We start from the raw sequence: 131,198 nt of genomic DNA on the forward strand, positions 1-131,198 counted from the left end.
ATTTTCTTTTGCCGTATAAATGAAATTAATAAACAAAACAAAACTTTTCATATTGCTGACAATTCTTTTACGACATACACATTAATACATTGTTTTACTTCAGTAAGGTTTTGAATACAGGCCTTTTTCTTCTAGTGAAGGACTTCCTCCATGTAGTATTAGTACTTTTACTTAAATCAGGGCTCTCAAACTCATTTTCTTTCAGGTTCCACATTCAGCCCAATTTGATCTGCAGTGGGTCGGACCAGTAAAATAATAACAGAATAAGCTATAAATAATGACAACTGCCAATTTTTGTCTTTGTTTTAGTGCAAAAAACCCCCAATTAATTTATGAAAATACTTACTTTTAGAAACTATCCAAAAATGTGAACAACCTGAAAAAACTGAAATTTCTAAAGAAAAATAAGTGCAATTTTAACAATATTCTGCTTCAACTTCTCATTTGTCCAGGTGCATTATGGATCAGATCTACAAAGACACTAAACACTGAGGAACAGGAAGAAAAGTGTTAAACTTGTGCTTAATTTTCTTTAGACATTTCAGGTTGTACAATAACAATAAAGATATATTCTATTCTATTCTATTGTTCATATTTGTTCAGGTTATTCACATTTTATTGGTACAGGATAGTTTGTAAATGTAAATATTTTCATAATTTAATGTTATTTTTTGCACTAAAACAAAGACAAAAAATTGAAGTTTGTATTATCAGTCAGTATTTTTTGTAGGTTTTTATGCTATTATTTGACTTCAGATCATATTGGTCTGAATGTGGAACCTGAACTAAAATGCCTTGACTGGAATTTTTGCACTTTGTAAATTCATCCCAGGGGTCAGATTGGAACCTTTGGGGGGGACGCATGTTTGACACCCCTGACTTAAATAAAGTGTGAGTAATTCTTTCACAGGTAAAAATAAATAAATAAAATAAATAAATGTTAAAAGCATAAAGTAGTGATAATCTTAATATGTAGTATTAGTGTTTCCACTTAAAATGACATGAAAACTGATGAATTCATGACTTATTCTCATGGTTGGTTGACTTACTTGGATTAAAGTATTTATACGGCTCATGGATATTTGATAAAAACTTAAATGAAACGTGAAGATCACATGTTTTTCATTCCTCCTTTTCACTCCATCCGCCCACATGTTGGAGGAAGAATGTGCTCAGTGCTTTTGCATATGACTCACTGTAGCAGAAGAACTACTTTGGCAGTGTTTATCACATGTTTCCTCTCGGTTCATGTCTTTCAATGTATGTTTCATCTGCTTTTCTTCGAAGAAAACAGCGGCCGGGCCACTTCCCGTCAATTCCCCAGCCTCATCCCATGACAGACTCTGGTTTCTGCTAATGCTGTGTGTGGGAGGGCTGAGGAGCCGCCTGCTAGTGCGGGTTAGCCGTGCGGAGCTAGCGTGCTACCAAACTGTGCAGTTTATTTTCGGGACAGCACGATGAAGAACATCATGAAGAGTTGCAGACTTATCTCGCTGCGGACTTTTCACGACAACACAAGAACCTAGGGCTACATTAGCCCACAAACGCACAGCTGCCCTGACCCGCCACTATCGTTGTTTGGATGGATTAACGTCGGGAATAGCCTAGCACCGCTGGTGGAGCCGTCCAGAGCGGGCACGGATGGGATTTACCAAGCTAACCGCTGCTAAAGATTGTGCTGGCTGACTAGCTTCGAGCTAACCGGTTAGCTATCTGACCCAGGTAGCTTCACAGTTGTTTTTTCGTGTTTTGTTACATGTTAGACTTAAGTGTTAATCCAAATAACAACCAAGTAACTCACTCGACAAGTTTTCCACATGAGGCGTTTAAAAATAGCAACGTATTAGTCTAAATATGAGTCGATATTTTCATATCGCAAATGACATTGATCTGCTTAGTGAACTTGGCTAGCATACAGCTAGCTAGCTAGCTAAGAAACAACACCTAGCATAGTGTTACCACAACACAAACTAGTCAAAGTGACTGTCAAACATCGGCTAAAAGCTAAACCTTAGCGATGTTAGCCTTCGAGAAATGACATGTGCGTAATGCTCGCCTCTTAGCTAAAAAAAGTTTGTTTACATCATGGTTAGAGACAGATCAGGTTCTAATGAATTAATTTCTCACACATGAAAGATGAAATTAAGTAGCTAACAGAATCTAAAAGTTTTTAAAGATTGTCCACCTCTGGTTTGATGACACCAGATCTACGTGAACATGGGGCGGTGTTTATGTGTGAACACGGCTGTCAAATGTACCAAACAAAAATAACTATCTAATGATCACGTAAAAGGTGAGCTCCAACACAACCGCGGTTTGGATTGAAGTCAATATCTAATTTTGACAATTTACACCAGACTTCGTTACAAGTATTTGCCATGTCAGATTGAGATAACTGTAGTGTACTTAGCATCTGTGAAGCTCTACTCTGACTCAAGGGGAATACAGCCAACAAGAGGTTTGCATTACTATACACAGGTCAGTGGCTCTTATGTAATTATGTCTCTTTTTCTTTTTCAGTTGGTCGACATCTTGTTCTATAATTACCAGGCTCTGAAAAGCGCTGATTTGCTGGCACAGCCATGCCTCCCAGGCCCTCCTCAGGAGAACTATGGGGCATGCACTTGATGCCCCCCAGCATCCTTGTGGACTGCCTTCTGCCGAATGGCATGATCCTCACATTGGAGTGCCTCCGGGAAGCCACATTGATCACAGTCAAGCATGAGCTTTTCAAGGAAGCCAGGAAGTACCCACTCTACCATCTGCTGCAGGAGGAGAGTTCCTACATCTTTGTCAGTGTCACCCAGGAGGCAGAGCGGGAAGAGTTTTATGACGAGACCAGGAGGTTGTGTGATCTCAGACTCTTTCAGGCCTTCCTCAAAGTCATCGAGCCAGTAGGCAACAGAGATGAGAAAATCCTAAACAGAGAGATTGGTATGGTTCTTGACTCATTGTGTAGCTACAGGACAGACTATTGTACTGTACAGTAGGGATGGGAATAACACAGGAACTCGTAATCAAGTACAATCATGATTTGATACATTCACTGGATAGACAATTTGACTCGACACTTTGTCAGAAAATCCCACATGACATAACATAATAGGATATCTGTGCAGCTGAAGAAGAAAAATATCCTTAAAACTCATTAAATAAGATTTATTCATTACATTTTGATGTCAGTTAATCAGAATGGGACAAATTACCAAAAAACTGGATAGTGTACTTAACATGCAGTAATGTCAACGTCTTGTCCACGTGTGCCATCATTCCAAGAAACTGTTTTTAGTGCCTGTATGTTTTGATATTGACATTTTGTACCAGTGCATCAATATGGTAGCACAAGAGGTAGTAATGTGATATATTCTTGTTTCAACATTTTGTCCCACCCCTACTTTACAGAAATGTACTGTAACAAGAGATGTCTCTGTGAATGTCATCCACCACAGCGAAATAGAATAGCATAGAACTGATGTTTTGTGCTCCATATGTTATGACACACACTGAGTCAAGGTGTTAAAATGTCAGAAAATATTCACCTTAAACTATTTTTCTCATAAAAGTGCAAATATAAATGTGCTGGTCCTCAAAAACTCTAAAATCTTTTTTAGAGGCACTGAAATTGCATAAAATGCCTTAGATATGATTTTGACTAGTCTTGAAAACTAATTTTATAATGAAGTCGCTTGTATAAAGTTGCATTAACTTCACAGTGTCATTTAAATGTGCCTTTTAGAGGAAGATTATATTGATTATACTGTAACAAAGCTACAAAAATGCACAAATGCAAACTGTGCAGCTTGGCTTGATTTTTCATTGCCACCTGATCGTTTGTGTAAGCGGTATCTCCACTCTTCAAAAAACAGCTACTTCTAAAACTAATAAGTTAAAATTATGATGCTGCATTTATAACACTTGTAAAATAGTCATAAGTTGTTGAAATCTGCAGAAACCCTTAAGTGCAATACAGCTCTTTTTGTATAGTAAGCAGTAGGGATGGAGCCAATATCCCCAACCACAGTTTGTCATGTTAATTGATTTTTTTGTAACTATCTCAATTCAGTAATTGTTCTGTAAATTTTGTTAAATAGTTAAAAAAAATAGCTATGCCATTCTTAGTCACATTTGATTATTTTGTTCTTTAATTTCAATTTCCATGCAAACAATTCCTGAATGACCGCATTCTGGGTTATGTTCACTTTCTTCTGTTTGTTTGCTGCTAATGTTGTGCAGTTTTCCTGCCAGCATCAGTGCTGCGTGGATGAACACAATCAGCCCACATAACAAGAAATATTACTCCTTGATGTCAGACTTACAATCCAGCAACATAGTGCATTTTAGAACAATATATATTTTTCTTTTGGCACATGATTTACATCTTCGTATCGAATTAAGTAGTTCTTTTTCCTTTTAGGTTTTGCTATAGGAATGCCCATATGTGAGTTTGATTTGGTGAAGGACCCAGAAGTTCAGGACTTCAGGAGAAACATCTTGAACGTTTGCAAAGAGGCCGTTGACCTCAGGGACAGTAACGGACCCCACAGTAGAGCTTTGTACGTCTATCCCCCCAACGTAGAATCCTCAGTAGAACTTCCAAGGCACATCTATAACAAACTAGATAAAGGTAAGAGACTGAACTTTGCTCTCTTTTTAGTCTGCTAATCTTGTATGAAGACATTTAAATTTAATGTTTGCACTATCTTTAATATATGAAACATGCATGTGATGTTTTATTCTCTTTCTCTCAGGTCAAATAATTGTAGTCATATGGGTTATCGTGTCACCCAGTAATGACAAACAGAAATATACCCTGAAGATCAACCATGACTATGTACCGGAGCAGGTGATTGCCGAAGCCATCCGCAAGAAGACTCGTAGCATGCTGCTTTCCCAGGAACAGTTAAAGATGTGTGTGCAGGAATATCAAGGAAAGTACATCCTCAAAGTGTGCGGCTGCGACGAGTATTTGCTGGAGAAATACCCTCTAAGTCAGTACAAGGTAATCTAATTTAATCCGAGGCAGGCTGCATCTGATGCCATTGTATTGAAGGGGAAGGATTTCATTTCACATCACATCATCATCCAGTCCAAATGTGCTTGGCATCTGTGACATTAAATGAAATGTATGACAAACATACAGTGCCTGAAAAATGTGCTGATTCAAGGGTGAACTGCAAACATCACGGTATATGAGCACAATATGCTGAATGTTTCAGTTATTCCTGACTTGTAATCCAATAACATATATCTATAAATGGTACAAATGGATTTAAAATGTCATACCGTAAACTTCAAAATGTCACTGTCACTGCTACTTCAAAATGTCACTGTGTGTGTCCTCCACAGTACGTGCGCAGCTGTATTATGCTGGGACGGATGCCCAACTTGATGTTAATGGCAAAAGACAGCCTATATTCCCAGCTGCCCATGGACAACTTCGCCATGCCATCATATGCGAGGCGTATATCCACAGCTACGCCCTACATGAATGGAGAAACGGCCACCAAGTCTCTATGGACGATCAACGGAGCACTAAGGATCAGGATACTGTGTGCTACTTATGTCAATGTCAACATCAGAGATATTGATAAGGTACTGTTAATACCACCCTTTACTTTTTGACTGTAATCTTACATTCAGCGGCCTCTGTATTGTGTGCACACTTACCTGTCACAGTTTTTACATAACCACCATACTGCAATTATATAATTATTATTTGTGATTATTTAATTATTTTCCATAATCATGATAATCAGTTCCATTCAGCTGTAGAAAAACATCTGAAATGTCGTATTTTATCACAATTTCCAACATCACTTCCCACGGTTTGACATTTGATTGACACTTTTAATGAGCATAAGCATAGTTGGTGTATTACTTTATTCATACCTGTCATTATCTGTAATTTCTTTGTATATTTCAGAAATCAGCTTTGTAGAAACAGGCTTTGTACATTTAAATAATTTTTTGTCAAATGTGCACTTTTCAGTTTTTGTTTACAGAACTTGAAAGGCAAAAAATGCAGCTTTTATGTATCTGTTCCAATGTTTACTGCCAATAAATGCCTCATCTTTCATTTTCATGTTTAAAAATAGATATATTTATGTATAAACTTAACTATGGTGCAAACTATTATATAAATTTAATAGAAAAATTACAAACCATTAGTTGTCAACTGATCTTAAACTGTGTTGACAGCCCTTTGTGCACAGTACCACACTATACAGAGGAGGAAATACATTAAAAAAAGAATTAAGTGTATACATTTTTCTTAATGAATTTGGTGTCCTTGTGGCTGGGCTAGATCTACGTCAGGACCGGGATCTACCACGGTGGAGAGCAGCTTTGTGACAACGTCAATACCCAGCGTGTGCCCTGTTCAAACCCCAGGTATTACACAGTGAAAGCCCCGTGTTTTACTTGCCGTTAACTCAGCTTTGCGGCACTAATGTGATTGATTATGGTGATGTATTCCTCTGTGTTTTATCCCAGGTGGAACGAGTGGCTGAACTATGACATGTACATTCCAGACATCCCCCGCGCCGCCCGACTTTGCCTCTCCATCTGCTCTGTGAAAGGGAGGAAAGGAGCTAAAGAGGTTAGCAGAGCAGTTCTCAAGTAAAAACACTGAAATGTTCATTACATGTTTATGGGGATTTAATAGACTAATGAGAAATGAACACCTTTTCTGTGGTCAGGTAGTTATTAATAATAAACTTTATTGCAGACATAAGTCCATAAACCACAAGCACACAACATACAGAATAAATAGAATAAAAATAATAAAAAATAATAAAAAGGAGATACAAAAATTAAGCACATTATAAAATATACAAACTATTGCACCAATGCAGTCTCAGTTTAGAGGTGAAACGATAGCAGCTTTTTATGGGGCTAACTAGAGCTTCTATAATGTGGTTCTCTGATGTATCCAGGCGATACATAAAACTAAACATCAACTTTCTTAATACTGCTTCACAAGTTGGCACTCCTGTGGTTACAAACAGTTGACTGGCACGATTCCACTGTGGGACATGAAGCAGCAACCTCATTGCATCATTATAGGCTACCTTGAGCCTCTGCAAACTCATTTTCTTATAGTTTGACCACAGTCGAGCGGTGTATAATGGTGTGATGTAGGTGCTAAATAGAGAACACTTCACTGAATCAGAGCACATAGAAAACTTCCTTATCAACATGTTAGCTTGAGAATAAATCTAACAGCGCTGTCGATGGATGTCTTTGTCATCCATTATTATACATTCACTTAATTATGATTATTTGACTGAAATGTCTTAAAGGAATCAAATCAAATTTTATTTATATAGCGTCAAATCATAACAAAAGTTATTTCATGACACTTTGCATATAGAGCCGGTTGGAACCAGACTCTGAAGCCAATTTACAGAAATCCAACAGAAGGAGTAATATTTTACTTTTTTTAAATGGAATTATGCATTTTAAAACATTCCCCTGCGGTCTACATAAACGGCAAATGCTATGCTTGGGTCTGAATTCTTCATTAATTCAACTCCACAGGTCCATCTTCAACCCTATTTTTGAGTAATGACACCAGAAAGGTGGTTTTGAGTGCTGGCCCTTTAAATGCAAATGAGCCACCTCACGCCCCACCCTCTCCAGGTTGATGACTGTGCTGCTCTGTCCCATTCAACCACTTGTGTTCGTTCATACAACCAACAACTGAACATTTTAGGTAATCTGCTTGAAGTTTGGACATATTTTCAGAATGGACTACAACCGCTGCTGCTGACAAACAGTTGTGGCGTACTTGGAGAAGTGTTCGTCGGAAGTCTTGACCTTATATGTGCAAAGGTCGTGACGTAACTAGTTATAAAACGTAACAAATTAAGAAGGAATTAAAACAGGTTGTAGAAATCCACTTGATTTTTGCTGGACTGACTAAAGATAGCTTTGCAGCACCTGGAGGGTTCAAATTCAAACTTCATGAACTATTAGGGTCCAAATACACACATAAATGTACCAAAGACTAATAAAAATGGGTTTAGCAAAATATGGTCCCTTTAACCATAATAAGTGTCATATTTTCATCCATATTTCCACATACTTTTCTACTTTTTGAGCTTTATCTGGACTCATTTGAGGGCTTTTTTACTCTTGAATATCTACATTGTGTACATTTGATGTGAATAGTTTTGGGGTCACATTGCTATTTTGCGAGTGCGGTAAGATCTTTGCGTGATGTACCAAGGTCCTGTCATCACCTACATGGGCTGGGCTTTGTCAATTTAGCATTTAGCCTTCTAAGTCTGAATAGTGGCCCATTTTTCCTTCCTCTGTGTTTTTTCAGGATGCACCAAAATTAAATTTTGGGCAAATATTAATATTCACAATAACCTTTTGGCCAACAGCCAATGATGATGTTATTTTGTGTGTGTTCATTTTGTTTTTATCAGTTTTTATTCCTCTTTTTATGTGAAGTGAGTAAATCTTTATGAGGCTTTCAGGCTTTTATCAGACTGTCTTCGAATCAAACACACTCATTTATAAAACAACCGATAATAGAACACTACAGTTAAACATCAGCCTCTGCCATTAGAGAAATTACATCTTATTGGCTGTTACCTTGTGTCAGTTATCAAGGACAGTTGTGTTGACTGTGTTTATCAGATATATATGTGCATCCCTTTTTTTTTTTTTTTTTGTCAAATTTCTTTTGTGTAATTGGTGACAATAGCTCAATGGAGGTTTTTGTAACAAACTAGTGAAATTGTGCCACCACTGGTTTATCTCCATTAGACGTTTACTTTACTTTGTTGACATTTACATCACAATTTTAAACAGAAATCAAACTTTGATTATATTGTATTTTATTCACCCATGTATATTCAGACTCATACTGACTCAAACTGAAAATGACAAATCGTTAGTTGTCATTATCTGTATGAAAATTAATTGGTTACTTCAATTCATGGTGATGACCTTCGTGACAGCCTTGACAGCACTGGACTGTTCCAACTGTCTTAAGCTGTTGTGTTACTAATCATTTTCATATGCATCATCTTACTGGTATTTACCCTCAGGAGCATTGTCCCCTGGCCTGGGGCAACATCAACCTGTTTGACTACACGCACACACTGGTAGCAGGGAAGATGGCTCTCAACCTGTGGCCAGTCCCACATGGCCTGGAAGACCTGCTCAACCCGATCGGCGTCACAGGATCAAACCCCAATAAGGTGAAGAGCAAATGTCAACACGAATATAATGTGAAGATATGGATAATAATAACACTCAGATGGTTAGATTATATCTGACATTTTTTGTGTATATTAAAAGAAACATTAATTTATACATCTGTCTTTGTGATGTGCATGCTTGCCTTTATGTTACTTGAAAAATGAATGTATAAGAATTGTAGTGGAATTAAAAACACATAGGGCAGGGGTGTCAAAGTCATTTTAGTTCAGGGGCCACATTCAGCTAAATTTGATCTGAAGTGGGCCGAACCAATAAAATAATATATATAACAATATAACATAATAACATATTAATAATGTCAACTCCAAACTTTTCTCTGTGTTTCAGAGCGAAAAAAGTAAATTTACATTATGAAAAGGTTTACATCTACAAACTATCCTTTCAAAAGATGTGCATAACATGAACAAACTGAAAAAATCAGTGTAATTTTAACAATATTCTGCCTCTGTTTATCATTTACACATGTACATTATAACTTACAGATCACAGTGGATCTACAAACACACACAACATTTAATAACAGACAGAATCTTGTTAAAATTGTACTTACTTCTCTTAAGACATTTCAGGTTGTTCATATTTGTTCAAGTTATTCACATTTTTTGCAAAATTATACTTTGTTTTAGTGTAAATACATGAAAATATTTACATTTACAAAGAGAAAAATGTGGAGTTGTCATTATTTATATGTTATTATGATAGTATTTGACTGAATCCTGCCCACTTGAGACTGAATTGGTGTGAATGTGGAACCTGAACTAAAAGGATTGTTAATATCTTCAGTGTAATTTTTGCATTTCACAAATTCATCCCAGGGGCCGGACTGGACCCTTTGGAGGGCCGGATTTGGCCCCCGGGATGCATGTTTGACACCTGTGACATAGGGCGTCATCAAACAACTTTCTCTCGGTGGGAAAAAAAAATAGGAACATTTTTGTCATGTAGATCCTGATTAACTTTATTAATCCCTAGGGGGAAAATGAATGTGCTTGGTATAAAATATATATGCCTATGTTCATGTAATAAGCGCTAATACTGTAAGCCCTAAGAAATTAGAATAATTTTCAATGTCAGTGTTCTGATGGGTGTTGTTATCCTTGTGTTTGCTGCTGACCTTCAACCCCCTTGACCTAGTATTAATAGATGCAGCGTTTCAGATGGGGATTTACGCAGCCAAGCTTCTTATCCCACTCAGTTACTCACTGACACACTGCACTCTTTATGGTCATATTCCTTTAATTGCTGCTAACACCATAAATGACCTTTCCCCTTGCACTCTGCTCCCTTAATATTTTTAGGAAACACCTTGTTTGGAGTTGGAGTTTGACCATTTCAGTTGTCCAGTCAAGTTCCCTGATATGACCACCATTGAGGACCACGCAAACTGGAATATATCCAGTGAGCTGGGCTTCAATTACTGCCACACTGGTCTGGTAAGATAACACAGGCTCATGTTTATTATGTGTTTTGTTTGTGTAGTTGTTGGCATTTTCATTCTATATCAGCCTTTTCTTTATTTTGTTGTTGAATAAACTAGTTTGTTTGGTCAAAGATGTCAAAAAAATGTTGATTGACAACATTCTCAAATGTTTAGTGTAGTCCACAGCCCATATATATTCAGTTTACTATCATACCAGAGTAGCGAAACAAGGAAATGAGCAGACAATTTTTACTGTAACTCTTATCAAAATAGATGCTGATTAATAATAGTTGACCACAAATCAGTTCTTTGTAGCTATATGTGTATGAGACATGAATAGATAACAAGTTCCTTAAAAATGATGCCCTGCTGATATATGGTTTGGTTTATTTTAATAAACTATGTGTTACATGTGTTTGGTGTAGAGTAACAGATTAGCGCGTGACAACCCTCTCACAGCCAGTGACAATGAGCAGCTGCGGCAGGTGTGTAACAGAGACCCGCTGTCTGAAATCACTGAGCAGGAGAAAGACTTTCTATGGAGGCACAGGTACAGTCTGTGTACATTTATACCACCATGGACAAGTTTTAAGATTGTGTTAAATGTGAATTTGATTTGACATTCTATAATCAAACCCATAAAAGTCATTGTGCATGTAGGGTTTGTCCTGACACATGAATAAACACACCACACTCCTTCCTCTTTTGTTTTAGACATTACTGTGTCAATATGCCAGACATCCTTCCCAAGATCCTCCTGGCTGTGAAATGGAACTCCAGAGATGAGGTTGCACAGGTAAGCTCAGGTTTCTACTGCTGACACGTTTATTTTAAAGAACATCACTTGTGGAAATGGATACCATCACCTGCATAGCTTATTTATCGCACTTATGCAACTCAGCTGGTTTTTCTACAGATAATGCATCAGAGCTTCCCATAACTATCAGATGACTTCTCCTTCAAGGCCAACCACCTGCTTCATTATATTAATTTCAGACAGCAATGAAATATTTCTGTGCACATTTTACAACTAGAAACCTCCACTTCAAAACGATGCAAGATTGAAAACAAATGAAGCATAGTGAAATGTGCCTGTGTATCAATGCTACCCCCACATGCTCTGTATAAATGTGTGCGTTCAGCTGTATAGAGCAAAGAGTCATCTACAGTGTTTGACAAATATTAGCAAAGTAACTGATGAAAAAACACATTTACACTGATTGCACCGACAGGGGAAATGCTCATTAGACGAGCTACTTCAGACAACACAGGTGGCAGCAACAAGACGACGTTGCAGTCAGCATTAAAAAACCCACTGTTTTTCCCACATATGCCACACAGGTTTTTTCAGGTAATGAATGAACAGTTTAATTAATTGTCTTTATTTACAGCTTGCTTTTTGCAGCAGAGGTGTAATCAAAGCTGCACCGCGAACACGCACTAGAACAGACAAAAGTAACAGGCTCATTTCATGTGAGGGAAGTGTATACCTGATCTTACCTGTCATTTTACACTTTAAAATGTCCTAAGGCAAAGTAATGTCACATGCCCCAAATCTGTTAAAAATAAAGTCTAATCAAATGGAACATGTAGCTCAAGTTAGTATACTCCAAAACTGCTGTTCAGTTAAGCATAACAGGCATATGTTTTATATATTAATAGGTATTTACAGACTGTGTGGAGTAAAACACAAAATACGCCCAATTCTCTTTTTACAATCATTAACTACATGTGTACAGTTGAGTAGGCAGACTGTTTCAGATTAAGATCAGTGCTTATGATTTAATAGTAGCATTCAGAATCGCCAATGGCACCAAATCCAGGCTTTTACTGCCAAACCCCCCCCCCCCAAATCCATGTATCATTCATTCTTTTCATATTTAATGGAGAATCCACAATCAGAAAATGAAAAAAATGTCTCATTTCATTATTCATGTACAAATAAAAAAAAATGAGTTTTTCATTCTTTCGATTGTACGCACAAATTAAAAATTGGAAATAAGCAAGTGGACCAAATGTCGGGTTTCATGTTGACATTTTTTAATATCCGATTTGGTATGACCTGGAAGTTCTTTTGTGTGTTACGTGAAGTGGCTTCTACTTAGATTGGCTACCATGGCCACACTGTATTAGACAAAACAACAATACCTGGAAGATCCTGACAATTTTTTCATTTGTCATGTCGTCCTCCTTGAGAGTAACGCATTTGCTGCTTTTGAATAACACAAAATTCCCCATTACCGCAAAATGCATTAGGCAGAATACTAGCAAACCCACAAGTGTTCAGCTCAACACACGAAGTCAGTAACTTCCGGGTCATACCAAATGGGATCTCAAAAATATCGACATGAAACCCAACATTTGGTCCATTTGCTTATTTCCAATTTTTAATTTGTGTGTACAATTGAAAGAATGAAAAACTTGCTTTTTTTGATTTATACATGAATAATGAAATAAGTCATTTTTGCGTTTTCCGATTGTGGATTCTCAATTGAATATGAAAAGAACAAATGATAGACGGATTCCCCTTGCTTCTGTGTTTTTTTTTGCACTGGCTGCCTGCTGTATATCTAATATCATGTGGTGGTTCATGAGTGCAGTCATGCTTAAAATGTACACCATATCTGTTTCTAGATGTATTGCCTTCTGAAGGACTGGCCTGCTATTAAGCCAGAACAAGCCATGGAGTTGCTAGATTGCAACTTCCCTGACCCGATGATCAGAGAGTTTGCTGTAATGTGCCTTGAGAAATACCTAACTGATGACAAGCTCTCGCAGTACCTCATTCAGCTGGTTCAGGTGTGTCCTTGTATCGCTCTGCTTAAATGTGCATAAGTCATTTAATTCTTTTTCATTATGCAAGTTATTAAGGTTGCTGCCTCATCATGATCCTCTAATTGTAGGGTTTTGTTGATATTTGGTGCTTTGTCTGTCTAGGTTCTAAAGTATGAGCAGTACCTTGACAACCCACTTGCACGGTTTCTACTGAAGAAGGCACTGACCAATCAGAGGATAGGACATTTCTTCTTCTGGCATTTAAAGTGAGTTGATTTTAAAAATTGATTTTTCTGGAGCTATGTAGATGGAAGATGGAAGATTAAATTGATATGTTGAAATGTCATTTAACTGCCAGTTTTTAAATTTTGGTGAATTAGAACAAGTTCTTACATGGTTTCTGGCTGTATTAAGGTCCTTTAAGTAGCCTAAATGTTTATTTTGGGTCTTGAAAGAAAACTTGATAGAAAACCGATGTAGAACTGATAACTGCAAATGATAATTATGCGTTCCTTCTTAGGAATCATAAATGGTAATCAGTACCTGTAGTCCATACATTGCAGCCCAGTCAGAATTTATTTTTGCATACATACAGTCACGGGAAAAAATATTAGACCATCAAAAGTCATCAAAAACAGTGGTTATGCAATCCAGTCCTAACTCCTGTGTGTATCAAGTGACTAAAACAGACAGAAAAGAAAACAATGGAATTTCTAAAAGCGCTGTTTTTGTCAGTACAATGCCATAGATATTGATGAACTTGAGTAATTTTGGTTATTATCAAGAAAACCATGAAAAATGGCAAGATATCAGCTCTGAAATTAAACTCTTATGAGCTGCTTTTGTTGTTATCATTATATTTGTCCAAACAAATGTACCTTTAGTTGGACCAGGCATTAAAATGAACAAGAAATTGAAGAAAACAAAGGTGGTCTAATATTTTTTTTCCACAACTGTATTAGTGAGTTGTGATATGGGTTTTGGGCTAATATGGCATTTCTTGTAATCACTTCAGACTCGTTTTTGTGCTTTTTGGGAAAATGTTTGTTATCACATTGTAATGTGAAACAAAACCAACTTGTAATCAATAATTGTGCATCATGATGTGGAATATGTGGGCTAAAAAACACCTCCATACTTCCAGAAATAATGTGGTAAAATTGTTTCTGTTAATGTTACCGTCATCAGATATGGGTAAAGCTCTTCAGTTGCATTCATGATGATCTTAAACAGTCTTAGATTTAACTTGTTGAAACCTGGAGGAACCCAGACTTATGGAGCCTCGCACTCATTTACTATTACAACACATTTATTAAACATTGCCTCTCTGTGGACAGGTCAGAGATGCACAACAAGACTGTCAGCCAGCGTTTCGGTCTGCTGCTGGAGTCGTACTGCCGGGCCTGTGGCATGTACCTGAAGCACCTGAGCCGACAGGTGGAGGCGATGGAGAAACTCATCAATCTCACTGACCTCCTCAAACAGGAGAAAAAAGATGAGGCACAGAAGGTAATTTGACTCCTGGCAGATGTTAATTATGATCCACTGGATGCAGAGTTTAATCCTGACAACCGGGCTACACATCACGGCCCATAAAGTGTCGTAGAAAAGGGACGCAGTTTGCTTTTAGTGTTGAGTAGGGTAAGTTGGCTCTGAAAATAACAGCTCTCAAAATATGGTATCCACAGAAAGGCTAGTGCTTAACAATAGGCAGTGAAAAACAGGAGAATAAAGGAGTGACTGTTGGTGCTGTGTTGGCATAATAAATTCACTATTTGCATTTGCGTCATTGTACTCTGCTGGTTTGGGTTTCTCAGAAATGCCATTTAATCCGGCCGTTGCATCTGGCTGCTTTCAATGTGTTAAGCAGCTGTCAGTGAAATTCAGCAGATCTTAAAGATGTTTCACAATAAAAGCTCTGCAGGCAAGTGAGGCGATTCAGGCCCCTGTGAACGACAGCAACATAGAAATGAAACGAGCACGGAAACTGCTGAGATTGCACTAACAACAAACAGCAGCAGCAAACTAATGTGACAAGTACAGATCAGAAAAAAAGCAGACAGGGGAACAGAGAAGAGGCCCTCTGTGGCATTTTACAGCAAATACTGATGAATTCTTACAGTTTCAGCAGATGTGGTTCTCTTGACCTTTATCTACTGACTGGCAACAAGAATGATCTGACAACTCGTCAATATAGGCAATGAATGGTAATTATACTGAGATTGTTAAACTGCTGCATTCATTAACTATCAACTGACTTAAAGTAAATAGATAGACAGTGCCCACACAAAAGAGGCTTATTCAGGGTTTTTAACCACTGTGACCTGAACACAGTCTATTAATAAAATGTAACACAACACTGCTGTTTTGAGAAAGTTGTCCAGAGTATTCTGTAATTTTGGAAAGGTTTGAAATTGGTATTACAGACTATGCAGACCAGGGTTCATACAGGTACTTGAAATCCTTGAAAATGCTTGAATTTCAATGTTGTGTTTTCAAGGTCTGAAACATGCTTGAATTTCAGTTTAAGTGCTTGAAAGCGTTTGCAGTTCTAACTCTGTGATGGGATTTACAGGGGTTGGACAAAATAATGGAAACACCTTCACCTCAAGATGATAATGCCCCAATCCATACAGCTAGAATTGTTAAAGAATGGCATGAGGAACATTCTAATGAAGTTGAGCATCTCGTATGGCCGGCACAGTCCCCAGACCTCAACATTATTGAGCATTTATGGTCAGTTTTAGAGATTCAAGTAAGACGTCGATTTCCACCGCCATCGTCTCTAAAAGAGTTGGAGGGTATTCTAACTGAAGAATGGCTTAAAATTCCTTTGGAAACAATTCACAAGTTGTATGAATCAATACCTCAGAGAATTGAGGCTGTAATTGCCGCAAAAGGCGGACCTACACCATATTAAATTATATTTTGTTGATGTTTTAAGGTGTTTCCATTATTTTGTCCAACCCCTGTATTTCTTCATTTTTAATATTAACTCTACCAGGTTAGAGTCAAGCCAGAGCTACTTACAGAGAGGTGATACATTTTGAAAATAAAACTTTATGTCAAAAAAGAAAATTAGCAGTTACTCTCAGGTCGACTCCAGGTGCATTTTTTTATTAGCTTACTGGCCGATAGGCTGTAAGCTATTGTCATGCGGCGTTGTCGTCGTCTGTCATCCCTCGTCATCTGTCGTCCGTTACAAAACTTTCAATTGTCTTCTTCTTCGAAACCACATTTCCAAATGACTTCAAACTTGGTATACAGCTTCTTTATGATGATGTCAACAAAAGTTAGTGAAATTATTTGGATCCGGATCTGATTCTGGATTTGGTGCGACTTTGAAAAATTTCCCCATTATAAGAGATAGGAAGTGGATCGATGCAATACTAGCCTGTGGTATGTCTGTTCATCACCTAACCCTCTGGACCACACAGCCCCCCCAAATACCATGATAGATGACCCATCTTGAAATACCATATTTTCATTCTAAAGGCATTCAGGCACCCTTTACTGCATATAGTTCCTTAAAGTCCTTCCATTGTTATTTGATGGTTACATACATTCACATATATATTGCCAACACATTTCACTACAATTTATGACCAAAGTTGACCAATGGTAAGTCAATCAAGCCATTATTGTATGCACATTGTTTCCAGAATAATATGTGTGAAACACTTGTTTCAACAAAGCCAAGGTCTATCAAAGAATAAATCCCGACCGTCCATGCTTTCAGCTTGGGCAGTTTCTGTAATGGAATAAATACACATAACTGGGTGATAATAAATGGCATCTGGATACATTTCCCAAAGCTTTGAATTTGGTCGGTAAGTTACAGGGCCATTGGTCCTATTTTCATCTTAATCTTTGGCTCTGTGTGAGTGTGCCTGAAGAACGCCAAGTGGCTTCCTTTTTTTTGGAGATAAAACTTTGTGTTCTTTAATTTCTAAACTTTTTGCTATTATGAAACATATTTTTAGATGTTTATAGCATAATACAATATACATCATTGTAGGGCTGCACGATTAATCGATTTTAAATTGAAATTGGATTATTTAATAAGGACAATGTTTAAAAAAAGGATCATTGTCAGGTCAAATTTCATCTCTCTTGTGTCTCTGGGTTGTGCGCCTCCAGGCTACTGTAGGCTCCTCCTCCTAACTGTGACAGGGGTCTCCACACACCAGTACACAAATGGCATTTGCTAAGGAGAGTGAGAAGTTTGTGGCTAAAAATAGCAAGAGCACGTCGGTTGTGTGGAATTGGTACAGCTTCGAAGTTTGCGATGAAGACCAAACCATTCCTCGCTGCAAACTCTGCCTGAAGGCGGTATCTGTCAAAGACAGCAGCACGACCATCTTATTTCAGCACCTCAAACATCATCATACACCACAATGGCAGCAGTGCGTTGCATTGCGGGCTGCACATGAAAACGACATGCCGGCTTCTGATGTCTTTTGTAGCTTTACCCAGAAATTGAAAATCAAGTTTTTAGTGGAAAAAATCGGGATTTTATTTTTGGTCAAAATCGTGCAGCCCTACATCATTGTGATAAAAAGTGAAAAAATAGTCATGAGTGTATATATTCCTGTAGATATGTATTTTACCCCAGCGATAAGGTGCTGTGCTGGAAAAATTTAAAAATGATCCTTAAAAGTGCTTGAAAAGTGCTTGAATTTGACCTTGAAAAATGTGTACGAACCGTCATCAACAAAACATGTCTTGTGTGAGGTTTCCCTCAGAAGTAATACTTTGAATTTTAGCATCCTAATATATGGACATTTTCAATGAATAGTCCTATTTTTAACATGATTGTTGAGTTTTAGCTCATGCCATAATGATGCACTTGGTATCATATGAAAGAAGACAGTCTAGCATTTCTAAACATGGTAAACACATGATATAATTTGACTGATTCATCATTTATTTAGAGCATGTGAAATCAGAGGAAAAAAGAGACCAGATGAAAGAAAAACAAGAAACAGAAATACAAAAAGAACATAATGAAAGTACAAAATTTACAAGTGAAAATACATACATATATGCATAAACCTTTCCATAGATAGATAGATTTTCCTCAAGAGGAGTGGGAAAAAGTACAACTAATATTTGTGACACGACTTCTAAAGCCTAGAGGAGGATGATCAATATATAAAATGTTATTTTTTTATAGCCACACAGACAAAAAAATCCAATTTTCTTCTGCCTTTTAATCATATTCTCAAGTTTAATTAAGTTACATATGACTTGAAACCATCCCCTTACCTTCATTCATTATACTCCAGGTTGAGTAAACGATTCCCAATTCGTCCATCACTGACAGGTGACTAATCTAATGAGTCACAGGTGGAAATCTCAGTGAGATGCAGACTTTAATCTTGATTGTGTTGGACTAGCTGCCCCGATTAACTTCAGACCTCATGATTGCTTAATTTTTGTGTACAGAGGGTCATTAGTAATGGAAAAATCAAGTGATTTTAATTTTTGATTACCTGTGAGTGGGCAGAAAAGCAATTTGGCACATTTTCCTTTCCAAATCTCTCCAAATGGCTGAAGTGAAGAGAGGGGCCACCTGGTACTACTGTGACTGGAATGGGTTTATCACTGTTGTGCCTCATTTTCAGCTGTGGTTGAGAATTCCAGTCAGTGTTCACAGATTCATTGTTAGAAGGCTGTTATTGCTCTCTGATTGAAACTTTTGATTAGACAGGGACAATAAAAACGTTTTTTGATGAAGTTTTTCACATTTCACTCTGTCCCAGGTTGAGAACAAAGTAACATCTTCGATTTCAAAAGTCTCAGTATTGTTTATTTCAGCCTTAAGTTGTGGAGCAATTTCTATTTGACTGATTTTTCTTATGCTTTTGAGATGAAAGTTTAAAAAAAAAAAGCATATACCCTTACTAGGTAGCTGTTTTCAGTCAGTCAGTGCGAGGCTGTGAGAGTCCGGCACCAGAGGGTGCTTTTTTCTCATTATGAAGCCCATTTTAAAGCAGCGTATCTCATTGTGAAAGGATGATTATTTTACAGCAGCAGGCCGGCTGTGTTTACATTTTTCAGACTGACTGACTCATTCAGCCATATCACACCCAATGTATCATAAAATGATGCATTTGTTCACCTCCTTTAGGTTCAAATGAAGTTTCTGGTGGAGCAGATGAGAAGACCTGACTACATGGATGCACTGCAAAGCTTCACCTCGCCGCTGAATCCAGCTCATCAGCTTGGTAACCTCCGGTACGTCAGCAGGCTCATCTAAATCTTGTTCATACCTGTTTTTCCTTTTTTGTAGCTGTTGTTATTTGTTTAAGGCTTATAAAAATTATAGTTCATCTCTTATCATATAATATAAAATAGCAGTGTTTTGTATCTCAGTGAAGTACACTCAAGCCCATAAAGAACATGAAAATATTGACAGCGTGTACTTATAAGTCTTCCGTCATTTTTTATTCCTGAAATATTCCCATCAGCCTGGAAGAGTGCCGGATGATGTCATCAGCAAAGCGACCTCTGTGGCTTAACTGGGAAAACCCTGATATGATGTCTGAGCTCCTTTTTCAGAACAATGAAATTATCTTCAAAAATGGAGATGGTAAGTTCAGTCTTTACTTCATTTCATGTTGTATATGTTAGTAAAAACATATGTGAAAACACAGCCTTTTATGTAATAATGCAACTAAATGTAGCATTTTGTTTACTTGCACTATAGAGTCCAGTAATTTCGGCTCTCTCTGTATACAATGTACATGGCAAAACTGACAATAAAGATGACTTTGACTTTGACTTGATTTTCATTTGATGTAGTAACAAGGATTTGTAATCTGCCACATATTTAATACAACTGCAATAATATGTTTCCCATTTATCTAATCAACTATTACATATTAAGGAGGTTATTACTGGAGATCAACTGATTGGATGAACTTAAAGCTGAGTAGGTTAGAGAAAGCAAAAGCTGAAGACCAATTGGTTAGTAATATCACCCCTTTATTGGAAAAATATCCAACATTGTGTCTATTAGAATCTGATAAACTATTGAATGTCAAAGTAATAAATGTGCCTGAAATGTGTTTCAGAGTTGCCAGAAAAAAGGAAGAAATCCTTTTTTTCAGCCACTGATGGAGCAGATCTTTTGTAAATACAAATCATTAGTGAAACATCTGATTGGAGTCGCATTCAAACTCCATGGACTGGAGTGGATTTGATGGATTCATCTGCATGTTGTATAACCATTAAGCTAAATTAAGCTTCCCAGATATTAAATTAGACTGGTGACTGTGCCTCTAGTCACATAAAAGCAGCAGGAAGATCAGATATTTATCATGTTTATCTCACAAATACAGCCAAACATAAAGGTGACCTAGAAAAATAGTATTTGTTCTTTCATTTCTGGCAGGGTCGACTAGTGCACTGATGTTTTGACAGGACTCACCAAAAACATCAAAAAGCTTCTACAAACTGCAGCTGCTTAATGTGCAGCGCTGGTGTTTTATTTCCACCACAGTAGTATGTAATCGCTAGTTACTAAATGTGGGTCAGTTTATTATTACATATTATTCAGGCTGTTTATTATTACAGTTTGTGGCTGTTATTACATAATATGTTGTTACGGTCTTTCTTGCTGCTTCGGTCTTTGATTGTCCATCTCTGGCTGTGTGTGTGAGTGTACACACACACACACACATACTGACTTGGATCAGCTCTTGGTGTGCAGCGTGACTCAGTTTGAGCCTGTGAGGCATATCATGGTACACAAGCACAATCTCATCTTCAAATGTGATTCAGAAAGAAAAATTCATGTTATTTAAATCACACTTTACCACAGCTGCTTGTGCATCTTGCTGCACCATCTGTGACCAAAAGTGACTTTGACAGCTCTGCTCCATAATGCATCACGGAGTTGATCAAAGAGCAGCTAAGCAGCTAATATTCACCCCACTGTCATCCTCCTCCTTGTCTCTCTTTGCCTCCACAGATCTGAGGCAAGACATGCTGACGCTGCAGATCATTAGGATAATGGAGAACATCTGGCAGAACCAAGGCCTTGATCTCAGGTAGGATCCTCACTTCACTGTGACAGGAAAGATGCAGGTACACATTAACAGGCGCCCAATAGCTTTCATGTTTGGTTCTCCATGCCTCAATGCAGATTAGTAGCAACCCCAGCTATCCACCTCGGGTCATGTTATATGAAGTCCATTATTGCTGAGCAGTGTAGTTTCAGGCTGATAAACGAAGAATCTGTGAAATTCAAGCCAAAGTTCCATCCAATGTCTCCAATCCTCGTTTCTTTCTTTCTATTTGTTGTACTTCCCCTCACAGGATGCTGCCGTATGGATGTCTGTCTATTGGCGACTGCGTGGGTTTGATTGAGGTGGTGAGGAACTCTCACACCATCATGCAGATCCAGTGTAAAGGAGGCCTAAAGGGGGCGCTGCAGTTCAACAGCCACACACTGCACCAGTGGCTCAAGGATAAGAACAAGGGAGAGATGTGAGTAGCAAGATAAGAAGGACTCAGAAGCCTTTTGTAGTCGTGTGGAAGGAGTCGAGTCGATGCTAGGAATCATATAGATGGTAATGTGAAGACTTAAAGTCACAGGAGGGGGGGATCAGAACAGGGAATCAAAAACGGCAGAATTTGAACACACACCTCGAATCTGCAGCTCTCTTCTCTCTGTCTAAATCCAGAGACTAAGTACAAAGATAGGTCTTTTAATGATTTGACACTATCTTGTGCAGCTAAGGAAAAAAGTGAAGACAGAATATCACACTTACAGGAGTTGCTATGTTGCTTCCAAAGAGTTGTGAGAATCTTAATAGCAATTAGTAATTATAGTTGTCAATCAGCTTTGATGCCTCACACAAAACCTCACCCGAGCCGTGATAAAATACAAAAGTCTCATTTCCCCTCATTAGTGAAAACCATAGAACTTTGGCCTAATGACACCATTAAATTACTACACACTGAAGCTTTATGACAAAAAAATGTTGTACTAAAACAGTTTATAGATTCATGTAACAAAAATCCATCTCGATCATCACTTCTGACCCACTAGAATTGTGTGGTTGCATTTTTACCTGCAGATACCTTGTATTTTCTCATTTTGCTGTTGTTATGCTGTAGTCAGGATGTTTTCTGGTGTTGGCCTTTGGGCACTGAGTTTGTACCGGCAGCCATTAATGACATGGTCCAGGGTGTGTGGGCAGAGTTAAAGATAAATGCAGTGGTTGTGGTTACATGGCTGTGTCCTTTCACTGGTCTTTGGGGTAGGTATCATCAGATTTGAACAGCTTACTGATACTGTTTATAAATCTTGTGCTTTATTGCTATTCCTATCTCTTCTTTTTGCTAAGTTAGGTTATATATTGAGATTTGCCATGTATATAATACTAAATCAGTGTTTTTCAACCTTGGGGTCGGGACCCTACGTGGGGTTGCCTGGAATTCAAATGGGGTCGCCTGAAATTTCTTGTAATCGATAAAAATAAAAAAAACACAACAAAAAAAACTTACTTATAAAAAATATATGAGACAATCCCAATCCATAAAAGACATGACAAACTGTGAGTCTGAAACTGCAGCACTGTGGTTCTGTTTATCTGTCAAATGTTCATTGTGGTCAGGTTCAGATACTGCAGCTCTTTCATAATTCATAGTTTCAGTTCTTGTTTGTTCAGTATTAATTGTCCTCTTTGTAAATCACAGCTGGACTGACTGTACATATCTGGACCAAGGAAAATAAAATTCTCACTTTGTGCAGTAATCTACACCTGGATTTACTGCCTCTGTCCATAATAATATACATTATATAGACTGAATGTCATCTAAAATTAACTTTTATTTGCAACATAGTATAGCAAACTATTACATGATCAAAAACAAATTAATTTTAGCAAAAAAAAAAAAAAAAGTCTCTGTTTTTAATGTCTGGGGTCACCAGAAATTTTTGATGTTAAAATGGGGTCACGGACCAAAAAAATGTTGGAAACCACTGAACTAGATGATCAGAATAGTTTAGATGAGATTTTATTAATCCCACAATGGGGAAACTCACTGGTCAAGGCAGCAACAGAATAAAGTGCAAGAAAAAATGTGTATGCATAAAGATGATGCAAAAGAAAAACAATATACACATAATGATAATAATAGTAAGTATATTGTTCAGTAGAAAACCCCAACAATGTCGTTTCGTACAAACCAGTGTTATGGACTGATTTTGTAATGATAGAAACATAAAGCAGTTATCATAAATAATTACTTACTGCAAAAGAAAAAAACACATTGTTGACACTTCACAGTGTAAAACCGAATCCAGGACTTTTCCTAAATAATATTATGACAGTGCAGTACTTTGCCTGCAGCCTCCAAATCGTTAAATCCTCCCCTGCTCTGAGCTCTGAGGTGACAGTTTAAGTGACGCTCTGACCATTTCAGAATGAGTGTATGAACACATCCACCTGTGTGTGATGGATTTTCACTCGGTGTTTTGACAGATTGCTCGTGTTCCTGCCTGAATATGTAAAAAATGCATTGCACTTGTGTCAGCGAACAAAGTGAACGCTTTAACGTTTAGCGCCATTTAGTTCCTGTCACTATGAGCAGGTGTGTGTTTGTGTGTAGAGTGTGTGACTGGGAGCTGACTCATCTTCCATACACTCTGACAAAATTCACTGTTGATTAATTTCTCAATCACAAATAGAGTCTGTGGGGAAAAAAAAAAAAACTGTAACACAACATTCACATAGTAATAATGAATAGGAGATTCTTAATGCCTTCATTAATGATAGGAAAGCCATTAATGTCGGTGCTTATTGATAGTCCAAACTATGATGACTCAGCCCCCAGGCCTGTTGGATACAGGGTTTTTGAACTAATCCTTAGTCCTAAGGCTTAATAAATGTGTTTTTGCCTGCAAGACAGCACTGGGGGATGAATTACAAATCCGCTACACAGACCTCTCCTTCTTGGAAAGATGTGCTAATGCTACATTTTCTCAAAAAACACCTTTTATGGTTGTGCAAAAAGGGCAGAGTAGTTTGTGTTTTAGAACGTAACTGTTGGGAAACAATCAGAAAATACCATTTTATTTCTCTTTTCTTCTTCTCCTTCTCATTCAGTGATAAATGTTACATAGTTTACCTTTAATGTCTATAAATTTATTGGAGTATTGGTAGCATTTTTCATTCCACAATTTAAAAAAATTAAAACTGAATAAGAAATTAAGCACAATTCATTTAATTGATAGTAACATCCACAAACATGTTCACGAAAAAGTCTATTACCAATAAAAAGCATTGTAAAGTCATTTAAATGAATTGCTAGTTGTTTTGGAGGACGTTTTTGTACTCTATGGAAAATGCATACATCTATATTTGTTGAGGATCTTCAGTGTTTGTACCTCATAGACTTTACTTAGGCAGGCTGCCCAGGTATGTTAACGTCTGCCAAGTATGTTTAGCATTCCGCTTTTGCATTTTTCATGTGTTTATCTGTCCAAGAGTAGACAGCATCTGTGGTTAAGAACTGGACAATCTGCCCACTGTCAGCAATTAATATCTCATCAAAACAATCAAACAACTTTCAGCTAATTAGATCCCACTCCCATCACACTTTAGCCTTGTTGTTTTCTTGTGGAAAGTGAAGTCACACTTTCACGCTGTCGTAACATTTCCCACGCTTTCTAGCTCGTATCTAAACAGGTAACGCATTATTGCATTGATGCGTCTTCATGTAGACCGGTCCTGCAGATACATGAGTTGTTTTTGGAATGAGGAAGGGGTATTTCTTTTAGGAATTACTTTTTGATTTCCTGTTTTGTCCAACTTCTTAGGTATGACCAGGCCATAGATCTGTTTACGCGGTCATGTGCGGGCTACTGTGTAGCTACATTCATCCTGGGCATAGGAGACCGACACAACAGCAACATCATGGTCAAAGATGATGGACAGGTAAAAATCATATTTTGACTGTTTTCATTGCTATTCTTTTTCTCTTTTATCCTATTAATAGTGCGATTCCTCTCTTCTTTTTAAGCTGTTCCACATCGACTTTGGCCATTTCCTTGACCACAAAAAGAAGAAGTTTGGCTACAAAAGAGAGCGAGTGCCCTTTGTGCTCACACAGGACTTCTTAATCGTCATCAGCAAAGGAACTCAGGAGTGCACTAAAACAAGAGAGTTCGAAAGGTGAATCAAAATATGTTAATTTTCTTGTGACAATTATCTTTTGTAGTGAGCTGCGTCAACAAGGATTAATATTAAACTCAACTCGTAGTATAAATTGAAATTATGCTGCACTGTTTTGAAATAAAGATTCAATTTATACTTTAGTTTGGTTTTTATTCTTAATCGTGTTGTAGCAGAACTCACCAAAAAACCAATTAAAATTTGATCCTGGAGGTTTAATGTCTAAAATGGCTTCCCTTTTTGGGACGAATTGAGCGAAAATAATCATATTCCCCCAAGGAAAGTCAAGGGATATAGACTCAGCCCAACTCAGTTTTACGATGCTGCTGAATTTCTGTCAAGATATCACTTCAGCAAGGAAGCTGTTCTGGAGCTGAATAGGGAGATTGGACCAGCTGTCAAATCATGGCAGTGAAACAAATGCAGCTGTACTTCCAATACTCCAACTTTGGAGCTACTTAGCAAATAGTGAAGTGTCTTGTTAAGGAATACAGGGATATATACACAGCCCAGCCAAAAAAAAAAAAAAAAAGTAAAAAACCTACCTGGATTTAACTGAGCTAATAGTTCAGATCCTTCTATTGGATAATTACTGCAGTGATTTACATGTTTTATCCGCAATCGGTTATTTAAGTCCTTAACTTAATTCTCATTTCTTAAACAACCATCAGATTGATAGAGAGCATAAAGACTGGACAATGCCTGGAATTATCAGACTCATGAGGCTCGTGAAATAGTACAATATAGTGTAATAATACTAAATTAATAATGGTATAATAGAATTTTTTGGGATGTGCAGGGGTGGACACCATAGAGCAGTCTGGCTCTCATTAATACAAGAGGAAAAATAATTGCGACTATAAATATAAAAAAAAATAAAATTACGATATTTATATTGACATTGCATATGGATTCTGTGCAATAAAAGATGTAAGGGTGAATGTGACCTGTAATCAAAACTAAAGGTGGTCCAGCAGAACAGTGCATGTCTTTTTTTTTTTTTTGGCTGGGCAGCGCACATTGTTTTTTTCCTTCACCTTTATTATTTATTTATTACTTAAATTGGTGTAAGCATCGCACATTTATCAAACTACTTAATTTCAGTTAAGATCCAAAACCTCGGGTTTAATGGAGATTCATTTTTGTTTTTGCTTAATTAATTTTAAATCTGGGTTTTCTCATTTTAAATCATCATGGTGATTGTGCTTCCAAATCAGTTAAGGAAAAAAACATACAGTAGAGTTTTATTCTAATGCAGCCAATGAATGAAACTTGCATCTGTTTGGAAAGCCTTTTCTCTGCTCTTATATATTTTTCTAAGTCTTGTTCTTTTTACCTTCTGTCCCTCAGGTTCCAGGAAATGTGCTACAAGGCGTACCTTGCAATCCGACAACATGCCAACCTTTTCATCAACCTCTTCTCCATGATGCTGGGCTCCGGAATGCCCGAACTGCAGTCATTCGACGACATCGCTTACATTCGCAAAACCTTAGCTCTGGACAAGTCGGAGCAGGAAGCCCTGGACTACTTCATGAAGCAGATGAACGACGCTCACCACGGCGGCTGGACTACTAAAATGGACTGGATCTTCCACACAATCCGCCAGCACGCCATGAACTAAAAGGGCAATTAGAATAAAGAATTAAAGACTGCATCAGCAAACTACGAACCAAAAGAGTTGACGGAATTATTTTCCCGCGCACACACTACGGCCTGGTTAATACTTCTGCCAGCGTGTGACTCAAACATTACCTGCCATCGCACCACTAAATAAGTGTGTGCCACCAAGGGCCTATTTTCAGGGACATGATTCCTCTGTGTCTAAACGTCTTCTCCCTGCACTGTGAACCTGAGAAGGCAGGGTGGAGATACATACATCTGTCTTCTTCATAGGAACTAAACACTTCAGTTATTATCCTACAGATGCCATTTCTTGTTTTATGCCGCGTTTCCACTATGTGGTACCGGCTCGACTCGACTTGACTCTACCTTTTTGCGTTTCCATTATAAAAAAGGACCTGGAATCTGGTACCCGGTACTAGTTTTTTGGTCTCACCTCCGCTGAGGTTCCAGGACTGGGGACCAGATACTAAAAGGTGATGTGTAAACACTGCAGACCACTGATTGGTCAGAGAGTCGCCTCTGTGCCCAGCCCTTTTACAAAAAACAGATGCAGAAGTTTACAGTAAATATAGCGGTAGGTTAATCCACATGATGACAGTCTGTAAAACTACACCATGGTTGGAGGAGATTCAGTCTTTGGTGGACGACGTAAAAATTCAGCATGAATTTAATGAGACAACACGCAACGAGTGAGTTTATCAGCGACTCTGAGCAGACGACACGGAAGTAACACGCCACATTGCTATGGCAACCAGGTACTGTAAAGTGGGTAGTATCTGTAATGGAAACAGTCTCCAGGAATAGGAGCTGGTATGTGAGTCGAGTCGAGTCGAGTCGAGCCGAGCCGAGTCGAGTTGAGCTGGTTCCATGTAGTGGAAACGTGGTATTATATTCCTTTCAGTACATTTACAACCCTCAGCATTAAGAAAGGATGAAGTGGTATCCTATGAGCACAGCTGGCACTACCTATTTAGAAACAATGAAGACGGGGCACCAGCGTCAGTCAGGCCAATATTCGGCAGAATGAGATGGACTTCCCGGCTGACATTATATCATGGAACACCCCTTACAATAATTAAAACAATCACAATCACTACAAACACCCACACCTAACTACCATTTAACACCTCTCTGTAGCATACAGATCTTGCCTAATGATGGACTTTGTACAGCAGTATATCCATAGATTTGTATGCATACGGTGCACATATTCCTTTTCGATTCTATTTTCTACTGAGCCAAAGCACTAGTTTAACCCCACTACTCAGCAGTCTTATTGTAAAAAGAAAAAAATAGTCACTACTATTCCAGTTTGTTTGTACTCATAGCACTGATCTCCGCAGTATTTGTTTTGTTTCGTCTTATCAGTATTAGTCTGTGTCCGATGTTGAGGACAAACGTCTGTCTGTCGTCCGCCCCACGCAGTTGGAACGCAGGAGAAAACCTTTCTTAAGTTCAGCTGTAATATGTTACAGATTTTCAGCTGGTTTGTATTTGAAAAGGCAGCAAAAACAAAAAAAAAAACAAACAAAAAAAAAAGCAGGGGAAACGATGTACAATGTTCCTTTTGTGTGCTGTGCTGTTACACTATGCAAGTTGTGATCCTAATATGTACTGTATACTGCAAAAAAAAAAAAGAAAAGAAAAGTTGATGTCAGAGTAATGCAGACAGAAGTGCATCTCCCCTGATATGCTTGCACAGACAAGTATGTCAGTTGTACAGACAGTACATGGAAGAAAAAAAAAATGCACCGTGCTGCTGTAACAGCATCATCTGCTTCCTCCCAGCAAGTCGTCAACTCTGAAAACGAACTGTGAGAACCGCCTTTTCACCCTGCCTTTCGCTTCTCCTTACCAGGGTTTCTTTGGAGCAGTAATGTCAAGTCTGTAAAGCCTTTGAGCTGTTAGGTTTCGCTTCTTCTGTCTTATTTCCTCACGTTCGCCATATGGTCCCATGTCTTGACAGTTAAATCCAGGTAAAAAAAATGAACCGAAGTGAATTTTGTTGAACCTTCCAAGTGTCTTCTTCCCTCCTCTTTCCTATGATTGTCGCCCCTTATGTCTAGGGGTAAGAAAAAAGAAAAAACTAAAACGGTCTGTGCAGGTTTACTCGCTGCACAGACTCATATGTTAAGAGGTCAGTAAGTGTTGTAGCTTTACCAAATGGCACGCAGCAGGACGCTTTTCTGGTCACTTAAATCTATCCAAAAGTGTAGATTTTGGATAAAGACTTAAAAAAAAAAAAAGATCCTGCGTAGATGTGCCATGCTTCTGTACAGGATGCAGAGCAGTGGGCCGGACCCATTCAAACTGAGAAAAATAGACCCCAACGTATATTTTACTTCAAGGAAGAACTATCTAAATGATCTATTTCCCTTTGTGCTTAGGTTCTGTTTCTCACACTGCATTATGCATGAGGTCCTCGAATATCTACTTTTGTTTGACCTGATGTTGTTTACTTGAATTTCATGTATAAAAATGACCTTGTTACTTGTGTGAAGTACAAAAAAGTCACAATGAAGGTAACAGATACTGATACTGCTACTATGTGCAAATGCTTTCCTTGAATAACTACAGAGGTAATATATTTTTGTATTTTTAAATGTAAGCAAACTCATATATGTAATTGCTAACCAAAAGGAAAAAAAAAAACAAAAACAGGAGGAATCATGCATATCGTGCACCATCCTCACACACAGCCCTTAGACAGCTTCTAGTTGTTGAACTGACGTGGATTGACGAGGCGGAGGCGAGTTGTTGAATGAAGGACGAGGACTCGGTGCCGTTGTCAGAGAACGATCTTTACAGTCTGTGGAGATCTCTTTCTTGCCCTAAGTGAAAGTCGAAGCACAATAAGGACGAAGAAGCTACCCTGCATGTTTTCAAATATGTTATTACCCATCTGTATATATCATAGAACCTCTTCAAATCCTTGTTTTAGTCATCCTCATATGACCATGTCTGTTAAAAACCTGTATGCGTTCATTTATTGTACTGTTGAATAAAAACATTTCTTCCTATCTAAACGGAACGTGTCAGCAGATCCTTCAAAAGCCTTAGATGGGATTGTCCTGACCGACGCTCAAAGGTCAAAATTCCACATATAAAATTCCAATATATTGCTATATTTGCTTTTATTTTTTAAAACATCTTTATATTGATTTTATGCAGAATACAAAACGTCAAGGTGCAGTATGAGAATTGAACAGATTCTGCTAAAATGAAAACATAATCCCATCCCACCCTCCCCTTTCTAGTACACTTCTCTAGCACAAGAAAAAGAACGAGTGTTCAGAGAACGCAAACCTCTGCCAAGCACCCCAAACGGTGTGCATGTGTGGATCGACTATTTCTGTTTAAATTCAACAGTTTCAAGGTTGTTCCATACAGGCAGAAAAATTGCGGTCAAACATGGTAATAAATTTTTATAGGTTTTAAATTCCCCGCAACCCGGCCCCGGATAAAGCGGAAGATAATGGATGGATGGAAGGTTTTAAATTTTTATAGTTTGAATTAAAAGATTGAACTATATGTCTTCAGTACAGTGGATCTGTAGTTTTTATTTATTTATTTATTTATTTATTTATTTATTTATAGAATTTTAATTTTAAGAAAAGATGATATTTCACGAATTGCATTTTTCATGATTTTTTTGAAAATGGTGCATAAAAAATAAAAGTCAACAGAGCATAACGGAAGAAAAATGGAGTGGAACGATATTTCGTACCAGTCGTGTATGTCAAATTAGATTCAAATCACATCACTATTAGTTGAATTCTAATTTTAAATGTGTGGTAAATGGGATTTTCAATGTTCAATGTAAATGTCCACAGAGTCCACATTCCACAGTGGATGTGGACAATTTAGTTCCAGATACAAGAGATTGTTCTAAGCTACAGGTGGATCCAATTGGAGGCTAATCAGAGTCATTTTGAATTTTGGATGAATTTTGTAAAATGTCTCAATGATGACAGATGGAAAATTGTACAGGGTGGGGAAGCAAAATTTACAATGAACATTTAGTTGTTTTTTCTCAGCAGACACTACGTCAGTTGTTTTGAAACCAAACATATATTGATGTCATAATCATACCTAACACTATTATCCATACCTTTTCAGAAACTTTTGCCCATATGAGTAATCAGGAAAGCAAACGTCAAAGAGTGTGTGATTTGCTGAATGCACTCGTCACACCAAAGGAGATTTCAAAAATAGTTGGAGTGTCCATAAAGACTGTTTATAATGGAAAGAAGAGAATGACTATGAGCAAAACTATTACGAGAAAGTCTGGAAGATACTATTAAAGAAGAATGGGAGAAGTTGTCACCCGAATATTTCAGAAACACTTGCGCAAGTTTCAGGAAGCGTGTGAAGGCAGTTATTGAGAAAGAAGGAGGACACATAGAATAAAAACATTTTCTATTATGTCAATTTTCTTGTGGCAAATAAATTCTCATGACTTTCAATAAACTAATTGGTCATACACTGTCTTTCAATCCCTGCCTCAAAATATTGTAAATTTTGCTTCCCCACCCTGTAATATTTAATTTAATTAAATTTAAATTTAATTATTTGCACAAAATAAAAAAAGCAATAGAAAAAACAACATTCAAACAAGTAACAGAATTGTGCAGGAGAGGTTAGAAGCCAAAAAGAAGGCTTATATGAATACCTCCCCCGAAATGAACAATACACAAAAAAATAAAAATAAAAAATACAACATAACTGAAATAATAAACTAAAGTAAAAACAATAAAAATGTAATCCACTTTACAAATCATCAAATACAAATCAAGTGATACACAGCCTTACATTTTTCATGAATTAAAGTCCTTTTCAGATGCTTTTTAACCCTTTCATGCATGAATTATGAGAACCATAATCAAGATTTTTTTTCCTGAGTGTTTTTATTCCTCTTTAGGTATGAAAAAACCCCAATGTGACTGATTTTTTTTTTTTTTTTTTTTTAATCAACCTGTTTTTCATGGAGTTACAAAAATGTCCACTCAGCTACACCATGAATTTTATTCTTGAAGCAAAGAAACATGTATTTAAAACCCAATATCATAAAGTGATATGAAAACAGTGAAATGAAACCATGTTTAATGCAGCTAATCTGATGTTTTCTCACATTTTAACATATTCTAATACTAGTTATTACTCACTTCATGGAGATAATATGCAAAAAATAAATATTAACAATTGATTTCCACTCAAGAACCAACCAAGAACAGCAAATTTACAGTAATGGTATGAATTGCAGTTTATGAGATGATGTATAAGTGTCCACTGTGTTGTGTGTAAGTGTGTGTGTTGAGTGTAAATCAGGTCCTTGTTATTGTTATTAGACTGTAATTAACAAAAAAAAGTTGGGTTTTTTTGTGTATTATCTCCATGAAGTGAATAATGACCAGTATTGGAGTATGTTAAAATGTGAGAAAACATCAGATTAGCTGCATTAAAAATGTTTTATTTCATAGTTTTCACACAGTAGATCCGTAAATGCATGTTTCTTTGCTTCAAAAATTAAACGTATGGACATTTTTGCAACTCCATGAAAAATAGCTTAATAAAAAAATATATTGCATTGTTTTTTTTGTTTTTTTTTATGCCTAAAGAGGAATGAAATCACTGAAAGAAAAAAAAAAAAAAAAAAGAAAATCTTGATTTAGGTTCTTGCATGAAAAGGTTAATATTTGGTGGCACTGGTTTTAATTTGTGCAGCTTTAATCTAAAAACCTCTTGATTTCCCTCCAAAAGTTGAATTGTGCAGACATGTCAGCCTTTCTTGGGGCCACTCTGTGGACTTCTCTGGCCTTCAGCTGGGTTGTTTGCATTTTGGATGTGCGCTTAAGCTCATTCAATTTCATGCTGAATGTGACACCTTCAGACTTTTGGAAATTGCTCCCAGTGACCAAACCAGGAAGTCTTTTCTGAAGCCAAATAACTACACTGATCCCCCATTCAAATACCCATACTACTACACTATTAAACACACCAGAAAAACAAGTAGTAGTTCATATTACACATGTCTGTACTTAGTAAAAACTGATTCTCTGCTCTGGTCTTCAGATATTTGATAGGCTGAAACTTCCTATAAGTCATGTGCCAAAAATACCAGACAGTGCTGCCAGCTCTGCGATAATTCATATCATCATCTTTATCTTCATATTCGTGTGGTCACTTTTCCCTGTGCACAATGAAAAATCGCTCATGCCAAATGTATGAGAGTCGTTTTAATCAGTGTCGTCTCAAAAGCTGGAGTTTAAACACGTCATCAGCATTTTTAACTGGTTTAATGACAATAAAGCCTATTCTATTCTATTCTATTCTATTCTATTCTATTCTATTCTATTCTATTCTATTCTATTCTATTCTATTCTATTCTATTCTATTTTAATCTTTTTTATTCTATTCTGTTCTACTCTATTTATTTTATTCTATTCTATTCTATTCTATTCTATTCTATTCTATTTATTCTTTTTTATTCTATTCTACTCTATTTATTCTATTCTATTCGATTTATTCTTTTTTATTCTGTTCTATTGTACTCTATTTATTCTATTCTATTCTGTTTATTCTACTCTATTTATTCTATTCTATTCTATTCTTTTTTATTCCATTCTACTCTATTTATTCTATTCTATTCTATTCTTTTTTATTCTATTCTACTCTATTTATTCTATTCTATTCTACTTATTCTTTTTTATTCTATTCTATTCTGTTTATTCTATTCTATTCTATTCTATTCTATTCTATTCTATTCTATTCTGTTTATTCTATTCTATTCTATTCTATTCTATTCTATTCTATTTATTCTTTTTTATTCTATTCTATTTATTCTTTTTTATTCTATTCTATTCTGTTTATTCTACTCGATTTATTCTATTCTATTCTATTCTATTCTATTCTATTCTGTTCTATTCTATTCTATTTTAATCTTTTTTATTCTATTCTGTTCTACTCTATTTATTTTATTCTATTCTATTTTATTCTATTCTATTCTATTCTATTCTATTTATTCTTTTTTATTCTATTCTACTCTATTTATTCTATTCTATTCGATTTATTCTTTTTTATTCTGTTCTATTGTACTCTATTTATTCTATTCTATTCTGTTTATTCTACTCTATTTATTCTATTCTATTCTATTCTTTTTTATTCCATTCTACTCTATTTATTCTATTCTATTCTATTCTTTTTTATTCTATTCTACTCTATTTATTCTATTCTATTCTATTCTACTTATTCTTTTTTATTCTATTCTATTCTGTTTATTCTATTCTATTCTATTCTATTCTATTCTATTCTATTCTATTCTATTCTATTCTATTTATTCTTTTTTATTCTATTCTATTTATTCTTTTTTATTCTATTCTATTCTGTTTATTCTACTCGATTTATTCTATTCTATTCTATTCTATTCTCGTGTGTAAATTGCGGTTGTGATGATAAATGGGACTCATTAATCTAAATCCTTTACAAATCAGAGTATAAGGAATTTTGGACGGAACAGAGGAACTTAAAGGACAGTCTTGTGTTTTTATCCAGTGCAAATCTAAAATAATATTAAGTTTCCTAAAAAATACAGCAAGTTTAAGAATCTGATTCAAACATTTGATTGACAGTTATTGTATACGGTCGGGTTTTGCTGTATGTAAGCTAGCATGCATTTCTGTTTCTTCCTCTGACCTCCAATCCACTGTGTAGTGGACTCTGCATTCAGGTCCAGAAGTATTTGGACAGTGACACAGATTTTGTCATTTTAACTCTGTTTACCACCACAGTGGATCTGAAATTAAACGAACAAGATGTGACTAACGGAGTGTTTTTGACCTTGGGGTCGGGACCCCACATAGGGTCACCTGAAATTTCTAGTAATTGATAAAAATAAAAAAGAAAAACTAATATAAAAAAATATATGGTGAGTTCATAGAGACAACCATAATCCATAACAGACATGACGAACAGTAAGTGTGAAACTGAAGCACTGTGGTTCTGTTTATCCGACACTGCTCCCACCCCAACACCTTTAAATCCCTTTTAAAAACTCACTTATTTAAGATAGCTTTTAATGTTTAATCCTAATGTTTAATGTTTAACTGTTTTATATTTGTATACCTGCCTTTGCACCTGCTTTTAAACTGTTTTTAATATGTGTGGTTTCTGTTTTTATCTGCTGCATGTAAAGTGTCTTTGAGTTTTATGAAAAGCACTATACAAATAAAATGTATTCTTCTTCTTCTTCTTCTTCTTCTTCTTCTTCTTCTTCTTATTATTATTATTATTATTATTATTATTATTATTATTATTATTATTATCTTTCAAATGTTCATTGTGGTCAGTTTCAGATGCTGCAGCTCTTTCATAATTCATAGTTTGAGTTCTTGATTGTTCAGTATTAATTGTCCTCCTTGTAAATCACAGCTGGACTGACTGGACATATCCTGACCAAGGAAAATCAAATTCTCCCTTTGTGCAGTAATCTACACCTGGATTTACTGCCTCTGTCCACAATAATATACATTATATAGACTAAATGTCATCTAAAAATTAACGTTTATTTGCAACATAGTATAGCAAACTATTACATGATCAAAAACAAATTAATTTTAGCAAAAAAAAAAAAAAGTGTCTGTTTTGAAAGTCTGGGGTCGCCAGAAATTTGTGATGTTAAAATGGGGTCACGAGCCAAAAAAGGTTGAAACCACTGGACTAAACCACTGAATGTTAACATTTAGTAAATACAACCTTTTTCAGTGTGGTCCTCAGAGCCTTCGCTTTAAGGAGTTTCATTCAACCTGAACTCATGCACAGTCTGTGGAATCCATGTGTCTTCTGCTCGATAAATAACACCTGTGAAGTGGTGACGTCTTTTTGACAGTAGAGTCGTGTTGGTGAATTCGTATTCGTAATGGTGAAAACACAATCGTAAAACTGCATTTGGTGTTTGTAATTCTTGTCAAAACTTTTTCATTCCTATTCTGACAGATAAAACACACACAACACATTCTATGTATGACTGAACTCATCCAAGAGTTTACAAATATTTATTTTTTGCACAATTATATTTGTTTTTGCACAGCTATAGGCTAATATGCATGCATATCTGCCTTACGCACACAAATATTTTCCCAGCTTCCTTACCCCATATATTACAAATGCATGGTGTGTCCAGAAACTTTTTTCACCACTGTACGTCGAAAGAGAAACTGCAGTGTGTACTGAGTGCAGCCCCGGTGAACTTGGTTTGTGTATATTTTGATCTGATAAATAAAAGCTGAAATTAAATATTCCCTATAGTACTATACTGGAGTTTCACATTATCCAAATACAGAAGCTGAAACTGAAGGAATTTAACTAAATGAAAAGTGGAAAAACTGAGACTGAAAAGCATTTGGTCAAAGTTATTTAAATGTCCAGCCTGGACTGTGCGTTGTGCTTATGATAAAAACTGACCTACAGGCTTAACCCTTTCATGCATGAATTATGAGAACCTCAGTCAATATTTTGTTCTTGAGTGTTTTTGTTCCTCTTTAAGCATGAAAAAAACAATGCAATTGATTTTTTTGTTTTTTTTTTTAATGAACCTATTTTTCATGTAGTTACGAAAATGTCCACTCATCTGGACACCATGCATTTAAGTTTTGAAGCAAAGAAACATTTATTTAAAAATCATCGTCAGAAAGTGATAAACTGTGTGAAAACTATGAAATAAAAACATTTTTAATGCCGCTAATTGCTAAATTGCTACTGTTTTCTCACATTTTATCATACTCTAATATTAGTTATTGCTCATTTCATGGAGATAAAATCCTCCTGAGACCCAGGAAATGGACAGTTTTAGCTTTTTTACATTAAAACATTGTCTTGATTGGAAACTGCATAATACAAGTTTTTTCAGATACATTTTTAAAATTATTTTTATTGATTGATTGATTTTTTAATGGAATGTCCTTTGTAATGCACAGCATTTTTAAAATAAAACTGTCAAACTTTTGTCCCCTACAGAGGACAAAATGCATTACTGGGTCTCAGGAGAATATGCAAAAATAAATAAATAAATAAATAAAATCAGATAAAAAAAAAAAAAAAAATTGTTTGTTAATTACAGTCTAATAACAATTAGCAATTGATTTACACTAAAACATGTTACTGCAGATCAGGTTTATCAAGAGCAGCAAAGTTACAGTAATTGTATGAATTACAGTGTTTTGGATGATGCATAAGAGTCCACTGTGTTGGCTGATATGGAACTAAAACAAAATAACACAAAAAAAAAACATGAATAAACAATAGAACAGCTGTCCGCTGTAGTGTCCACTATGCATGAAAGGGTTAAACTAGGTGGAAACACTCCTCAGTCTGGGAAAATCTAACACGTTGGACTTTTTACTGGATGAAGCGGTTCTTTCCTTTCGCTTCTGTTGGGTTTTTCATGTGGGAGACTGCACACTGGCCCTGCGCAGGAGTTTGTACAGCCGTCCCTGGGTGTATTTGGACGTCAGCCGTCCTGCCGAGGTCTCGCTGCACATCTCGGAGGACAGGTGAGCCAAGCACTGAGTCATCTTCACCAGGCCGACCAGCAGAGCTCCGCCGCCCAGCATCAGAGACGGCCACAGCAGCGCCAACATGGCCGTCCTCATCGTGTACTTCCTGTTCAAGATGGCGTCCTGTGGGTGCCTGGCGCGGTCGGTGAGGCAAGATGAAACTCTTCCCACCCGAGCGTCTAAGCTGCTCTTCAATTTCTGGACTTCGCCTTCCAGTTCTGGTCTGTCCATCCGACATTTGGGAATGTAGAAACACTGGGGGGTGGGGGGGACAGGGTTTCAGTTTTATGGAGTGCAGCTCTGATTGCAATCAGTGACTGAACTGACATGTACAAGTCTGTCTTTTGAACCAGCCCTTTGTTCTGTTCATCTACTGCAAAGAAGATGATCTAAAAAGAGACCAGATTTTCACTGGAAAAAAATGCAAACTGGAGAGGATAATATAATGATAAATGGTGATCAGTTAAGGACGGTAAAATAGAGAGACCAATTAATTTGGGAACTAACAGAAAAGTAGCGCTGGGTCTTTATGGGTTAAAAATGAATTTAGCAGCAACCATAATAGCTCCAATTGTTGGTCTAAGCAAGGAATAATAACCAAATATTTAATAAAAACATTAATTTATCATTATTGACAAATTAATGGAGTGAGGGAAAATATACAGCAGGTATTCAAGGTTTGGAAAAAAAGGCCAAAAAGGGCTGTTCCTCAAAGAAAGTGCAAATATTTAACATACCACACTTTTCTTAATGTATTACAGTACATTATATCCAAAAATTTTACATTTAAACAACATTAATTCATGATAAAGGAGTGAGAATCCAAAAAAGTAACAGTGAGGTGTTTGTTCAGTGTGATGCACCAGAAAAATAATCAAAGATTTTATTAAGATACTGAAGAAATTATCAGTCTTTGGCCACATATGTTTCATTACTATACTTAATACACATCTTTCTGCTGTTTTTTTTTTTTTTTTTTTTTTAATTAATAACATTTGAAATCATTATATTATTGGATTATTATGAAATATCAGATAAGACACATATATTTTGAACATATTTTTTTTTACACATTGCTATTTACATTTTGAATTTATACTGTATACATTCATTTACAACCTTTACTGTTCTTAATATACACTGTATTCTTATATATTTTCTTTTATATCCAGTTGTAATTCAGGTACAGAAACCAGAGATATATGTCTTTCATGCTGGGTAATCAAAAATATTATTTTAGAGAAAAAATAAATTGACACTGATGTTCACTTTCGCTTGGCCGGGGCCTTTTACTGATCTTGGAAAATCTGGTTTAGTCATTGAAAAGCTGCAGGAAAAGGTAAAGACTGCATTATTTACATCTTCAGAGCAATTCAAATGTTTAATTTTGCTCTATTTTACTAATAATTGTTGATGTTTTAGCTCATTTAAGTGTTTTATACAAATATTTTTATTATTCACATCAAAAATGTATTGATTTGAAGTATTTGTGATTAAATGCTCCTTTACAGGTTAGGAAATTTTGTCCCTCTAAACCCTTAAAGACCCAAAAGCATTTACTGATCTAAAATGTTTAATAACTGTTGATCCACTTATCCTATCACTACAGTAAAATACGATAATTCCAGTAAAATGCAGTTTGTCATCTGTTCTGCAGCATCAGATGTTTTTCCCAGATGCATTCATGGTTTCTGTAGTGAACATAGAAACACTGTCATCTTCTGCAGCATTAATTCACCAGTAAAACCCATTTAGTTTGACAAATGACAGTGGTTGGAGACACTTGTTTTTATGTTAATTTAATGATATATTTCGCCGAAAAACTCATGATGTCCTCAGCTGTCTCTGTTTTGATATAATACCCTATGAATTTACGCTGAGCTTTTATGTGCAGCTACATGATCAGGAAATTAAATAAAGGAAAATACCTGATTTTCACTGAAAAATGCAAAATGTAGTGGATAATATAGCTTCCCTAAGTGATAAATCACTTAGGGAAGCTTGAATGTAGAGAAAAAAATCATTTGGAGGCTAGAAAAATAGATCTGGGCAAAAATGAATCATCAAAAAACATCAAATACAGTAGAAAAAACACTGACATGGAACCTTTTCCTTAGACTTCAACAAACTTTTTTGATCCACAAGGGAAATTACTTGGTCACAATAGCTCTGTTGCATTCAAAAACACTCTTGAAAAAACACTAGCAAAATAAATAAATAAATAAAATAAGAGGAAAGTAAGTGTGAAAAGATAAAAGCAATAAATAAAGACAAATGGTTCCAGGCACAACAAACCCCGCCCCTCGCACATATTGTAGTTTATTTTGGCATCGATCCAGCTGATGTCATCCTGTCTATACATGTGCTGATGTCAGCAGATCAACTGCCTCTAAATACTTGCCAAGTTTGAAGTAAATTGAAACAAAATTCACATTTTTATAGATATTTGAAATTTCCCCCATAAGAAGTAAATGGGAGGAAAAAAAAACGTTTAAAAAATTCATCAAAAATTGGAATTTTAACCAACTTTTCCCAAAATATAACCACATCTATTTTGAGTCACTGGCAATCTATAAGCCCAATTTGGTAGGAATTCAACCCATAGTTTTGCTGCTACAGACATTTGAAATTTCGCTCATCATAAGTGAATGGGAAAAAAAATTGTACAAAATTCATTAAAAATTTGAACTTTGACCTGCTTTTCCCAAAATGTAATCAGATCTATTCTGGGTCACTGGCAATCTATAAACCCAATTTATTATGAATTCAACCAATAGTTTGGCTGCTAGAGTGTTAACAAACAAACAAGAAACAAACAAACTGAACCAAAATAATACCCCTTGCCTCCCTTTTGGGGGGACCGGGGTAATAAATAGAATACACTAATAAAGCAGGAAAAAAAATACAAGATTTGCATATGTACAAATCAAGGTTATTATCATTAACGAAATGAACAAAATGAAAAAAATTAGAATTGAAAAACCACTTTTGTTAACTGAAATAAATAAAACTATAACTAAAAGAAAAAAATGATAACTAACTGAAACTGTATTCTGTGTTTACAAAACTAGCTAAAACGGATAAAAATTATGGATAAAATTCCCTTAGTTTTTGTCTTTGTCAGTGTCGATATAGGATAGAACGTGAACATTTAGTCTCAGATCAGCGGTAGAACAGAGGTGTAGAAGTCGGGAGGCCGACAGTGAAAGTATGGAAAGTTTCAGTTTTGTTTTAACGTAAGTGACGTTGTGTATGGGTCACACCCCCACCTACATGACCCCCTCCAACCTGCTCTAGGGAATGTATCCATGGTACTGTCCATGTGTTTGTGTGTGTGCTCAGTCAGAACCGCCCTAACCCCACCCTCAAATAAAGGGTCCAGGGTAACCCACTGATCCGCACCTCACTTATTTCTTTGAATAGGATGGTGAGGAAGATCAAATATATGAAAAAACTGAAACTAATACTAAAACTAAACTAAACTAAAAAAAAAAAAAAAAACGACAATTAATAACAACTAGCAAACCTGCTCTAAAAACTAATTAAAACTAACTGAATTCCAGAATAAAAGAGTCAAAACTAATTAAAACTAAATTATAATGAAAAATCCAAAACTATTATAACATTGGAACATATCTACAGGAAATGGAAGTAAATATACAGCAGTACACATGGAAGTTTGGCAGGGGGTTATCTCTGAGTCTAGTATAAACTGAAGTTCTTGTGATTTGACATGCAAAAAGAAGTCTCTTGAAATAACTGCAATAGGACAGCGATTGCTCTGCCTATGACTCTCACTCAGGGTGCAACTTTACAAATTACAAAAATACAAAAAAACAAAACAAAAAGGCCAGTAAACATTGCCATACACACATTAAGTCAAAACTAGTACTAACACAACAACCTTGCACATAAAAATAACACATTTACAACAAAATACCCACTACCCATAATGCACTGTGGCAAACATGCCACAATACTTTTACTGCACTGCTTTTTTGCTGATAACACTTGCATATTTTTACTGAAGTCCAGTTCTGGGTCTAGTATTTCTGGTACTTTTAGTCAACCTCAGGGTCTGAATATTTCTCTCACTACTACAAATACATTCCTGCCTAAGTGGCTAAAATGAAACTGATGCTTTGAGAGAGGATTTTAAGGCCACTCCACTCTGAGGTCTGACATGTCCGTTTAGAGCGGAGACACAAAGCCTTAATGCTCCGCTCCTCCAGGCTTTGGATCCACCAACAAGGGCTGTGAAATAGATCCAAACCCGGGCCTTACACTACAGAAAGAATTAAAACATGAAGGACACAAGACCCGGAGGGGCAACATTTACTTCCACCAGTCCTTACCTCAGGAGCGAGGAGAACCGATTCCTCGTCAAAGTGTAGTAGAGCCAGCTGATGGGAGCCGCTGAGGTTAACGGTGACCCTGAGGCAGGGCACGGCACTCACACCTCTGCAGTCCACCCACTGGTCCAGGATGGTGGTCTGCAGCAGCACACAGCTGGCCTCCTCCTCCCAGTTACTGAAACACAGCAGCCAGGCACAGTGGGGGTGTCATTTGGCTGGAGATTTGTTCAAACTCTTAACTTGACCTAACTTAACTTAACTTAACTTAACTTAACTTAACCTAACTTAACCTAACTTAACTTAAATTAACTCTTAGCCCTTTCATGCATGAATGAATTACGAGAGCCTTAATCAAGATGTTTTTGTCCTGTTTTGATTCCTCTTTAGGCATGGAAAAAATAATGCGATTACATTTTTTAAAGAACTTATTTTTCAGGGAGTTGCAAAAATGTCGACTCAGATGGACACCATGGTTTTAATTTTTGAAACAAAGCTACATGTATTTACTGATATACTGTGTGAGAACTATGAAATAAAAACATTTTTTATGGTGCTAATCTGATGTTTTCTCATATCTTAACATACTCTAATACTAGTTACGCTGTGTGTAAAGTGTCTTTGAGTACCACGAAAAGCGCTATACAAATAAAATTTATTATTATTATTATTATTATTATTATTATTATTATTATTATTATTATTATTATTGTTATTGTTATTAGTTATTACTCACTTCATGGAGATAATATGCAAAAAAAAATTATAAAATACAAAACAAACCTGTTAATTATAGTTTAATAACAATCAACAATTGATTTCCACTCAAACATGTTAGATCAGGTTTATCAAGAACAGCAAAGTTACAGTAATGGTCTGAATGTCAGTATATTATTATGGGATGGTGCATAAATGTCCACTGTGTTGGCTGATATGGAACTAAAACAACCAAACCCATGAATATACAAGAGAACAGCTGGAGAAGAACTGACCACTGGAGTGACCACTGTGCATGAAAGGGTTAACAAAAAAATTTTTTTGGTTTTTTTTTTATGCATATTATCTCCATGAAGTGAATAATAACTAGCATTAGAGTATGTTAAAATGTGAGAAAACATCAGACTAGCAGCATTATAAATGTTTTTATTTCATAATTTTCACACAGTTTATCAGTAAATATATGTTTCTTTGCTTCAAAAATTAAATGCACAGTGTCCAGCTGAGTTGACATTTTTGCAACTCCATGAAAAATAGCTTCATAAAAAAAATATATCGCATTGTTTTTTTTAATGCCTAAAGAGGAATAAAATCACTCAAAAAAAAAAAAATCTTGATTAAGGTTCTTGTAATTCATGCATGAAAGGGTTAATATTTATGCTGTGAAATGTTAAGCTGTTGACACTCGTATATATTTCCCTGCAGAGCTGTTTGTTAACTTGTAAAACAGTTTCTCCTAATTGGCTAAGTAATAGGCAGGATTTTGCATATCAAAGAATTCTTAAAGTCACTTATCAAGCAAAAATGCAAAACACCCACTTGTTCCAAAGCCCCTAATTTGAGGATTTGCTTCTGTTCTTGCAGTTTCATATCAGTGAAAACGTGCTGCAGTTTACATGTTATCATTTGGAGCATATGCCAGAATATTAGAACTGTACTGTTCCACTTTTAATTGCCTGTAGTATTTATATTCATTAGTGGCAGCACTAATGAATTATGACTTTATTTTTCTTATGTCATATATCATATATTTAATCCTATACTTATGATGATTTAATTCGTCAAATAATAAAAGATACAACACGATTTCCTCCTGCTAATGATTAAGATTTATGTGATGGAGTCACATTTATTTGATCATTAGCTCAGTTAACCCTTTAACCCCTGATGTGTCTGTGGTGAGCGATCTGAATGTATGAGTTATTTTAAATATTCATAAAAATTCAACCATTTGCTCAAGAGGAAACATTTCAAAACGTGCTGATGGAATAGACCTTGTTCTTTCCATAGACATCTGAGCATGCTCAGTGCAAACCCCCACTGCCTGTGGAATGAGGGGGGCAAAACAAAGCAGTGAGTAAGATCGACTCAGTTTGGGCTTTTTTTTTTTTTTTTTTAAACCGTTTTCCTTGTGTTTTTTTTTTTGTTTGTTTTTACTGTTTTTTTTTTTTTTTTTTTTCAACAAGTTTTGACTGTAAATGCGTTTATGGAGTTCAACCAGGTGCCAAAAAGCAGCAGCACTGATTTAGAAATAAACAGTAACAATAAACTTGATGATACTATAATACAGATGCTTTATACTTTATTCAGTGACTGAAACAGTCTGTGGATCTATGGTGTTGATTCATTGGTGGTTTTATGTCCTAAGTGTGTTCCGATATAAGTCTGGAATATCAAAACTGCATCAAACTGCTTTAATAACCACTTGTTGATGAATAATTAAACACATATACAGACTATGCTATACTATAATGTCAGTGTTTGGAGTCTGAACAGTGCGTTAACCTGTTGACATATGGTTTGACCGTAGTGATGCCCACTACAAAGAACATGAGCACAGCGAAGGCCATCATGGTGAAGCCCAGTAGGATGGCTCTATCCTCCCCGACGCTGGACACCGGCATCTGGGCCCGGGAACGCTGGCCCCCATGGACATTCAGGCCCCGAGCCCCCTCCTGCTCCTGAACTGCAGCCGAAGCGAGGAGCTCCCTGTGGATCTCACAAACACACAAACAAACAAACAAACAAACACACAAACCGTGAACACCAGGAACACATCGATTACATCCAGCTGAGACTAATTTATTTTGGATCCCTCCTGAAAAACATTTGAAGCACCATCAGATGAACCTTCCTCTGATTAATCCTCTTTTTTCCTCGTAAATCTCATGAGGCCTTTTTTTTTGGAAACACACAAAAATAATTTCCTACTCAATGAATGTGTCTTATTTCTAAGTTCAAACCATAAACAGAAGTAAATATCTAATTAAAAGTAAGTATTTTCTTCAAGAGGTGTTATTTTTATTTATCGCTGCACATCAGAAAATCCATAAAAATGTACCAAGTCCAAATTTTGTGCTTTGATTATATTTGTTTGCTATGTCAGTGCTGGAAGAAATGTTCAGATATTTCACTTAAGCAAAAGTACTAATAACACACATTAAAAACTGTTCCACTGCAGGTCTGAGTTCTACATTCAAACCCTAATTTGAGCAAGAAGTATCAAGTATTATCAGGAAATTATCAAAAGAAAATGTAGTCATTGTGTAAATTAAAATGGTACCATACCATCGGTCAGTGTTTTACTGTTTCTTATAAGTTGTATTTTACTGTGTTCATATTCAACTTTTTGTACTGTTAGGGTCCCCAAATACACAAATAAATGTACCAAAGACTAATAAATAGTTCAAGAATTTTCATTTTGCCTTCTTATTTTAATGATACAGCACTGTAAGACCAGATAAGTTGAGTTGACTTAAAAAATTTGAGTAAACCAGTTGCCTTAAAAAAATTTAAGTAATGAGTAATGAAAACTTGAGTGTATTAAACTGAAATGCTTGGTTTGAATGGAATTGCTATTTTAAGTACAACACACTAAATGCCAAGTTAATTTAACTGAAAATTTGTTGCAATGTCACTTGCTTTGTATAATACTTAACTTGACTTACTATCATCAGTTCATTGGGCTCAATTCCAAGTTGATTTAAATTAAAATCTTCAGCAATATAAACTGTTTTATGAATTTATTCAACTTAATATTGTTGCATGGGTGGAAGTTCGGTAGGAAGATTGCTTAGTGTAACTTGCCAGAACAGAAAGTGCTTTTAATTTGACAAGGTATAAAGAGTCACATTAAGTAGGAACAGTTATAGATGAACAGGAAAGCCATTGTTCATCCTCTGGCTCTGACTCGTGGTGCAGCTGTACAAAAATACAAAAACAAACACAAAAAGGCCAATAAACACTGACATACACACATTAACCCTCCGGTATCCCGTCCACCAAGGCCCTTACTAAGCACCAAGTGTGCCTTTTATGCACACTTGTGGAATAATGTCAAAAAAATGTTCATACAGTTTGTTTTTAATTCTTTTACACTTTTTTCTAATTCATCAACTTGAGCCGTAAATAAAAATACCAAATACTCAATAATTGTCACATTCTTAACCCTTTAAATGCCATGTTTGTAATGTAAGCTAACCTTTTTTTTTTTTTTGGATGCAAAAAACACAAAAAATTAACTTTTTTCAATATACTACATAAAAAGTGGATCAAATATTATTTGATTTTTTTCATCCTGGCATATGTCAATGATGAACTCCAACACTGGTTAATTTGCATTATTATTTTTGGTGCTAGGTCAAATGTTCAAAAATACTAGCATCTGTCACCAAGTGTGCGTAAAATGCACACTTATAAATCAAACTATTAAACATTATATATTGATTTATTTTTCTGTTCTAATTTGATTTTATTTTTGTAAATCCAGGTCAGCCCTAATCATACAGATCAAATGTTAGAAATAGTGCGTTTTAGGCACTCTTGTCAGACAGATGCTAGTCTGGTCATTTTCTTTTGTTTGCAATGTGCACATTTTAGTTGGTGGACAGAATTTTAAAGAACATGCAAAAATGAACAACTTTTGAATTCTAACCTTATTTAAATTGTGAAAAATAATGTGAAGTTTTTTAACACGAAGTGCAAAGTGTGCATAAAAGGTGCACCCAGATACCGGAGGGTTAAGTCCAAATTAACACTAATACCACAACCCTGCTGAACCCCTGCACAGAAAAAGAACACATTTACAACAACATGCCCAATACCCACAATGCAATGTGGAGATAGAAAGGTGTGGTCAGGACTAAAACTGAGTGATTTAATTCCATTCAACTTAAACTTTCTCGTACTTTCGACTATGTCTACAAATTAGTAGAATATACTGAACATTTTATAGTAATGTAATAAAACTTAAATCATTTAAGTACATTGTAATTAAAACATTTTAGTAAATACAAAGTCCAGGCTTACAGTGAGGGGTTATTTTCTATAATGTCTGAACAAAAGAAAATACCCCCTGTATCATAAAGACTCAGAAAAGTGGGTTTTGCAAACTAGGACCCCTTTAAACATCTAGATCACAGATGTCAAACATGTGGCCTGGGGGCCAAATCTGGCCCGCTAAAGGGTCCAGTCCGGCCCTTTGGATGAAATTGTGAAATCCAAAAATAGATATTAAGAAATTAACAATCCTTTTAGTTCAGGTTCCACATTCAGACCAATTCAACCTCCAGTGGGTTAGACCAGTAAAATTCTATCATAATAATCTATAAGTACTCTAAACCCCACATTTTTTTCTTTGTAAATGTAAATATTTTTATGTATTTACACTAAAACAAAGTATAATTTCACAAAAAAATGTGAATAACTTGAACAAATATGAACAACCTGAAATGTCTTAAGAAAATTAAGTGCAATTTTAGCAATATCCTGCCTGTTATTAAATGTTTTGTGTATTTGTAGATCCACTGTGATCTGTAAGTTCTAATGTACATGTGGAAATGATAAACTGAGGCAGAATATTGTTAAAATTACACTGATTCTATCAGTTTGTTCAAGTAATTCACATTGTTTGAAAGGACAGTTTATAGATGTAAACATTTCCATCATTTAATTTTACTTTTTTCACTGTAAAATATAGAGAAGAGTTTGGAGTTAACATTATTTATATATTATTATATTATAATTTTACTGGTTCGGCCCACTGCAGATCAAATTTAGCTGAATGTGGAACTGAACTACAATGAGTTTGACAGCCCTGGTCTAGACTAACTAAATATTACAGTAAACAGTGTAATCCAGTATACATATAATACTCCACAGTTAATCTGAGGCTGAGTCTTTGTTTTGCGTTCCTCTTACCGTGTCTGACGCCTGCGAGCGCCCTGCAGGTTGATGTTAATGGGGATGTTAAATGACCTCCGTGGGGAAGCTGTGTTCAAGAACATGGCCTTGACTATCCCAGCCACCCCCTAGACCCAAAACCCAAAACCAGCCCCCAAACAGACCTGTGTGTCTCTGAAAGTCAAATGCCAGCGACTGATCATCCAGTGGTCAGCGGTGACTTCAGTGGAAAACCCACACTGCAGTTTATCCACCCGGGAGCACACAGTTGTTTACCCAGGCTCAAAGGTGAGTGCTGAGTCCCTTCCACCCTTGTGCTGGTTTCTATAGGAACTGGCACAGGTAAGGCAGGTAGGATGCTAATGGGCTCTCAGTGGGCCTGTACGGCTCAGCTGCATGCAGCAGTTTGTCACAGAAAAGTAGGGCCGAGTAAATCCTGCTTGATTATTATAATTTTACACAGAATGAAACAGACGGATGATGCAGCACAGGTGAGTACAGGCTGTGTATGAATTCATTTTATGGAAAAAAAAACAACAGACAGAGACAATTATATGACAAATATACCATCCTCACACTGGCTAAATGTGCTCAGAGGTCTTATTTGTGTCTTTGTGCATAAGAAATCAATCTCAGTGAATCCAAAGGAACTTTGTGTTGGTAAATGACAGTTGTTCAAATGGACAGGATTTCAGTTCTGTTCAACATGTTGATGCTCATATGAACTATGTTTTCAGCTCAAAAATGTCCAATTTCAGCACAATTAATGCTATATTTTCATGTCACAAATGGACAAGTTCTATTTGAACTGAATTTACCTGAAAAACAAATATTCTATTCTTTTAGATTCCCCAGTTTTTCTTCCCAGATTCTCTGCTACATATCACATGTTTTATTTGTACAGGTTCAATCTGGAGTATGGTGCTGATCCATCCTGTTTATGTTACACCAATACATACATGAAGAGTGGCACACAGCACTGTTTAAATCAACAGTTTTAGAAAAAGAAGCATTTTTATACAGAAAGAACAATTCTATATTGTTCTTTCCTCTTTAGTCTGATGATAAACTATCCAATAAATAATTGTGATCCTAGTTTTTGCACAGGGATCATTAGTGTAAATTGTGACATGGCTGCAGAGCATCAGTATGATGGGATCCACAACAACCATGTCACATCCGTCCACTGACACATTTAGTGTTTTTGTTAAATCAAGTCAAGTCAAATTTTATTTATAAAGCGCCAAATCATAACAAAAGTTCTCTCATGACACTTTACATACAGAGTTGGTAAAAACCAGACTGAAGCCAATTTACAGAAACCAACAGAATCCTCCAGGAGCAAACACTGGTGAGTGGAGACAGAGGAAGGAAAAAAGTACCTTTAACAGGCTTAAACCTGGAGCAGAACCAGACTGAGGAGGATGGACGAGTGACAGGACCAGTTGGGGTTAAAGAGAGAGAGTAAAGGAGGAGAAAAGAGAGAGCGATAGAGAGAGATTGGGGGAGAGGAAGAGAAGGGGGAAGTAGGGGGAGACACATGGATGCAGTTGATGCACAGAAAACTGAACTAGAACATCTGTGGAAGTATAGAATAAACACTGTTAGAACTATATGAATAAGTGAGTGATGACGATGAAGGAGGAGAGAGCTAAGCTGGTATTGTTTTAGATCCACAATACGAACATTTATGAAGAAGAGCAGAATTATCAATAGTAAGTCTATAAGTTTATTCCTAATAAAGTACTGGTACTGACCAGAGCATCATGGGTAATGTCATGTCCGTCCACTGCACTGTAAGACCGGATAAGCTGAGTTTACTTAAAAAATCTGAGGTAACCTGTTGCCTTAAAAAAATGTAAGTAATGAGTAAAGAAAACTTGAGTGTATTTAACCTAAATGCTTGATTTGAATGGAATTGCTATTTTAAGTACATCACACTAAATGCCCAGTTAAATTAACTTATTATTTGTTGCAATGTTAATTACTTTGTACAATCATTAGACTTAATATCATCAGTTATTTGTACTCAATTACAAGTTGATTTAAATTAAAACCTTTTGCAAAATTAATTACTTTGTATAATTATTGAACTTAATATATTGCAACGTGAATGGACATAAGGAAGGCAGTAAGTTCTGAATATTTTGTCAGTACAGGGAGTATGCTTATTCCAGGTAAGGGTAAAGATTTATATTGCCTATTGGTAATTGCAGATGAACAGGAAAGCGATTGTTTGGCTTATGGCTCTCAGTCATGGCGCAGCTTGAAAAAAATACAAAAACAAACACAAAAAGGCCAATAAACACTGCCATACACATATTAAGTCCAAATTAACACTAACACCACAACCCTGCAGAACCCCTGCACATAAAAATAACACATTTCAACAACATGCCCAATACCCACAATGCAATGCGGAGATAAAAAGGTGTGGTCAGGACTAAAACTTAGTGATTTAAATCCATTCAGCTTAAACTATTTCATACTTTCGACTATGTCTACAAATTAGCAGAATATACTGAACATTTTATAATAATGTAGTAAAACTTAAATCATTTAAGTACATTGTAATTAAAACATTTTAGTAAATACAACGTCCGGGCTTACAGTGTGTCATGTCCGTCCACCAGCAAAAGTTTTCACATACGCGTGCTATTGCAAATCCAATATTTATGAAAATAGAGCTTCCACTCTCAAAGAATATCAGTAGTCTGTGCACAAATGGATTAGCATTATTTACACACACTTCTATGACTTTATGACAATTGTTTTTTTTGTTTTCTGGACAAAAATGGACACTCATTTGCACCCTTAAGTAAATTTTAGCCGCACACACATTTACACACATGCACTTCCGAAATACTCACCCAAACACATGTGTCCTGCGATTCCTCATTACACCCATTGCCCTCACACTGTGATATGAGAACAAGATGCTGAGTGAGTTTTTATGTGTTATTCATACAATCATATCTACCTGTATTATTCATGAGTTACTGGAAGAACATATGGTGGTATTAACCTGGTGACAGTTCTGTTTAATACAACAGCCCCAAGGCTACGAACTACAGCAGCTTGAATATGGAGCAACCATTCAATAAAATAGACTCCTCTGTCACAGCTAATTTATTCAAAACTAAATGGTATTTTAATATTTTTCCTGAACCTGATGTAAGGCTCATTGCTTTGGGAGCTATAATTGTGCTTTATCTGATAAACAGTGGTGTTTTGGAAGTTTGCAACCTTTTATAATATTCTCTTTTAGTGCATAAATATGACCTGAAACACCATTAGATTTTCACTCTGTCGTCTGCCTACAGAGAATTCATGCTGATTTATAACATTTCAAAGGCGTCTGTTCAATATTTAATGTGTAATTTAAAACAGAATTTTGTAAGTATTTAAATGGATTACGATTTCAGTGCAATTTAGAGTAATGAAAACAGTTTAAAGTAAATATGGATAATTTCTCTCATAACTCATGCATAAAAGATTGAAAAGGTCAGTTACATTGAACAAATTAACATAGATTAGAAAAGACTGGGTCATCAAACAGAGGATGGTCACAGGAGACAAATAAATGTAGCTAAAAACTTGAAAGTGGCTATTTGTAGTATTTATACTTTCAAATGTTAAAAAAAAATTACCTAAAATTATCATCAGAGTGTTTAGAATACAGAGCGTCAAAAATTCAATTGTACTGACTTGTAGAGAAATGAACAAAATTTATTCACACACAACTGTCCAACAGGTTTATGTGACCACTAGAGCAGGGCTGTCAAACTCATGTTAGTTCAGTTCCACATTCAGCTAAATTTGATCTGCAGTGGGCCGAACCAGTAAAATAATAACAGAATAATATAGAAATAATATCAACCCCAAGCTTTTGTCTATGTTTTAGAGCGAAAAAAGGTAAATTTACATTATGAAAAGGTTTACATCTATAAACTAGCCTTTCAAAAGATGTGAATAACATGAACAAACTGAAAAAATCAGTGTAATTTTAACAATGTTCTGCCTCAGTTTATCATTTATACATGTACATTATAATTTACAGATCACAGTGGATCTACAAACACACAAAACATTTAATAACAGACAGAATCTTGTTAAAGTTGTACTTACTTCTCTTAAGACATTTCAGGTTGTTCATATTTGTTCAGGTTATTCACACTTTTTTGTGAAATTATGCTTTGTTTTAGTGTAAATACATGAAAATATTTACATTTACAAACAGAAACATTTGGAGTTGTCATTATTTCTATGTTATTGTGACAGTATTTGACTAGTCCTGCCCACTGGAGACTGAATTGGTCTGAATGTGGAACCTGAACTAAAAGGATTGTCAGTATCTTAGTGTAATTTTTGCATTTCACAAATTCATCCAAAGGGCCGGACTGGATTCTTTGGCAGGCCAGATTTGGTTCCTGGGCCGCGTGTTTGACACTTGTGATCTAGAGGGAGTAGTGAGTGACTTCCATGGTGGGGAAAACTAACACCATGGGGTGGGGGGGCTTTGACCAAAGTGTCCCAAAGTGACCACATGGATGGAGAACCACTAAGAAACAAGTTTTATTTCATTTAATTTCATTTCACATGTTTATTTCAAACCTGCTACCACATTTATACACTTAACAGACAACGACTGGACAATACATGGTTTGAAAAGGGGATGGAAGAAACATCTTTTAGAGTCAAATGCCACGTTTCCACGAAGTGGTACGACTCGACTCGACTCGGCCTTTTTGAGTTTCCATTACATAAAGAACCTGGAATCTGGTACCTGGTACTAGTTTTTTGGTATCTGCTTAGCCGAGGTTCCAAAACAGGTGAAGAGATCCTAAGCCGTGACGTGTTAACACTGCAGACCACTGACTGTTCAGAGAGTTTAAAAGAGAGTGTATAAAACATATTCCAACTGAAAAAAGTCAATAAAGAAAGAACAAGGAGATTATAGTTTTTACATTTTGCTTCATATTTGTACTGCATCTTGTGATATTTATTGACTTATTTTGGTCTGGTATAATGCTTTTGCATCATTTCGTCAGGTATATATTTACCTACATTTTGTACTTCCTGGACATGTAGTTTTGCACTTGGTTTTATATTCATCTTTGGATGTATTTAGTTTGGTTTGTCTGACTTTATACAGTATGATTTTATAGCCAGTTGTGTATGGCTAACAATTAAGGCTATTATTATTTAGAAGGGGGCAGGAAATATAAGATTTTCTTCATCCTGCTCCTTTTCAAGCATGGGTGTGTACATGTTTGTTCACCTGATGATTATTGAATGTTTGCAGATGAAATGCACAACCATGAATGAAATAAATGAAATGAGAAGATAATAATAATAATAATAATAATAATAATAATAATAATAATAATAATAATAATAATAATAATAATAATAATAATAATAATAATAATGATGATGATGATAATAATGTTGATAATGATAATGATGATAATAATGATAATAATAATAATGATGATAATAATGATGATGATTATAATAATAATAACAATAATGATAATAATAATAATAATAATAATAATATAATGATAATAATAATGTTAATAATGATAATGATGATAATAATGATGATAATGATGATGATAATGATGATAATGATATAACAATGATGATGATGATGATGATGATGATGATGATAATAATAATAATAATAATAATAATAATAATAATAATAATAATAATAATAATAATGATAATAATAATAATAATAATAATAAAAAATTACATTTCTGTAGAGGTTTTTGGGGCACTCAATGCGCTTTACATTACTGACCCATAATTCATTGGTTCTCACACTCCCCCTCTGGCTCTGGTGGTGGTAAACTACATTTGTAGCCACAGCTGTTTGAAACCAGTACTTTTACACTTTTACTTGAGTAAAAAGCTTTAGATGCTACTTCAACTTCTACAGAAGTCTTTTTAAACCCTATCTATACTTCTGCCTGAGGAATGAATGGGAATACTTTTGACATCTCTATTTTTAAATACAGTGAATTGTGCTGTGATGGTTTGTCATTTCTTAAATGTGAGAGCACAAACACTCTGATAATTTGTTTACAGAAAAAAATGAACAGCTGAATGGTTGAACTCATAAAAACAGCTGAAATGTTCCAAATACTCTGTAAACTCTCTGTAGGTGGATTATCCAAATAAAGGCTTTCCCACGCAAGTCCTAAATGCAGATAAAGGGAACCGCACTAAACAAACAAGACAAAAACAACACTTTTTCATTTATCTGCAGTGGGAAATGATCCAATCTTAAATATCTGTGAGCCTCCAGGATTATCTGTTCACGTAAAGGGTACGAAGTTGGAGTTGGAGTCTTTCAGTCAGTGGGAGGATGAAAGGTGAGTCTGAGCAGAACAAGCAGGGGGTTTAGTCTTAGTCTGATCTCGACAACAGATGTGTGAAATTGTTATAAATTAAACAAAGAAGATTTTAGAGACGTACTAGAACAGTTACAGGCTGAAAGGAGTTACAAAACTATTTCTAAAGTGAAGTGATGGACTAATAGAGGAGTTTTAACACCAGTGTTACATAACATCTACAGCACAGGTGTCAAACATACGGCCTGGGGGCCAAAATTGGCCCGCTAAAGGTTCCAATCTGGCCCGCGAGATGAATTTGCAAAGTGCAAGTTTGGGCATCAAACTCAAAAATAATATCATAATAACCTATAAATAATGACAACACCATTTTTTTTTCTCTTTGATTTACTGCAAAAAACATTAAATTATGAAAATATTTACATTAACAAACTATCCTTTAACAATAAAATGTGAATAACCTGAACAAAAATGTGAACAACCTGAAATGTCTAAAGAAAATTAAGTGCAATTTTAACAATGTTCTGCCTGTTATTAAATGTTTTGTGCCCTTGTAGATTGGATCTGTAATGCATATGCATAAAAAGTGATAAATCGAGGCATAATATGGATAAAATTTTACTTACATTTCTTAACAAATTTCATTTTTTTCAGGTTATTCACATCCTTTTTGTTTGGATAGTTTGTAAATGTAAATATTTGTAGAACTGAATGTTTTTTTTGCACTAAAACAATTTGGAGTTGTCATTATTTATTGGTTATCATGCTATTATTGTACTGGTCCGGCCCACTTCAGATTAAATTGGGCTGAATGTGACCCCAGGAGGAAAATGACTTTGACGCCCCTGGTCTACAGAGATCGCACCAAAAATATAGATAATGGAGGACAAAATCAGAAGGTGACACAGGGGTGTATGTCCCTGATCCAGGTATAGAATAGAGAAAATGCCACGTTGTGTTTTATTTTTTCTCTCTAAGACCTTCCAAGAGCTGTTTTTTGTTGCCTTTCACATTATTCAGTGTTTATTATTCATTTCACTCTTGCATTCATGTATAAAAATTAAGTTATTGTGATTAAAATTTCTGCTTCCATTAATTTTTTCCCTTCAGAATAATGTGATAAATTGCAAAGTTGACCCTGATCCTGCAGGAAAAACTGCCTCTGGTTAGTATCCACCCTTAAAGGACCCAACCTGGGGTCAAGAAACCCCCTCAGGGGGGCGCCAAAGATCACAGGGGGAGCATGAAGCTTCATCTGTTCAGAGGCTGTGAGATGATTAGAGATGCCCTCTTAACCCAGTGTTACTTTTGTGGTTCACAAATTCATTTTTCTCTATATTTGCCCTTTCTTAAATGATTTATCCCCATTTATTGTAATATTATTCTCTTTCTTTTGTGTTTCTTCAGTAAATCTGGTATTTTTCTATATTTAATTCACTGATCATGTAGATGTTCATAAAAGCTCAGAGTAAATTCAAAGGTTATTATATCAGAAACAGAGAAAACTGAAGAAGAAGTGACTTTTCCAGCAAAATATATTAATAACTGAACATAAACCCAGTGTGTCCATCCACTATCACTGATCCAACTCCATGGGTTTTACTGGTGAATCAATGTTGTAGAAGATGACAGTGTTTCCACTATGGAGCCTCTGAACATCCAAATCTGTCATATCTGATGATCATGAAAAGATGAAGAACTGTATTTCACACCAGTTACTTACATGTATTAATAGGATTAGAGGATCAACAGGAATTAAACATGTTAAATCAGTAGATGGTTTTGGTCGATGGTGGATGTTTGAGTCTTTAGGGGTAAAGTCAGTGTATTGCACATAATGTGAAAGGGAAGCCCTTGCAGAGTTCACAAAGTCCTTTTCACTCAATATTTTATCCTATGTTTTGATCATTGATCAGTTTATTCAGGGTATATATCAGTTTTATCAGTTTGTATTTACAGTGGTGAAAAATGTTTCTGGACACCCCATGCATTTGTGATTTTCGCATTAAGAATCAGTCTTAAGTCACTGAATTCTGCCCAGTATTGTTCCATTCTCCAAACCCACATGCTCCCTTCTGCACATGCTCAGTTCCATTAAGGTCAAAACTGGATGTTTAGCAAATAATGACACACCAGAGCATGACATGTTGAAGCTGTCGAGAATTTAGTTTAGCTATTCTTTCTTTGATATCTTTTTCTTGTTAACAATGATAAAAAAGTCATTTGCATTTGTTTGTGTTTTTTCTGATGCAGCCACACTGTTTGAAACACAAAAAAAGAATCTTCTACAAACATTTCAGGATAATATTTGAGCCTGTGTAAAATTTTAAAGGTGTCTGAAAACTTTTTTCCACTCTGTTTTTATGAATGAAGACCTTATATGTGTGTGGAGTTTTTGTTATTTTACTTTTATTACATTCTTTATTGCAGTTTTATTTATTATATAATACAGAGACATCTATTGCTGGCAAAGAATTCCTCATATGTGTTTATGTAATTGGAAAATAAACGCTGATTCTGAATCTGATTCTAATTCTAGTTCATACACTTGTTAATAACTAACAGGGGTGGGGTTTCATTTGTAGTTTATTCTTGTATGTTCAGGTTTGCTGCTCATCTTAGGCTGGGATCAGGTTTGCATGATGAGTTCAGTGCACAGAGGTCATAGATGAAAACAGGAAGACAGATTTCTGTAGCTTTGATGTCGTTCATGCTCAGGTGTGTCCGTGTGTTTAGTGTATGTCAGCACAGATCATATCACATCACTGTTTGCTTTGTTGTGCATTTATGCCTTTATTTAATGTTATACCTACCTCTCCTGGGTCTGATGGTAATATCCATGTAGGTGAGGTTGAGAGAGGGCATAAAGGTTAGTGACTGAGGAGAGGCGTACCACACCATAAGGCTGCATTTTTTTTTTTTTTGGTTATTTTTAACCCTGTAAAGACTGAACCTTTAAATCACTGACAGAAAATTCCAGTTATTTGAAACTGGAGCCTTAGTGGTCCTTCTGAACAACCAAAAGGAAAAAAAAGTTTCAAATATCAATTTCCATGTATGAGTTTCAATTTTGTATCATATTATAGAATTATATTTGTGCCAGTTTCTTGAGCGAGCAACGATAGATTCTGAGCTCACAATTAGAGATTTTGAGCACATAAAAATATATTTTGCGAGGATATCCATTATATTTCAAAAAGAAATCACGCTAGAGCAAACAAAAATTGATATTGTGCTCCATAAATGCGTTAGCATGTTAGTTTTACTCATAACGTTCTCTCACAAATTCTTTCCATGGCGCACAAACAGACCGCTGCGCTGCGCTCGCTCACTTTCCCCTTCCCTCTCTCGCTCTACCTCCCTCTCCCTGCGCGCTCAGGTTGTCGTGTCCGCACGCTCAACTTGACGCACACGTTACAATTGTGCCACAAAACCAACCAATCGGAGAGCTTGTACACTCTGATTGGCTGTTTGCTCTCCAGTTAGCTTGCTAGTTACATTTACCCGAAAACAAAGCGCTCGATGAGACAGACACGGACCGGAAGAGGAGGAAATGATTCTACACAAACTTCGGTCAGTATTTATTATTATTATGATTATTGTCTCAGGTAAATGTAACTAGCGAGCTAATTGGAGAGCGAACAGCCAATCAGAGTGTACAAGCTCTCTGATTGGTTGGTTTTGTGGCACAATTGTAACGTGTGTGTCAAGTTGAGCGTGCGGACACGACAACCTGAGCGCGCAGGGAGAGGGAGGTTGAGCGAGAGAGGGAAGGGGAAAGTGAGCGAGTGCAGCGGTCTGTTTGTGCGCCATGGAAAGAATTTGTGAGAGAACATTATGAGTAAAACTAACATGCAAACGCATTTATGGAGCACAATATCAATTTTTGTTTGCTCAAGCATAATTTCTTTTTGAAATATAATTGATGTGCTCGCAAAATATATTTTTATGTGCTCAAAATCTCTAATTGTGAGCTCAGAATCTATCATTGCTCGCTCAAGAAATTGGCACAAATATAATTCCATATCATATTTGATACATCGGGTCTCAATGCTGAAATAGTATTATTTTTGACCAAACAAAAACATAATATAACACAATCATGTCTAACAAATTGGTAATTCCTTTTCAAAATGGTCCCCGTTCTTCCTCCTTCCTCATTAATGTCAGTCTTATAGTGTCACTAAAGGCCTCTGGTGGACAACTTCCTCCCCCTGGTGGATTGTCTGTGTATTGCATGTATCTAATTGTATACATCAGGTTTTTAAGAAAAAAAAAATCACACTGATCATGTAGAGCAGGGGTGTCAAACTCCGGTCCTTGAGGGCTGGTGTCCTGCATGTTTTAGATATTTGCCCCCTCTATCCCACCTGGAAGCCCTTACATCATTATCAGGCTTCTACAGAGCATGATGATGAGCTGATCATTAATTGAACCAGGTGTGCTGGAAGAGGGAAATATCTAAAATATGCAGGACATCGGCCCTCCAGGACCGGGGTTTGACACCTGTGATGTAGAGGGCTTCAAATCTGTAATACCAAATATGATGCGTTTGGCGTTATAGGGTTAAGTGTACGCTCTTTTGTATGGATCCCATGGTGGTGTTTTTCCTCTGTTCTGTTGAGAGTTTCTGTTAATAAAAAATAACCCTTTTGCATAAACTCATGCCAGAAGACTTGTTTCACTTTCAATCTTTTTTTTTCTGTGGAAGTGTCAAACAGTCACCTTTAACATATAACCTCACATGGGGCCTTGGCGTGACATAGTCAGAGCTCTCTGTGTAAAACTGTTAACAAAGGTCACTTTTGGGTCTTTGAAGGATAATCACAGACTTCACCTCTGTGACCTGTACTCACCAGGTCCCATCATCCCACGTCGTCCTTGTTTTTGCTCCATTCAGAGCATCAGTATTTTATATCCTGTATATTTCAGTGTCCTTGCAGTTATTTTTTGTTCACATTTTATACCCTTGGTAACACACACAAAATTATAGAACGACAAATATCATTTTAATGCAATCCTCCAACTGTCTTTGTATCAAACTATTTATGCAGTTCTCTGCTCTGAGCAACCTACAATTAGTGACCTTACAACCTTTATATTTCATTTTTGGAGACCAATATCTTCCCACTTCCTTCTTGCATTCAAGTGGCCGCCTGTGTCAACTCTGAATAAATCCCTTCAGGTGCTCCTGAGATAATCATATTCATTACAACAGAAAGACATGAGGTCAAAAAAGTGGTGACTGGTGCTTAAAAAAAAGAAAAAAAAAAGAGGGGTGATGGTGGGGTGAGACAATACGAGCTCAGCGGTTATTGATTTATGTGCAGAGTCCAAGTTGTGTTTTGATGTAGCCCATCTTCATTGAATTCATAGATGAGCTGTTTTAAAGGAACACTACTATAAAACAGAGATGGAGGAGATTAAATGGAGGTTGAACTGGTCAAAACTGTTATCTGGGACATTTGGAGCAGGTTCACAGTCCACATTCAGGAGTTCTGAAAGGGTCTTATCTGCAGCAACTTGGCAACCCAGTGAAATCAGTCAATCACATATGGGCAAAAATGAAAACAATTCTGACTGCTCTAAGCTGTTGTATTGTCCAATGAGAGCACAACCTGTCTCTGTCGTGGTTTCCTTAACCCTTTATGGTTCACTCATAGAAATACACTGAAATGCAAAATTTCAACCTTAGTGTGTTATTGGAGGAAATAACAAGACTTTAATTTTCAAATAATAAAAGCAAAATTTATCCAAAATGGCCTTCAATTATACACTGTAAGCCCGTGTAGGTAGAGTTTACTCAAAAAATCTGAGGCAAGTGATTGCACTTAAATGATTTGAGTAATGATCGACTAATCAATTGGTTTAAGTAGGTTCAACTTTAATGCTAAGAGTATTGAACTTCAACTATTAAGTAGAAAACACTAAAAGACAAGTTATTTGTACTTTAAATCTGTTGTAAAATCAATCCCACTATCCAACCATTCAACTCAGCATTTTAGGTTACACTGACTAATATTCTCAATTGCAGCCAGATTAATTTATCATTGATAAAATAACTTCTTTTTAGATAATCCAACCCACAATCCTATTCCTGATTTACAAAATTATGAAATTGTTCAATTTAATTTATTGTTGTATGAATGAAAGTTTGCTCAAAGTCATTTATCAGTACAGGAAGTGATTTGAATTTGAAAAAGCAGCAAGATTTCTATGTTATGATAACTGTCTTTGATGAACAGTAAACCCATTGTTCTTCCTATGGCTCTGACTCATGGGGCAGCTCTACAAAAATACAAAAAACAAACACAAAAAGGCCAATAAACACTGCCATACACACATTAAATCCAAATTAACACTAACACCACAACCCCGCTGAACCCCTGCACATAAAAATAACACATTTTCAACAACATGCCCGCTACCCACAATGCAATGCGAAGATAAAAAGGTGTGGTCATGACTAAAACTTAGTGATTTAATTCCATTCAACTTAAACTTTTTCGTATTTTCAACTATGTCTACAAATTAGTAGAATATACTTAACATTTTACAGTAACATCATAAAACTTAAATCATTTAAGTGCATTGTAATTAAAGCTTTTTAGTAAATACAATGTCCGGGCTTACAGTGGACAAAGCAATAACGAACAGGATGAACCAAAGAGTAAAGGAACCATCTACCACCCGTGCATCATCTTCTGAAGTCTTGAATCTGTTATTTGAGGTCACGTAACCTTGACTTTTAACCCTTTGCCATTGATTTCTTATCAGTTCGTCCTCAACTCTGAGTGAACTTTCCTTAACCTCCTGACAGATCATATTGTACATGAATTGTAACATGTTTTTATTTGTTTTTTTATGTAAATATCTGATCATGTGCTGGCTCATATCTATGTAGAATAAGTAACAAAAGTTCACAGACTTTCAAGCAAAACTGTAATTTATTTAGGTATATATTTTTTTATTTATGTGATATACAGTAAACATAAAAGGTTATCCGTATCTAGAACCTACCAGAGAGCAGACAGAGCCGGCACATTTCCCCTGCTGTCTTCACAAGGTTTGTGGGAGAATCAAGTGCTTTTGATGAAACTGAAGAAAACAAGATTAAATATTGATAAAGCTAAGTATACTTTACATCACCTGGTAACCTGAGACATTGCCTTGACCGTGAAGCTCACAGTGCCGTTGTGCATCGTGGATGTGACTCAAACAGAAAATAATCTTCAACAGATACATGTGGATGATAGAGGAGGACACAACAGGCCTGTAAATGTTCCTGTTCTCTGGCCTGTGTTTCAGCTCCTGTCCCAGCAGAGGAAGCTTCATGTGATCTCTATTTTCTTCCTGTAAAGAAGGGCTAAAATGTTTCCACTGTGACAAATTACTGTGATTTTAATTGGACGCACAGTGTCTCCTGTTATGTGATTTTTTTTTTTTTTTTACCACAGAACCAGAGTTTTCAAGCAACATGCGCAGACTGAAGTTGGAGTATAAAAGGTTGTGGAGTCACTAAACGCAATGGATAATCACAGAAAGAGGAATCTAACTTTTCTAACCATTGGACTCATATTTATGCTGAGCGGCATAGAGTATGGTAAGTTCATTATGACAGCTTTACAGACTCGAAGACATGGGATAATTGTCTCATTAGAGCAGACCTGAGTAAAAACCAGTTTGGCATTTGGACCGTGCGTTCTTATCTCTGAGGGAATTCCAGGTGATTCAATTGAAAAGTGTTTTTGCTGCGTAAACGAGGCATGTCATTCACACATCTTTCTTTTTTTACGCCTCATCCTCCTTCGCTCCCCTCCGGTGGGCTCAGCTGTCATCCTCCCCACAATATGGCGGTATCTGCAGATTTTGGAGGCCCCGTCCTATTTCCTGGGTCTGGGTTTGTCTGCTTTCAGCCTCACCGGGCTCCTGACGGGACCCCTGTTTGGGCTCTGGTCAGACCGAAGGAAAACTACAAAAAGCATCATCCTTTTCTCCAATCTTTTTGAGATCGCCGGTGAGTTGCCAAATAACATGACAGATCACATGACAGAAGGAGTCAGGATGGGGAGTTCAGGTCTCACACTGAAGGATGAGACTGTTTTAATACATACACTATAGCAGTGTTTTTCAATCTTGGGATTCGCCTGGAATTCAAATGGGGTCGCCTGAAATTTCTAGTAATTGATAAAAATAAAAATTACTAATAAAAAATGTATTATATGGAGGGTTGAGGGAGACAATCACAATCCATAAAAGACATGAAAAACTGTGAGTGTGAAACTGCAGCACTGTGGTTCTGTTTATGTGTCAAATGTTCATTGTGGTCAGTTTCAGATGCTGCAGCTCTTTCATAATTCATAGCAAGGTTATAATAGTTTTGGATTTTTCATTATAGTTTAGTTTTATTTAGTTTTGACTTTTTTTCTCTAATTCAGTTAGTTTTAATTAGTTTTTAGAGCAGGTTTGTTAGTTTTTATTAGTTTTCGTTTATTTCTAAATGCTTAGTTTAGTTTTAGTTTTTTTTAAATATATTTTCTCTTCTCCGTCGTATTCAAATAAATCCCAGACAGGACTCTGGTGCTTTCACCCAACTTTAGTCTCCATGTTTCCAGGTAGAGTGGGGACCAGAAGACGACTGGAAACCACAAGTGATCACAAGTGACTGACCCTTAAATATCATATGGTGCCAGCAGCTAAAATTGCTAGAGCGAAATAAATCGCTTTCGTATCAATCCGACATTGACAAAGACGAAAACAAAGGGAATTTTATCCATAATTTTTATACGTTTTAGTTAGTTTTGTAAACACACAATACAGTTTCAGTTAGTTATCGTTTTTTTCTTTTAATTGTACTTTTTATTTATTTCAGTTAACGAAAATGTTTTTACAATTCTAGTTTTCGTCATTTCGTTAGTTTTCGTTAATGATTATAACCTTGATTCATAGTTTGAGTTCTTGTTTGTTCAGTATTAATTGTAAGCCTTGTAAATCCAAGCTGGACTAACTGGACATATCCTGACCAAGGAAAATCAAATTCTCCCTTTGTGCAGCAATCTACACCTGGATTTACTGCCTCTGTCCATAATAATAACATACATTATATAGACTAAATGTCCGCTGAAATTAATGTTCATTTGCAACATTGTGTAGCAAACTATTACATGATTAAAAACAAATTGATTTTAGCAAAAAAAAAAGTCTCCGTTTTGAATGTCTGGGGTCACCATAAATTTATGTTAAAATGGGGTCACGAGCCAAAAAAGGTTGGAAACCACTGCACTATAGGGTCAAAACACAATAATGTTCCATCAGAGAATGAACTTTAATTGATTGCCATTCCTACATTTATTTCAAAATAAAGTAGCTCCTTGTTTTAGATAATCCCTTATGGTCCAACTAAAGCAATACTGAATTTAAAAGTAAAAATGTGGGTCATTTAGCAACACTAATCTGTCAAAAAAAAAAAAAGTAAAAATGTATCTGTAGAAACTGTTGCATCATGCTGTTTCCAATTAAGGCAATTATTTAATGTAAAATGGCCAAAATATTTACTTACTGGGTCTCAGGAAGTTAAAGAAGTATATTTAAAAAATTAACTATTTGTGTTTTCGCTTTCTAGTAGATGCTAAATTAAATGCAGATTGTTAATTTGACTATATCACATAAAAAAGATAGAGTTCTGGGTATGTTGCATATTTGCGACAACAGGCAATAAAAGTAAAAAAACAAACACAATTTCCCATCTCGGGCACGGAGAAGATTTTATTGATGCCACATTATTTTCAGTGTCCTGATTGTAACACCAACTGTTTTAACTATTATTATCCAAACAAACAGAGCTCAAGCTTTTAGAAATTTGGAACATAGACATCAACCTCATTTTAATTCAGGTTCCACATACAGACAAATATTATCTCAAGGAGGCTGGACCAGTAAAAAAAAACAGCCATATTAACCTGTAAAAAATAATCCAAAAATTGTAGAAGTGCATTATGAAAATGTGAATAGCCTGAACAACCACGTAGAACCTGAAATTTCCTAAGAAATAGAAGTACAATTTCAGTAGTATTTTGTTTCTGCTTATTATTAACACAACTTACAGAACACACGGGTCTACAAATGCACAAAACATTCAGTAACAGACATAATATTGTTAAAATTGCACTTATTTTTCTTAAGGCATTACAAGTTGTTCGTATTTCTTCAGGTTATTCACATTTTATTGTGAAAGGATAGTTTGTAAATGATGGATATTTTAATAATAGAATTTTACTTTTTTCACATTGAACCAATTTTAGAAAAAAATTCACAGCTGAGGACAAAATTAAGCATTTTAATAAGCATAGATCTAAATGTAAGTAACCAGGCCCCTAAATTCAATGTGTCCTAGTCATTTTTGACCATTTATTGTTATACAAGGGTAAAATTTATTTAAAAAAAAAAAAAAAAAAAAAAAATTAGATTGATTATTGTAGAAAATGACTATAATGAAAAGGTTTTTGTTTTATTATTTTTTTTTAGTATATTTTCAATCATATACTTGGCAAATAATAGGTAGTGTTGTCTCTCATTTTTAACAATTTTTCTCCTTTTATCTAGTCTAGGGAAGTCTAAAATCACTCAAAGTATGACAAAAAAAAAAAAAAGACAAAAAAAAAGCCCACAACAGATTGAAAAATACCATAGAAACCACCACTGAAAAATAAAATGCTTTATAATAAAAACATGTACTGAAATAAATAAAATCCAGAATTTAAAATTTAACACTTACAAGTACCAATAATTAAAGATAAAATATAGTTTTAAGAAGGAAAGACTAATGTATAAATGTCAAAGGTAAATTTAACACTTAATAATGTTGAATACTAAATGAATATATGCCTAAAATATAGATATGATCAGAATATATCAAAAACAAGCGATTTCCAGAGTATTTCATTGTGTTTCCTTCATGCACATGCATCAGTGTCTAAATAATTCCCATAAATAGTATGATTTGCAACACATGAAACAAACCCTAAAGTACATGACACATACAGTGACATCACACAGATCCATGGTGTGTGTTCATTCAGATATTTGCTGTTTTTCCTCTTTTGTGTCCTCAGGTAACTTCATGTATTTCATCGGATATTCGAAGTGGCTGTTGTTAAGCAGTCGACTTGTAGCAGGTGACCACGTCTTCACACCTCTGCATGTACCCACGTGGTGGAATAGACCCTGCAGCCTGTGCAGACGTTGTGTAGGTGTAACAGAAGGATGCTGTTTTCCTCTCAGGTATCGGAGCAGGAGCGGGTTCTTCAATCTTCGGTTTCCTGACTCGCAGCACTCGGCCGGACGAACGCGCCGGCATCTTCGCCGCCATCATGGCCTGTCGACAAGTTGGGCTCCTCGTTGGTCAGTTTTACCCTTTCATCCAAACGCCTCTGTTGTGGTTGTCTTCTGGGAAACAGCAGACACCAGAGGAATTCTGTTATGTCTTCTTTGTAATGTTGGAAAGCACTTTTGCATAAGCTCATTTAACGCATAAAGACCCAAACAGCCACCAGTGACCAAAAGTATCTACTGATATAAACGGTTTAGACCAGTGGTTTCCAACCTTTTTAGGCTCGTGACCCCATTTTAACGTTACAAATTCCTGGTGACGCCAGACATTGAAAACGGAGAATTTTTTTATTTTTTTTTGCTAAAATTAATTTGTTTTTGATCATGTAATAGTTTGCCATACTATGTTGTAAATAAACATTAATTTTAGACCACATTTAGTCTATATAATGCATATTATTATGGACGCAGGCAGTAAATCCAGGTGTAGATTACTGCACAAAGGGAGAATTTGATTTTCCTTGGTCAGGATATGTCCAGTCAGTCCAGCTGTGATTTACAAGGCTGACAATTAATACTGAACAAACAAGAACTGAAACTATGAATAATGAAAGAGCTGCAGCATCTGAAACTGATCACAACGAACATTTGACAGATAAACAGAACCACAGTACTGCAGTTTCAGAGTTTGTCTTCAATGGATTGCGATTGTCTCTCTCAGCTCACCATATATTTTTTATTTATCTTTATCAATTGCTAGAAATTTCAGACGACCCCATCTGAATTCCAGGTAACCCCACATGAGGTCCCGAACCACAAGGCTGAAAAACACTGGTTTAGTACTTGTTGATCCACTAATCCTATCAATACAGTTTAATAATTGGTGTAAAATGCAGTTCGTCATCTTTTCATGGCTATCAGATATGACCCATTTGGACGTTCAGAGTCTGTGTAATGAAAGTGGAAACACCGTTATCTTCTCCAACATTGATTCACCAGTAAAACCCATGGAGTTAGATCAATGACAGTGGATGGACACACTGGGTTTATATTCAGTTAATGATATATTTTGCTGAAAACGTCACTTTTTCTTCAGTTTTTTCTGTTTCTGATATAATAATCTCTGAATTTCCTCAGAGCTTTTATAAACATCTATGATCAGTGAACTAAATATATAAAAATACCAGATTTTTAATTAAGAAACACAAAATAAAGAGGATGATATTATAATAAATGGGGATAAATCATTTAAGAAAGAGTAAATATAGAGAAAAATTAATTTGCGAACCACAAAAATAACACTGGGACTTTATGGGTTAAGGGTGCATATCTAATTATTATTATTATTATTATTATTGTTATTGGTGTCAAACTATGGAATGAGCTGAAGGATGAAGTGAAATTGTGTAGTTCACTGTCGAGTTTCAAAAAGACTTTAATTTGTCAAATTCTTAAGGGCTATGAAAAGAATATGATTTCAAAGTGACTTATAACACCGAATGTAGTATAATTTGTGTTTAAGTATTAATCTGCTGCAACTTCAGGTGTGGACTTGGAGTAAGGATGGGAATAGGAGAAGCAGAAATAAGCCTCTGGCTTCAGCTTCTTCCTTTTTCAGTTACAAATTGTGTTAATTTTATGTTTGTTTGGTTTTTTTTAATATGTATGTGTTTTGTATTTAACTGAAATTTTGTATTTTTTGTGTTTTGTATTTAACTGAAATAAACATTAACTTAACTTAATCATCTCACAGCCTATGAACAGATAAAGCTTCATGCTCCCCCTGTTCAGTTAATGATAGATGTTGTTGAAAAGGTCACTTTTTCTTCAGTTTCCTTCATTTTTTATATAATAATCCTAAACTTGAATCTGAGATTTTATGAACATCTACATGATCAGTAAATTAAATATAGGAAAAATACCTGCTTTTCACTTAAAAAGTGCAAAATACAGAAGATAATATTATAATGAATGGTGAAAAGTCACTTTAGAAAGGTTAAATAGAGAGAAAATTTGATGTGGAAACTGCCACAAAAGTAGCACTGGGTCTTTATGGGTTAAATGGAAAAAAGGCTGTAATAGGTCATATGTAAGATCCTCCCATTGGATCATTCCTGCAGTGATTATGATGATGGTTCTTGCAACAACATGTTTAATCCTAGCTGATTCAGTGAGTAGCTTATTTCTTAAACAACTATTAATTCATTAGAGAGAAGATAACGATCGGACAGTGCCAGGATTCACTGGGTCATTGCACTTTTCAGAGTGGTTCAAGGTGGATTAGACATCATTTACACCACAGGGTCCAGACCTGAACCCCATTCAGAATCTTTGGGATGTTATGGAGAAGACTTTATACAGTGGTCCGTCCAACTCTGGGTTACTGGAAATCTGTAAACCCAATTTGGTATGAATTCAACACAAAAGTCTTGCTGCTAGAGACACTTAAAATTTTGCCCATTATAAGTAAATAGGGAAAAAAAGATTTAAAAAATTCATGAAAAATTTTAACTTTGACCTACTGTTCCCAAAGTATTATCAAACCTATTCTGGATCACTGGCCATCTATAAACCAAATTTGGTATTAATTCACCCCATACTTTTGCTGCTACAGACATTTGAAATTTTGCCCATTATAAGGTAAATGAGAAAAAACAGATTTTAAAAATTCATAAAAAATGTTGACTTTGTCCTATTTTTCCCAAAATGTAACCACATCCATTCTGGGTCACTGGAAATCTATAAACAACATTTAGCATGAATCCAACCAATAGTTTTGCTGCTAGAGTATTAACAAAGAAACAAACCTACTGAACCAAAAACATTACCCCTTGCCTCCTCTTGGGGGTGGGGTGGGGGGGTAAATAAAGTGGATGGATGCACATTTACAGGGAGATGCAGGGAATTACATTATGGGAGGCATGGTCTTTTTTCCTGAACCCATATGTTATGTTAATTAATTCATCAGATAATTTGCTGCAGCTCATATATATATTCACCGCTGCAGTCATTATCCAGTAGAAGGCTGTTGATGCTCCTATATTTCCATTTTGTCCCGCTCCTCTATCTCAGTACGTCTTCTCCCTCAGTGAGGAATCTGAATTCTTCCACCACTGCTCCTTTCATGATCATTTGTAACTGTGAGAAGGACACATTAAATAAAAACTCCAAGGCGTCGGTTACTGTCTTCACATGATTTTTCTCTCTATATAACGCATTTCCTTTCCTTTTCCGTCTCTCTCCAGGGCCGGCGTTCAACTTGTTCCTGCGGCTGTGTGATTTCAGACTGGGGCCCTTTGTTGTGAACAAGTATACGTCTCCTGGGGTAACACCATCCAGATAATCAGTAATCTAAGGTTCTGCGAAAACCTCATGAATACAGAAACAGGCTTCGGAAATAGTCGCTCTACATTCTGCACAACTCCTGACTCATATGTATTTATTCTTTGTTCTCCTCTGAGTTAGAAGAATACAAAACACCTGCAGCGATCCTCAGGCCCGTAACAGCTCGTATCGATCCTTTTTCCATCTCATGAGTGTCTCTGAATAAAACACCTGTAGTACGGATGTAGCTTAAATGAGATATAACAAAGCTCCACTACGCCCACTTCCATTTTTCCACATAATTTGACACTGCACGTCTCTCTTGATCTCACAGTGCTGAGTTATTTTATATTTCTACACTCATAACCAGCTCTCTTGATAGTATTTTGATGCTGTAAAAAGGACTTTTCTTTTTTTCATTTTTTTTGTTTTTGTTTTTTGGCAGGTAGACTATAAAACAGTGTTTTTCAACCTTTGGGTCGGGACCCCACGTGGGGTCGCCTGGAATTCAAATGGGATTGCATGAAATTTCTAACAGCTGATAAAAAAAACAAACTTAATAATAAAAAATATATGGTGAGTTGAGAGAGACAATCACAATTCATAAACGACAAACAGTGAGTGTGAAACTGCAGCACTGTGGTTCTGTTTCTGTGTCAAATGTTCATTGTGGTCAGTTTCAGATGCTGCAGCTCTTTCATTATTCATAGTTTCAGTTCTTGTTTGTTCAGTATTAATTGTCCTCCTTGTAAATCACAGCTGGACTGACTGGACATATCCTGACCAAGGAAAATCAAATTCTCCTTTGTGCAGTAATCTACGCCTGGATTTACTGCCTCTGTCCACAATAATATACATTATATAGACCAGGGCTGTCAAACTCATGTTAGTTCACTTCCACATTCAGCTAAATTTGATCTGCAGTGGGCCCAACCAGTAAAATAATAACATAATAATATATAAATAATGTCAACTCCAAACTTTTCTCAATGTTTAAGAGCGAAAATGTAAATTTACATTATGAAAAGGTTTACATCTACAAACTATCCTTTCAAACAATGTGAATAACATGAACAAACTGAAAAAATAAATGTAATTTTAACAATATTCTGCCTCAGTTTATCATTTTACACATGTACATTATAACGTACAGATCACAGTGGATCAACAAATACACAAAACATTTAAAATAACAGACAGAATCTTGTTAAAATTGTCCGTACTTCTCTTACGACATTTAAGGTTGTTCACATTCATTCAATTATTTTTTGTTTTAGTGGAAATACATGAAAATATTTACGTTTACAAAGAGAAAAATTTGGAGTTGTCACTATTTATATGTTATTATGAAAGTATTTCACTGATCCTGCCCACTTGAGATTGAATTGGTCTGAATGTGGAACCTGAACAAATGATTGTAAATATCTTAGTGTAATCTTTGCATTTCATAAATTCATCCCCAGGGCCGGACTGGACCCTTTCGCGGGCCAGATTTGGCCCCCGGGACGCATGTTTGACACCTGTGACATAGACTAAATGTCCTCTAAAATTACTGTTGATTTGCAACATAGTATAGCAAACTATTACATGATCAAAACAAATTAATTTTAGCCAAAAAAAAAAAAACTCTCCGTTTTGAATGTCTGGGGTCACCAGAAATTTGTGACGTTAAAATGGGGTCACGAGCCAAAAAAGGTTGGGAACCACTGACATAAAACACTTCTTTTCCCCTCTTTGCACTCTCAGATCTTCATGTGCCTGTTATGGGTGCTGCTCCAGTTTGTTGTCCTGGTGATGTACTGGGACGTACCACCCATCAGCTCCACAGAGGGGGGTACTGTGCTGGTGGACATGAAGCAGGAGGAGGATGAGGAGGAGGTGCCGCTGATGGGGTCCGACGACGAGCCGGCAAACACCTACAGAGCCGTCAACTCCGACCTATCGGAAACATCCATCACATCTGAAAACCAGAGCGCCGCTGCTACGTCCAACCCCTTTAAAAACTTCAGTGTCAGCAGAGGTGAGTGAAGAGGTCTGAGCGCTGGTTCTGACCGATGACTGTCCACTGTTCTCTTTCTCTGCTCAGTTTGGGAGGTTCAGGTTGGAAAAGGTGTCAGTGCCAATGCTCATGTTTTGTATCTGTTCGATTGATTTTTTTTATTTTTTTATTTTTTTTTTCGCACAAAGAAACACACTTTTCCTCTCCCGTCTCTTTGAGGAAGTACATGTGCCATGTTAGATTAGATTGTATTGATTGGTCTAGTGTGTATGCATCTGGTTTGTGTCAGTGTGTGTAATAGGAATTGTTGCTACTACATTTCTAATTTTAGGATATTAAAGAAGCTGTGTGTCATATTTCCACTTCAAAATATTGGAAAATTACTACTGTTATCAGTGGGAAGTTTTGTTGTTAAGCCAGAGTATTTTTATTGGCAGTGTGTTTTGTTCCAGAAATGCACAATATGGACAAAAGTATTGGGACACAATGGATTTAGAAGTTTTAATGCTAACAGGGCAATCAAACAGTAAAGACAAAAGCCGTCATTTAATTTTATATGTCAGTAAATGAATGAATGAATGAATGAATGTTTATTTCAGTTAAATACAAAATACAAACACATACATATTAAAAAAAACAACAAAACAAAACACATACATATTAAAAAACAAACAAACATAAAATTAACACATTTTGTAACTGAAAAAGGAAGAAGCTGAAGCCGGAGGCTAATTTCTGCTTCTCCTATTCACATCCTTAGTCCAAGTCCACACCTGAAGTTGCAGCAGAATAATACTTAAACACAAATTCAGTGTTATAAGTCATTTTGAAATCATATTACTTTCATAGCCCTTCATAATTTGACAAATTAAAGTCTTTTTGAAACTCGACAGTGAGCAACACGATTTCACTTCATCCTTCAATTCGTTCCATAGCTTGACACCAATAACTGAAACACTGTGATATTTAACGTTTGTTCTTACTTTACATTTTTCAAACACAAACATCCCTCTTAAATTATAATGTCCTTCTCTTAACTTAAAAATTTTCTGAATACAAAAAGGAAGGTTTTTACTTTTAACGCGAAACATAAATTCCATTGTTTTTAAATATACAATATCAAAAAATTTTAGTTAACCAGATTCTACAAAAAGTGGATTACTTGATTGGAGATAACCAGCTTTGTTTATGACTCTAGCTTTTTTTTGGAGTTTAATTATCGGGTCTATATTAGTTTTATACACATTGCCCCATATTTCCACACAGTATGACATATATGGCATTACAAGTGAACAATACAACATACGCAAACATTTTTTGCTTAACAAGTCTCGAGTTTTATAAAGAATCGCAACAGCCTTGGACATTTTACGTTTGATATATTCTGTTTTAAGATAAGATAAGATAAGATAAGATAAGATAAGATAAGATAAGATAAGATAAGCTTTTATTTGTCCCACAAGGGGGAATTCCAGGACACAGCAGCGAAGCACAAAAAGATTACAAGAGCAGAAGACGTGCAAAATCAAAAAAAATAAAGACAAATCGAAAAAGCTATATATACTATTTACAGTTGTACGTATGTTGATCCTTGTACTATTCACTACCTCTATATAAAACATGATTTCGACACATTATTAACTGTGTGGTTTCTCTACTTTTCTCACACTCATGAGGAAAAATAAACTCTTAATCTTGAAAGAAACAATGATCTACATTTATTGTAATAATTACTATCAACAGGTGACATAGAACATGTCATACAACATCATGATTATATTTAAAATAAATGGGAATAGTAAGTCCTACAAGCTGTAGGGGTGATATGTCCCAATATTTTTGTCCATATAGTGCATATAGTGTACATACATATAGTTTGCAAGTAAATCAGTTAAATCAGAAAAGGCTGGGGTGGTATGTTGTAATAAAATTACAACTAAAACCAGTGATCAGTCTTTTTTTTTAACCTGTATTTACACTCAAGATAATGCAATAGAACATTATTTGACATGTAAACGGATGACATTTCATTCCAAAAAAGTTGGGACAGTGAGGTATTAATCATTCTTCGTGACACTTAAAGACATTCAAGGGCTGAATACACCAACTGAAGACATGTTTCAGGTCAAATTTGGTGACATTCTTCCTACAAACAGGCCTTAAGTTATGAAACAATATGGGGTCTTGGATGTTGCATTTTGTTTTGCTTCAAGGTTTATTTTATTTTATTTTATTTTATTTTATTTTATTTTATTTTATTTTACAGAGTGAACACTATATTAAAAACCTTTTTTTCCTGTTCATTGTGAACCTTTGGTACAGACAATAAGTATCAGTCCTAGATCTGAAGACCGTAACTATGATGGAAGCAGACCTAAGACAGACTTCTAGATAAGGAGATGCACCACACATTCTCTACTGGTGACTAGTAGAGACCATATCAGGCCAGTCCAGCAGCAGCACCCTCTTCTTCATCAGCCAGGTCTTTCTAATATGTGCAGTGTTGGTGAAATATAACAAAGATGTTGTTTTGAAGGCAACAAATGACCTTTAGACTTTGCACTGACACAAGCCTAGATGATGACAGACCCTGGTTGGTTCTTTTAGTCTTTGGTCTGGAGTACACAGTGTCCATTTCTTAAAAAAAAAAAAAAGTCTTGGATACTATAGGCTTTTGTAGGTGTTTTGTGGCAGACTCTAATGTGTTCTTCCTGTTGCTGAGTGTTACCAGTGGTTTAAACCTTGTTCTCAACCCTCTGCATTCACATTCATGAAGGCGTCTCTTTATTGTAGACTTTGATAATGACACACATTCCTTCTCAAGTGTGTTCTTGACTCGGCTAGTGGTTGTTAAAGGGTTTTTCTTCACCAACAGAACAATTGTGGGATCATTTTAGTATCACTTTAGTTGTCTTCTGTGTTTTTCCAGGCCGTTTGGTGGTGCTGAGCTCCACTTGTTTCTGTCTTTTTGAGAATGTACCAAATTATTAAAATTTTTCACACTTTTTTTTTTTTTTTTTTACCAAATTTTCTGGATTTTTTCTATTCTATTCTATTCTATTCTATTCTATTCTATTCTATTCTATTCTATTCTATTCTATTCTATTCTATTCTATTCTGCTAGCGCCTTTACCTGTGGAGAACCACAGGTCATATTAATACTGATATCTAGGGACTGAAGTTGGTAAATGATCCTGTTTTTAACTTCACTTCCTATGATGCAGCGTTGTACTGCGCTTCCCGTCGACTGAGCAACGTGATTGTAAGGTTATTGTGTTCAAAAATGACTAATATCTTGCAAAAATATTGACAGGTGATTGAGATGATGATGATGTTGATGATGACTGCACCTAAGTGCCTCTGGTCTGACTACTTTGTGTGCTTTTATTGTGTGGTTTTTTTTCGTATAGGCTAGCTATTTATTTTTCTGGCTATGTCATTTTATTATGGCTATGTCATTTTTATTCTTAATACTATTATTCTTATTCTTTATACTTAACTCATACATCCTTTTTTCTTTCTCCATCCTTATTTGCACTACCGTTCTATCCATATTTGCACTATTGTACATATGTTTGTTCACTGTGTCATTTGTATGTATGTATGCAAGCAACAGAGTTCACACAATTTCCTGTGGGATCAGTAAAGTACATATCTATCTATCTATTGATCCTATCAACTTGCCGAGATATTCAATGTGGAGATGGGACTATTCCTTAACTGTAGGTACCAAATTGGCCATTAAAAACATGTCAGTTTCTCAGAACTGTACACATATACACACACAGACGCTCTGAGACCTTCCAGTATTATGATATAGATTCTATTCTATTCTATTCTATTCTATTCTATTCTATTCTATTCTATTCTATTCTATTCTATTCTATTCTATTCTATTCTATTCTATCCCTAACTGTTGATTTGGCCACTCCTACTGTTTTCAAAAGTCACTTTTCCATTGGACATCTGCACAAAACTTAACCAATATTTACTAAATGTCAACAAAACAGAAGTGTGTAATGTCGGTTTTTCCATTAAATCACAAATGCAATGATTTGTTTATTTATTATCATGAGATGACACGAGAAGTCATTCCATAAATGTGGCGACAAATGTAAACATGGTGTCGATTTACAGATATATTCATTATTATTATATATTACCCCTCTATCTCCTACTAAATTAAAAAAAAAAAATTGGGTTTCCTGGTGTGTCCACACATACCGCGACATGTTTCTTCTTCTTCTTCTCTTGTCGTAACGTCCGTCAACACCTGTTTTTTTAATTCACCTGACTCTAGTTGCATAAAAAGGTCTTTCCATTACAGTTTTGCGTGATATGCCATTTGAGCTACGCCGGAAAAACCATCTCTTGCCAGTGCAAAATCTTTTAATTGAAAAATGAGAGTTTTGGCAAAATTGTCGTTTTTCCATTAGGTAAATTTTTATGTGCAAGTTATATTTGCGCAATTTGAGGGTCAATGGAAAAGCGACTACAGTCTCTGTGATGGAACCAAATGCACATTCAACATAAGGAGTCAACTCTAGATCTTTTATCTTCTTAATTATAGAATTAACTTGGGAACAGGCCTCATCTGGACATGAAGCCACCTGCCGATCTGTTGTCCAGTAACTTTGAAGCCTCTGAAAAAACATTTTATCTAAAATGGTTGCAAGTCCTGCATTATTTTGGTTAAACGCCTTGAATTAAAGCTGAAAGTCCAGTACTGCTACATGTTACATGTTGTTTGCTTCATGTCAGCGCCACTGTGGTGGTGTACAGAGGCAAAACTACACATTTTTTGTTACTTTCCAAGTACTTGAAAAGCATCCTGACTGTATGTGTACATCATTGGATTAGTGTCACACCAAGTTTACATGAAATGTCAGCAGAGTTTGTGTGACGGCCTTAATCAACCCTGTCTGTTGTGTGTTACATTCAGCCTCTCTCTCTTCTCTACGTAGTGTGTTGGTGTGTGTGATTGTGTGTCAAACCTGTGTATTGATCGTCTCACGCTTTGAAGATGTGGCACAGGGATGGATAGCAGACTTCCCTTTTTATTGACTGGCTTGCTGTGGTTGACTTGCGGATGAAATGGAGACAGAATTAGTAATGTGGCCAGCATTCTTCTTATTGATTCCTTTTTTGTTTTGAAGAAAATCTACAACACCACAAACCCGAGGATTGTCTGCAGCTCGAGCGCAGAGGATTGTGCGCTCGCTGTTCCAGTGTCTCCAGTCTTCACTTTCCTGAATTATTGATCTTGGCCTGACTTTTTGTGTATCAGTGAGCACTCCTTAAAGCTCAAGCAAACATCAAGTGGGTTTTTTTACTGATTGGGGCTGTGGAGCAAATATGTCACATTTGTTTACACTGTACAACAGAAAGTAGGCAAAATGCAAAGTTTAAAAGCTGATGAGTTAAGATGCTTACTGAGAGCTGGAAAAGGATCCTTTACTCGATGCTAAATTTACACATGAATAACAAAACCAAGGGTTAGTCTTCTAGGTGTAGAAATAAAACTGAAACTGCTCCTGCTTGTGTTAAGTCTTTAATTTGTACCTTTTTAGTTCTTTAGATTAAAGCACAGGTGTCAAACATGTGGCCTGGGGGCCAAATCCAGCCCGTGAGGTGAATTTGTGAAATGCAAAACTTACACAAGAAGATATTAACAATCAGTGGTGTCAAAATCATTTTAATTCAGGTTCCACATACAGACACATACAGCCCAATTAGATTTGAAGTGGGTCAGAACCAGTAAAATATGATCAGAATAACCTATAAATAATGACAACCCCAAATTCTCTCTTTGTTTTTGTTTTTTTTTTGCTGTAAAAAAGTAAAATTACATGAAAATGTTTATATTACCAAACTATACTTTTACAAAAAACATGAATAACCTGAATAAATATGAACAAACAGAAATGTCTTAAGAAAAGTAAATGCAGTTTTACCAATATTCTGCCTGTTACTAAATGTTTTGTGTGATTGTAGTGCATATGTGTAAATGATAAACTGATAAACAGAGGCAGAATATTGATAAACTTGCACTTGTTTTTCTTAAGACAATTCAAGTTGTTCACGTTATTTAGATTTTTAAGTAAGTAAGTAAAGCTTTATTTATACAGCACTTTTTAAAACAACATGTTACAAAGTGCTTCACATAAAGGAGAGATAAATAAGAACAAATAAATCAAATCAAATCAAATTTTATTTATACAGCGCCAAAAGTTATCTCATGACACTTTACATATAGAGTTGGTCAGAACCAGACTCTAAGCCAGGGCTGTCAAACTCATTTTAGTTCAGTTCCACATTCAGCCCAAATTGATCTCCAGTGGGCCAGACCAGTAAAACAACAGCAAAATAACTTGTAAATAATGACGACTCCAAATTTTTCTCTTTGTTTTAGTACGATCAAAATTAAATTATGAAAATATGTGCGTTTACAAACTATCCAAACAAAAATGATGTGGATAACCTGAAAAAAATGAGCTTTCTTGAGAAAAATAAGTGCAATTTTAACAATATTACACCTAAACTTACCATTTATACATATATATTACAGATTGGATCTACAAAGGGACAAATCAATTTATTAACAGGAAGAATAATGTTAAAATTGTACTTACAAAATTTCAGGTTTTTCACATTTTATTGTTAAAGGATAGTTTGTAAATGTTAATTAATGTTAATGTTTTTCATAATTTAATGTAAGTTTTTACACTAAAACAAAGAGAAAAACATGGAGTTGTCATTATTTATATGTGTAATGTAAAATTATGTTTTTCACAATAAACTAAGAAAATCTGGAGTCATTATTTATGGGTTATTATGCTATTATTTTAGTTGAGATCACATTGTGCTGTATGTGGAACCTGAACTAAAACGAGTTCGACATCCTTGATTGTTAAAATCTGAAGTGTAATTTTTGCAAATTTTATCCTGCGGGCCGGACTGGAACCTTTGGTGGGCCGGTTTTGGCCCCCGGGCCGCATGTTTGACACCCCTGCTCTAAGCCAATTTACAGAAACCCAAAAGAATCCCAACCGAATTTTTAAGGAAACTTTGTAGATGTAAACCTGATCAGAATAGAATTTTACTTTTTTCACTGTTATTATTTGACTGGTCTGGCCCACTGCAGATCAAATTGGGCTGAATGTGGAAGTGAACTAACATGAGTGTGACAGCCCTGGATTAAAGACTTTATATTACATTAATACTGTATTGGAGCTAAGTTTTTGCTACTTTACATACAGGGGTTTAATCTACAGCAATGCATCATATTCTACTTGATCATCCAGGAAATCCAAGGTTTAAGAGAGAAAATAGTAAAATAAGCAACTAAAACTATCAGTTGAATTTAGTGTTGTAAAATGAACAATATTTACCTGTGGGATGGAGTGAAGAAGAAATATGAAGTTGCATACAATAGAAATACTCAAAAAAGTACAAGCACCTCACATGTACACATAAGTACAGTACTTAAGTAAAAGTACATGTCTATAATCAACCACTGGTTTTATCAAGTAGTTGCAAGAAAATCTTACAAATGTGCAAAACTGTAAGAAATCATGACACATTTAATAACATACAAAGTCACAACTTTCTGAGTTATTGTACAGGTTAAATAATATATATATATACTGTAGATCAGGAGTGTCAAACTCATTTTTTTTCAGGGGCCACATTCAGCCCACTTTGATCTCCAGCAGGCCGGACCAGTAAAATAATAGCATAATAACCTATAAATAATGACAACTCCAAATTTTTCAGTGCAAAAAATAACATTAAATGATGAAACTATTTCTATCCAAAACAAAAAAGATATGAATAACTGGAAAAAAACTGAAATTTCTGAAGAAAAGTAAGTACAGTTTGGTCAATATTAGGCCTCAATTTATGAATTCTACATGTGCATTACAGATCAGATCTACCAAGACACAAAACAGGCAGAATATTGTTAAAATTACACTTATTTCTCTTTAGATATTTCAGGTTGTTCATATTTCTTCAGGTTATTGATGTTTATTATTAAAGGATATCAGAATTTAATATTCTTTGCAATAAATCAAAGAGAAAAAAACTGGTGTTGCCATTATTTAGAGGCATAATATCATATGATTTTTCTCACATTAAACCAAGAAGAAAATTTGGAGTCATTATTTCTAGGTTATTATGTTATATTATATTATTATGTTATGTTGCTGTTATTTTTGAGTTTGATGCCCTTGACTGTTAATATCTTCAGGGTAAGTTTTGCATTTTGCACTTTGTAAATTCATCTCGCGGGCCAGTTTTGAACCTTCGGCGGGCTGGTTTTGGCCCCCAGGCCACATGTTTGACACTTGTGCTGTAGATATATACATACATAGTATATAATGTTATTTGTGTTTCATAAAATGGACATAACATTAATATAAATTCTCGAGAGACTGTGAAGTTCAAATTTATGTTTCTACAAAAGCTTGAGATCTCCTGTGTAAAAAAACAAACAAAAAAAAAAAACAGTTTAAATGTAGACAGACACTTAGATGACACTTTATGTTTTTTATAGTTAGGACAAAACATTTAGTGTGGTTGCACATTTAAAAGGTTCCGGTAAAATAATTGAATGTATCTTTATAACCTTTTGGAGTTCATTCCATTTGCATGTTGCATAATCCCACAGTTTGTCCATGTCACTGTGAACCAGAGGTACTGCTAATGAGGAAATGTGTGACCTGATATTTAAGACTTGTGTTCAGTTGTAATCAGAGGGTAACAGTAAAAAAGGAGAGCTTTAAAGTATAACTAAAAAATGGATGATGATTTTCACCGTAAAGGAAACTGAGAACATATGAACTCATTTCTCTGGATACCTTTTGCTTATTCTATTTCATACAACAGACAATGAGAAACAATTAAACAATACCTGTGTTTTTAAATCGTTACTATGACGAAAAGCAACTGCACTCAATTAATTAATCAAACCATTTTAAATCCTCTAAACTACTAATTATTTTTAATTTATTGTTTGAAATCTGTCTTTTGACTTGTATTATAATGATGTGTGTTGCTTGTAAATGAGATCTTGGTCTCAGTGGGTCTTACCTGGTTAAATAAAGGTTAAATTAAAGTAAAATATGTATTCTGGCAATGCCCTATACTCCCTTCCTTCCTACTGGAAGCAAATGAAAGAAACTATGGAGAAGATATTTAAAGTACAAATCCCATTCAAATTTGAAACTGTATATTTGGGCTTGGGATCAGATGTTCTGATTTATACATATATTATATATTTAATGTCCTATTGTTAGCAAATAAGAAAGCTCTCACCAGTAGATGGATGTCTACTGAAGCTCCTACATTTGAAAATTGGATAGCCATGATCCACAAAATTTTTGTGATGGAGAAACTCACATTTTCTTTGCGACTTGAACAAGAGAAATTTCAAAAACTGTTGGGCGCCTTGGATTATATACTGTATATAACTGCAGCAAATCTGACTTTGACTGAACATAGAAGATGGTACTAACTCTCTTCCCTCAAGGTTTTTTTTGTTTTTTCTGTACTACTCTTATGTTCATATTTGAATATTTAAAAGACAACTGAAGCAACATCAAATAGCCCAATGCCTGTAAACCACAGGTGTCAAACATGCGTCCTGGAGGCCAAATCTGGCCCGCCAAAGGGTCCAGTCTGGCCCCTGGGATGAATTTATGAAATGCAAAAATTACACTGAAGATATTAATCATTTTAGTTCAGGTTCCACATACAGACCAATTTAATCTCCAGTGGGTCAGATCAGTCAAATACTCATATCATAATAACCTTTAATTACTCACAACTCCAAATTTTTCTCTTTGTAAATATAAACATTTTCATGTCATTTTATTGTATTTACACTCAAACTATCTTTTCACAAAAGCGCAAAAAACCCGAACAAATATGAACATTTTGAAATGTCAGAAGTGCAAGTTTACCAATATTCTACCTGTTATTAAATGTTTTGTGTATTTGTAGATCCACTGTGATCTGTAAGTTATAATGTACATGTGTAAATGATAAACTGAGCCCTAATATTGTTAAAATTGCACTTAGTTTTCTTCAGAAATTTCAGTTTGTTCATGTTTTTCACATTGTTTTAAAGGATAGTTGGTAGATGTAGACATTTTCATTGTATAATTGTACTTTTTTTGCTCTAAAACATAGAGGAAAGTTTGGAGTTGACATTATTTCTATATTATTACGTTATTATTTCACTGGTCCGGCCCACTTAAGATCAAATTTGGGTTAATGTGGCCCCTGAACTAAAATGAGTTTGACACCCCTGCTGTAAACAATTCGGGACACATGTAGACCTAAACATGTGATATTAACAAACACATATGCACACAAACGCACACATACGCACACCTGTAATTAGGTTTGTTCATCTTATATTATTATTACTTTCTTTTGTTTTGTTTTTTCTGTTTTGTATTTTATCTTGCAGTATTATTATTATTGTTAATGTTGTTTTGTTTGACTGTTGAGTGTACTTAAGAAGGTAATGTCAGGGTGAATCACATTGTTTTTATGCTTGTACAGGGTGGGGAAGCAAAATTTACAATGAACATTTAGTTGTTTTTTCTCAGCAGGCACTACGTCAATTGTTTTGAAACCAAACATATATTGATGTCATAATCATACCTAACACTATTATCCATACCTTTTCAGAACTTTTGCCCATATGAGTAATCAGGAAAGCAAACGTCAAAGAGTGTGTGATTTGCTGAATGCACTCGTCACACCAAAGGAGATTTCAAAAATAGTTGGAGTGTCCATAAAGACTGTTTATAATGGAAAGAAGAGAATGACTATGAGCAAAACTATTACGAGAAAGTCTGGAAGATACTATTAAAGAGGAATGGGAGAAGTTGTCACCCAAATATTTGAGGAACACTTGCGCAAGTTTCAGGAAGCGTGTGAAGGCAGTTATTGAGAAAGAAGGAGGACACATAGAATAAAAACATTTTCTATGATGTAAATTTTCTTGTGGCAAATACATTCTCATGACTTTTAATAAACTAATCGGTCATACACTGTCTTTCAATCCCTGCCTCAAAATATTGTAAATTTTGCTTCCCCACCCTGTAAATGGATACTGTATGTCTGTTTGGAATGGGAGGAGCCCAGGAAGAGTAGCTGAAGTCCTGCATCAGCTAATGGGGATCCTAATAAATAAATAAATATCCAAAATAAAGTAAAATAACTTCTCTTCGTCAAAGGTGAAATATATTTTTATATAAGAAAAAGACTTGGGTGATAATAATCCTTCCTTCCTCCAGTCTGTGTTTTGTATTTTCCTCTTATTTTGCTTTGTTTCAGATGTTTGAGTGTTGACCTTGAGGCTCTATGTTTGTACCTGTAGCTGATCACATACAGATGCATGGACAGGGCTGATCAAAATGAATCTACTCCAGTTCATTCTGCTGTTCACTTTCTGTGCAGTTCTGTCTGAGAGACAAAACTCTGGGCAAACAACACACACACACCTCTCTCACTATTTCAGTTGCATTTTCATTTGTAATATTCCTGTAAAGCTGGGGTGTCAAACTCATTTTCCTCCTGGGGCCACATTCAGCCCAATTTAATCTGAAGTGGGCCGGACCAGTACAATAATAGCATGATAACCAATAAATAATGACAACTACAAATTGTTTTAGTGCAAAAAATAACGTTCAATTGTGCCAATATTTATATTTACAAACTATCCAAACAAAAAGGATGTGACTAACCTGAAAAAAACAGAATTTGTAAGAAATATAAGTAGAATTTCATCAATATTATGCCTCGACTTATCATTTATACATATGCACAAAACATTTAGTAACAGGCAGAAAATTGTTAAAATTGCACTTATGTTTCATAACAAATTCCATTTTTTTTTAGGTTCTTCACATCCTTTTTGTTTGGATAGTTTGTAAATGTAAATATTTTCATCACTGAACGTTATTTTTGGCACTAAAAAAATTTGGAGTTGTCATTATTTATAGGTTATTATGATATTATTTTTGAGTTTGATGCCCTAACTTGCACATTGCAAATTCATCCCACGGGCTGGATTGGAGCCTTTGGCAGGATGGTTTTGGACCCCGTAAAGTATTGCGATGATGTGCAGGTGTTTATGTCTGTTTTAGAGCATAATCACAGGGATACAATCCAGTCTGATTAGCGCTGACACCGCACATATAGAGGGTTCAAAGTTCAAAGTGTGGTTGAACCAAGGCCTTTCTGTGTGGAGTTTGCATGTGTCTTACAGATTTCCTCCAGTTTCCTTCTACTCCCTCTTGGTTTAGATCTGGAGTTCCGTCATTGGCTGCCTGCTGCTGCTTGTGTGTACTCAGACGGGTTAAATACAGAGGTCGACTTTCTCAACAGGGATCAGAAAAGCGAACTTTATTTTATTTTTTATTTAAGATTTTCACTTTCCCCTCTTCACTCTGTGGCTTTGACTATGGCTGCTCTCTTTTTCACTGAGCAGAGAGGAGGACCAAGACTGAATATTTTGTTTACACACAGAAACCAATAAAGTACATTTAAGGAGGAAGATTTCACCTTTTCATAGAGGAAACATCATGAAATGCACTGAACTGTTATACATTGTACAGTCTAAAGAGGCTTTAAGGTGGAGGTGGAGGTGGATGTGTTTGTATATGCAATCATGATGATGAAGCACACACAGCATTGTACATTCTGTAGTGGTATTTCAGCTCACAAACAAAAGCGGTTAAAAAACAGTAAAAAAAAAACAAAAACAAAAAAAAAACAAAGCTAAACATTATCGTGTTGCAAAATGATGTGTAGCAAAACAAAATATGCACAAATATCTATATAAATTTTACATAAATACATAATGTGTTTATAAAAATGAAACCATGAAAATAATAGTGCAGATACTGAAAAACTGATCCACATTAGATCCCTCTCCCTAATAACAAACCATTTCTCCAGCTTCAACCATCTGGCATGGACGTCCAAATTTAGCAGCAAGCCCAGCTAATTTTTCCTCTTTCCAAGTCCATAAGGGAGATTCTGTTCCAGGAAGGGCTGGTATCAAAATTTGGAATTTATTAAAATACTCTTTTTTTTTTTTTTTTTCTTGTGTTATGGTATTTTGGACAAAAGAAAAAGAAAAGGCAGAGCTTACATTTATCTCTCGCTAAAAAAAGAGACAGCTTATTGGACTGGAAGATCAACATGAGCAGCCAGCCGGGATTTGTCACGCCTGCTTCTTTCAATCTGAAGATAACTTTCAGATAGTCCAAGTCTTATTTTCTCTTTAAACTTCTTTATCTTGTTGTAACTTGTCAGTTGAAACTTTCAATTTAAGGTTGTTTTATGATTTTCTCTTTTGTTTTGGGGGTTCTCAGTATTTCTCTGTTTTCCATTCCGCAGAGTTTCTGAGGGAGGAGGTGGTTGTTCTGCTCACGGCTCAGTTCATCACTCTTTTCAATCAGACAGCGCTGGAGGTGAGAGCAGCTACCGTTGAGATCCATCAGCCAGACTTTCCAAACATTTCACACAATGTCACACTGTTTTAACCCAGGGTTCACCCACACTGCATCCATTTGAGTCTCACCTGGAAAGACCTGAGCTGTTGGACTTAGAAATAATCAAGTGCCTATTAGCCTCAGTCCTCCAGTGGTATTTCCTCCTCATGTCCAAGTTTTTCTTTGGCTGTTCGCATCATGTTTTTTTAATGTGTTCAGTAACAAATTCCAGTGTAAACTGATCCTGAACTGACCTGAAAAAGAACAATAGCGAAGGCGTCACGTGCAGGATGTTGTCGAGCGGAAGCAAAGGAGTAAACACGTTTCAAGTTGGCGTTTACAGTTTCATTTAAGTTGACGTTTAACCGAAGCCAGTGAATTCATGAGCAAATAATAATGAGGACGAGAACAAAAGAGAGACACACTTGTAGTTTGTCAGGCATCCTTTTGGCTTTTTGTTTTTTAGTTTCAGTTTTTTTCTTTGTTATTGTCTTCCACTTCCACAGAATATCTGCAAATCCTTCAAAGTCTTCTATTCAATATGTAAAACATGTATCCTAGAAATTATTGATTCACTGCTTTTTTATGTTAGTGATGAATACAAGGTAAATGTGATTCATTAAAACAGCAACAGCAAAATATATTAACCTTCAGAGACCTGGAATAAGTTTGGTGGTATCTGACCTTTACTAGGTTATTTAGTTTTTCTGAAGGATTTCTGTAGTTTAAGTTTTATTCCTGATGGGCGTCACCACTGTCACCATTTTATATTTGTTTTGTCTTACAATTAATTAATATAAAAAAAAAAATACTGTAAAAATATGTTTTCAAATGTGTTACCTATACAGTTTCTTCCCCCTGGCCATCAGACTGTTGAACAGCCAAAGGAAATAGGACTTGTTCCAAACCTGCTGCTGCCCCATTAGTGCAATAAATCTGAAGCACTTTATTGCACTATGCACTTTAGTTTTTAGTCTTTTAACTTTTTTAAATCTAAATTTTTATACATATGCATTCATGTGTTTAGAGTATTTTAGATTATTTTTATATTTCATTAAGTGTGTTTTTATTTATTTTTATAAACTGACACTGTGGTGAGCTAAGCATCTGAAATTTCGTTTAATAAGGTACTGATGGTGCATTATTGAATGACAGTAAAGTAAGTCTGAGTCTACAGTTAGCTTGTTTTTAGACTTCAAAATGAATTGTGTTTTCTTAAGCAAGTTGCAGACCTTTCTTAACTCAAATTAAGAAATTATGATGAATTAATTCTGTACAATGTCAGGGCCTAAACACATTCCCAATAGAGTGTCTGAACATCTACATAAGATCTATGTGGTAGCGTCGAAAAACTAAGAAAGTGCACTTTACCTGAAATTTAAAGCACATGGGGCCTGATTTACTAAGATTGCAAATAACAGGTGCAAATTTGCTTTCTCGCGCTAAAAATGTGCATGCAATTGATTTGCTTGTCTCGAGTGATCAACTTAGATTGCCTGCACAAATGACAACAGGTGCAAAGTCTTGGCGACCACCCTATTTATGAGGATTTTGTGTGCACTTCTGTAAAAACTGCTCTGGGATACACCAGCACTAACGACAACAGTGACTGGAACGATCCAGATGCACAGAAATGTAACGTTACAGAGTTTTGTCATAGAAGGTATTACATGCCTCCTGCTTGTGACTGGCCTGAAATCATCCTCTAGTTCATGTAGAAGTTATGAAGTGGTATTGGTGGGCAGTGCAGCACTGGATTTATTTTAGAGGTGTGTGTGTGTGTGTGGGGGGGGGGGTTTGGATTAAATGACTGTCAGGCGCACAGAATTTTGTCACATTGTAGCCTAATGTCAGTGCTTATTTTTAATCACAATCTGTGGCACCGATGGCAGGGGGGGACATGACAAATTCATGGGGCCCAGCATTTGTGGGGGGCCCATAGAGCAGTGGAGGGGGTCCAGTGGATACAGAAGAGAAGTTGTGAAAATTTCGTGTAAGATCCACTGAATAAGAGAGGAATAGAAGCTGGGTGTCGGACGTTGAAAGTATGTTAAATTTCAGTTTCGTTGGCCTGGTGACGTTATGTATGGACCACACCAGCACATGTATAGCCCCCCTCCTCCGTCAGACCAACAAGATACTGAATTATATGAAAGGGTCCACAACGTTTACCTTTCATAGGGCCCACAATTGGTAGCGGCGTCCCTGATTACAATACAACTACAAGAGTCCCATAAAGTGTGTGTGTGTGTGTGTGTGTGGGGGGGGGGGGGGCATACAGTACGTCTCAGTTACTTATTCTCCTGTTATTCCAAAAATGTTGATGTGAACAGAACAGATTGCTTCTCTGCGTTGCCTTTGGTTGGGCCTATGTTGCCTCCTCGCCACAACTGCAGCCAGTTTTGCGCGAAGCTGTGCAAATGAAAACCTGCCTTTCAGACGTGCTAAATATAGACGCAAAATCAGCCACTGCAATCAGTTTCAGGTTTGGTAAATCCCATTGCGTGCATTAAATAAATATGTGCATTTAGTCCTCCCAGTAATTTTGTGCATTCTGGCAGAAACAGCCATATTGCATATTCACCGAGGTAAACATGCTAAAATGGTTGCTTGAGCTATTTTGCAACTGTTTTCAACCCTCAGCATCAATGTGTTTTTGTGCCGGTTTTTACATGCGCAAACCTTTAGTAAATCAGGCCCATGAACAGTTTAGCCACAGATGATCTTGGTCTTTGGGTTAAATTAGGTTAAATGTCCTTTATATATGGGTATATGTAATATTTATTATTAAAAGAGGATTCTGTTGGGTTTCTGTAAATTGGCTTAGAGTCTGGTTTTGACCTACTCTATATATAAAAGTGTCATGAGATAACTTCTGTTGTGATCTGGTGCTATATAAATAAAATTTGATTGATTGATTTGATTGGTTTTCCCCTGTAAATCGCTTTGGAAAAAAGCGTCTGCCAAATGCATAAATGTAAAAATGTAAATGTAGAAAAACACAGTAAGACTTCCCATCACTCAAGGAATGCGAGCGAGCCGCTGTGGTCAACTGAGCTATAGCGAGTTAATGATGTATGGTAGCAGTGTTGAGATATTTTACCTATAACCACAGAATATATTCGGAAATTGGAAAAATAAGATTATAAGATTGAAGATGACATATGGAGGCAGACTGTAAGCCCCATGTCAAATCTTTGTTAGTTACAAGTGATGAGATTGTATTTGTACGTCTAGACATCACTGACTCATCTGGGTAGGTTGCCGTGGTAACAACAAAAGCGTCGGTAATTACATTGCTGGTGACGCAGCTTCATGGCTTTACGTTCCACCCACCTTTTCCTGTACAGACCCCCCCCCACCAAAGCAGATGTTCATTTTGGTGTTATAGCAGCGTGAAGTCTGCTCAGCGCTTCCACTGTGAGTGATGATAGTGAGTGACGCTAAAGACACCCAGCAGCCAGAGCATTCACACTGAGAAATCCATTTGGAATCACATTTCTAACCACTATCCAATGTGGTTCGGAACCAATTTGGAAAAATCTGACTTTGAGTGAATCTCTGGTATTCAGACTTTTAACTATCAATCTGGACATGGCAAAAAAAAAAAAAGACTTGTTGTGCTGTTGGCAGATGGAACATTGTAGAAGTGGACCAAATCAGTGGAAAAGATTAGATTCCATTTGATTTGTGCTGTTTGCACTTTATTTAAAAAATAATGCAGATCTAAGTCACATATCGTCAGCTTCCTGATAAAACCTGCTGTGTGACTTTTGGCAAATTTTACAGTAGAAACAAAAAACTGTTTATATAACAGGAAACTGTGAAATATGACAAAAAAAATATCTGTTCCTTTAATGTTGGTACTTAACGATGGAATGTAAACTTTCACAGGAAACTGAAATTTGAAGCTATAATAGGGGAGATAGCAGGTTTTTATTCCCAACCAAAAATGTCCAACCAAAAAAGCAGGTTTTATCAGGAAGCCAACGATATGAGCAAAACATGTACATAATATATAGTCTTATGCCCTTTCCTCCTTAACCTTGTAACCCATAACCATGTAATCCATTAAATAATTGACAAAAAATTCTAGTTCTTTGAAACTTCCATGTATGAGTTTGTATTTTGTGTCATATTTGATACATCAGGTCTCAATCCTGAAATATTATTATTTTTACACAAACAAAAACATGATGTAATACAAAAAGGTCTAACAAATTGGTAATTTCTTTCCAAAATTGTCAAAGTTCTTCCTCCTTCCTCATTAATGTCAGTCTTGTAGTGTCACTGGAAAGGCCTCTGGTGGATGAACATTGCATGTATTTAATGGTATACATCAGGTTTTTCAAGAAAAAAAATATCACACTGATCATGTAGAGGACTTCAAAACTCATGTATCAAATATGATACATTTGTCATTATAGATATTACAGCCATACAGATATTTTGCATAAAAAAAATCTCCATGGTTATTGCCTCTTGTCCACACATACAATATGTTTTAGGTTGAAAACACTGACATTTTTAATAATGTAAAGAGAAGGTTTTTAGGGTTTTTTTAAAGGTTTTTATATTTAAATGTGTACAAGGAAAATCGAGAGATTTGAAAATGATGACATCACACTCCATTCTGTTCATGTATATTATTGCTTTGAGTAATGAAACCGTACCTGAAATATTAAATCCAGGTGTGTTAGTCAGTTTAGATCCAGGTCAACATGAATACCTTTGGGAGATGGAGTGGACCGATGTGATGGACAAATGCACATAATGTAAACAACCAAAACCTAAGGTAACTTATGCTTATAAGTTAACTCAGTGTTTAACAACTTTAGGGTTGGGACCCCACGTGGGGTCGCCTGGAATTCAGATGGAGTTGCCTGAAATTTCTAGTGATTGATGAAAATAAAAAAACTTTCTAATAAAAAAAAAAATGTGGTGAGTTGACAGAGACAATCCCAATCCATAAAAGATATGACAAACTGTGGTTATGAAACTGCAGCACTGTGGTTCTGTTTATCTGTCAAATGTTCATTGTGGTCAGTTTCAGATGCTGCAGCTCTTTCATAATTCATAGTTACAGTCTTGTTTGTTCAGTATTAATTGTCCTCCTTGTAAATCACAGCTGGACTGACTGGACATATCCTGACCAAGGAAAATCAAATTCTCCCTTTGTGCAGTAATCTACACCTGGATTTACTGCCTCTGTCCATAATAATATACATTATATAGACTAAATGTCCTCTAAAATTAATGTTTATTTGCAACATAGTATAGCAAACTATTACATGATCAAAAACAAATTAATTTTAGCTAAAAAACATTTCTCTGTGTCACCAGAAATTGGTGATGTTAAAATGGGGTCATGAGCCAAAAAAGGTTGGGAACCACTGAGTTAACTAGTTCTGCTCACTTTCACGACAGATTAAAGCCTCTGTGTCTCCTACATCTAGTATTTTCCAGTTTTAAATCCAACAGAAATAATGGTTTGTACCAGTTTGTTTCACTGCTATTTTATAAAACAAACATTTCCAGGCAGAGGAAGAAAATATCTGTTTAGAGTTAGTGTGGACGCTTCATTAAAATAAAACTGATTTAACAATGAAAGTAATCAGTGTATATTATGAAACAAAAAACTATGTGGAGGTGAGAAGCGGAGGAAGCTGAACAACCACACAGTTTGGATGAGGATTATGCAATAATTTCAATATCAAAACATTCCTCTTCTTTTGATGTGGACTGAAAGAATCTTTTGAAGGACTTAAAAGGTGCAGGTTTCAGCTTTAATAAGAATCTTCTCCTCTCCTTCCGTCTGAATCACTTTATCTGACTGACTGACCTTGCAAACATCTTTCTAAAAATCCCCAGACCATGGTGACTCCTCTGACGCAGCGCTACTTCAGCTTTGGCGAGCTGGGCAACAGCCTGATGTACAGCCTGTGCGGGGTCGAGGTCATCCTGGGCTTCTTCTTTGTGCGCTGGCTGAGCAAAAAGGTTTCCGACCGTGCCATGCTCGCCTCGGGCCTGGTCATCTGCTGCATGGCCTGTATCTGGTGCCTCATTTTTCTCTGCAACCCCCGAGGTGAAAACCTGCATCAAGCACAAACACACAAACACACACAGACTTAAAGATGCTTCAGCGGCAGAAAAGAACAAAGCATTTACATACAGTTTCAAGCATCTGAACTTCACTTATACACCAATGTTTCTTACATTTTGCTTCTGTTTAATTCAATTTTATTTCTAGAGCCCAGTATCACTAGGTCACCTCACAGACTTTTACAGGATTAGTTGAATTCTATTTTTTAGTCCTTTGTAGATTATTGTTGCAAATTTGCCTCCATATTCTACTGTTTTTGTAATGACATGCTGCTCCGTAGTGGCTTTTCCATTTGACATCTGTGCAGAACTTTACTGATATTTACTAAATGTTGAAAAAACAGAAGTGCGTAATGTCAATTTTTCCATTAAATCCCAAATGTGATGATTTGTTTATTTATTATTGCAAGACGACACGAGAAGTCATTACATAAAGACGGCGATGAACATAAATATCCCATTTATTTACAGATAAGCCAAGTGACCTCTGTGTGTGTGTATGTGTACACAGCTTATTGATACAACCAATACTTTTGGAGTTATTAGTTGTTAGCTTACGGGCCGATAGGCCATAAGCTATTGTCGTCATTCAGCGTCCATCGTCATCGTCTGTCGTCTGTCAACGTCGTCTGTTACAAAACTTTCAATCGTCTTCTTCTCCAAAACTACAATTCCGATTGACTTCAAACTTGGTATACAGCTTCTTTATGATGATGTCAACAAAAGTTAGTGAAATTATTTGGATCTGGATCTGATTCTGGATTTGGTGCCACTTTGAAAAATTTCCCCATTATCAGAGATAGGAAGTGGATGGATACAATAACTCAGTAAATATAAATGATATCCAGTGTAAATTTCTCCAGTCCAGCCCTGATGGGGAGATGACCAAAACATAATGTCCACATGCTGATCAGGATCTTCCTCTGAAAATTTAACATGAGCTCTTATGGGGAAAAAATTGCAATCGTCCTCTTCTCCGAAACTCCAGTTCTGATTGACTTCAAACTTGGTATACAGCTTCTGTATGATGATGTCAACACAAGGTATTGAAATTATTTCAATCCAGATCTGATTCTGGATTTGGTGCGACTTTGACGAATTTCCCCATTATAACAGATAGGAAGTGGATTGATCCAATAAATCAGTAAGTATCAATGATATCAAGTTGGAATTTAAATTTTTTACAGATCTGATTGGAATATGACTAAAACATGGGCGAATTCTGTAATAGAATAAATACACAGAACTGGGTGAGAATAAATGGCATCTGGATACATTTCCCAAAGCTTTGAATTTGGCCGGTAAGCCACAGGGCCATTGGTCCGATTTTTTTTAAATTACAGTGGGCTTACAGGCAGCCTGCGGACGAGTCCATTCACAGCCACAAAAAGGGGGAGCTGGATCCGGATCAATGGAACCACTAACGTTAACGCCCCCCCCCCCCCCCCCCTTGCTGTAACACAGTGACAGACTACGCAGACACCGATCAGACGGACCAGAGTTCCGCAGATCACTGACCAGAGTTATTACGAGTCACTGTGGATGGCAGTGACTGCAAATAAACCGTCATGTTCAGTCCTGTGTCAAAGTCTTCTGCTGCCTTCACGTACTACTAGGAATAGTAAAATTCACAAACCGTCATGTTCAGTTCTGTGTCAAAGTCTCTGGTCCACGTCAATGTCAATACAAAACAAAATGAGGGTCATTCTGTTTCTTCCTAATCTGTGTGTTACACTGGTTATCTTAGTCAAGTCCTCAAGTCATGTGAATGTGATGAAGTCGTACAGTGATGATGTAAAGCCCTTTAAACAAATTTATTCAGAAACTATGAATGCATTCTTATCTGTTACTTTTGATTTCAGTGCAGAACAAAATGAGGCCATTATATTTTTTCCTAATCTGTGTATTACACCAGTAAACTTAGCTCAGCTCCCCATTTTATCAACTCTACTGCTTCTAGAACCTGTGGATTCCCACTGCTCAACGCAGTAGTTATTATATAATACCCCTCTATCCCATACTAATTTTAAAAAAGGATTCCGTTTCCTGGTGTGTCCACACATACCACGCCATGTTTCTTTTAAAACTCTTCTTCTTCGCTTGTTGTAGCATCTGTTGACATCCGTTTTTTTATTCACGTGACTGTAGTTGCGGAAAAAGGTCTTTCCATTGCAGTTTTGCGTGATAGACCAATTTACCTGAAAAACTTGCAAGCACAAAAACTTTTCATTGAAAAACGAGAGTTTTGGCAAAATTTTTATACGCAAGTTATGCACAAGTTGAGGGTCAATGGAAAAGCAACTTATAATCCCTGACATTCACAGATCAGTTTCAGTAATGGTGTCATTAATTTCATAACATTCTACTGATTTTTGGATCATTTTTATTTTATTTGGAATAACTGATCAGTAATAATAATAATGATAATAATAACAATAATAATAATAATAATAATAATAATGATAATAATAATAATAATAATAATAATACATTTTATTTATAGGTGCCTTTCAGGACACTCAAGGTCACCGTATAAAGTTGTTAAAAAAAAAAAAAACACAATTAAAATTACACATATACATATATAAAACACATAGGTATATAAAATGGCAGTAGTAGTAGTAGTAGCATCATAGTAGCATAAAATAATCTACATACCTGAGACAAGAAAATGTGTTTAATTACTATTATGCCAATTATGTCTAATGTCACTGATTTGCAACATAGCTATTGTAGGTGCTGTATTCAAATGAACAATTTCCACTTAATTCAGCATCTGTGTGACAGCAACAGCATGAATAATTTATGTTTTTTATACAGCTGTAAATAAATGTACGCAATAGGGGTTTAATCCTTACATTTTCATTTATCAGACATGGAAGTCAGAGCTAGGAACAAGACACTTTTTTTAAACTATTCACAAATTCAGTCTCTCCCACTCCAGTTAGCACGCTACATAACTGAGACTGCATTCAGTCATCTGGCCACACCATGTATCTGTGAAAAAATAGTCTCCTCCACCACCCTTACCTCCTACTAAATTAAACCAAAAAAATACTCTTTGTGTGTATGACTGTATTTGTTCACATATATAAACTTTACTTGTGAATCTCACGTACAGAGGGGGGTTTGTGATGTTTCAGAGAGACATTCGAGCAGAGTTACTGTTAAACATGAATCATTCTGCGGAAAAACTGAGAAATCTAACCTTGGTTTTCCTGCCTAAATGTTTACCTTGCATCATTGCATGTTTCCCCAGCATCCAGCTTCATTTCAGCCTAAGTAGACAATAACACATAAAAAACCCTGTGGTGTATACACCCACACCTATTACAGAAACAATCTGAAAGACACAACAAGACAAAACGGACATGAAAGCGAGATCGGACCACAAATAATAGGTTTGGTCTTCTGTTGCACACTGGAGCGATGTTGGAGTTCATTATTGTCATTGTATTGTTTGGTTCAGATTAGTTTAGAAGCCTTCACATTGTATTAGAGCTGCAGTGCATGATAGTTTGACTTTAATGGGAAAATATTCTGCAATTTACTTTAAGCCTATTGTAATTCAAGTGGTCTGACAGAAAAACAAGAATTCTGCCCCAGGTTGCCGCAGATTTAGTCAGATTCTATCCATATATAAATTCCATATAGATCCATGATGCATGAAGCTGTGTATGTATATTTGATGTGAATGCATACAATAGTGTATCTCAACACAGCATATAATACTACTCTTACTAGCCACTTTATTAGGTACACCTGGCTAGTACCGGATGGACCTGATAAAGTGGTCGGTGAGAGCATACAGGGTGTATAAAAAAACAACAACTACATTTTGAAAAATTACCCCCAGTTCCACATTTGATAATTTTTGGAATGTTCTTTTCTGGACGTCAGTAGGTCGGGGATTGGTGGATATCTGTCCTAATTTACAGACCCAGGTTTTCATGCATGAGTGAGCAGAGGACAATTGAGTTCAATCCAAGTTAAAACTGGTTTATACAAAGTAGCGGTGGGATTTAAATCCAATCAAAGGTCATGGGAGGGGCCAATGGGCATCCATCTTGTTTTCCACAAAATTGCCAGGTTACAGCATTAACACTTTGGACACCTTGTCAGTTTCATTTCTGTGCCCATGGCAGCTGTTCCTGCCTTTCAAAGTTAATTCAACTTATTTAGGCCTGAAAATGTCACTGAGGACAGGTCAAGTTAGGGTAAGGGTTTACCTAACCCTAATCCAAAGTGTTAATGCTGTAACCTAGCAATTTTATGGAAAACAAGATGGATGCCCATTGGCCCCTCCCATGACCTTTGATTGGATTTAAATCCCACCGCTACTTTGCAAAAAACAGTTTTAACTTGGATTGCACAATTGTCCCCTGCTCACTCATGCATGAAAACCTGGGTCTGTAAATTTGGACAAATATCCACCAATCCCCTATCTACTGACGTCCAGAAAAGAAAATGGTAACAGTTTACTTGAAGGTCTAGTTTATAATGCATTAAGCGCACATTCATAAGACATTATAATGCATTATAAAAGTCATTACAACAGTTTATGATCATGTACAACAGCTTATACCAAGGTTAATAAAGTATTATAAGTGTAGGTATAATGTATTATAAATTCAGCTTTCATAATGTTTTATACATCCACACCAAAGCAGCGTGAAGGAATTTATTTTTTTCGGTGGAGAACTTTTGTTAGGTTTTGTCACTGGTCCCTGTACCCATCTATTTTAGGGACTTCATATTTATTAAAAAAAAAAGTATGTGTTTGAATTAAAGATTTAGAGCTGCCACATTATTTTTTATTTATGTACAAAGCAACATGTAACACTTCTATTTACTGACTCTGTTCTTTTAATGTTTTGTTTTTACAAAATAAAGAGTTATTCAGAACACTTGGATGTATAATTTTTTTCTTACACTTTACTCAGAGCCAGCAGATACTGCTCATACGCCATCATACTTGTGTTATGATATCATCAGCCATCCTGTAACTTATTATTGATGTTTCTAAGGCATTATGCAGTTTCATGAACTACATGTCACAGCAGTTCTCTGTGTCTTTATAAGTGGCTCCAGTTCTGATGGTTAGAATGTGTTCTGTAACCCAGGACTGGAGATTCTTCCTACAAACACTGTTGTCACTTTGGTGTGGATGTAGAAAACATGATGAAAGCTGAATTTATAATACATTAGGCCTACACTTATAATACTTTATTAACCTTGGTATAAGCTGTTTTACATGATCATAAACTGTTGTAATGACTTTTATAATGCATTATAAATGCACTATAATGTCTTATGAATGTACGCTTAATGCATTATAAACCTTCAAGTAAAGTGTTACCAAGAAAATTCCAAAAATTATCAAATGCAGAACTGGGGGTAATTTTTCAAAATGTATAGTTTTTTTTTTTTTTTGATACACCCTATATATTGCTGTTGTAGCCCATCTGCTTCAAAATCTGACATGTAGCATATCCACAGATGTTCTTGTGAAATCTTCAGTGTTTTTTTTACTTACTGTTGCCCTTCTATCATCTCAAACCAGCCTCCACTCTCTGACATTTGGCATCAACAAGCCATTTTCACCTAGACAACAGCCACTCTCTGGATATTTTCTCTTTATCGGAGTGTTTTTCAGTAAACCCTAGAGACGGTTGTGTGCCAAAATCCCAGTAGATCAGCAGTTTCTGGAATACTCATATACAGTTTGGCACCAACAACCAGTCTATAGTAAGTCAGCCAAATCACCTTTCTTTTATGTTCTGATACTCAGTTTGTACTTAAACAGATTGCCCTGACCATGTTTGCATGCCTGAAATACATTGTGTAGCTGCCATGTGGTTGTTCTGTTAGATTTTTACATTAAGGTGCAGTTGAACAGATGTACCTAATAAAGTGGCCAGTAAATGTATATTCGTACAGTGCAATATCATACATATGCAAACAGTGTCCTATAGATGCACATATGTGACAGATGCATACTGTCAGCACTACATATATGTGAGAGATTAAAACAAACAAACAAACGGAAAAAAAAAAACACGAATCAAGAACCACTAGATCTTTCAGGCTCCTTTGTCCAGCAAGATTTGTCTGTAATGTCTGTAATATCCAACAGGAGATGATATCTATATTAAATTTGAATATATTGACCTTTAAAGACCTAGCATTATTTTTTACTTTTTTCCAAATTATTTTTCTCTACATTTATCCTTTCATCAAATGTGATTAATCACCATGTACCGTAATGCTATCCTCTGATTTTTGCGTTTTTCAGTGAAAATCTGGTATTTTCCTGTTTTTATTTATTTATTTATTTATTTCACCAGAACATTTATTAAATTAATAACATATCATTTGCCTCATACAAGTCATACACTATATGGACAAAAGTATGTGGACATGTTGATTTCAGGTGTCTCCTCTCTAACAGGGGTCTGTGCTACAAATGGGCGGCCATGGTTCAGGAGGTAGAGCGGGTCGTCCAATAACCGAAGGGTTGGCGGTTTGAAGCCCGCTCTGTCCTAGTCAGTCTGTTGTGTCTTTGTGCAAGTCACTCACACTGGTGTATGAATGTTTGGTGGTGGTGGGAGGGGCTGTTTGGTGCAAACTGACAGTCATGCTTCCATCAGTCGGCCCCCCCCAGGGCAGCTGTGAATACAAATGTAGTTTACCGCCACCAGACTGAGAGTGGATCAATAATGTAAAGAGCTTTGGGTACCTTGAAAAGTGCTGTAGAAATCTAATCCATTATAATCCTTAAAACAATAATGATAAATGTCATAATATAGTTTTGCTTTTGTTTTTTTTATTTTCCTGTGTTTAATTTACTGATCATGTAGATGTTCAGAATAAATTGAAAGGTAATTTTAGCAAAACAGAGAAAACTGAAGAATAAGTAAAAATGTATCATTTACTGAAAAAAGTGTCTACAACCACTTTTGTCAAACTACATGGGTATTGTTGATAAATCAATGTTGTAGAGCACAGGTGTCAAACATGCGGCCCGGGGGCCAAAACCGGCCCACCAAAGGGTCCAATCCGGCCCCTGGGGTGAATTTGCAAAGTGCAAGTTAGGGCATCAAACTCAAAAATAATATCATAATAACCTATAAATAATGACAATACCATTTTTTCCCTTTGATTTAGTGCAAAAAACATTAAATTATGAAAAAGTTTACATTTACAAACTATCCTTTAACAATAAAACATCAATAACCTGAACAAATATGAACAACTTGAAATGTCTAAAGCAGGGCTGTCAAACTCATTTTAGTTCAGTTCCATATTCAGCTACATTTGATCTGCAGTGGGCCGAACCAGTAAAATAAGAACAGAATAACCTATAAATAATGACAACTCCAAACTTTTGTCTTTGTTTTAGTGTAAAAAAAAACCCCATTAAATTATGAAAGTACTTACTTTTATTAACTATCAAAAAAAAAAAAAAAACCTGAAAAAACTGAAATTTAAGTTAAAAAAATGTAAGAAAATTTAGTGCAATTTTAACAATATTATTCCACAACTTATCATTTCTACATGTGCATTATGGATCAGATCTACAAATACACTAAACACTGAGGAACAGGCAGAAAAATAGTTAAACTTGTGCTTAATTTTCTTTAGACATTTCAGGTTGTTCATATTTGTTCAGGTTATTCACATTTTATTGTTACAGGATAGTTTGTCAATGTAAAAATTTTCATAATTTAATGATTTTTTTTGCACTAAAACAAAGAAAAAAAAATTAGTTGTTAGCTCTAGATTTTTTTGGCTTAATTCAAGATTTTTTTTAACTTAATTGAAGATTTTTTTTTTTAGCTTAATTCAAGATTTTTATTTTTTTTTTTTGGCTTAATTCAAGATTTTTTGCTAAATTTGAGATTTTTTTTTGGCTTAATTCAAGATTTTTTCCTTAATTCCAGCTGAATTGTTTTTGCTTAATTCAATTCAAGACTGTGGAATTTTTGCACTTGGCAAAAACATCCCAGGGGCCGAACTGGACCCTTTGGTGGGCCACATTTGGCCCCTGGGCTGCATGTTTAACACCCCTGGTCTAAAGAAAATTCAGTGCAATTTTAACAATATTCTGCTTGTTACTACATGTTTTGTGTCTTTGTAGATCTGATCTGTAATGCACATGTATAAATGATAAGTCGAGGTATAATATTGATAAAATTGTGCATATATTTCTTAACAAATTGCATTTTTTTCAGGTTATTCTCATCCTTTTTATTTGGATAGTTTGTAAATGTATATATTGGCATAAGTGAATGTTATTTTTTTGCACTAAAACAATTTGGAGTTGTCATTATTTATTGGCTATCATGCTATTATTTGACTGGTCTGGCCCACTGCAGATTAAATTGGGCTAAATTTGGCCCCTAGAGAAAATAGAGGATGATAGTGTTTCTATGTTCACTACAGAACCTCTGAATGGATCAAATCTGATGACCATGAAAAGCTGCGAATCTGCATTTTGGCAAGATTAGTGGAAGTTATTAAATATTTTAGATGAGTAGATGCTTTTGGTCGGCGACAGCAATTTTGTTCTGTGGGGGTTCAAATTTAGTGAGCATGCTATCTTTTGTGTAACAGCCTAGATTTTTTTCAGGTAAAGACCCATCGAGTTACAAACCAGTAAAAAAATGATACAGTAATATTTATTTGTATCTTCCATGATATACGGTTGAACATCTGTTTTGTCACATATTTTGTTGTGGATTATGCTGCAGATATCATATAGAAGCATCTATAATAGATCAGAATTTTCTCTGTACACTGTAAGCCCGGAATTTGTATTTACTAAAATGCTTTAATTACAATGCACTTAAATGATTTAAGTTTTATGATGTTACTATAACATGTTCAGTATATTCTACTAATTTGTAGACATAGTTGAGAGTACGAAAAAGTTTAAGTTGAATGGAATTAAATCACTAAGTTTTAGTCCTGACCACACCTTTTTGTCTTCGCATTGCATTGTGGGTATTGGGCATGTTGTTGAAAATGTGTTATTTTTCTGTGCAGGGGTTCAGCAGGGTTGTGGTGTTAGTGTTAATTTGGATTTAATGTGTGTATGGCAGTGTTTATTGGCCTTTTTGTGTTTAGTTTTTGTATTTTTGTAGAGCTGCACCATGAGTCAGAGCCAGAGGAAGAACAATAGGTTTACTGTTCATCTAAAATTGTTTAAGTACAAGGGAAATTCCAGTGTTATATCAAATTAAAAATACTTCCTGTATTTGCAAAAGAACTTGATTTAATTTACATTCATGCCACAATACATGAAGTTCAAAAAGTTCATAACTAATATGATGAAAAGTAGGATTTTGAGTCTGATTATTTAAAAAAAAAAGTTGTGTCATCAATGATATATTAATCTGGCTGCAATTGAGAAAATTGGTCAGTGTAACCTAAAATGCTGAGTTGAATGGTTGGATAGTGGGGTTGATTATACAACAGATTTAAAGTACAAATAACTTGTCTTTTGGTGTTTTCTGCTTAATAGTTTAACCCTTTCATGCACAGTGGTCAGTACAGTGGACAGTTCTTCTCCAGCTGTTCTCTTGTATATTCATGGGTTTTGTTGTTTTAGTTTCATATCAGCCAACACAGTGGACACTTATGCATCATCACATACATTGCAATTCATACCATTACTGTAACTTTGCTGTTCTAGATAAACCTGATCTGCACTAACATGTTTTAGTGTTAATCAATTACTAATTGTTATTAGACTGTAATTAACAGTTTTCTGAAACAAGAAGTTTTTTTTTTTTTTTTTGTTTTTTTTGTTTTTTTGCATATCGTCCTGAGGCCCAGCAATGCATTGTGTCCTCTACAGGGGACAAAAGTTTGGCAGTTTAAATAAAATGCTGTCCATTGCAAAGAACATTCCGTTAAAAAATCAAGCAATAAATAAAAATTATTTTAAAAATATATCTGAAATAACTGTTGCATTATGCAGTTTCCAATCAAGACAATTTTTTAGTGTAAAAAAGCTAAAATTGTCAATTTCCTGGGTCTCAGAGGATATTATCTCTATGAAATGAGTAATAACTAGTATCTGAGTAGGATAAAATGTGAGAAAACATCAGATTAGCAGCATTAAAAATGCTTTTATTTCATAGCTTTCACACAGTATATCACTTTCTGATGATGAGTTTTAAAAACATGTTTCTTTGCTTCAAAAATTAAACGTATGGTGTCCAGCTGAGTGAACATTTTTGTAACTCCACAAAAAATAGATTCATTAAAAAAAAAAAAAAAAAAATTCAATTGAATTGTTTTTTTAATGCCTAAAGAGGAATAAAAACACTCAAGAAAAAAATATTGACTAAGGTTCTCATAATTCATGCATGAAAGGGTTAAATTCAATACTTTTAGCATTAAAGTTGAACCTACTTAAACCAATTGATTAGTCGATCATTACTCAAATCATTTAAGTGCAATCACTTGCCTCAAATTTTTTGAGTAAACTCTACTTATCCGGGCTTACAGTGTATTCTGTCTGTAAATATGGATTTCATGAATGGATACATAACAGATTCATAGACATGTTGGATCTCTGAATCCTTCGGGTGCACTGCCCCTTCCCTGGGTTCTGTTTTCACGCTGTACAAAATCTACATTGAAGATCGTAGCTGCTCCTAGTATGTTTGTTTGTTGTTTTTTCAGACAGCCGGGGGGTAAATATGTAACTGACAGCTGTAAAATACCAGTCAGATTCAATCAGATGTGACTCTGCTTGTGGCTCGACACAGCGAACATGAATCATCTACTGTACATTTATATTTAGTCGTTTGATTTGGGATGCGAGGAGCGAGCCGAGGAAGGATTTTTTTCCCACCTGGTTTCCACTGTTGCAGCTTTAATATGACACGAGCTTCAGTTTGCTTTATACACAAACAGCTTGTACAAACACCTTCGAATCATCCGACTTTTTACTTCTACGTGTATACATTTCATAGCTTGTACTTTTTCATTTTAACCCATAAAGACCCAGTGCTACGTTTGTGGCAGTTCACAAATGAGTTTTTATCTTTCTAGTTAACCTTTCTTAAGTGATTTATCACCATTTTCTCTAATATTATCCTCTATATTTTGCATTTTTCGCTGTAAATCATGTATTTTCCTATATTTAATTCCCTATATTTGATTTAGATGTTCATGAAAACTCAGTGTTAATTCAAAGCTGAACTAAAAACAAGTGTGTCCATCACTGTCATTGATCCAACTCCATGGGTTTTACTGGTGAATCAATGTTGTAGAAGATGATGGTGTTTCCATGGTAACTATGGAGCCTCTGAACATCCAAATGGGTCAAATCTGATGACCATGAAAAAATGACAAACTCAATTTTTTTTTTTTTCTGATTGATTGATGTATTTATTTTGAATATGAATGTTAAAACAGAAGAAAATAAATAAACAAAACACTTAAACATAATCCATATAATACAGATTTGAAAAGGAGTGAAAAGAAGCATAATTTATGAACTCCCGCTCCTTCTCCTTAAATAATTAATAACAGTAATAATCTTCCCAGTCTAAGCATATCCATACTATATACTATAATATGCATGATACTTATTATTAAATAATTTGATTTCTGGCTTTATATTATTATGAACAAATATAATATGATTTGCATAAACACAATACAATAACACATATATGTAAATACATATTCATACACAGATATATACATACACATATACATACCACATACTAATAATACTAATAGATTTTACACCAATTATTTACATGTATTGATAGGATTAATGGATCAGCAGGTTTTAAACATTTTAGATCAGTTCACTGGAAAAAAAATCTAAATCTTACCTAGTGTATTTTTCTCATTTCTAGTCAAAATATCTCATCACACTTAAAATAAGACACAATCACCTAAAGAGTAACTTTTCAGTGACATGTAAGAACTGATTTTTAGACAACAGATCTGGAAAATCTTCTTTCAAGAAATCTCACCAAGATAATTTTCACTTGTTCTGTTGGCAGATTTTTTTTTGCCTAATTCAAGCAAAAATATCTTGTATTTTTTTTTTTTTACTTGGTTTTAGAGGGGCATTTTTTCCAGTGGGATAGTTTGGGTTGCTGGTGGAGGTTTGGGTCTTTTTTGTTAACTTGATTAAAGAAGTCGAATCAGTACTTTAGCTTTTACCAGAGTATCTTTCCTTCTGCTTAAAGAATGTACAGACTTGTACCACCTCTGACACACACACACACACACACACACACACACACACGTAGTGCCTTAACCATGTCTCATACTCTGAGCTAATCCTGTCTGTGTTGCTGGCGTTGGTGTGTAGCGCATATTGGGTTACACACCGGCTGAATTGAATGTGCTCTGTAAATGATATCATTCAGCTCTGGCAGGACAGCAGGAGATCATACAGGCAAACTGGATCCTGTATGTTCATTTTGGCCTGCGTCTGTTGCAGCTCGTCACGTTTATCGCTCTGATTACAAGTGACAGGTGCTGGAACATGGGAGTGCCTGAGTACATATAAAAGGATTACAGTAATCTAATTAGACAAAAATGCTATTTGTTAAAGCATATCCTGCATTTGTTTGCTATTTGTTACAGTTACAGTTCTGAAAAAAAAACAAAACAAAACAAAACAAGACAAACCAAAGGATAAAACCTAAATGACAGATACCTGCAAAAAAAAAAACCCCGAGCCATTATGAGACATGTCTGGTTTGTGAAATTGTATTTTGATTATAAGATTATAGTCTTTCAGCTTACACAGGAGCATTCGATGTTTTGAGTGGGCATGAATTCACACAGACATGTGCAGCAGAGAACAAAAACCCAGTGGCTGCCAGCTTGGCAGTCGTTCTGTTTTCAGATAGAGATATTTCTGCTGGTGCCAACCCATTTGTGGAGGGAACTTAACCCCCACCCCCCACCCCCACCACAAAAAAAAAAAAAAAAAAAGAGTCTGAATAGTTGAATTATGATCTGACAGGCACTTGGATTCACTAACACTGTAAAAGGCGATAGATTTAGCAAATATATGCATTCTGGATGCTTGAGAAAATGTGTTAACAGTCTATGGAAGTAGTTGTATTTAACCCTTTCATGCACAGTGGTCACTCCAGTGGTCAGTTCTTCTCCAGCTGTTCTCTTGTATATTCATGGGTTTTGTTGTTTTAGTTCCATATCAGCCAACACAGTGGACACTAATGCACCATCCCATAATACACTGTAATTCATACCATTACTGTAACTTTACTGTTCTTGATAAACCTGATCTGCACTAACATGTTTGAGTGTAAATATTTGCTAACTGTTATTAGACTGTAATTAACAGTTTTCTTCATCAAAAAGTTTTTTTTTTTTTGCATATTATCTCCATGAAGTGAGTAATAACTAGTATTAGAGTATGTTAAAATGTGAAAAAACATCCGATTAGCTGCATTAAAAATGTTTTTATTTCATAGTTTTTGCACTGTATATCACTTTGTGATGATGTTTTCTTACCTTCAAAAATGAACCCTTTCATGCATGAATTATGAGAACAATAATTAAGACTTTTTATCTTTATTCCTCTTTAGGCATTTAAAAAAAACAATGAGATTATTGTTACTTTTTTTTTTTTTTATGAAGCTATTTTTCATGGAGTTGCAAAAATGTGCTTTGATTTTTTTAGGTAAAGAAACGAGGGGGTTTTTGCACAACGCTTTTTACTTTTTTTGTGTGAATTGAATTGAAACAAATTTTTTTATTGACCAGACATAGTTTTATTTACAAATGGCAAAAATGACCCAAAAAATTACCCAAAAAAAAAAGAAAAATCCTTAACTTTTTGTTTGTAGTGTACTCTTATACTAGTCATTACTCACTTCATGGAGATAATATGCTGGAAAAAAAAAAAAAAAATTAATTACAGTCTAATAACAATAACAAGGAATTGATTTACACTCCAACATGTTAGATCGGGTTTATCAAGAACAGCAAAGTTACAGTAATGTTTTCAATTGCAGTGTATGGGATGATACATAAGCGTCCAATGTGTTGGCTGATATGAAACTAAAACAACAAAATCCATGAATATACAAGAAAACAGCTGGAGAAGAACTGTCCACTGGAGTGACCACTGTGCATGAAAGGGTTAAAGGCATGGTGTCCAGCTGAGTGGACATTTTTGTTGATTGAAAAAAATTTCAATTGCATTGTTTTTTTTTTTCATGCCTAAAGAGGAATAAAAACACTCAGGAAAAAAATCTTGACTAAGGTTCTTATAAATTCATGCATGAAAGGGTTAAAAAAGAAAGAATATTTACTGTAAAACTGTAATTCAGTGGTATTATCTTTGGGTTGTTGGCAGGTGGTTATGGATGGGAGCTGTCAGCCTTTATCATCGGAGTGTTTCTGCAGCTGCTGGGGCTTCCCTTCGTGGCTGTGTCTCAGGTGTCTCTCTTCTCCAAAGTCACTGCAGAGAAAACACAAGGTTGGCTCGCTTTACTTTGGCTGCGTTCGCATGCTCGACACGTTAAAACAACAGATTGCCGCTCAGCATATGTGACGAAAAGAAAGAGTAATATACATTTCCTTATCAAGCCAGATTTTACTTTTCATTTTCTGTAAATTCTTTCAAATCCCATGTTTGTGTGTGTGTGTGTGTGTGTGATGTGTGTTGCCGCCTAAAGGATTCAGCCAGGGTGTGAGACGCTCAGTGGGAGGCGTCGCCACCATCTTGGGTCCCTTGTGGGCTGGAGGATTGACCAGTAATTTATACATAATGCTGGGCATGATGCTCGCTCTCCTCATTATGATCACAGTAAGTAGCTCCTTTGACTAATTAAAAGCATTGTACTAATAGAACACCTCCAACATAATGCATTAACTCTGGTCCTGCAGAGCTGGCAAACTGCACTTATGCATTTTTTATTGCAAACTTTTCAAAGCTGAAAGCTGAGAACATTTCCCCCCCCCCAAGTATAAATTTTTACCCACAATGCAACCATATATCAGCCACCCATTCCTCCACACTGGATCTGAATTTTAACAATCTCCACACATCTCTGACCCCTCACAAGCGCATCACAGCTGCGTGTCACTGTGAGGATATGTTATTAACACTGCAATAGAATTTCTAACAAATACAAGTTCTAATTTGTAAGTTGTTGTTTAGTGATAAAATTAAAAAAAAAAAAGTGTAATCCAAATGTTCTATTGAAAAATATTTTTAAAAGCCCACTTGTGATAATTTAAGACTGTGAAAGCCCATATTTTCGGAAAACTGTTTTTTATTATGTCAGATGGGTACGGTCTAACACATAATGAGCAGAAAGAAAAACAACTCCGATTTTCATCTGAAATTATTGTGGAAAACACAGATTCAATTTGAGTGTGACCTCAGTTTTGGCTGATATCAGTCTTATTGGTTGCCATCGGATTATTTGCAAAAAAGATTTAAAAAACACTTCAATGATGACGGTGGACAATATTTATCTGTGGGGTTTCATTCAAATATAATTAGACCTAAAGCACTCTAGAACTGTTCAGTTATTCTTTTACTGTATAATGGAAGAGTTGTGCATTTCCCTGGCAGTAAAGGTGGAATACATATAAAAAACAGTAATAATTTATTTAGATATGCAGGGTGGGGAAGCAAAATTTACAATATTTTGAGGCAGGGATTGAAAGACAGTGTATGACCAATTAGTTTATTGAAAGTCATGAGAATTTATTTGCCACAAGAAAATTGACATAATAGAAAATGTTTTTATTCTACAGGGGTTGGACAAAATAATGGAAACACCTTCACCTCAAGATGATAATGCCTCAATCCATACAGCTAGAATTGTTAAAGAATGGCATGAGGAACATTCTAATGAAGTTGAGCATCTCGTATGGCCGGCACAGTCCCCAGACCTCAACATTATTGAGCATTTATGGTCAGTTTTAGAGATTCAAGTAAGACATCGATTTCCACCGCCATCGTCTCTAAAAGAGTTGGAGGGTATTCTAACTGAAGAATGGCTTAAAATTCCTTTGGAAACAATTCACAAGTTGTATGAATCAATACCTCGGAGAATTGAGGCTGTAATTGCCGCAAAAGGCGAACCTACACCATATTAAATTATATTTTGTTGATTTTTTAAGGTGTTTCCATTATTTTGTCCAACCCCTGTATGTGTCCTCCTTCTTTTTCAATAACTGCCTTCACACGCTTCCTGAAACTTGCGCAAGTGTTCCTCAAATATTGGGGTGACAACTTCTCCCATTCCTCTTTAATAGTATCTTCCAGACTTTCTCGTAATAGTTTTGCTCATAGTCATTCTCTTCTTTCCATTATAAACAGTCTTTATGGACACTCCAACTATTTTGGAAATCTCCTTTGGTGTGACGAGTGCATTCAGCAAATCACACACTCTTTGACGTTTGCTTTCCTGATTACTCATATGGGCAAAAGTTTCTGAAAAGGTATGGATAATAGTGTTAGGTATGATTATGACATCAATATATGTTTGGTTTCAAAACAATTGACGTAGTGCCTGCTGAGAAAAAACAACTAAATGTTCATTGTAAATTTTGCTTCCCCACCCTGTACACACGTTAAGATAATAACATACACATCAGGAGCATATTATCTCCTTATTAGTCTGTCCAAAGCATTTAATAATGAGTTCTGCAGGACCATGTTCTCAAACTTCAAAGTCACGCACACTGGTTGCTACAGTGGACAGCTATTCTACAGCTGTTCTACTGTTTATTCATGTGTTTTGTTGTCAGCCAACATAGTGGAGCTTATGCATCATCCCAAACACTGCAGTTCATACAATTACTGCATCTTTGCTGTTCTTGATAAACCTGATCTGCAGTGACATGTTTTAGTGTAAATCAATTGCTAATTGTTATTAGACTGTAATTAACAGTTTATTTTTTAAGCAAAAAGTTTTGGGTATTTTTGCATATTATCTCCATGAAATGAGTAATAACTAGTATTAGAGCATGTTAATATATGAGACAAAATAAGATTAACAGCATTACAAATGTTTTGATAAAATAGTTTTCACACAGTATATCAGTAAATACATGTTTTTTGCTTCATAAATTAAACGCATGGTGTCCAGCTGAGCGGACATTTTTACAACTCCATGAAAAATAGGGTCATAAAAAAAAATAATTGCATTGCTTTTTTTCATGCCGAAAGAGGAATAAAAACACTCAAGAAAAAATATTGACTAAGGTTCTCATAATTCATGCATGAAAGGGTTAATATAAAACAGCTAAAACTGTCAATTTCCTGGGTCTCAGGAGGATTTTATCTCCATGAAATGAGTAATAACTATTATTAAAGTATGATAAAATGTGAGAAAACATTAGCAATTTAGCAATTAGCGGCATTAAAAATGTTTTTACTTCATAGTTTTCACACAGTATATCAGTAAATACATTTGTCAGTAAATACACATGTTTTTTGCTTCATAAATTAAATGCGTGGTGTCCGGCTGAGTGGATATTTTTGTAACTCCATGAAAAATAGATTCATAAAAAAAATAATAATAATAATTGCATTGTTTTTTTCATGCCTAAAGAGGAATAAAAGCACTCCAGAAAAAAATATTGACTAAGGTTCTCATAATTCATGCATGAAAAGGATAACAAAATGTTTTCTTCAGTAAATGTAATGTATTCTTAGTACCAAAATAACTCTAAATCAATATTTTTACTCAGAATATGCAAATGCAGAAGTATCTTAAAGTTGTAATACCACTGGCAGCCACTAGGGTTGGCTCCATAAAGCTTAACTTCTCTCTAAAAATACCAAGTCAGAAATTTTTCCCCAGGAGTCATTTTCTAATAAATAACCTGGTCTATCTTTACATTTTTCCTGTGTTTATTAGATCTCAGGTTTTGATATCTGCTGTGACCTTGAGTGGAATTGAATTGTTAGCAAAACGGTTACGTAATGCTTGATAAAGTTTAGTTTTACCATGAATGTTTAGCATTAGCCCAGGGCTGTCAAACTCATTTTAGTTCAGTTCCATATTCAGCTAAATTTGATCTGCAGTGGGCCGGACCAGAAAAATAATAACATAATAATATAGAAATAATGACAACTCCAAATTTTTGTCTTTGTTTTAGTATAAAAAAAACCCCATTAAATTATGAAAATACTTACTTTTATAAACTGTCAAAAATAAAAAAATAAAAAAATAAATAAAAAAGAAAAAACTGAAATCTAAATTAAAAAACGTAAGAAAATTTAGTACCAATCTTCTTCCTCCACTTCTCATTTGTCCATGTGCATTATGGATCAGATCTACAAAGACACTAAACACTGAGGAACAGGAAGAAAAGAGTTCAAATTGGGCTGAATTTAATACAGACATTTCAGGTTGGTCACATTTGTTCAGGTTATTCACATTTTATAGGTACAGGAGAGTTTGGAAATGTGAATATTTTCATAATTTAATGTTATTTTTTGCACTAAAACAAAGAAAAAAAAATTAAGTTGTTAATTCTAGGGTTTTGTTTTGGTTTTTTTTTGCTTAATTCAAGATTTTTTTTACGTAATTCAAGATTTTTTTTGGGCTTAATTCAAGATTTTTTGCTAAATTTGAGATTTATTTTTTTTTTGGCTTAATTGAAGATTTTTTTTTTTTACTTAATTGAAGATTTTTTATTTATTTTTTTATTTTTTGCTTAATTCAAGATTTTTTTTACTTAATTCAAGCAATTTTTTATTTATTTTTTGCTTAATTCAAGACTGTGGAATTTTTACACTTGGCAAAAACACCCCATCCCATTTGGCCCCCGGGTCGCATGTTTGACACCCCTGCATTAGCCTATCCACGATCCCTTGCTCCCTGACAACTCTGCCCCTTTGTGTCCAAATATGGTCACTTCTGTTTACAAAAAGCCAACATAGCAATGGCCAAGTCATGAAATAATGGCAACAAGCAACACAAGTTCAGAAACCAGTGGGTGACATCATAGTTTCTCCTTTTACTAGTTATGTAGAGTCTATGGATTTTGCTTGGAGCTAAATCAGCAAAATAATTTTTTACATAAGTTAATAAACACCAATAACTCTTTTAAATCTATTTAACTCTAAACACTATTAACTCATTTTAATTTTGTTTTGTGCCTCATCACTCAACAGTAGACCATAAAGTATAGTAGAGTGTGTGATATTGTGACATCTAGTGGTGAAGCTGCAGGTTACAACCGACTGAATAACTGTCCACATGCACCTACAGTGGTTATTTCATTCAGGAGAGTTTACACTCAAACATAGTTGATGAGGTGCAGATGCTATAAAAAGGAACAGAGTCGAGAAAGAAGTCTGTTTTCATCTGCTAAAGAACCATAACAGGCTCCATGAACCATAATGAGACAAAAGCAATTCTCATTATATCCTATATATCCTGATTATTCACTACAGAAAACATAATTATGAATATTATACTGCCTTTCTGCTATTGGATCCTCCTGAATCCCCCTAAATCTTCGCCACTCTAAGACCTCTAAGTGCTATTATGGGACAGTAACTTTTCTTGTGTTGCTACTTCCTTTGAGGCCCATATGAGCGAAGCAGATTAAGGTTGTAACTCATGTACACCTTCCTTACTTACTATCAATAAGTAGTAATTAGAAAACTCATTTTAGTTCCGGGGCCACACACAGGTCAATATGATCTCAAATGGGCCAGATCAGTAAAATAATAACAGTGACAAATTAAAATTACATCATGAAAATGTTTACATCTACACAGTGTCCTTTAAAAAGTGTGGATAATATGAACAAACCACAAAAAAACTTGAAATTTCTAAAAGAAAACAAGTGCAATTTTAACAATATCACACCTCATTTTATCATTTACACATGTGCGTTACAACTTACAGATCACAGTGGATCTACAAAGACACAAAACATTTGGGTGCTTCTATGAAACTGGATTTATTTTGGTATCTGGTACTTTACCAGCTTTTTAAACCCAATAATAAAAGAGAAATTCAGACATATTTCTCTCCAGGATGTACCTAATGATGACTTCAGATAAATGCAAAAAAAAAAAAAAAAAAATTCTTTTGCTCTGAGACATCCCAAAATTAATGATTTTTTAATAAAATTTTGGTGCCAAAAATAGGACCAAAATTGGGACTGGAAAAGCTACCTAGGTAACAGTGCATTAGATCTGAAAACATGGCTGTAAATGGTCTTATATTCTGCTGTAAATAAAGACATTCTGTTGAATTTGGTGATACTAGTGGTTTTTCTAATCCAGACATGCGGGTTTTTCATGAATCTCAGTCTCATTACAGGTTTCATGTATAATCCATCGTGTCCACTGGTGTTACATGCAGAACCTACCCATTAAAACACAAATAAATTGTGAGGGATTTTGCAACAGCAGTCATTTTTATGAAACACTCTGCCTTGCATAATTAGCTCAATTCCCAAAATGTACCTGTGAAAGAATAAAATGATAAAAATAATAGAAGCATGAAATTTTTGTGTCCTTTTTACAGTGTTACACACGGATTTTTGTATAAAATGCAATTTAAAAAATATTATTATTATTAAATGTGTTTCATCTAAAAATAGTTTCTCTTTTATCTCAGTAAATATTTATTTTTAAAATAGACCCAAAGTGCTTCCAAACCTGCTGTATAACATTAGTCTACATCTGGTTTTAATTTTTAGCCCCATGTCCTGTTTTTAGGACCAGTTTCATAGAAGCACCCATATAGTAACAGGCAGAGTATTGTTAAAATTGCACTTACTTCTCTCAGGACATTTAAGGTTGTTCATATTTGTTCAGGTTATTCACATTTTCTGTCAAAGGATAGTTTGTAAATGCAAACATTTTCATGTCATTTTAGGTGTTTACACTAAATCAAAGAGAAAAATATGGATTTATCATTATTTATAGTTTATTATGAGTATTAGTATTTCACTGGTCCCACCCTCTTCATATGGAATTGGGCTGAATGTGACCCCTGAACTAGAATAATTTTGACACCCTTGATTTTTAATATCACATCAGTGTAATTTTGGCATTTTACACATTCATCCTGTGGGCCTGATTAGACACTTCGGCCCACAGCTCGTCTGTTTGACACCAAGGCGGTCATCCAGAATCAAGCATGATAAGTGTTTCATAAGGACTAACAACTAATATGTATGTGTACACTGTTGAATAGAAAATACCTGTAGTAGCAAGTGTTAGCAAATTTAACCTTCCTCTTGTGTTAGGGTCAGCACTGACCCATTTTCCTTTTTTTTTTTTTAATTTTTTTTATTTTATTAATTCATTCCAATCTAAATGATTGGAAGGGAGCAGGATGAGGAAAACTTAGAATACCTGCCCCTTTCTTGAAACATCTGCTTCCATCAGATAAGTTACCACTGCAGCTATTACAATAAGCAGTTTACATGATAATCAATGAAAATAAAACAAATCCATAAATATATTACACTGGGTTACAAAAAATGTTTTTTGTAAGTTGTCTAGGTTGTTTCAACTGAATTAGGACCATTTTGCACGGCTAAATCCAAAAATGACATCTGTTTTTCTCAATCAGGTTAGGTTTTTTGCTAATTTGATTTGGAAAAATTTGATCTTCTCACAAAATTGATTATATTTTTGTGACTTTATCAGTTGATTTTTTATATAGTTCTCACCCAAAATAGGTTTTAAGAGAAAAAAAATCATTTCACCATTGTACGAGGGCCGTTCAATAAGTTCATGGCCTCACCCAGAACAGAACAACACAGACTGATAATTTATATTTTGTTTTTCAACATAATCTCCATTTACAGCAATGCACTTGGTCCATCAATGTTCAAGCATCACTATCCTATCATGAAAGAATGTAACATCCTGTATTATAACAACCAGTATTTCTGGGTGAGGCCATGAACTTATTGAACAGCCCTCGTACCTGTTAGGTACAATGGTGTATTCACCGCAGATGTAGCAGAATGCGTCAGGCTTATTTTTGCAAGATCTTGTAGTCAAAGCCATTTCATTCACCTGTAATATTAAAAAAAACCATTAATCATAAATTGGCAAAAGTAAAATCTTCAGAACTTGTTTATTGCAAATATATGAAAGAATTTTGTATCATATGATGTGAAAATGCCCATAAATGTAAGCAAAAATGTTAAAAAGCCAATATGTAGCATAGTTCAGAAAGTTGACCTGATTGAGCAAAATTAATGTGATTTTTGGATTCAGCACACCAAAATTATCCTAAATCAGCTCAAAAAACTTAAACAGTAAATTTGTTGTTGACCAGTGTAATTATTACTTTAGGTTTTAAATACATACATGAACCACATAAAATTTGTGTATTACATCAAGGCTTTTTGACTTTCTTAGGAACCCCATTTTCAACAAAATAATAAATTTTTTTATTTTATTTTATTTTTCATAAAATTATGAAATGCTCTGGTTGAAATTATGACCTTTGTGTTGTTAGGGTCGGTTTTGACCCAGTTATAAAAATAAGATTATAAACTGAAATCCTAAGTGCACTGTCAGCCAACACACTGACAGCCAGCTCCTCTCCCAGTCATGTGAGCTTTAGGGGATTCTCATTTTGCCTTGTTATCCAGTATACCTGCACAAAAACAAAACAAGCCATGATGGGCATGTCCAGACATATGAGGTCAATTCAGTATAGAGTTGGTGACTTGCAGAGTGCACATCGAGGAGTATACTGCCCCAAAAAAAAAGGCCCAGAGGCTCACACCAAAAGTATTAACCCTGTAAAGCCTGAACCATTAAATCATTGACAGAAAATTCCAGTTCTTTGAAACTGGAGCCTTTATTGGTCCTTCTGAACAACCAGAAGGTTATTCACATCTTTTTTTGTTTGGATAATTCATAAAAGTAAGTATTTTCTTAATTTATTTGGGGTTTTTTTGTACTAAAACAAAGGTTCAAGGTCCAAGGTTACTTTATTTCTACCTGTGGGTAGACTTGTTTGGCAGACATAGTGATTGCATTTGGCATTACAACAAAACATACATTGAACCTGTTAAGCAGGTACTTGATCGAGTGTCAAGACCAGACAAAAAGTGTTCAGCATTCCACCATTCATCAGTATAGCAGCATGGATAAATAAAAGAATAAAATAAATAAATAAGATCAAATAAATTAAAACAAAATGCAATAAAACACAATAAAAACCTCAAGAAGATAAAAACAGTCTCTGGGATAAAAACCAGGATAAGAACATAAAACACAGACAAAAATTTGGAGTTGTCATTATTTATAATGTTATTATTATTCTGCTAATATTTTACTGGTCCGGCCCACTTGAGATCAAATCAGGCTGAATGTGGAACCTGAAAAAAATGAGTTTGAGAGCCCTGGTCTAGATGATGTCACTGGGACAAGGCTGTCAAACTCATGTTAGTTCAGTTCCACATTCAGCTAAATTTGATCTGCAGTGGGCCAAACCAGGAAAATAATAACAGAATAATATATAAATAATGTCAACTCCAAACTTTTCTCTATGTTTTAGAGCGAAAAAAAAAAAAAAAAATTACATTATTAAAAGATTTACATCTACAAACTGTCCTTTCAAAAGATGTGAATAACATGAACAAACTGAAAAAAATCAGTGTAATTTTAACTATATTCTGCCTCAGTTTATTCTTTACACATGTTCATTATAACTTACAGATCACAGCAGATCTACAAACACACACAACATTTAATAACAGACAGAATATTGTTAAATTGCACTTACTTCTCTTAAGACATTTCAGGTTATTTGCATTTTTTTTTTTTTGCAAAATTATACTTTGTTTTAGTGTAAATACATGAAAATATTTACATTTACAAAGAGAAACATTTGGAGTTGTCATTATTTCTCTGTTATTCTGTTAGTATTTGACTGAATCCTGCCCACTTGAGATCGAATGGGTCTGAATGTGGAACCTGAACTAAACGGATTGTTAATATCTTAGTGCAATTCTTGCATTTCACAAATTCATCCCAGGGTCTGGACTGGACCCTTTGGTGGGCTGGATTTGGCCCCCGGGACGCATGTTTGACACCTGTGCTATAGGATGTGCCAACGCTCAGTTATTCTTGGGTAAAAATGAAAATTCTCAACCTTTTTGAAAAACTAACTGCTTGAATTTCTAAAATTAAAAATTGGGGCTGTGTATTCCATGCCACCACAAGAGGAAGGTTAAGCTTCAGTTTCAGCTCAGACCCAGATAGCAAAATCATTATGGCTTGAATCTGGCCCAAAACTGGCATGCCATTTTGGCAAAGTTCTGGGCGGATGTATGGGCCCTAAATGGCCTAAAATAGGCAAGCCAAAATCAAACCAGAAGGAAGCCAAAATTCACCCAAAACTAATTGCGGACTTCCAAATTATAACCATAATTGTCCCAGAAAAGTCCCAAATCCCCATAATCCAGCCAAAAATTAGCCAAAACTGACCCAAAGAGAGGCCAAAAGGAGGACAAAATTCACCCAAATTTTTGTTAATCATGTTTTAAAATGAAGTGTGGTTTTCTTCTGGGTAGAAATTCCCACTCTTTGCGCAGTGTTTTGGTTTTACAGAAATATGCCAAAACACAACCAAAACACATCCATATATGGAATCAGATGTTGTCGCTCTTTAGTCAATCTTCTCTCTTGCCATAAACATGCCATACCATCCCTATACTTGATTCGCTCTTTGCCCAGTCTTTTGGTTCACCACACATATGCCAGAACTCAGATATATACTGCTGGTGCCTCCACATCTATTATGGAGAACCTTCGTCAGACCACAGTTAAGCCTAAAGGTTTACATAATGCCAAAAGAAAGACAAAAATGCCAAATTTATGCCATAATACTGCCAAAATATTTGCTATCTGGGGAATTTCCCCATCAGTTGATCCTTACTACCCACAGAACTACATAAAGTGTACTTGCCACTAAAACCCTTAACTCAGCATGTCTTTGATAGCCTCTACTTATTATTACTTGCTGCTCTCTATTCTCCAAAGCCTTATCACGTTGTACATTTTGCAGGTTATGACGGCGCTGTCCTACGAGCGGCTGACTGAGCCCAGGGCAGTGCAGTGTGCCCAGAACTCTGACAGTGGAGGATAGGGGCTGCAGAAGCTGAGGATGGACGGGGGGGTGCAGAAGCTGAGGATGGACAGGGGGGGCTGCAGAAGCTGAGGATGGACGGGGGGGTGCAGAAGCTGAGGATGGACAGGGGGGTGCAGAAGCTGAAGACGGACGGGGGGGTGCAGAATCTGAGGATCGGACAAGGGGGGTGCAGAAGCTGAGGACGGACAAGGGGGGTACAGAAGCTGAAGATGCACGGGGGGGTGCAGAAGCTGAGGACGGACAAGGGGGGGTGCAGAAGCTGAGGACGGACAAGGTGGGGTGCAGAAGCTGAGGACGGACGGGGGGGTGCAGAAGCTGAGGACGGACAAGGGGGGTGCAGAAGCTGAAGACGGATAAGGGGGGTGCAGAAGCTGAAGACGGACAAGGGGGGTGCAGAAGCTGAAGACGGACGGGAGGGTGCAGAAGCTGAGGACGGACAAGGGGGGTGCAGAAGCTGAAGACGGATAAGGGGGGTGCAGAAGCTGAAGACGGACAAGGGGGGTGCAGAAGCTGAGGACGGACAGGGGGGTGCAGAAGCTGAGGACGGACAGGGGGGGTGCAGAAGCTGAGGACGGACGGGAGGGGTGCAGAAGCTGAGGACGGACGGGGGGGGTGCAGAAGCTGAGGACGGACGGGGGGGTGCAGAAGCCGAGGACGGACAAGGGGGGTGCAGAAGCTGAGGACGGACGGGGGGGTGCAGAAGCTGAAGACGGACGGGGGGGGCTGCCCTTCACTTCTGACAGAATCAATACCAGTTCACCACAGGGGAAAGCGTATGACAGTGGAATAAAAAATGTTCACATATTATACTGTACCTCAGAGGTGGACTCACTTCATAAGCTCCACAGATTTGAGTCCAAGCTCCCATGCAGATTCCTATCAGACTGGTAATTATTTTTACACAAGGGGGCACCATTGCTCTCATTTTTGAATAATCACATGTGTAATTGAAGATGAAAAGCTATTATTTTTAAACTGAACTATTTATATTCCCAGGTGTCGATGAAAAGATAAGAGAGCAGGTTTTTCCATGTGACCCGTGTAGCAAATTTTTGTTTCCTGTCCTCAAGTCTTTCTTCCTGGAAAAAAAGACACTCTGTGAAAATGAAACAGTTGACACAATGAGTGCAGAATTAGAGTTGTCAGCATCTTAGCAGCTCTGTGTCACTGTAGCTGATAGAAGAAGAGGGTCAAAGAGGGAGAAGTTTCACTGATTTCCTGCTATTTATTCACAGAATTTGGGAGTATTTGCATTTGTACTTGTTCAAATGAAACAGAGCTGTGATATTATCTGAATTCCTCCATGTGCAACTGAGAAACGCCTGAATTAAAAACCAAATTTGAAAATTACTTCCTAATTAGTCGTCTCTCTATCTTTTTACTATGGGGAGGATTTAAAGTTTAATTGCCTGTGTTCATTATTAAAAACATGACAAGGTGTGACTTGTGTGTTGTCAGCTGTTTTAACCTGCATTTTCCTCTAGGATGTGCTGTGTGCTATACATCTGCATCTGCAATTCAAACACTGTAAGCAACATCAATGCATTGTAGATTCCCTTTGTACCAATGAGCGTGCTTTGGCCAATCTCTGTGTTTTTGCATAATTGCAGATAAGGCTCAGTAACCTTTCCAGTTTTCTGCACTCAGCATGTGATATTTGGCTTTCCAGAGGCTTTTGCCTGAAATGGAAATTCTAATCTCTTGGACTCAAGGACATAATATATATAAGTACTTTCATGCCCTGATCAGCGCATTCAGATACTTGACATTTGAGAGCAGATAACAGGCGGCATAGAATCAGGTCAAACCTGATTTTACTCTGTTTGAACAAGCTCACTTCTAAGCACTTTTAAATTCACTGGTGTTTTTGTAACAAATCTCCTCAAATACCGTGAATTTCGGTATCTTAAAGGACAAGTTTGAAGTTATGAATAAATATGCTTAATTGTTTTTTTGTTTTTTTTTGTGCCAAGACAAGATTGACCACACGGTCATGATTATGAAGCAATATGCAAAGAGGAGATAATGACAGGATGTTGGTATTTTTGTGTAAAGGTAGCTGTTCTTGTTAGCTGAGCTGAGCTGTTTGGGCTGTTAGCAGAAACAGCTCAGGGTTGTATCTTTGAACAAACTGCACCTTTTTTTTTTTTCTCTGAATATTTAACTGTCATAAAATACCCAACTGAAAAGAAGGCAAATCATGTTAACCCTTTCATGCATAGTGGTCACTACAGTGGACAATTATTCAAAGCTGTTATCTTATATATTCATGGATTTTATTGTTTTAATTCCATATCAGCCAATAAAGCGCACGTACCATTACTGTAACTGTGCTGTTCTTGATAAACCTGATCTGCAGTAACATGTTTTAGTGTAAGTCAATTCCTTGTTATTGTTGATAGATTGTAATTAACTTTTTTTAACCCTTTCATGCATGAATTATGAGAACCTTAGTCAATATTTTTTTTCTTGAGTGTTTTTATTCCTCTTTAGGCTTGAAAAAAAACATGCAATTGATTTTTTTTTTTTTATATGAATCTATTTTTCAAAAATGTCCACTCAACCGGACACCATGCGTTTAATTTTTTGAAGCAAAGAAAAAACATGTATTTAAAACTCATCATCAGAAAGTGATATACTGTGTGAAAACTATGAAACAAAAACATTTTTAATGCAGCTTATCTGTTGTTTTCTTACATTTTGTCATACTCAAATACTCTCATCTCATGAAGATAAAATCCTCTTGAGACCCAGTAAATTGATAATTTTAGATTTTTTACACTAAAAAATTGTCTTGATTGGAGTCTGCACAATGCAAGTTTTTTCAGATACATTTTAAAAATCATTTTTATTTATTTATTGATTTTTTAATGGAATGTCCTTTGCAATGGACAGCATTTAAGTTAAACTGTCAAACTTTTGTCCCCTATAGAGGACACAATGCGTTGCTGGGTCTCAGGAGGATATGCCAAAAAATAAATAAATAAATAAATAAATAAATTAATAAATTTGTTTCAGAAAACTGTTAATTACAGTCTAATAACAAGTAGCAATTGATTTACACTCAAACATATCATTGCAGATCAGGTTTATCAAGAACAGCAAAGTTACAGCAATGGTCTGAATGTCAGTGTATTATTATGGGATGGTGCATAAGTGTCCACTGTGTTGGCTGATATGGAACTAAAACAACAAAACCCATGAATATACAAGAGAACAGCTGGAGAAGAACTGTCCACTGGAGTGACCACTGGAGTGACCACAGTGCATGAAAGGGTTAAACAAAAAGGTTTTTTTTTTTTTTTTTTTTTTTGCATATTATCTCCATAAAGTCAGTAATAACTAATATTAGAGTATGTTAAAATGTCACAAAACATCAGATTAGCAGCATTAAAAAAATGTATTTCATAGTTTTCACACAGTATATTAGTAAAGACTTCTTTGTGCTTCAAAAATTTAACTTATGGTGTCCAGCTGAATGGATATTTTTGCAATTCCATGAAAAATAGGTTCATAAAATAAATTCAATCTGTGTTTTTCATGCCTGAAGAGGAATAAAAACACTCAGGAAAAAAATCTTGATTAAGGTTCTCATAATTCATGTATGAAAAGGTTAAAGTTCGGTTGCAGTGCTGGTTAATGTTGAGAAATAACTTGTAAGCTATGAATTTACTTTAGTTAGAGGGGTAGATTAATCCTATTCAGTCAATCCATAAATAAATCAAGCTTTATTATAAACACAGTGCCCAAAGAAAAGGCATTTTGTAGAATAACCACTGTAATAAAACATAATGTTCTAACAGCCACATGACTCATCACATCATTACAATATTCTCCAAAATAAATTTGTACAATCACTTTCAGGAAAAGAAAAACAACTAAGTCTTTTTATTCTGTTTGTTTGCATCAGTTTTTTTTTCTTTTTCCACCTACTAATGTTTTCCTTTCTGGCCAGGCTGATATTGAATATGACATAAGGCATAAGAGGCTGTAATGTTCTGCCTGGTAAAAATAAACGTTCAAATGAAATGAAACATATAGCCAGGATTAATGTGTAATACGCTGCCAAAGCTTATGTTCAACAGGCCAGAGATGGTTTCATTCTGAAAGTGATTATCCCAAAAGCACCCAGTTTGACTTCTGGGCCGTTCCCAAATGAATTTTTCTCTCTATTTAACATTTCCTAAGTGATTTATCACCATTTATTATAATATTATCCTTGAATTTAGCATTTTTTCCAATGAAAATATTTTAGTTTTCTATGTTTAATTGACTGATCATGTAGATGTTCATAAAAGTTCAGAGTAAAGTCAAAGGTCATCAAAACAGAAGAAAATGAAGAAAAAGTGACTTTTTTCAGTCAAATGTTTCATTAACTGAACATAAATCCAATATTTCCATCCACTGTCATTAACCCTTTCATGCATAGTGGTCACTACAGTGGACAGCTATTCTATAGTGTAATTTAACCTGAACTTTTATAACAGTGCTTGCATAATATCTGCATGAGTGAATATAAAGGCAAGGAAATAAAATTTTATTAATATTTAACCCATAAAGACCCAGCGCTTCTTTGATGGCAGTTTCCAAATGATTTTTTCTCTCTATTTAACCTTTTTTAAGTATTTATCACCATTTATTATTATATTATCCTGTGTATTTAGCATTTTTTCAGCGTAAAGTAGGTATTTTATTATATTTAATCTGTCGATCATGTTGATGTTTATTAAAACTCAGAGTAAATTCAAAGGTTATTAAGTCAGAAACATGGAAAACAGAAAAAAAAAGTGACTTTTTCAGCAAATCTATCATTAATTAAGTGTGTCCATTCACTGTCATTCATCCAACTTCATGGGTTTTACTGGCGAGAGTTAAAAAATGTTCAGCTGAGTGGACATTTTTTTAACTCCATGAAATAAAATTTCAATTGCATTGTTTATTTTCATGCTTAAAAAGGAATAAATTCCCTCAAGAAAAAAAAAAAATTGATTAAGGTTCTCATAATTCATGCATGAAAGGGTTAATAAACACTCCATGGGTTTTACTGGTGAATCAATGTTGTAGAAGGTGATGGTGTTTCCATGGTAACTATAGAGCCTCTGAACGTCCAAATGGGTCATATCTGATGACCATGAAAAGATGAAAAACTTCATTTTACACCAATTATTTACATGGATTGATGGGATTAGTGGATGAACAGTTTAGATCAGTAGATGCTTTTGGTCGACAGTGGATGTTTGGGTCTTTGTGGGAAAAACTGGGATTTTTTCTTAGTGTTTTAAAAATATTTCTGGCACAAACATAGTTGAAATATTTTGGCCATGCTGGACACTGAGCATCGCCTTAAGAAAGTATTATGTGAAAAAGCCAAAACTGCACTGACTATGGCATTAAAGTTTCTGCTGTGAATAGACGCTATAGAAGTGACTGTTTTTCCAATATTTTTTTACCAAATTCTGCAGGTGTAGAGAAGCAGGAGAGAGAAAATGAAGAACTCAAGAACGAATTTTATAATCTGGAGTAAAATCTTGCCTGAAACCTCAACATATAAATCAGTATACTGAGGTTGTTGTAATGGATGTGGGTGATGGAGACAAAGGGCTGCTCTTGGCATCTTTTTTAATCAATAGCATAATCAAGAAGCATTTTTCATTATGGCACCAGGATATAAGAAACAAAATCAACTCCTGCATTGACCTTTTTAAAAAAAAAAAAAAAAAAAATGTTCATATTTAGTAGCACATGAAATGTTAAAAATCAATCCAGCAATCAATGAAATAAAAGATAAAACATGTAGATCTGTACGTGTATGTGTGCCATGTGAAGTTTGTGCTGTAAACATTATCTGAGCTAATGAGTGTCTTTGTTGCCTAAATCCATGATACCAGCCTGTACACTGATTTTCTACTTGACTCAAAGCAGTTTTCTTTTTATAATCTTTACCCTTGCTGCTGAATCCAGGGCCTCTTCTGTTGCTCCTTTACAGCTGCAACACTGTGCAACACTAGCTACGATTAGAATTTAAAGGGAGTTAGTTAATGTCAACATATATGGACACTAGTGAAGTTTCCAATCAAATATTATGTAGATTTTAAGGTGAATTAAAGAGTGTTTTCATCCACTAACGTTGTGCAAATAAAGCCTGTTCTTCATCATTATCATCATCATCAACCTACAACACTATTTTATTACATACTATTTATTCTTAGTTTGCAATACTTTCTATTTTTAATGTAAATAACTGTGCCTTTTTACTGATATTTGTTGTTTGTCTTCTACATTCTTGCACTAAACCTGAAAGCCCTACCTCAGTTTCATTGTTCTTGGTGCAATGACAATAAAGAGATTCTGATTCTAATTCTGATTCTGAGTCTGACTACAGCATCACTCTATTTTAATAGATACAAAAAAAAAAAAAAAATCAGTTAAAAGTATGATTAGGGTGTTTACAGTAAAAAGATGTCTGACACTGCACTGACAGAGATATGAACTGAATTCACTCACAGCGACAGGTCGACATGTTAATGTGAATGTATGTGACCACTAGAGGGAGTAGTGAGTCACTGTGTGTTTCCTATGGTGAGGAAGACGAACGCCAAGGCTGAGATGAAGATGACCACTACACACAGCTGGAGTCTGATGCTGAAATCACTGTGTTTCTTCTCCACTGGTGAGTTTGATTATTACCCCACCCCCTGAAGGGGAGGCAAGGGGTATGGTTTTTGGTTTGTTTGTTTGTTTGTTTGTTTGTTTGTTTGTTTGTTTGTTTGGTTTGTTAACATTCTGCAAAACTATTGGTTGAATTTGTACCAAATTGGGGTTACAGATTGCCCAGAATAAATCTTATTACATTTCAGGAACAGTAGGTCAAAGTTCAAATTTTTATGAATTTTTAAAATCTTTTTTTTTTCCCCATTTACTTATAATGGGCGACATTTCAAATGTCTGTAGCAGCAAAACTATAAGTTGAATTCATACCAAACTGGGTTACTATATTTCCAGTGACCCAGAATAGATGTCATTACATTTTGGGAAAAGTAGGTCAAAATTCCAATTTTTTATGATTTTTTTTTTTTTTTACGTCTTTTTTTCTCCAATTTACTTACAATGGGTGAGATTTCAAATGTCTATAAAAAACATAAATTTTGTTTAAATTTACTTTGAACTTGGCACATATATAGAGGCACTTGATGTGCTGACATCAGCACACGCATAGACATGATGACATGATGCCAAAATCAGCTACAGTGCATGCGAGGGGCGGGGTTTGTTGTGCCTGGCACCACATGTCTAAAGGGGAAATCTAGATGACCATAATGTAGCTGTGAGTAAATGCTGATGTTCATGTTTTGCTACAGTCTGTGGAGGTGTGGCGTTGGTTTGGTGGTTTTAGTAGCTGTGAGGACGTTGTTATAATGACTTCCTCCTGCTGATGATAGTTGGAGACATATTTCAACACCAGTGCTATGTAATACATTTGTGTTAGACAGAGTATTTAATACAATGACACATGCCCTGAAGTGTTTGATTAAGAAGCTGATAAACACATTTGGTTTTGACAAAAAACATGAATGTGTCTTAAACTCTTAGCCCCTAAAGCGAACCACTGGTCTGGATCATATGTTTTTTTTTTTCTTTTTCACATTCCTCCCTTCGACAAAGCCTTTGTCTAACATTTATCTCTGCGGCTCATCTCTGCTATTTCTTCTCTTTTTATTTCTTGCATTAATTCGGTGAACACTGCAGTCTCCATAATAATTAGCTAAATCCATTTCCTTTGCACTTATCTATATTTACCTTTTGACTTTTCCACCTGTCACAATCTTTGAAACTTCTATCACAGTTGGGTTTTGTCTATGTTTTGCTCTTGCACTCCGACATGGAATTCACTTGAGCACAAAAACACATGCAACTCTTACATATAGAACCTTCAGGCAGACAGTAAATAAACAAAAATGTCAACAAAAGTCAAGCTGTATATACAGTATTACATACAACAAGAAATAATTCATACCCTCCGTGCACTTTTTTATTTGTTTCAGATAAGAGCTAATAGACAAATTCATTTCCACTAGATTAGTGCCTGTCTGCATCACTGCACTGACTACCTTCCAACCAAGCATCTGTAACAGCCTACAGAGGCGCTCCACAACCCCCAAGAGGACATAAATAGAAAAGTCAGAGGCCGCTTGGGCTTTTATGTTAAATTTACCAAAGGTAGGCACAGGAGCACAAGTTATGAAATTTTAAAGATACACAGAACAAGCATTTGATGCAGGAGGCAACAATTGTATCTGTGGATAAGGGTTTGTTACTATGGAGATGGAGGTTTTTGAGGTCAAATAATTAGAAAGAGAAAAAAAAAAGTCAGGATTCAATACTGTTATGTAATCGAAGAGTGGAACCCCTGGTTCTTCTGGTGGATGTGGTCGTGGAGCAGATGGAGCAGATCGTAGAGCTGTAGTGGAAGCTTCTGCATGTTTTACTACGACGTGACTATAAATGGATCAGTCTGCTGTCTATATACCAAGTAGTCTCCTGTTTTCACGCCAGGATGAATAACTGTGCTACGCAGTTCTTTTAGGGTGTAAAACATCTCGGTCACTCTTGGTGTTAGCTAGCATGTCCAGCATGTCCATGTGGGCCCCAGAAGGGTCCCATTTGGGCCGCATAGAAGGGTCCCATGTGGGTTTGTCCTCAGTTTCCATGGTGACCCCACATGTGTTTGACCACATCAGAATCAGAATCAGAATCTCTTTATTGTCATTTTACCAAGAACAATGAAATTAAGGTAAAGCTCTCAGGTTCACTGCAAGAATTTACAGACAGACAACAAATATGAGTAAAACAACAACAAATATCAGTAAAACAATGACAAATATCAGTAAAACAGCGACAAATATCAGCAAAACAGCGACAAATATCAGCAAAACAATGACAAATATCAGTAAAACAGCGACAAATATCAGTAAAACAGTGACAAATATCAGTAAAATAACGACAAATATGAGTAAAACAACAACAAATATCAGTAAAACAACAAATATGAGTAAAACAACAACAAATATCAGTAAAACAGCAACAAATATCAGTAAAACAGCGGCAAATATGAGTAAAACAACAACAAATATCAGTAAAACAGCAACAAATATCAGTAAAACAACGACAAATATCAGTAAAACAGCAACAGATATCAGTAAAACAACAAATATCAGTAAAACAGCAACAAATATCAGCAAAACAATGACAAATACCAGTAAAACAATGACAAATATCAGTAAAACAGCGACAAATATCAGCAAAACAATGACAAATATCAGTAAAACAGCAACAAATATCTGTAAAACAGCAACAGATATCAGTAAAATAATGACAAATATCAGTAAAACAACAAATATCAGTAAAACAACAACAAATATCAGTAAAATGCAGAGTTATTTACATTAAAAAATAAAAAGTATTGAAAAACTAAGATATCTGTAAAACATAGAATTTAAGTCATGCAAATAACATGAGTAGTGCAAATGACATGACAGATAAATATCGTGGGATAAATAGTGCGAAGAATAAATAATATGATACATTCAGATCTTTGATTCTGATGCTGAGTCTGATCTGGTTAAACACATGTGGGGTCACCATGGAAACTGAGGACAAACCCACATGGGACCCTTCTATGCGGCCCAAACGGAGCCCTTCTGGGGCCCACATGGACATGCTGGCTGGGTAGGAGTGGAACCCCTGGTTCTTCTGGTGGATGTGGTCGTGGAGCAGATGGAGCAGATCGTAGAGCTGTAGTGGAAGCTTCTGCGTGTTTTACTACGACGCGACTATAAATGGATCAGTCTGCTGTCTATATACCAAGTAGTCTCCTGTTTTCATGCCAGGATGAATAACTGTGCTACGCAGTTCTCTTAGAGTGTAAAACATCTCGATCGCTCTTGGTGTTAGCTAGCATGTCCAGCATGTCCATGTGTCCATTTGGGCTGCATAGAAGGGTCCCATGTGGGTTTGTCCTCAGTTTCCATGGTGACCCCACATGTGTTTAACCAGATCAGAATCAGAATCAGAATCTCTTTATTGTCATTTTACCAAGAACAATGAAATTGAGGTAAAGCTCTCAGGTTCAGTGCAAGAATTTACAGACGGACAACAAATATGAGTAAAACAACAACAAATATCAGTAAAATAACGACAAATATCAGTAAAACAACAAATATGAGTAAAACAACAACAAATATGAGTAAAACAACAACAAATATCAGCAAAACAACAACAAATATCAGTAAAACAACAAATATCAGTAAAACAACAACAAATATCAGTAAAATGCAGAGTTATTTACATTAAAAAATATAAAGTATTGAAAAACTAAGATATCTGTAAAACATAGAATTTAAGTCATGCAAATAACATGAGTAGTGCAAATGACATGACAGATAAATATCGTGGGATAAATAGTGCGAAGAATAAATAATATGATACATTCAGATCTTTGATTATGATTCTGAATCTAATCTGGTTAAACACATGTGGGGTCACCATGGAAACTGAGGACAAACCCACATGGGACCCTTCTATGCGGCCCAAACGGAGCCCTTCTGGGGCCCACATGGACATGCTGGCTGGGTAGGAGTGGAACCCCTGGTTCTTCTGGTGGATGTGGTCGTGGAGCAGATGGAGCAGATCGTAGAGCTGTAGTGGAAGCTTCTGCGTGTTTTACTACGACGTGACTATAAATGGATCAGTCTGCTGTCTATATACCAAGTAGTCTCCTGTTTTCATGCCAGGATGAATAACTGTGCTACGCAGTTCTCTTAGAGTGTAAAACATCTCGGTCGCTCTCGGTGTTTGGAGCTGGATGGGTTTCTCTGTGCTGTACAACAACGAGCTGAACTGTGAAGCAACTCCAGATTAATCCAAATCTCATCCTTAAACTGTTACAAGATGCTCTACTTCAGGCCTCGCTGGTTTATCTTTAATAAAATACATCCACTTTACATGGAGGGGGAAATGTGCCTGGGGGTGTTTTCATGTTTGGCAGTGACCAGCTCTGAAGGCAAATTGACGCTGTCACCTTACAAAGATAAAGGTAATTGGACGCAAAGAGGAAAACAGTATTTGACTGGAGCCAATGTATAATAATTATGTTAGCGGCAGCAGAGGGGCAGAGTGGCTCTTCTCCTCCTGATGGCATTAGCTGGACTGAGGATGCTCGTTAATGGCTCGTAGATGATAGATGAGTTATAGTCGGCAGAAAAATATGAAGGGCGATGAAATCAGGCCAGCTCTCCTTTTTTTTCCCACTGCCATCCTTTTTTTTTTTTTTTTTTTTTTGCCAAGAGATTTCTATGCACAAATCATTTATTAAGAGATCTAATTTTGCTGGGATATATTTGTTCAGGATGTAATTTTATTTCCTCGGTTGAAGCAATTCATTAAAAAATCTTTTAAATAGATGTCAGTGGTTGGGGTTGTATGTGCTGGTTTCCTGCCAACATGGTCATAGATTTATTCTTTCACTGTTATTGTTGCTGACTTAAGAACTTGACTTTTGGATGTCATTGCAAAGGTGTGGCTCTGGTCCAACAAATGTGTGTGTGTTTGTGTGTGTGTGTGTAAATCTGAAGCCAATTATGCGGAAGTTTTTCTTTATTTAACTCGTGGTATTATGTGTGAGCAGGCATAATTGGATGAGTAAATACACCTTATAGCAATATCGAGGTGAGCCACTAATGAGCTGACAGGAGAGTAGAAATAGAGAAATGAAAAAGAGAGGACAATGTGGGTTTGTGACGCCGTATTGATGAATACAAATCCCAGTTTCTGATGGCCTTTTCTCATCAGCACATTTACTTTCAAGCAGAGGACTTGCTGGCATGAAGGTAAATTTGGTTATTATATGTGAAACTGGTGTAGAGCAGTATGTATATGTGCAGAAGAACAGTACACACACGAGTACAGACCAGGGGCGTAAATGTAGACAATGCAGGCGGAGGCTGTGTTTAAAGAAGGACGTTAAATTAAACATGGAAGCGTTTGTTTTATATCCCCTTAAAAATGCAAACCCGTCTCTGTTGTTTGCTTTTTTAGTTTGTTTTTGTGTGTGTGTGTGTGTGTGTGTGTTTTTGCTTTTTTTTTCCTTTGGGAAATAGCCAGACTACAGCAATCTATAACATTTTGGAACCGTTAAAAAAGAAATTAACTTTTAAAAGCACTATTTCTCATTTTCTTCTGTATTTTTTCACATACAGATAAGCAGTGATGACTGTCAGGTAATAGTTAAACTTATAAGCAATGAAATTTAGAATTTACTACAAAAACATCCTCAGTGCTTTAATACTTTAACATGGTTTAGCACCTGAGTATATAAAGGATGTAAAGTATGTAAAGCTGTTTCTTTTAACTATCTATGAGAGTCTTGTGCAATATGTGTGGGTTATGTGATTGCATCTTTGTCTGGCCTGATGCTTCTGTGTTGTTAATTGCCAACTTCACCTGTGCAGCTCTGGACTCCACAACAAATTTCCCTGCGAGGGACAATAAAGTGTATCGTATTGTACCTTATACTACCTGTACAGGGTGGGGAAGCAAAATTTACAATATTTTGAGGCAGGGATTGAAAGACAGTGTATGACCAATTAGTTTATTGAAAGTCATGAGAATTTATTTGTCACAAGAAAATTGACATAATAGAAAATGTTTTTATTCTATGTGTCCTCCTTCTTTCTCAATAACTGCCTTCACACGCTTCCGGAAACTTGCACAAGTGTTCCTCAAATATTTGGGTGACAACTTCTCCCATTCTTCTTTAATAGTATCTTCCAGACTTTCTGGTGATAGTTTTGCTCATAGTCATTCTCTTCTTTCCATTATAAACAGTCTTTATGGACACTCCAACTATTTTTGAAATCTCCTTTGGTGTGACGAGTGCATTCAGCAAATCACACACTCTTTGACGTTTGCTTTCCTGATTACTCATACGGGCAAAAGTTTCCGAAAAGGTATGGATAATAGTGTTAGGTATGATTATGACATCAATATATGTTTGGTTTCAAAACAACTGACATAGTGCCTGCAGAGAAAAAACAACTAAATGTTCATTGTAAATTTTGCTTCCCCACCCTGTATATATCCTTTTTGTTGTACATATCTCTCGTCTGTAGTCTAGAGTTAGCTTTTGTATATTCTTTCTGTATATTTTGTTCATTTCAGAGTTCTAGCATTACTTAGCAGCGCATGTGTATTCATATTTTATTCTGAAGTCCTTGCATAGTTCACTTTTCTTAACACTGTGATATTCATATTTTATTTTATTTTTCTTATACAGTCCCCTTCTGCATTAAGTATTTTGCTGCTAAACTGAACTGAGCCGCTAAACTGATTTTCATTGATCCTGTGACAATGACAATAAAGATTATTCTATTCTATTCTATTCTATTCTATTCTATTCTATTCTATTCTATTCTATTCTATTCTATTCTATTCTATTCTATTGTAATATATATCGTATCATATTGACCTCTGGCTTACTGGCTGTTCTGATGTCAAAATTAAAAACCCATAGTGATAAAATTTCCTCATGATGCCCCCAAAACTTCAGAACAGGATGTCTCAAAATAGTCACTCTGTCTTTAACATGTACTTGTTTCTTAATATATTTTTTATTTTTTTCATTAGGTGCAAACATGTAGTATTGTGTTTCTACAAACATTTTTTTAATGGTTTCACTAGTAATAAACAAATAATGACACACACAGCATGCAAGAGAAAAAATGTAAAAAAGTAAATTAGTAAATTGTCACATGTTGTGAATCACTTGTGTTATATGGCTTGAAAATTATCATTATTATTATTACTATTATTGTTATAATTATTATTATTATTAGTAGGAGCAGTAGTAGTGAATAACTTGGCTAATAAGAAGACATTATAAAGTAACTCATTCAGTGTTATCATACACTAGAGCTCATCCTATCTGACTTACACCTCTGGTAATAGCATTTACAAACCAATATATGAGCATCTGTATTTAGTTACAGTTTGAAAAACTGGGAATCAGAATAATCAGAAAACAGTGATATATTTTAAAGTTTTCATCCATTATTGTCTATGAAAGGCATCACTAATTTCCCATGAGCCCCTGATTAAAACATATTTCCTAAGCAACAGGTTATGCACATGTTGCCTACATGTGCACACATTATATGGAATAAAGTCACAACTGAAAATCACATGCCATAAATGACTGAAGAATAAATTCATGTTCTGTTTTTAACTCAGTTCATTCTGTGCAGAAACAAAAATAAAACAATATAACATATATGAAGAAATTTCCTGGTATTAATTTATTTTCATTCTGAGAACTTTCTCATCTGTCTTGGTCGCCTTCATCCATGAAAACAGTATGTATGTTGATTTCTATGTATACTTGAGCTGGACTTTGTATCAACCCTTTATCGGGCAAGTGACTATTTTTAGTAATTTCCGCATACATTACAAAATAATGACAGCCACAGTTCCAGTGAGGACAGTGAGTCACCAGTCTGAGGTCCAGTGAGGTCTCCAGGGTCTGTCAGGTCCACCTCTGCATGAACAGTGAGTGTACCTGCTTTGTTCGGTACCATGCAGTAATGGTACTAATGTAAGGAATGATGTTCAAAGGGAGAATGTGGATGTGGACAGGGGTCTGGACCAGCACTTATGTTGGTCTAATGTTCTAAAATAAATATTCTTTTCATGTTACATGTGTTTCTCTTGTATTTTTTATATATACTTCCTGTATTTTTTATTTATTTATTTATTTGCTAATTGTGGGTAAGGAACCAAATATGGTAATTTCATTGAGCTTGATTTTCTACATTATCATAAAAAAAAAACTAGAAGAGCACTCGGAGAGCGCAGACCTCCACTAAGGCAGATCAGTTGTTGCTAACTTTTTGAGTTTTCTTGCTAACAGACAGATGAACAACCCCCCCCCCAATCACCACCGAAATGTACTCATTTGTTCCTTGTGCCAGTATCAACATTTCCTGAAAATTTCCTGAAAATCCTCCCATAACTTTTTGAGTTATCTTGCTAACAGACAAACAAACCCTGATGAAATCAAAACCATTTCTTGAAAGTCATGAAGTCTTGTTACATCCTCCAATAACACACCATGGTGGAAATTTTGACTTTCACAGTATTTCTATGAGTGTCCTCTAAAGGGTTAAAATGTAAAGGGTGACTTTTATTCACTTCCTCCCTTCTGTTCATCTACAACATCAATAGTGTGCAATGAAATGGAGTCTGCTAACATCAACAAACAACACCAAAACAAACTGGTGCATATGCTACATATTGTACCTTTAATTGCAACAAAATGCACATGATAAACACAGA

General features: G+C 35.6%; 3 protein-coding genes across 5 annotated transcripts; 2 read left to right on the forward strand and 1 right to left on the reverse strand.

Moving 5' to 3' along the window:
• The first annotated feature begins 1,201 nt into the window (after positions 1-1,201).
• Positions 1,202-27,285, forward strand: LOC115436863 (phosphatidylinositol 4,5-bisphosphate 3-kinase catalytic subunit alpha isoform). Of its 2 annotated transcripts, XM_030159830.1 has the most exons (21): positions 1,202-1,722; positions 2,521-2,934; positions 4,415-4,624; positions 4,749-4,999; positions 5,347-5,592; positions 6,305-6,390; positions 6,493-6,598; positions 9,063-9,215; positions 10,536-10,670; positions 11,083-11,207; positions 11,372-11,453; positions 13,292-13,456; positions 13,595-13,698; positions 14,770-14,941; positions 19,566-19,672; positions 19,906-20,027; positions 21,411-21,489; positions 21,758-21,928; positions 25,269-25,386; positions 25,472-25,623; positions 26,974-27,244. In XM_030159830.1, exons 2-21 carry the CDS (start codon positions 2,583-2,585, stop codon positions 27,242-27,244), a joined length of 3,207 nt encoding a protein of 1,068 aa, XP_030015690.1. In that variant the 5' UTR covers positions 1,202-1,722; positions 2,521-2,582. The 2 variants fall into 2 exon arrangements, with proteins under 2 accessions (XP_030015690.1, XP_030015691.1); XM_030159831.1 differs by lacking the exon at positions 1,202-1,722 and having other exon boundaries at positions 2,583-2,934; positions 26,974-27,285.
• Positions 27,286-37,529: 10,244 nt separating this feature from the next.
• kcnmb3 (potassium calcium-activated channel subfamily M regulatory beta subunit 3) lies at positions 37,530-50,953 on the reverse strand. 2 transcript variants are annotated; one of them, XM_030160978.1, is made up of 4 exons: positions 50,917-50,953; positions 44,651-44,854; positions 42,152-42,326; positions 37,530-38,051 (listed from the first exon to the last, which is right to left on the reverse strand). In XM_030160978.1, the coding sequence occupies exons 1-4, from the start codon at positions 50,943-50,945 to the stop codon at positions 37,683-37,685; spliced, it is 777 nt and encodes a 258-aa protein (XP_030016838.1). In that variant the 5' UTR covers positions 50,946-50,953; the 3' UTR covers positions 37,530-37,682. The 2 variants fall into 2 exon arrangements, with proteins under 2 accessions (XP_030016838.1, XP_030016839.1); XM_030160979.1 differs by lacking the exon at positions 50,917-50,953 and adding an exon at positions 48,065-48,703.
• A 10,935-nt stretch (positions 50,954-61,888) lies between these two features.
• On the forward strand, positions 61,889-115,837 carry mfsd8l2 (major facilitator superfamily domain containing 8-like 2). Its single transcript, XM_030160911.1, has 11 exons — positions 61,889-62,014; positions 62,243-62,428; positions 65,523-65,585; positions 65,692-65,811; positions 68,985-69,064; positions 70,810-71,083; positions 84,485-84,558; positions 90,451-90,664; positions 105,056-105,178; positions 105,378-105,508; positions 115,731-115,837. Exons 1-11 carry the CDS (start codon positions 61,939-61,941, stop codon positions 115,809-115,811), a joined length of 1,422 nt encoding a protein of 473 aa, XP_030016771.1. The 5' UTR covers positions 61,889-61,938; the 3' UTR covers positions 115,812-115,837.
• The last annotated feature ends 15,361 nt before the right edge of the window (positions 115,838-131,198 follow it).

The sequence above is a fragment of the Sphaeramia orbicularis genome, chromosome 17 (assembly GCF_902148855.1).
Source record: "Sphaeramia orbicularis chromosome 17, fSphaOr1.1, whole genome shotgun sequence".
NCBI lineage: Eukaryota > Metazoa > Chordata > Actinopteri > Kurtiformes > Apogonidae > Sphaeramia > Sphaeramia orbicularis.

What these genes read in the sequence shown, in the direction of transcription:
- LOC115436863 (XM_030159830.1), top strand. Translation starts at nt 2,583, where the DNA reads ATGCCTCCCAGGCCCTCCTCAGGAGAACTATGGGGCATGCACTTGATG. An exon ending in CATCAGCTTGGTAACCTCCG is followed by an intron (nt 19,673 to 19,905) that starts GTACGTCAGCAG and finishes TATTCCCATCAG; the next exon opens with CCTGGAAGAGTGCCGGATGA. An exon ending in AACCAAGGCCTTGATCTCAG is followed by an intron (nt 21,490 to 21,757) that starts GTAGGATCCTCA and finishes TTCCCCTCACAG; the next exon opens with GATGCTGCCGTATGGATGTC.
- kcnmb3 (XM_030160979.1), bottom strand. Translation starts at nt 48,150, where the DNA reads ATGTTCTTGAACACAGCTTCCCCACGGAGGTCATTTAACATCCCCATT. An exon ending in GCTCGCAGGCGTCAGACACG is followed by an intron (nt 44,855 to 48,064) that starts GTAAGAGGAACG and finishes TGAGATCCACAG; the next exon opens with GGAGCTCCTCGCTTCGGCTG. An exon ending in GTCAAACCATATGTCAACAG is followed by an intron (nt 42,327 to 44,650) that starts GTTAACGCACTG and finishes GCTGTGTTTCAG; the next exon opens with TAACTGGGAGGAGGAGGCCA.
- mfsd8l2 (XM_030160911.1), top strand. Translation starts at nt 61,939, where the DNA reads ATGGATAATCACAGAAAGAGGAATCTAACTTTTCTAACCATTGGACTC. An exon ending in TCAATCAGACAGCGCTGGAG is followed by an intron (nt 84,559 to 90,450) that starts GTGAGAGCAGCT and finishes AAAAATCCCCAG; the next exon opens with ACCATGGTGACTCCTCTGAC. An exon ending in CTCTCCTCATTATGATCACA is followed by an intron (nt 105,509 to 115,730) that starts GTAAGTAGCTCC and finishes TACATTTTGCAG; the next exon opens with GTTATGACGGCGCTGTCCTA.